This window comes from Coturnix japonica, chromosome 1 (genome assembly GCF_054131305.1).
Source record: "Coturnix japonica strain WE chromosome 1, WE-NBRP24, whole genome shotgun sequence".
Taxonomy (NCBI): Eukaryota; Metazoa; Chordata; class Aves; order Galliformes; family Phasianidae; genus Coturnix; species Coturnix japonica.
In genome coordinates this window covers 49,302,787-49,427,050 of record NC_140663.1, presented here as the reverse complement: position 1 = coordinate 49,427,050, position 124,264 = coordinate 49,302,787, and the positions used below count along the sequence as shown (strand labels likewise).

Below are 124,264 nucleotides of genomic sequence, written 5' to 3'. Positions count from 1 at the left end.
AGGATAATTGTTCATAAATAAAGTGGCTGGAGGCAGGCACAGCTGCAAAGATCCCTTTGCATACCTCAGGTCCAGCTTTTGTATTTGGCTTGACAGGTATTGATCAAATCAGCTACTAACATTTGTCTTTATTTTCAGCTCTTACCTTACAAATGGGGAAGCCATTAGACCCAGGCACTGAGGACTTGGTTCGACTTGAAAGGGCTTACCCGTATTCTGCATGACAGACTGGGTGGAGGTAAACCGGGTGCTGGTGCTTGGACTTCTCCCAGTGTGGATTAGACCACCATCTCAAGTGAAATAACATATAAAAGCAAGAAGAATTGCTGGTGGCATGGATGCATATGTTAGAAGTTTCGTTGAAACACAGATTAGTGGTTTAATCTTTTCACCATTTTATTTGACATAACTCAGCTGGTAGTATAAACAAAGTTGTAGAAAAGTTAAACAACTACAGGAAAAAAAGGCTTACTGAGATGTGTGAACACCAGGACTGCCTAAAAACTTCCAGTGTGGGCCCTCTGCTCAGCACTGCTAAGGATATCCTCTCTCCCTTGCAGAGACTGAGGAAAGGTGTGGCTCAGCAGGAGAGGCTCTGGCAGAGAAAGATAGTGATGATCAGAGGTAAAATGTTTTGTGAAATAAAAGATTCAACAGCTGAGCTCATTTTGACTTGAAAACAGTGGAGGGGCTGAAGGGAGAGAAAGGGAGGAAACAAATAGTACAGTTCTCAAATATGTAAGAAGTACTTAGAGAAGTCTTTTCTGAAGAAAGAAAGGACCTATTTGCTTATTGTGGAGGGGGTGATGTGGGGCTGAAATGCAGCAAGGCAGAGATAAGGACATTGCAGGGGAAGCAGAGAGCTGCAGGGTAACCATTGCTTTTCTGAACCTTCCTAGGTTGCAACTTTAAGGGCTCATGCTGGGTATAGCAGTGGGCAGATGTGCAGTGTTACTCTGCCCCTGTGGTCTGCAGTACTCCCCCCACTGGTACTTATTCTGCCCACTTTGCAAATAACTGGTCCCTGACATATTCATTGTGCCATCAGTTGTTTTGTTTATAGATGTTTCAGGATGGGAAACCTGTAGTCATTTTGCTTTTAATGTTAACTGGGATATAATATTTAGCACTACAGGATGCTCATCCCTGTTGGTCCTCAAAGTACCCTACGCTGCTGAAATCCTGCCCTTCCTGCATGTATGTTAGCCCTTGCCATCCTCTGCCAGCAGTGAGCTGGTGTTCACAGATATCAGAAGTGCAGGGTCACAATATTTACACAACATATATTTCCAGATCCAGGTAGGAAATGCTCAAAGAGCATGCAAATCCGTCCCTTTTTCAAACAGTCCCTTTGCTCCAATGGTGAGCAGAATTGCTCAAAATAATTCTACCCTGCACACCAAAGCAGTGTATATTTTCTGTTGGCTCACGTAGCAAAACCTCTCCAGAATCTCTTGGTGTGCATCATTTTGCAAGCTCCCAAAATAATCTGTCTTCTCAATAGTTGGAGCTCACTCACGCACCAAGAGAGGGAACTCAGGAATCTGTTTATAAGAGCAGAATTGGATGATTCTGACAGTTATAATGCAAGTGCTAAAACCCAGAGGTATTTGATGTTAATGCAGCATCACGTCTTTAAGCCTGCTAGACCTAAGACAAAGAGATCCCAGAGCTCTGTTTTTTTTATGTATGAGAACATATGGAACAGGTGTTCCTTTGGCTGATAAGGAGCTGCAAATGATGCATCCCAAAATCTTTTCCGCGATGACGCTCTCTAGGAGCTCAGCTCAGCATTTTGCCACAAATCTTTTGTCAAGTGATTCCAGTTTCATTCAGAGAGGAATAAAAACCAAAGCAGCGATTTCTCATTTTCCTACATATCCTCTTGAGAAGAAATTAGTGTATGAAATATTTATCAGCCAGTTAACTCCTGCACCCCGCCCTGGTGTCCATCACAGTTGCAGAGGAAGAAGCTGGTTCAAATAAGGCCGGCTTTGTTCCACTCAGAAAGATTTTCCCTTGGCACTCTCTAGATGTAAATATGTCAGATTCCTGTGGATAATCCTTTCCTGTCAATACCGCTTAGATTGCGGTTGGGATGGAGTCCTACAGTGATGAGTAAGGATGGAAAACATAACAAGCACAGAAAGAATCAGGTTTACCTTGAAACTCTCAAATTTTTTTAGTGCTCTGGCTTGTAAACAAGGTTCTAATAATTTTGTGTTTTTTTTTTTTTTTTCCTTTCTCCCTTCTGACCAAAATTCCCATAAATATATATGTGCCAGGAGATACAGAATATAATGTTTAAATGTTATTTGTTCTGCAGTAATAATCTGAAGTTTCAAGCCGTATTAGCTCTTTAAATGTCAGCCACTACAGAGCTGCACATTTATGGAGAGCACTGCAAGAGGTATTATCTAAACAAGTGAATTGACAGCTATTAGTGGCAGGTGAAAAGGAAACAGTGCAGTTCCCAGGATATTTCTCATTTTGGTTTCCCAGCCCTGGAAACCCCAAACGCTCTGCAAAAGGGAGCAGGACCCAGCCTGCAAGTGGTCTCCATAGGAGCCAGAGCTGCGCACTGGGCAGCAGGCTGTATCAGAGCTGTGCAGCCCAAGCTGCCTCACCTGGATGACCTTATTGCTCAAGGTCTGTGAATGGAAAACAGCAGGTCTTCAATGAAGATTTGCAAACCACTCCTTTATAGTTCCTACATACAAATAAGAAACTTAAAAGTTCTGGTGAGGCAAGGGTCCCAAACCAGATCCCTCTGAAGTCAATAGCTACACTTTATTTCCTTCTCTGGTATAAAATTAAGGCCAAAGCACTTTGCCCAAAGCCACACAGAAAATGTGTAATAAACCCAGCAATGATTTCCAGTACCTAAAGCTCCAAAAATCCTCTCTTCCCCAACAAGTGTGTCAGAGCAGCTTACCAAAATACCTAATAGTTACCAGAACTTCTCATTCTGAGCAAGGCTTTCCTTTCTGAAGTCTGCTTCTCTGTGCCTGGACACATAAGCAAAAGAAAGTTATCAAAGTATGGAATACAGAGTACTATGATCTCTGGTTTAAACAAATACGGCTTATGCTCTTAGGGAAGCAGACTGGGCCCTAGCGCACATTTACTATTTATGTTCAAAAGATTGCAAACATAAACAGTAGAGATGGTCCAGTGCTCATCATTATGCTCCAGAGTAAACAGCTCACTGAGGGTCAGCCATCCCTGTGCTGTTGTTTCATAGAATCACATAATCATTAAGGTTAGAAAAGACCTCTTAAGACCATCTAGTCCAACTGACCACATCCCTCAGTGCCACATCCACACAGTTCTGAACACTTTCAGGGATGGTGACTGCACCACCTCCCTGGGCAGCCTGTTCCAATACCTCACCAGCTGCTGGAGGTGTGAGCAGAACATGCTACACCATTCAGATGTGGGTTCAGAGATCCTATTACTTCTGTTGCACAGAAGAGACATTGAGGCATCACAGGTAGTGCCCCCAGTGAACGGAGCCATTGTTACTTGCACCCCAGAGGTTTCAGCCCTCCCCCAACAGACCTGGTTGAGAAGGCTTATTTAGGGGCATCTGTCTGCTGGAATGCTCTGGGCACCAAACAGCTCTCTCAGTGGCATATTCATGTAGGATTAAACATGGACTTCAAGCACCCTGCTGTGATCATTCTTGTCTCATCCTCATTCCAGATTTCTAACATATATTCATGTCTAAAGATGGTATTGTTCTTAGCAATTTCATTAAGTATTGTACATTCTTGAGATGGTTTCTGAGAAAGATAAGAAAATCAGTTTTATGTAACGTGCTTAACACTGAAAAATAAGATATGCAAGAGGAACAAAAGCTTTTCCATTCAGGAAGGAGATATTTGTACAGCTAAAAATAGTCCTTACGAAGCTTTCATGAACATGAGATTGATGGAAAGATAATTAACATTTGCTGGAGTCTGAATCCTTAAAGAGAGGTGATCCTTAACTGAGGTGATAATAACCTCCTAGACCCTTGAAAAATTCCTCTGTTCTTGAATGCATTCGGTGCTCAAGCAGCATTACAGCATCTCAGAAGCGTGTTGCAGCCTTCCAGTGACTGCAGGCAGGTTGGTGGCAGGACTGGAGAAAGCCCTGACCTCCTCCTCCCTCAGCCATTGGGTATTTGCAGCCACAACAGCTGTACGGTGTTGCAGGGTGACAGCTCACAGCCCATTTGGGTGCAGGGCAGTCTTCTCTGCTCAAGGCAAGGGTAAAATATCTTGAAGCCTTCAAGATGAAGACTACCATATTCTCCCTTCCCTCGCTTTGTGGGGTCTTACTACTCATGCAACATGATCCAAGGCCTGTGGACATTGAGGAATTGTTCTCTTGATTTCCACACTTTCAGGAGGTGCAGAATATTGTGAAAAGAAAGAGTGGTGCTGCAGTGGCACAGGCTGCCCAGGGAGGTGGTGCAGTCACCGTCCCTGGAGGTGTTCCAGAGCCGTGTGGATGTGGCACTGAGGGACGTGGTCAGTAGGCATGGTGGGGATGGGCTGGCAGTTGGACCAAGTGATCTTAGAGATCTTTTCCCACCTTAATGATTCTATGATTCTATGAAATGGACAGAGAAGGGGAAAGAATTTAGTGACAAAGCAAAGTTTTCAGGGGCTGAATAGGATGGATATCTACTGCTGTACAGCCTCCAGGCTCACTACTTATTTTCCAGTGTCTGGGGAGCTTTATTATTAGTTTTCCAGAACAAAAAGTCTTCTGTTTCTTCAGTCCACCTCTCAGTATGGACAGAGAGTGCTTACAAATGCAGCTGGCAGTAGATAGTGGAACTCCAGTTTATTTCATACATATAATCCTCAGTAGTAGTTTTTTGGTTCAGGACACATGCAAGGATCAAGGACTTTAAGCATTGCAATGAAGTGCTCCAGAAGTGCTGTTGCAGCTGCATTAAGCAGCAAGAGAAATAATGCCTGAACTTTCAGGAATCAGTTCCTATTTACCAAAGTCCACAGAAATCACCAAGGATTGGCTGGAGGTTTGCTTTCTTAGACTTCATTCATTTGTTCATCCGGCTTGAGGGATCACTACTCACATGTAATCTTGCTGTTCTAGTAGAGGTTCTGCAAATAGCTTTGGAAGAGAAATGAGTGTGTTGTGGTAATGCCTAGGGTCCCTGGGCCTTGCAGCACCAGTGTTGACTGCCTGCTGAGCATGTCTGGGTAATGCAGCTCTTATGGATGTGGAGCTGTACCCAAGCACTAAAATTGCAGTCATCTATCCAAGAGTCTCATTGCATTAGCTTTTGTTTAGATCCTAATTTGCCTTTATTTGTCTACATAAAGCTTTTCTGTAAATAGGCTTGCTATTTAGTGCTCATTAGAACAGATATAGTTTAATGCTTTACCTATGAAATTAATTCAGTAACAGAGCCGCTGTTTCAAATGATGGTATAAGGCTAAACCCCTGCTAATGAAAGTATTTAAAGAGAAGCACAACAGTTAAAAAGCTTTTTTTGAGCATTGCTTATTGTTCTTCTCAAGTACTCTCATCTCACAGTAATAAAAAATTTCCCTGATCCTGAAGAGCGATAAGACACATACAAGATCTATGGAGAAGGAACTGGATGTCCTGGTGGGGAACAAGTTGGTCATAAGCCAGCCAGTGGCCATGAGGTTGAGGGAGGTGACCCTCTTGCTCTCCTCTGCCCTGCCTAGGCCACATTTAGAATGCTGTGTCCACATCAGGGTTTCTTAACCTACTATAGGTACCTGGTATAGCAAGGGGTTGAACCAGATGTTCTCTAGAGGTCCTTTTCAACACATAAGACTCCGTGATTCCGTGTAATCTTTATATATTACTGGTAGCTCCCCCCATCCCTGCTGCCACTCTGGAGGATGTGTCCCCACCCAACTCACCTCTGCTGCTGCACATGAGCCCCGTGGGACCCCAGCTACTTGAGCCAGGCAGGCCATGGAAATGCAGGTGATGGCTGTAGGGATGGGCACTGAGAGCTGCTGCCAGCGGTGCCCAAAGCACAGCCCAACACCCAAGACAAATGCTCACTCCACCTCCAAGCCTTCCACACACTCTCGGCAGGAGTCCAGGCATGAGACTTCTTCAATAAGTAAAGCAGAGCGTGTTGCAGAGAAGGGAAACTCCTGGGGAAAGCCCTGGAGAGCAGTGAGAGACTGAAGAGCAGCAGTTAGCATGTCATCAAAACCAACGGCAGCATTTAAAGTGCAGCTGAAATTCTTTCTGTGCTTTTTGGTCTTAGTCACCACAAGCACATTTCTCTTGCTGGCCGCATTTTGAGTCTCCTTTGCAGTTAGCAAAGAAGAGGTTTGGGTGTGTTGGCAGACATCAGCTTCTACCAGTAAGTTTATTCAATACAGCTGTTGAATCCTGATGTTGTAGAGAATCTTACATTGTCGTATTAAGCACCTCGTAAGGACGTGTAGGATCTGTCTGTTCATTCCCTGCCTCCTCCTGCTCCTTTCATTGGGAATATTTGTTGCAAACGCTGCACTTCAAGGCAGTTTGCTCAATTCACTCTTTTCAAAACTAAAGAGAGCTTGTTATCCCATCCATGCCTGCTAACATGAGGAGAACAGCACTTTGTTATGATGGGTCTGAAGGTGTAAAACATCAAGAGCAAGGAGTTGTGTGGGAGGCTGCACAGCACATCTGGAGCAGCTGGGTGCAGAGCTGTAGCAGCATGCAAAAGAAGAGCACAGCATCCTTAGGATGGGATGCTGTGCTGAGTGTCCCTAGGATGGGATGTTGTACTGAGGTCTCCAGTCCAACAGCTTCATTTGTGGAGATGTGAGAGGCCTCCCTCATCACCCTGACAGTATGAATGTACTCTAAAGTTATAAAAAAATAAATCCATAATCCATCAAGAATATGTTCTACAGACACGTGTTCTACAGAATAGATCTGGTAGTTCCCATCTCTGGGCAGACTGATCTGCTGATCTGCTGTCTGCTGCTGCCCTAAATCCTTTAACACTCTCAGGCTGGGCAGAGTTTCCCATTTGCTGTCCCAGTGATGCATGGAGAGACAGGCTGCTGATAACCAGGCTTTTTGTGCCTCTTGAAGAAATGAATGGGATGCAGAGAGCGGAAGGGGCAGCCACCCACTGAGAGTCAGGCTACCACCAAGAGGCCATCTAGTGCTAATATGAAGAATGACCGGGCATGTGTGGCTTTTGAGGCACAGATTTAAATCCCCTCGGCCAATGGACCTGCTCCAGAGGATCTCTAATCCAGTGGGGCCGAGCTTTGCTTCTGTAATCCTGTTTTTTCCTCTGGGTTTTACAGCCCATAAACTTCCTATGAGTCTCCTTAATGCAGAGCAAAAAGTCTTCACACTAGCACTTGTTGCATCTGTTTTTATAAGACAAGGGACTTCTTGGTTCCACAGAGCATTCAGGAATAGAATGCATTCAGTAGCCACAAAGATTTTCCATTAGCTTTATGTTTCTTTTCCTTACAGAACTCGGGACTATATAGCGTAAATGTGCTGCTTGCCTCTGCTCCTTTGTGATGCAAATCTTTGTTTTTCTCCTTTAAACTTGTTGCCAGATTCTGCCCATGTAAATCCAAACCAAACCCTCTGGCTCTGCCCTCAGACTGCCTACTGGAGCAGAGTGACTGATCGATGCTGGCCCTGGCCAGCATGTATGTATGGCTTCTATGTACCCCCTGCCTCCAGTCTTTGGGCAGTTAGCAAGCAGCACTGATGAATGATTGAAGGATGCAGCCCTTCCCAGCCTGAATGGTGGTGGCTGAGGGAGCACAGTGCCTGTGAAGGGAACAGGGCAGTCCCTAACACCAGCGATGGGCTGTGCAAATGGGGAGAAACATCTCTGCTACAGAGCAGGTGTTAGCTGAGGGCTCTGAGGGCCTGGCTGCCTTCTTGTTGGGCTGAATTATATCTGAAGTAAACGTAGAAAATTAGGGAAACTGCACCTGCAGAAAAATTAGACCAAAGCAGGAAAAGAAACCAGCTATGGCTGTTGTTATCTTGCACCTGTGTTTTAAAAGGAAAAAATACAAATTTCCCGTGACTTACACTGGCATAAATGAATATTATTTCTACCAAAGAGTGTGGGGTTACTCAAGCATAAGCACAGGGAGCAACGAGGTCTCACAAAGAACAAAGCCCCTGGACGAAATCCATTGCTGGTGTACGCAAATGCATTTCACAGTCCTCAAAGGCGCCCTGCCTGTTTGTACCCATGGTGAATTTGGTTCGTTTTCCCCAGAGGCCTTTTTCCATTTTAAATATAGCATGCACGCAGATGGCTGGGGCTACAGCGGGATACACGGCTTTGTATTACAGCAGGCAGCTTGACGTCGGCCTGAGCACAGTGACATGCTCTGCCATGGTTGCCTTTGGAACTATCAGTGAGCAATATTTCAGCTCCTTGTCACCTTCGGCTTGGGGATGGTTTGCAGACCCTCAGGCATCAAGGCAAGCATGAAAGATTGTTTAATGCTGACAGGATTTCTTATGTGGCCATTTAAGCAATACAATCACATGTATGTACACGCATACATACAAGGAGGTATTATTATCTATATACACGCTCATATGTATGTTCTCTGCTGCTGGGTATACACGTGCACATACACGTGAAGTTTTTATTGATTACAACAATCTATTGCAAATCAGACACTGCTGTGTATTTTGACTCCTTTCCCTAGGGTCAATGTAGCTGCATACCCGCTGCTCCCATCAAATGCTGTGGCAGTCATGCATAATATCCTCCTCTGAATATCCCATTTAGCTCTCACAGACTTGCTTATGATGCTCTGCTGCTGCTTCTTGTAGCTTCAAGTAAATATATACTCATTAGACTTCCTCAATATCTTGCAACACTGGAGGATATGTCCCACCAGGGCACCTCTGGCAGCTGCTGATCTTGAAATGTGACTGTAAAGCTTTACCTCAGACTGAAAAGGCTGCTTTGAGCTTTACCCATCATGCAAAAATGTGTATTTTTGACAGCATCTGTCTGTCATCAAGAATGCCGGGTCTTACAATGCGTTCCCAAAAGCGCTCCCAGAGTACCAATGCATAAGCATTCAGGTTTTGTTGATCTCTTCATGACTTTTTTGAGTGCAGTGTGCATAATACTATCCTCACTCACAGTCTGTCTGGTATCAGTGATGCTAAGACCAACTCACACCTAGGTCTGCATGCCCAAAGTTACATTTACCTCTAAAAATCCAATAAAGTAATTGGAAAGTGTTCTGGGAAGCACTTCTGGATGATTCTGTGTTGCATTTTTCTACAGCCACTGGGTGGTGCTACAGAAAGGGCTGCTCTGCTTTCCAAAGCCTAGCAGGTTTCTTCTCTCTCTGGACGGTGCTATCCAGAAACATCACATTAGATATAGCGGTGAAGAGAAGCACCCTTCTTCCTTTCACTTCTCCAATGCAAGTATTGCCTTTGCACTGTCCAAGTTGAAATTATAGAAATCTAGCTATCTCATTTCTCCATTAAATTCCAGTTTAAATCATTTCTATCAAGCATTTGATCTACCCATTGCCAATGGGGCTGAATATTGCAGGGGTGCCTCAGGAGAACTCTCCCATCTGAATGTGAACACATTCTATGCCCCCATTTGCTTGCTTTCCCTGATGATCCAGCACCTGCGTTTGTTCTTTGGCAGCGCTGCTCACAGAAAGCTTTTGGATTGCACATGCAAAAAGAGCTCTTGGAGCAGAGGATGCAACTTTGCTTGGCACAAAGTCATCAACAGATGGTCAACAACACCCCTCGTTGTCTGGAAAATCCCGTCACACCCTGTGGGTGTCAGCTGGCACAAGGGCATGAAAGGTAAAAGCCCTCCTTTATATCAAGCAAGGGCGGGAGGGTGATGAGAGGCCCTCAGGCAGTGATTTCTGAAGCTTTGTATCCAGGTCCTAAGGGGGAAAGCCTATGCCTACAGCAAAGCTGACACATCTGCCCACAGTGGGAAGTGAGCAGAAGCAGGTAGAATTCAGGTGACATCGTGCTGATGGGGGATGAGTGTGCAGGGAGAAAGTCCATCATTTCCAGAGGTTTTGCAGAAGCATCTGTTGATTCCAAGCAGTCGAGGTGGTGTACAAAATCTCTGTAGGCTTCAGTGCCAGAAAAGCCTCCTATACGTGGAGCCCTTATTAGTGCAAGCTGAGGTAAAATGAGAAGGATCCGGCCTTGTTAAAGCAATGGGAAGTATGCAGAGGTCACATTGCTCCTCTTATTAAAATTGGATGCTTTTTTCATCCTGGTAACAGGCCTTTAAGAATGTTCTTTAGAAATAAGTGTCCTATTCCATTAAAAAAAAAACCTGTTTCTTTCTTATAACACAATTAATGTCAGCAAAGCATTCTGCAGATCCAAGAAAATTTATTTTTATATAATTCTTGGGAGGCAGGAAAGAGTATTCCAGTTCTGCAGGAGAGATAAGAAGACACAAGCTTAAAAGTGTTTTTAGGCACTGGGCCAAGTTTTCTGATTCACCATGGCTGATGGAGGACAGAGAGGAATCTCTCCACGTCTTTATAGACGTGTTTGGGAAGGTAGCTGTTCCCTTCTATCAGCATTTGCTAGAATATCATGTGCTTTGAATTGATGTAGGAGAGCTGGTGGCTCTCCATATGTTGCTTTGATTCTTTCTGTAGGATTCTTCCTGTAGGTCTCTTAAGACTTGTGTTGTCTTACAATCATAGAATCATTAAGGTGGGAAAAGATATCTAAGATCATCTAGTCCAGCCACCAGCCCATCCCCACCATGCCCACTGACCACATCCCTCAGTGCCACATCCACACGGCTCTGGAACACCTCCAGGGATGGTGACTGCACCATCTCCCTGGGCAGCCTGTTCCAACACATCACCGCCCTTTCTGAGGAGAATATTTTCCTAATATCCAATCTGAGCCAAACTGTGGCTGTTACCTCTCATCTTGGGGTTGTTCACTGTGACTGTCAGCACCCGAGCTGATGTGTTGGAGAAGAGTACTGTGTGGAGCAGCTAGCACCGTATAAAAACTGCTACCATCTCAACAGAGCAAGCACAGCTCTTCCCCATCCTCAGGGCCCAGCCCAGCCCTGTGCCTGCCCTGCTGTACGCTCAGTGGTAGGGATGGTGCTGGAGTCACTGCTGCTGCCCTCTTGGGCACCAAGATGTGGAAGGTGGCATCCCCTGTTTGCTATGGGGATTCTGACATTTGCTTTTCCCTTTATGCTGCCTTAGAAGCATAAAGGATGCACAGGGAGCAATGAAACCTTCTCCCTGTCAATTCCCTAGTCAGCATAATGAAATTTTCATGCACAATGAGTCTTTGATCATGTTTGTTACTTAGCCAATTTGCTATTGATTTAAAAAGCTCTCTCTGCTAGAAAATAGGCATAAAGGACGTGATTTTAAAAATATCTAATGGAAGATTATATTAGATCCTTGGGCATCTATGCACGAACAGAATCATTTTCCATTTAACTGTGCTCTGTTCTTGGCTGCCCAGATTTCTGAGTATGTCCTTTCCTGTGGAAATCATGTTGTATCATTGGTACACATGCTAAAGTTGTGGCACTGTGTTTTCATCTTCGTAATTGTTTACCATAAAATGATTAGGCTGCCATTAATGGCTTCTATTATTTGACCTAATTTTATTTACGAGTCATAGACAACACTGTTCTCCAAAGCCAGGAAGCGTCTGCAGACAAATGAAAAGTAAACAAAATAAAACCAAAGGAAGCTGGCAGCCCCTGAGCCGAGTGTATTTGCTAATTTAGTATTGTCTCGACTTTAACAAAATAATTATCAGTGAAGAAAAAAACACTGACAGAATGGCACCTATGGAGTGTATGAAGCCATGATGCAGGCCCAGTGCTGAATTCCAGTATTTCAGTGGGAATTTTGAGGAATGAAAGGACAGGGAGGTGGTTTCTCAGGGTTCCTAACATGGAGATGATGGTGAGGGGAGCAGTTCTGTGCTGCCATCTGGAACACCCCAAGGAGGAGGAGAGGCTGTGCCTGGGGAAGGCACACGCATTAACAGAAGAGCAATACGTGTTATCAACTAAATACAACAGATGCTGTTCTTTCTGAAGGTATGGTATGCATCCACCATAACACAGCAGACAATATGTTTTAGGTGCTGTGGGGTTGATTTTCAGCAACAGGGCAGGATTTGCTGTCATTATCCCAGTCTTTGGGAAAGCTTGTTTTGATGAATACATCCAAAGGTACTGCCATCCAAAAACCGACTGATGCTACATTTAGCATAACATCTTATGCTTAAGCTTCTTCAGTCTAAAATACATATATACATATATTTGAGAGAGAAAAAGAAATCTATATTCTTGTTGCTCCCCGCATTATTAGAATAGCCTTACCCTTGTGTTTCCAAGAAAACTATTTGTGCGTCTAAGAACAGCGTGAAAAGCTCTACAGTCCAGACACAGACCCACAGACCTCAGCATCAGAACAAACTTCCTGTTCAAAACATGCATTTACTTTTCCTCATCACAGGCACAAAGCAACGAACACCACACAGAAGCCACATCTGAAGCTGAAATGCTGTTCCTCATAGGATCTGCCGGGTGGCGATCAGATGGGGCAGGAAATCCCAAAGTCCTGGAGGGATGTATCTGCCCCATCTCATCCATGAGTCATCCAGGACGAAGAGGTCAAAATGGCAAAAGTTCATGGCTTTCCATTATGTTCCTGTACAAATGTCTCTGGGTGAAGGCTCCTATGGTGTGGGCTGGGGATTGGTTGCAGGATGCCCCCAAGTTGGGGAGTGCCTCGGACACATTTTGCTTACTGCTTCCCCCTTCACCACTTCAGCTGCCTCCTGGCCACATGCCTCCACCCTTTTCCGCCACAACCCACAGGCACCGCTGTGGTCTGAGCTCAGGGTTGCAGTACCGACAAGCAAGGCTGAGATGGTTTACTCGCTTCACAGCCCTCACTGCTGCGTTGGGGAAGTTGGTGACAGAGGCATTGTGAAATGGTTCTGGGGGGACAACTGCTTGTGGTAATGCTTTGGAGAATCTGTGTGCTCTAAGAGATGCTGTTGTTGTTCCAGATCAGGCTGCGGGCACAATGACCCAACCTGAGATCCAGCAGTGCACATGTGGCCTGATGTGCTGATGGTTGAGGTGATGCAGCCAGTTTATTTCTCAAAGAATCGGCAAAAAAAAACCCACAAAAACAGCTGTGGCGGAAGGGAGGCAACCGAGGGCAAGGAGGGGAAGTGATGAGAGGAGGGCAGCATGCTGTTGAGTGACTTAGTGACTTTTGTCACTTCTTTTCTTGCACGTTTCATTGGTGACATCTGCAAGCCAGCAGCCCACCTTCCTGCCAACGGTGCTGAAAGCTGTAATGCTGGACTTCCTTATTACAGCCCGCTGATGTGGGTGGACTTTAATGTGGAAAGGATTTCTGTTCAGGGGGTGGGAGGGAAGCCTTTATCATTTACTTAATAAAAGTAATATATAAATAACCCAATAAACACATATACCACACTGAGATTTACGGGAGGAGTACCTAAGCCAGACGAGAAATGTGAAAGCAACAGAAGAAGGAAATGCATGTGCTTAATCCCTCTGGAAATCCTGTGGGCTGCCATAGGAGAAACACTGGGCCCCAGCATCTACGTTTTAGTTTTCTCACTGCTCAGTTTTGGGTACCTACTCCTCATCGGATGAAAAAAAACAATGTATGTGAAGGAAAAGATGATAGCATACTCATTGCCTAAATTCTGGGTTAAGTCCATTAAAGAAAGGTCGAGGCTTCTAAATGGAATTTTAGAAGATGCTTCATGGGCACGTAACTGCCTGGTTGAGCTACACCTCTAAAGGCCACTACTTGTCAAGGTAAAGATTTAAAGGGATCACTACAGAGAAAATGAGTGTTACAGCCTTAATCCTGAACTGGAGTGACTGCTGTACTTTCCATAGAGCACGCAATTTTGAGGGTTGGATGTGGTCTGGCAGGGCAGATAATATGCAGATACCTGCTGCAGGAAGCAGATGGATGCCAGCCACATCTCCTTCTACAGGATAATCCCTATCATTGAGCAGAGCACATTAGCTTGCTTTTACTTCATCCGGCCAAAAAAGCTCCCTATCACTGTGAGATCGTAGAGAGGAGAAAGTTCAGTTGAGAAAATGCCCTCTGGGTTTGCCTGCCAGCATCTTCCAAATATTTGCAGTTACACAACCTTTAGATTTGAAGGCTGAATAGTGCTGAGCACTTTAACTTGATCCAGCAAGCTGCATTTTGCTTGAGAATATTGAATGGCAAATGGGTCTCAATGTCAGATGCCAAAGAAATTGTGCTCCTTGAAAGTCCACGGCAAAAATTAATCCTAAAAATGTACTACTGACTTTTGTGATAAACTTACATTGCTGACACGTTGCCATCTTAAGATTTTTTCTCCCATTCACACTGACTTAAGGAAGAGAAGCCCACTGAAATCAATGGTTTTACTGTTGTTATTGCCATGACTGATACAGTTCAGATTTGGTACAACATATCCTCCGATACTACTTTGCAAATTAAAGCCTAATCCTATTTCCTTTGAAGCTGGTTAGCAGAAATCTACTGGTTTCAATGGGAGGATAATTCCTTCTGTGAATAAAGAAAAGCATTTACATAAAATAACAGTGTCAGAAACGAAGAATTCCCCGGTGGTGTCTGCAAACTCAGAGCACTGAAATCCTCACCAACTGCTCAGGGCAGAAACAAGGAGACACTGAATTTCTTACAGCAAAACAGAGCAGCCAGAGTGATGCAAAACAGCTTGAAAAAACCATATTTAAGACTGTCCACCTCCATTCTAACATCGCCTCTCATTTCTTCTGTGCTTTTTAATTCTTGGTGTTCTTATAGGCATTGTAAAGGGCACTGTTTGACTATTTGCTCCGGTGATTTTTATTCCTGTAATGACAATACAGGTTGCAAAGCTGGCAATATGTTACAACTGAAAAGGAAATATTTCCACATATCAGCGATATGATTCATCTTACATACACTTCTCTACTTATCATTTTCCATCCTTATTATTCCATGTGAGCACAGAAAGACTTCTCTGCCGTTTTAATTTATACACTTAATTTGCTTAATGCCCTCTGGCTTCACGTTGGTGACTGAGGAGATTTGAAAGGACCCGTCGCTTTTGCATGCTACAGAGTACCTGTGTTTGTTCCATTATAAAAATGGCATTTTTCATTTTGGAGCTTCTTCCATTTTATTACACCTCATATTAATCACAGTATACAGCGATGATTCTCATGACAGACTTCCTTGTGAAACTGGTGCTGTAGGTCTCCGGGTAGTTAAAAGAGAATAATCTCAGGAATATTAACAATACTCATGCATGCAACATAATGAAATGCATTTTAATTGCTGGAATTATCTGAGAGCTGCACAGGAGGTTATACCAAGCTCAGCCTAGAGGGAGCTCCCAGGCCAACAGCAGCCAGACACTCTCCCCTCCCGCCCCGGAGGGGCACCCAGGGCACAGCCAGCTGCCTCGGGTGCTGCAGGACCCAGGCAGGACTGAGTGCACAAAATTGCCAGGCACTTTGCTGCAGTCATCTGGACAGACTGATGCATCCCTGGCACTTCGCGAGATTGAGACTCGGATTTAATCTATTTAAGTGAAGTTGCGTTGAGGTGAACACACGCCAAGACAGTTTGTCACTCCTTGTGGCAGAAAAGGGCACCATTCTGTGCTGCCAGCTCTCTAACCAGATTTCATCCTTTACATGACTAAAGTAAAGGAAGGGGCTCCAGGAGGACACAGCTCTCTTTCTATGTGGCAACAGAGGAGCAAGCTTCTCTTGCCCTTTCTGCTTTGGACCCGACAATTTGAAGTGCAGTCTGTGAGGGATGATGCATTTCAGGCTCTGGAGCTCAAGCCGATAACCTGTCTCCCAACAATCTAGAACCAAGAGTGGGAGCAATGATAAGGGAACTGGTGGGCATTATGGCATTATGGGGTACTGATGGACAGGAAACTGGACATGAGGCAGCAGTGTGCCTTTAAAGCCCAGAAAGCCAACTGGATCCTGGGCTGCATCAAGGGAAATACCACCAGCAGGCTGAGGGAGGTGAACCTGCCCCTCTACTCTGCACTGGTGAGACCTCACCTGGAGTACTGCTTCCAGATGTGGAGTTTTCAGTAAAGGAGGGATGTGGACCTGTTGGAGTCCATCCAGAGGGCCACAAAAATGATCCAAGGGATGGAACAGCTCTCCTACAAAGACAGGCTGAGAGAGCTGGGGCTGTTCAACCAGGAGAAGAGAAGGCTCCAGGGAGACATGAGAGTGGCTTTCCAGCATCTAAAGGGAGTCTGTAAGAAAGAAGGGGACAAACCGTTTAGCAGGGTCAGTTGTGATAGGACAAAGGGAAATGGTTTCAAACAAAAAGAGCGGAAATTTAGGCTGGTTGTAAAGGAGACTTTTACAATAAGTGCAGTGAGGCACTGGAACACGTTGCCCAGAAAGGCGGTGGATGCCCCATTCCTAGAGACTCCCAAGGTCAGGCTGCAGGAGCTCTGAGCACCTGATCGAGCTGTGGGTGTCCCTGTTCATTGCAACAGGGGATTGCTTTGGATGTCCTTTCAGGGTCCCTTACAACTCAGACAGTTCCGTGATCCTATGATTTCCACAGTTTGACATGAAAGCCTGCACAGCTTGTGTCTGTGACACAGCAGTACTGGGGCACAGTGGGCTCCATATGGCAAACAAACAGCCCTGGCAGCACTGACCGTGTGCCAAGGAAGGGGCTGGGTGTGCCCGTGTTTGTCTGTGCATTCCAGTTACATGGAAACCCTACAGGAAACCGTCGCCCATTTGGCTACTGGGGAAAATTAAAGTGTTTTCTGGAACAAAAAAAAATACACTTTCCAGCCCCAAATTTGGCACGGTTTCTCCTGGGTCTTTGCACACAGCCCGTGGCCGCACACCCGCTCCGCAGGTGCCCTCGCCCCACCGCGCAGCCCCCGCACACTCGCAGCCCCGCCAACGCAGCCTCAACCCGCAGCGCGGGGGGACGCGACTCCCTCTCCCCGCCTTCCCCCGCCGAGGGGGCGGCGCGGCCGGGACGGGCGGGGCGGAGGGGCCGCCGGGGAAGGGGAGGGGATGTCGGGGCGCCGCCGCCCCGCCCCGCCCCGCCGCGCCCCATGGTGCCGGCGCGGGCGCGGGGCTGAGGCAGAGGCTGCGAGGTCGGTGGGGTGCTCACACTAGCGCCCGCTGCCGCCGGGCATGGAGGGCGCCGAAGCGGCCGCCCTTGGCAGCGGCAGCCCCGTGCAGCCCCGCTGCTCCTCCTGCGGCTCCGCGCCGGCCGGCGGCGGCGAGGCGGCGGCAGCAGCGGCGGCCATGGAGGAGCCGCTCGGGGAGGCTGCGTCCCCGGGAGTAGCGGCGGCGGCGGGGCCGAGGAAGCAGCAGGGGGTGAAGCGGCATCACCACAAGCACAACCTGAAGCATCGCTACGAGCTGCAGGAGACCTTGGGCAAAGGCACCTACGGCAAAGTCAAGCGGGCCATCGAGCGGTTCTCCGGCAGAGTGGTGAGTGAGGCGGGTGGAGGGGCTGCCCCGGGGTTCCGCCGCTTGGCGTTCCTCGCAGCGCCGGTCGGGTCCCCTTTTTGGGGGCTGGGGTGTGTGGGTGTGCGGTAGCTCAGCGGTGCGTTTAGAAATGATGTTATTGGAAAAAAGAGGGTGGCTTGCTGTGCTTGTCTGACTGTGACACGCGGGTCTCCCGTGGATAGTTATTCTTTCCCAACTGGAAACCTGTCACGTTCCCCAGCCAGCCGACACCGCTTACAAAGCGCTGTCAGAATGGCAGGCATCGCTTCTGCAGCTCCAAACGCCGTCATTCGGTCACACTTTTGTGACCTGAACGTTGCTGACACCTAAAAAAAACCCCGCAGCCCCATTGGATTCCCCGGACCGTGTCACTGCTCGGCAGCGCCGGTGCTCGAGCCCCGCGGCTGTCCTGCCCCAACTCGGCGTGTCCACGCCGGTACCGGAGCACAGAAGTGCGGCTGGAGATGGGCATGCATTAGTCAGAGTTCGTGTCATTCTCGGTCTCGGAGGACCGGCGAGCGAGAAGCAGGCATTGGCCGCCCGGAGAAATGGATGCTTTTCCAGAGGTCTTAGCCCAGATCTTGATGTGAAGCAGACTAATCGAGTTCTCACCAGCCTTCATCTAAAAGCGAGGCATCTCCCCAGTGACACTACAGGTTTTGTTTCATTTATCTTCCCATTTCACTTGTCTGTGAGCTCAGCACGCACCCAGAGGCGGAGGCAACTGTAAAACAGCAAAAGAAATTGTAGATGCACTGGCTTTAATAAGAGACATTTACTTTGCAACCAAATATCTTTGTGCCGACAGTTGAAACTGAGGTTTCAGCCAAGCTGTGGAGTCAGATCATGTATGCTTTCAGTTTATTAGCTCATTTGGAGGCTGGCTGAAGAGAAACCAGAGATGGACATCTCTGCACATGCTCATTCCAAGTGCAGGGTTTTTAAACTTTGCTGTTTTGGCCACCTCACAGTTTCAGGCTAAGAAAAACTCCAGGGCTGTATTATTTAGGCTGTATTATTTACTATTCTTTTGTAAGAAGATCGTTTTGGAGTTGCATACGTGATGCAGTAAACGGGAGAATGCACTGAAGACGCCTCTTTAAAACTCTTGGATAATCAACAAGAGAAAAAGGGGGTTGTACTGTAATTGAGATTTGGATTTGGGAAGTACCTCTGAGGAAAGGATGTAGCAAAGATGCATATCCACATTAATAGCACTCCTGGTCCTTCTGCTGCTTGCATCTGTCATTCACTTCTGCTCTACCAGCATCTCGGGATACGCAGTTATATGGCCTGAGCTGAATTTATATGGTTGATGCCATATAGTGAAAAGAGTGAAAAATCAAAATACCCGTGTGATCTTGAGTGCAGTAAAATTGTTGCACAGGCTGTAGCAGCTGGCATGTAGAAGCTAAACAAATCTTTGCAGGGGTGTTAGTTTTACACTGTGGTAACGTAAACCTCGGCGTGTGGCGCTTCATAATTATTAACTAGTCTAGAGGCAAGTTGTGGTGCTGTGTGAGTGTTTGAACTTAACATCTGTGAGCGTGTGTTAAAATACCCACGTTTTGTCTGTGTGCAGAATAAAAGCGAGCTGCCAGGAGTCCAGCCCAAGTGAATGGAAAGCTCAATTCTTGCTTTCTGAGGGTCTCCCCAACAGGCTGGTGACTCTCAATGCAGGAATGGCTGCTCAGAGAGACACAGTGCTATCTTCCAGTTTCCCGCTTCTCTTCCCATCCCTTTCCCATGTTCTTGTCACATCCAGCACGTGCAGCAGGCTGAACAGTTGGCCTGGCTGTGGCCAAGCGTCCAGCAGGGGATGCAGGAGAGAGCGTGGCTCTATTCCTGGCACTGCTTCCCATGCAAATTGTCTGACAACCAGCAGCCAGGTAGCTGAGTCCCAAGGTCGCTCCGGTCTGGTCTATTTGCTTCCTATTCTGCTGCTGGTTTAGCTAATCTTTTCTTTACTCAGCGGTTAGCAGGTATTTGAGGCTGTATGGTAACAGATTGCAAGGCTGGACCTTGGAAGTCACACTGCGTCTGCAGCCAGCTGTCCTCACTGAGCTCTTCTCCTGTTTGGCCTTTCTGCTTCTCCCGTCCTTTAGCAACCCCTTTCACTCTGTGAAATGAAGATATCTGCATGATTAGCCATGCCTTTAAATGTGAAACATGAACATTGGATTTTTTGTCATCCATATGACAACAATAAACAGCTCACGAGCAAAGCAGAAATTGGCAAGTTTGAGTTAATGAAGTAAAAACAAGGTGTAAAGACGCTCAGTCTGAGGTGTGTACATCTCTGGTCTCCTGCCCTAGCAGGGTTTCTGTTGACTAGAATGAAAGTAGTATTTGGCAGTTGCTAACAGGCTACAGGTTTATTCAGGTTGCTGTAGTTTCCTTGTCTTTCCTCTTAGCTCAGTGAAACGTGATCGTAAGGTTTCCTGCCATAAAGCTCCAGGGTAGCTTGTGTGATGCGTGTAGTTTGTTATTGGAAACAACTTAGGTGAATTTGTGTATGGGTTACCACAGTGACTGCAGGCCGTTAAATAACGCCCGCTGCGTGATGTATGGGCTGCCCAATGTTTCCCAGCAAGGCTTCCTTCATTAGTACTCTCTCAGCACACGCTGTGCGACTTAAGATATTTTAAATTAATGCACCTGTTAGTGAGTGTAAGGATGAAGAGATGATATCTCAGGCCTGTGAAGTAACACTCATGTTGACGTTTCTGTGGGTGTTTTCTCCACTTGTCATCTTGCACATGTTATAGCAAAGAACCCAGCTTTTGTTCATGTTATATAGTCAGTATGTGTTAGCCAAGAAATCCCCAGCTACACTTATGTCAGCATTAGATAAGTTGTGTGCTGAGCACCTCCAGCCCGGTCTGTGCGCCATGCCTGGGGAAGGCCAAGGCGCTCGGTCCTTGGTGGCTGGATGGTTCCTTGCAGCGTGGGCAGGCGTTTGTTCCTCTGGCTGGTTCTGCAGCTCTCATGCATTGCTAGTAGTTTCTTACACCCTCGTGTGTAAGCTTGCCTGCCCTTCCTCCTGAGTGCCTTCTGTCTACAGACCTGATTTTCCCCTTTGCAAGAGACAGAAGCTTTTCCTCTCTTTCCGCTTGGGGAGCAGATGCGGGAGCCTCATCTCTCTCTTCTGCTCAGTCAAGACCTCTATTTTTCCTCCTCGCCAGCAGGTGGAGGAAGCAGTATTCTTCTCCAGCCATCCTCCAGCACGCCAGTTATGTGGGGAATTGATGACAGGCTGCACTTGGCTCGAAGAGCAGGCATGCAGTGCATACTTGTACAGGCGGGTTCCTGTTAGTTGCGTGTGCTGTTTCTTTTGCAAGGAAATGCAGGTAGAAGGATGCTGCCAAACTGTATTGGTTTCCAAGTTAAAAGCTTGTAAAAACTCTACATTTTAGATCAACAGAAATAGGTTCAGTTGCAGTGTGAGTGAACATCTTTGCTTTGAAGCAGCTTTGCTCTGTGGAGACTGTGCAGAGTCACACAGGGTTTTGAAACCCCAAAACAAGAGCAGATTAAATAAAAGGAAGACCCCTGCTTTGCTGATTGTACTTGTCTGTATTACTGCAAAAACAGAATGTGAACACCAACAACAGCCCTGCCATGTCTGTAATTAAGACCTTGCACATTGTACAGCCATTTGTGTGTTGGCGGTGTGGCCTTTAAGAGTTCTGAGTACCAAGGTAGAAGCATGCTTATGGGTTACCAGGGCTGGCAAAAGCCAGGGAGGATGTTTGTCCTGGTTCTCTTTCCTGTTTTGCTAATACTGTGAGGACAGTGGCTGTCTGCTGCCCTTAGTCAGCCCAGCCAGGACCCTGGACCCAGTTAGCTGTCAGTGCTCCGGTTCAGTAGCTCCTCACTGACTGCCTGGACACATTCCCTTTGTTTTCTCAGCAAATCTTCCATACAAGGAGCTAAAAGGATTCAAGCATCTTTCAAGAACTGGACTTATCCAATTAATAAAACGCCTATGTTAACATCAAGTATTCCACAAACAGAAAATTTGAGTATTCCCCTCTTCCCTTTTATGCATATCATGCTATATTTATGATGACACGGTATACTTCCATTTTATCCTGAGCACTCCAGCTTCATTCAGCACCCGAGTCACTACCTCATGCTGATTTTTATCTCGATCCTTCAGTGCTCATCCTCTGCAGAATCATGTCCAGATCTGAGGTAGAACTGCTTATTTTATTTTATTTTATTTTATTTTATTTTATTTTATTTTATTTTATTTTATTTTATTTTATTTTATTTTATTTTATTTTATTTTATTTTATTTTATTTTGAGATTCCTTGTTGTTCTTATTAAGATACTTTCCTTTATTGCAGATACTGGTGGAAGTATCTACACAACACTGCTGTGATGTGAAGTGCTCATACAGTACTTTGCACAGCAGGATCCTCATTCATGCACGCGGCTTCTACAGCTATGATAATACACTTGGATAATAGTAAAAATGGCTTGTATCACTACCCCGCTTTATCCATGAGAAAGAAAAACTTACAGGTTAAAGCCAAAATCATCAGAAATATTAGCTAGCCTTTAGTGTACAGCCTAACACCTGTTTTTTTTCCAGCCATACAGAGTATGTTACATCGGGGCCCTACAGATGACAGCCTCCTCCTGCAGAGCTGCATCGCACCTTCCTTCTGGGCTGCCCCAAGCTCTTGTCCCAGTGTGACATTTGGTGTCAGCCTCCACTCCTGACCCTTTTGCACTCACTTGCTGCTGCCTCTCGCTTTGTTCTGCATGCCAGCGTCGTGACCCGTGCTGAGAGTGCAGCCGTGCTCGCTGCTCTGGAGCTGGGAGCTGCCAGCAGCATGCATGCAGCCTGCTGTAGGCAGTGCTCCAGCCATTCTGTGCTTGCTGTGAGGGGGGCTCCTTACAAAACCTGGTGCCAGATCCTTGTGGTTTTCTTCTTTCTCGAAGGTGTGCAAAATGTGTGCTGTTATGGGCTCAGAATGTGACCAAATCTGGGCATGGTTTCATGGTGCTGAAGGCATGCTAATGAAACCTAAGTAAACAAACAAACAAACAAAAATACAAGAAATTGTACCAAAGCATGGAAATTCTAGATCTGGAATGAATGCGAGTTGGAAAGAGTATACAGGCAGTAAAAAGGCTTGCAAATGGTTTTTTTGTTACTTTACTTGTTCCACCCTTAGTTATTATCTGTGTTCTGAGCAGGATTAAGAAGGAAAAACAAAACACCCAAACCCACCAAATTTAATCTAATATGCTTTACTGTGGATGCTGTTGGCTTCTCACAATAGGAATTACCAGCTAGTTGTATTAAGTGACCGAAGTCTTTACATAAACACTCATGTAAGTGGAATATCAAAGACAACTTGAACATCAAGGGCTGCAAAGGGAAGCAAGTGATCACAGCATTCAGGCTGTGGAAGGCACCTCCAGCCCTTGTTGCAGAAGCAGATTTGTTCAGAGGAGTTCAGTGAGAAGTCTGACCAGCCAATATGGTCAAGGTTAGTTTGTCGAATCTGTTACTAAATTAAAGAACAGCGGGTTCTTTGGGCACCCAGTAGCATTCCTTGGAAGATTTTGGACTGCCTTACAGGTGAATGAATTACCAAGTCACAAGAAACTGTTGCTACTTCTTTTTTTCCTTCTCCTTAGGTTGCACAACTTTGGTCAGGTCAATTAGCTTTCCTGTCCCATTATATCCCATTGGGGAGGGATACTGCTCAACTACTGGGGCAAATTTTGGCCCATTGTGATCCCACTAACCAAATTCTGTTGTGAAATTCACAACAGAATTGGAGTCCATGTTTATAACACAGCCCTCAGCTCGAAACACTGTAAAACGCCTAAGCGTTTTTGCAGATGATTTCAAAGCACCATATGCTGCAGAATGGAAATGGCTTGTACAGAGTCTTTCATTAGATATGGATAAAATATACTGCGTTTTTTGGTGGCATGTGTTTTAAAAATTACTATTATTTTTTAAGAACCACAATGTGGATTTGCCATGTGGAGACAATTATTGTATATATTGTAGTTTGGGGTCATACATGTTGAATAAAACCGTGTGGAATGTGGAGTTCTTGTGAGCAATTGTTTATTCTTTGCAGAACTGTAATTGTAGTTAGTCTGTGTTTTGTCTGGTAAATAAATAACTGAAGAGAAATTCCTCTGCTGGCCAGAGGAATCAGAAGGGGGCACGTGGTGGCCACATCAGTGCCAAGGAAGAAAACTGTTGTAGGTATATCAGTCTTGAGTACAGGGAGATCAATGCGTGCAAAGCCATACTAATACCAGTGCAGAATGCATGGGACACAATTCCATCCATATGCCAGGGATTGGCTGTAACTGTGGCTTTAATGCAGGCATCTTCCTGGCTTAGGTCTCAGGCTCCTGTACCATGCTTAGGTACCCCCCTGTCTTAATGAGCCTGCATGCTGATGCCAAAACCTTCTCCTTTCTTCAGAGCTGTGTTCCATGCAGGAAGACACTGCTGTTCTCTTTACTCTTGTCTTTTATGCTTTGCCTATACAAAGTGAGATCAGTCACATCTTCTGATGTGGCACCAGTCAATACCCCTGAAGAGGTGCCTTGGTTCTTGAGGTGGTATGGGAGCTCCCAACATGTGCAGTGGTTCAGGCTGCTGCCATATCCCAGCTCTAACATACAGTTTCCATATCATTAAGATTCCAATCATTAAGATTGGAAAAGCCCTCTAAGATCACTTGGTCCAACCGTCAGTCCATCCTCCCAATGCCCACTGACCGTGTCTCTCAGTGCCACATCCACACATTTCTTGAACACCTGCAGGGATGGTGACTCTATCACCTTCCTGGGCAGCCTGTTCCAATGAATTGGCACTCCTGAGAATAAACTTCTAATATCCAGCCTGAACCTCACCTTTGGTTTGCGTGCTATTGCAACATGTGTGTTAGCCTGGTCTTCTCTCTTGCTTGCCTCCTGCCTAAGGATTTGTTCCTAAATTACGCAGGAGTATTTCATAGAAGACAGTCCTGTTATTGGCTGTGGTGGGTCAATATACTTGGCATAGCTGGTGTGTCAGAGGAAACCTCTCGGACGAAAAGCCTCTTACTAAATATGCAAATGACATTTGTCAGTGTTTCCCTCAAATATCTTCCAACAGATATGGGTACCATGTGTGTTCACTTAATAAACTAAACTCAAAATAATTTCCACTTTGCTAGCTATATGGGGAATAGTTGGGGGTGGGGAGCGAACTACAAAGCAAGGTAAAACTGCATATGTATGCTGTTATATTTGATGACCAATTCATTAAAGCCATAAGTGTATCCAGGCTTTCAATAGTGTTCTCCTGCTGTTGCTTCCTGTACTCCCTGGCTACAAAATCAGTCTCTATGGCTCTCATTTGTCTTACCCACATGAAAGGCTTTGAGCATCTGCAAGTTATGATTTGAGAAGTATCTGCTTTTAAACAGAATGTATTTATCACCATGTCTTCACAGGCAACGTGGTACATTGTATAAATTAGAGGATCCTAGACCTTTGAACACTAGGGGGCTGGGTGAGATATTCCATGAGCTGACGGTGTCTGGCCATCCTGATCAAACATCCTGGACCCACACCAAAAATGCCAGATGTTCCGTAGATGTGGGGGCCCTCCTGTAACCTTTGCTGCATGCTGCAGTGTGGGTTTCATGGTGGGGGTGAGACTGTAGCCATCCATTGCTCTGACGCTGTTTTAATGTTCACGTATTTTTTATGTTTTGAACCAAACACCATCAACTAACCCTGTCAAAGGAATACACAGTATTAATACTTTCGGTGTCTTAGTTCTCCCAAGGCAGGTGGGATTTGCTACTAGCTTTGGTGGTTTACAAGACATCAGCCCTTAAACCTGTCACTGGTCCATGGCTGGAGGCGAGCTCTGGATCTTGCTCAAGTGTGATTTTTGTCAGGCTCTGTTCTTGCAGACAGTGGAATATAATAAAATATTTTAATGGGTGTTTCCTTTCATTTTATCAAAAAAGAAAAAAGAAAAAAAAAAGGAACAAAACCCAGCAGCACAGCAGCTATGGGAAGGGTGGTTGGCATGGCTGCTGTGTTCAGAATAGTTCAGGCCAGCTGTAGGTGCATGCAAATTCACTTCAATTACTTCAGTGCTGCAGAACCCATTCCAGAAGCTCTTAGCAATGAAGTCAGAAGTTTCACTCAGAAGACAGCACAGGCTGCTCCAGTTAATGTACAGTCCCCATAACTGTTTATCTCAGGGTGTCTCCTCAGCCTTCCCATCTCCCTCAACTCCATTCCCAGCTCATGTCAGCCGCACCAGTAACACAGCCCTCTCCTTGTCCTCCTCTTCACTCTGCTCTCACGATCCTCATCTTCATCCCAGCTGCTCTCACCATCCCTCTGTATGCTCTATAGTCCACTCTGTCCCCACTGTCTGTGGTAAGCCTGCTAAACCCAGAACCCCTTGGCTGCCCTGGTCCTGCTGCTGGCATATGGTACGACTTAAGCAGAAATGTTGGAGGAACCAAATGTCTTTGTTCTGAGGTCTGGCTGCTTGAGGGGCTTGCAATTATGCTAATGTCTCGCTGTGTCAGAGAGCTGAGTCAGCGTGTTTGGGTTTCAGCACTACTGCCTTGGAATAAAGACAGTAGTTAAGGGATATTAGACTTTAAAAAAAATAAATAGAATAAAAATTCGTTGTTCCTGTGAAAAGATACCGGTTGCAGACTTGGAGACTAAATTTAGCTGCTCGTGAACAGATCAGAAAGATTCGAGCTCTGCTGTAGATGGGTATTACAAAGCTTCCATACTGCATTTCCTGTACACATAAAGACATTTCATCTCTCTTGCAACTTGTTAGACCCCTGAATGATATCTCCCTTTATTTGAGAGGAAAGGGTTATTTTAAAAGTGAGTGTGAGGACTTCTTGTGGTATTGATCACAGGAGGTAGCAATGAGAGCTGGATAAAAACACATCCTAAAGAGGTTAAGCAGAATTAATAAGCAGAATACTTGGGCTGATGTCTATAGTTGACACTTAATTTGTGATACATACCCTTGGCTATATTTTTGGGGGAGCTTGGCTGGATTTTTTACCATTTTTTGTTATTCTCTTGGCTCTGATACTGATAAATTTGGCTTGGGCTTAGTTGACCTACATAGGGATACAGTTGATAGGCATCCATATTACCCTCTCATTTTCAGCCAGATCTCTCTACATGAGTCATGCAGTGTCCTTTATGCTGACTTTTCTTTTGATACGGTTGACCTTTCTCTCATCTCTGTCTGTTGCAGGGCTTTTGCCTGTCACTCATCACCCTGCAGCCAAAGCACCTCACAAACTGCTGTAGCCTTACAGTTATTCTGTTTAGTATATAGAGTCATTCTCATTTTTTATTTTTTTTTTCTTCCAGAGAGGGAATGGGTCAGTATTTGCCTTTTGGTGTTGTACCAGCTTATGGGGCCAGGTGGAAGAGTTGGTGGACCAGCCTAGCAATAAAGCCATGCCCTGTGGGTGCAGTTCTGTCAACCACAGCCGGTGTTTACTTTCCTCAGGTGTTGAAATGGGCTGACACAAAGAAGTATAGCATGATGCTTTGAGCACCGTAGACATGAAATGGTTTCTGTAAGGTCACCCAGCAGGTCTCCAGCAGACCCATAGAGAGAACCAAGGTGAGCCATGCTTGGCTGGGCCTGGCTTTTACTTCTGTACCCCCCTCATCTGGATAGGCAGTTTGCAAATGAAATACCTCGTCACGGCTGCAGTTGCACTGCAGGAGGATGGTGCCATTTTCCAAGGCCTTACGGCCATTGGATCTTGTTACTTGGTCACTGCTGGGTGCTGCAGCAAGTCCTGCAGGCCTGGGAGGAGCAAGGGCATTTGACTGCAGTATTTTCATCTAGGCCAGAGACCAGTCCTCTTTTCCACCAACAGTCTTTCTGCATATAAATTGCAAGTTTTCGGCCCAGTGAAGCGACTGTATTCTCCCAGTTCATTTGGTTTGGCATCTCCTTAAGAAGATGCAGTCTAATGGGACCCATGGAACTCTCCGTTGTGGGTTGCGTATTGCTTGTGAGGAATTCATTGGGGAAAGGAATTTTATTCTGTACTTGAGTATCCTTCCAACCTTTCTCAGATGTAGAGAAAACTCTGAAGCAGTGAATGTAACTGGTTATCATTATTGGATATCGTTACTCACTCACTTTGAGCATAAAACAGAAAAATCACATCCCCTGTGATGTCCGTGGGTGTAGCACTGCTCTCGGTTACATTAACACTGTTGTAAATCGAAGAGTAGAATTTGGCCCTTTGTTTCAATTGAAATATTTGTTTAACACAGGCGAGGGCTAAACAATACACTTGAAAGCAATTTGTGTTATTGTCTGTAGAGCAGAGCTTGTATTTTATGAACTGGCTGATCATAAAGACAGCAATAAATCATGTAAAGCATTCTCATTTACTTTTTCTTTCTTTTTTCCTTTTGCAGATGGGGCTTGTAGAGTAGTGTTGCAGTCAAATGTCTGATCCAGGATATTTGAGTTGAACTGTGTGAGTCCATTAAACAAATGTAATGGCTTTTTGGAAAGAAGTACTGCGTGTTTGAAACCAAATGTTTTACATAGAGAACATCTGGGAAGTGCTGGGTGTTTGTATGTAGAGCGCATCAGACAGCAGCCTTGGTGAGCTCAGCTGGGAGGCTGCCTGGGACGTAGTTGTAGGATATGACAGTTCGGAATAATTCCTATGAAGTATTGCCATAAACCGAATGTTTGGCACAAATAGCTCTATCTTTGTTTTACTGTACACCCAAGTTATTCTTCTTATCTGCCCAGCGAAACTCTAAATGATGTTTAAACAACACAGTAAATGTTGGCATCTCTGAGCTGCAGCATGCACATTAGAGCAAGCTGGAGCAAGCAGTTAGTGTGAAGGGGGAGCTCAGCTCGCTCTGCTTTCAGTAGAGCGCTATCGATCCCTGCCACAGATGGTGCAGTTCAAGTGAGTGATGAATGCAGCCTGTGCAAATGGTGCAGAGGGCTGAGTTGGAAATGATCGATGTCACGGTGCTGTTGCATGTCACTGCTTTGAGGAATGGGGAAATGCAAACCCAGTAAATCCACATGATTAGACCAATGTTGTGGTTTGGTGGGGCTACTGGAAGAACTTGGACCTGGTTAAATTAATAAGGCTGCTTTTATTTTGCAACATCAGAAGTGCTATATTTCCAGGAAATGTAGGAAACGTAGAGAAAAGTTCTGTTTGGTAGTCTGTTCTTATTACTATTTCTGCAGTTTAGCTGTGGAATGCGTGGCTCAAATGAGATGAAAACTGTGATTTCCAGAGTAGCAACGCAGTTTCTCCTTTCAGGATTGTTTAAGCAAAAAAATTAAACAAAGTGCGTTAGGCAGTCTCTTGCTCCAGTCCCTTGTGGACAGCAATTCGTGTTGCGCAGCAATGCTTTAATAGTTCTGCTCGGTACGACATGATTTGTGGGATTTGCTGAGATGAGATTCTGGACCGAGCAGCATGAGAGGGAATTGCTCCTCACTCGGAGGAAGGTGGTACATCCAAGTCTGTGCGAAGGTCGTTGGCAGGGTGAAGCAGGAAGCCTGTGCTGCTGCTGCTGCACTACCTAACAACTTCGCTTTTGGCACTGGGACCCCAGAAATCTGAGTGCTGACTCTCCTTCATTCAACCGACCCTGGCCAAAGTGCAGACCAAGGAAGGTGTCTGTGTGTGTTGAAGAAGGGGGCAGCAGTCCTGGAGATCACGCAGTCCAGAGGAGCTCCCTGCCAAAAGCTTTCCATCTATTTCTTTAAAAAGAAACACAAAGCAGTTGGCCATTTCTCCCCTCCAAGTTAACTTTCCTCAGAGCCACTTATAACAACTGCCTGTAGTTTTGCACTCCTCTCGCAGCAAGCTAGAACTGTGCTTTTAAGGCTGTAAGATTGCATGGTGGCCAGCCACTGCACTGCAGGAAAGTGTAATTCATTCCTCCCCATCGTGTCTATTCCAAGCCTGACTGGCTGTGGGGAGCAGGAGTGTTCCTGTTCCTGTGTTATTCTCTCCACTGAGCCATTAGGGTGGCCGTGGTAATTTACTTTCAGTAAATAAAAGAGAACAACAGGAGGTTCCTCTACCTTCAGAGGTACAAATATTTCTTAGAAATTAGAGACGGATGGAGAAGAAAGTCCTTTCCTCCCTCTGTAGCAATTCCACTGCTCTGTCATAAATTCTAGGAGGGTCCTTTCCAGAAAGGGACCATTAAATAGGTAACATCCAGCCTGGCCAACGCAGTACTGAAGCAATGCTCTTACAAAAATAAATTTAATACTGCAATGTGATCTGCAAGCCCTGGAGCAAAATAACCTGGGTGAGGCTTGATACACACAGTTGCCAGTCTTTTTGTTTTCCAAGAGTATTTTTCCAGATAGGATGTGGGTCTATGGCTCACTAGATTTCCACCAAGAAGTGCTGTTTATATTTTAGTCAGTCTTGGACTGATTTTGGAAATTATTGTAGGTATAGGTGCTTCTGAGTGGATAGTCATTGGGAAAAATGGGACATTAGGACTGTGTCATTAGGAACAATCTGTTCTCAGAAAGAGCAGTGCTGCAGTGGCACAGGCTGCCCAGGGAGGTGGTGCAGTCACCGTCCCTGGAGGTGTTCCAGAACCGTGTGGATGTGGCACTGAGGGACGTGGTCAGTGGGCATGGTGGGGATGGGCTGGTGGTTGGCCAGGTGATCTTCATGGTTTCTTCCAACCTTAATGATTCTGTGATTTTACAATTAACCCTTCTGACTATCTACATGCTGCCATGTTCTGCAATACAGCTTGAGTGGCTCATCATCCACATGCATCCTGCTCATTAATGTTAATCCAAAGCCTAAACTCTAAACTCTTCTAAAGCCTGCTCATTCTTTAAAGTTCTGCCAAGTTAATTAGGAGTTTGAGGTGGTCTAGTAATATGATACTGGGTTTTTATTAGTACCATGGGGTCTGAAGGACATCTACTGAAGAAGGAATCTTCTCAGGTTTTTCAGATTCTGTTCCGTCTCTCATGGTGCAGTAACTTTCTTTCTTCTTTCAATAAACTTGTAGCCTTCGTTGAAGGACTGCAGAACTGGGAGAGTGAAATTAAAGGATTTGCACAAAGCCATGTAACAGTATTGGTGACAGAGGGGACGCTGTAAAGATGGGCAAAGCTCTTAGCAGTTCTGAACCCACAAGCTCCTAAGGGAAAGAGAGTAAGCTGAGTTACATTTATTTACCCACAGCTTCCTCCAGCAGAGATGACCAGTGAATGAAAATGCACTGTTGGGTGGCTTCTTGGAAAAAAACTTGACATAAGAAAGTGTTTAGACAATGTCCATCCCCCTCCATTCTTTAATGTGAATTACAGCCTTGCGCTGATATAGCACCTTTCACCTAAACATATGCAGAATCACTTTGGAGACTCTGGTAGCTGTTCAGGTTACCATTATTTAGCAATTATTTAGCAGAACATCATAATACTTTGCAGCAGTTTCTTAAAGGGTGTGAATATCCCCATTACCAACTTAAATTATTGGGAGGAATTATAGGAGACTGTCATTTGCAATTTGGAACTAGAGCCAGGCACTGGGGCCTTATAATGAAGTAGCCAGGATCTTGGTTTTACATTTCATCCCCAAATCAGTGCCTTGAAAGGTGTGCACTCCTGCAACAAAGGATTACTTCAGCGTGGTTCGCTGCTTATTCACAATGAAAAAAACAACATTGTATTAACGTCCCTCTCTGCTGTCCCAAGTTAGCATTTTGCGTTACGTCAGCAGCTGTGGTAGCTATGGGATCAAACCTCAAAGTGAACGTGAGATCTATCTTCCAGTTTTTGGAGAGTGAATCTGTAATATCCATGTAATGCTGAGAACAGTAAAGCTGGGGCTTGTGAATTCTTTCACTCCTCTTTAACCTGACTTGCCAGTAATTTAATTAGCGCTAAACAGTCTGCACACAGACTTGCAGAAGTTAAAAGACCGACACATGATTCACTTCCAGTGATTTTTCCTGTTTTACACATGTGCTGGATGGAGCTGTGCTGTATTTGGAAGTTGATCAGTAATGATTGCACAATTCTAACCTTATTTAAACTATGATATAAACAGACATGATAGAAACGGATGCTACCAGGTTTTTTCCTACTGGTCAACTTTTTTTTTCTTTTTTCTTTCTCTTCCTTCTTTTAAACAAAATCATAACCTGGAAGAAAAGCAGTCAGACTTTGTGTATACCAATTCAGTATAGCATTTGGCTTTTGTAAATGCGGAAGCCAAGAATAAACATCTGCTTGGCAACTTCACCAGAAGTTACCTATAAATGCAGTTTTCATCTATTCAGTCAATGTGGCATTCAGTGCTGGTTGATATCTATTAAGGATTGATCCATAGCTGAGGTTTTAAAGCATTTTTTTTTTCCTTTTAATTATTGTTATGAACCTCCACTGCCTAAGGGAAATCCCTTACCTCATTTACTTTCCAGATATAATTCCTCATGTGCCAAAACATGAACTTTCCTTGGAAGCCTGAAGGTAGCTGGATGGGGTATTTGTATGTTTTTAGGCTTTGGAAATGAGATGGTCTCCTATTGTTCTGGGCATGACAACAGTAAAACTCAAACTTGGCCATTCTTTAGTCCTTTAGAATTAGATCAGAAGTCTGCTTTATGCAGGGTAGGTACAACCATTTCGAAGTATTGAATATTGCATCTTTGGATATTCAGAAGGATCTTGTCAAGAAAGATTAAGTGTGATGACTCTTCTGTCCAAGCAGATGAACTCTGCATGTGGTGGAGACTCTTCCAACTTTGCCAGCATTGGGCTCCAGTCCTGGCAATCCCAGCTGCAAACATCTCCAATAACCTTGTCTTGTCCAATCTCCACTCTTCATTGAATCCTCTGCTTCTACCAGGGCAGACAGGACATCATTAATGCGGTATGAAATCTTTCATTTTGGGAAGGGAAAGGTTTTTCAATATATTTCTAACTTCTGTTAGTAGCCTGCCCATTTCTGAATTCTGCAGCCCTCCCTTCTCTCAATTTTGAAAACTAATTGCTTCAAAGTGGAAAATCAATAACCACATTGTTAACCTTTGCTTTTAAATGCTATTGGAAATGATGAATGTTTTTTGTTTTTTTTTTTCACTCCTGATGGAGTATCAGTCCTGAAATGATTCATACACAGCTGTATGATCCAAGGCAGCAAGGACAACCCTGAAGGGAACCTACACCCAGGAGGGGAGTAAACTCTTCGAAAGGGCTGACAATAGCAGGATTAGGGGAAATGGATCCAAGTTGAAGGAGGGGAGATTTAGTTTGGATGTTAGGGGGAAGTTCTTCACTAGGAGAGTGGTTAGGCCCTGGAACAGGCTGCCCAGGGAGGCTGTGGATGCCCCGTCCTTGGAGGTGTTCAAGACCAGGTTGGACGGGGCCCTGGGCAACCTGATCTAGTAAATGTGTATGTTTGGTGGCCCTGCCAGGCAGGGGGGTTGGAACTACATGATCCTTGAGGTCTCTTCCAACCCGGGTCATTCTGTGATTCTGTGATTCTGTGACAACCCAAGGCCAGTCTTCTCAGCATTCGATGAATTTTTTTTTCAGAGGATTCATGGTGTAAATATGTCAGTCGTCATATACATAGCTGAGGGCAGCAGGTACAAGGCAGGGAAGGGTTATGAATTTTGCAGTAGGGCGGTAGCTGCTCAGGAAGTGTGCACACAAATGCTGTTAACAGGCACCATGCCGGGGTAAGAAAAGAAGTGGAGGAAGGGTGTTGCACATGTTCCTCCTGGCAGCCACCGTCACTATGTACAGCACAGAGGTGCCAACCTGGTGGTTTCTCCTGATATTTAAAACTTGGTTCTGTGGGCATTTTTCTGTGTGAATGATGGGGGAACTAGGAAGAGATACAACCCCTTGCCTAGTATTTGTGATTAGTTAGTTCCTCTTCACTTGCTGAAACCTACCAAGCAGTAGGGCTGAGCTATTAATTAGGGTTTGGTTGTATGCTTGTCTCCCAGGCAGTATCACCACAGAGATGATCTGGCTTTTAGGACCTGAAAATTGTCAGTCTCCAAAACAATGGCACTGTATCAGCCTTACTCTTTTTCCCCAGAGAGAATTCTCAGAGAAGGTAAAACAAAACACATGGTGCCAGATGCTAATTTTGCTTCAGTTCCCAGTGACCTTCCTTCCATCTTCTCAGTCAGTGTATGAATGTTTTGATGGCAGTGCGAAAGCACATCCTGCATGATGCTGTTCAGTCCTGTGTTGGGCCTGGGATTGGATTCTAAAGACAGCTTTTTTCTTGCATATCAGGGAACGCGGCAAATAAATCCTCATGGGCGAGACAGCTTGCAAGAAGTCTGCATGAGGATGCCTTTGCAGAACCTGTTGAGTACTTGGCATCCCAGAAGAGATACCCACTCCTGGCTCCTTCCCACCTGGAAGATCTGGCAGCCAGACAGTTACCCAGCCCGTCCCATGCCTTTCCTTATTCTTCCTTGTGCAACCCCTGGAAGTGCCATTTCAATGCAGCTGCATTATCAGCATTCCCCTCCTTATCATCAGATTTCAGAGCCTTGGGGGCCACCCTATTCCATAGCTTTGTTTCTCTTCCTCTTGTGTTGGTGATGTCTGGGCCAAGAGCCATAGGCATTTTCAGACTCCCCTGGAAAAACATTGCATGGTGCCAGACTTTATTCTTTCTTGCTAAGGGCCGTGGGGCTGGGGAAAGAACAATATGCCTTTTCTCTCCCCACCCCCAGACATCCTCTGCTCTGCCTCTCTCTTCCCCGTCTTGATTCACCTATTCTTTACTTCCCCACCCTTGTTGGCACTTGCCACATTGCACTTCCCACCTAAGAGTCTCAAGGAAAGGAAGCAGAGCTGTGAAACCGGCTGGACTCACCCATTTCCCATTGCTGGCTGGGGCTTCGCAGCTTTGGGAAGATAGAGGTTTATGACTGCATAACCCTCCCTTCCCACTGCACCCAGAGAAAATTGTTTTTAATACTGTTTGCTGAGCTGCATTTCTGACATATCTCCCCATGACAACAATCCATTTTCCCTTCCTCAGGAGACTGTGCTCTCTTTCCTGATGTCATTTTCCCAACTCTCTGCAAGGCTATTGCAATAACCCATCGGAATTTGGTCCGGAGCGCGAGTGGTATGCACAGAGGTTGGACCCAGCTTACAATTCACAGCCTTCCCTATGGAGAAAAGCAGTTTGTTCATATCTCTCCACAGCCCTAAAAATAGCCATGGTAGATAATGAGAGTTGAGGATAGTTTTCAATGGGACTGAATGTACTGCATGCAGAGGTTGCTGGGGAAGGCTCAGCCGCGTGTGTCATTCATGTGCTCGGCCTGCACTTCAGCAGCAGTGGACTTCAATCTGGGACTTTATGCAGTGTGATTAATTGCCCCTTTGTTTGTGTTCATGCATCTTAGCTGGAAATGAGACAAAAACGAGTGAACTGGCCTCCTGAAATCAAGAGAAATATTCAATGTTCTGATGAAAACATACCTTTGTTGCTCACCCTTATGAGGCAGCAGTGACGCAACAGACATGGAGATGTGCTATGGAAATAGGCACCTACTGCCTGCTCTGTCCTTTACCAGATGTTCAAGCTTTGAGATATTTTGCTGTACGCAGTGTGGTCTGAATCTGTAAAAGAGAATCCCACCTGTTGTGTTCTGCCCAGCAGCCGAGAAGCAAATAGAGGAAGAGACATTTCTCTTATTGATAGGACTGAATGTACAGAAACCTTTGCAACCATCATATTTTTGAAGTATTTATAGCTCAGTTCGAGTTACTCGTACCAAAGAAAAGCGAAGAAGCATGAAGCATATTGGAAAATACTTCATAATCTCTCTGCGCTGTTCAGAGAGTGAGTATAAATCCTCTTTCCAGCAAATGGAGACAGGCAATTTATAACAGCCTTGAAGAGAGCAGCTTGTTTCTTCATGCTTCCTGCCCAGCAGGCTCTGCAAGCTGACTCACAGAGAGGTAGGTAGCCAAAAGCTGTGCTCCCTCTTTCTTATTTGTTTCTTGAGGACACAGCAGTGGCCAAGCAGGGGCCATGCTCATGCAGAGCCCTTTGGAAATGTGTGACTGTACTGGAGCTTCATGGCCCCTTGCTTTCTGTCCCTTGTGCTATATGTTTTGGGGAGGATATTCCCTCTACCTATTCATGTGCAGGGGCCAGTACTCAAACTGGCTGTGCAGGTGGAGGTGGTTTTGGTCCATCCTTGGTGCACTCTTCTCCCATCATCCTCTGTGGCCATGGGACTTATTGCCATCAGGGCTGCAGAGGAGGCACTGAGGATGCTCCTGCTGCATACAGCCAGTGAGGGACAGTGACACAGTTGTTTTGGTTTGTTGGTCAAGGATATTTATCTCACAAAGGTTCTCCTAATGGGAAATGTGTATGCTTGTACTTGCACTCATGCACGTAAGCAGTAAACTTCAGCAACTAGATTAAGGCCATCGAATCACTCAGTACCAGTCCCCACAGGGACCATCACATGCTCTAGTTTTGAGCTCTGACCTTGATGCTTATGCACGTCTTTAGCTTTACATGTGTGAGCTCTTCCACAAAAGTCACATGTGTGAAGTTAGGTATGTGCTAAAGTGTTCTGCCAGACTGTGTGCTGTGGTTACAGGGGCTTTGGGTGCTCTTGAACTTGTTTTGTTGGGGTAAGAGGCTTTAGATTTCATTATTAAGAATCTGATATGTTTCACTGTGTGAACTCAAGGTCTTGGAGTTATCTGAAATTCTCATTAAGACAAGAAGCTAGGAAAAGTACAAATTCCTCCACTAGTAAAGCTACTAAAAATACCATAATTAAATTATCTTAGTCTTAAAGCCAGTAAAATGTATCGAGGAAATGTGGTAGAGGTATAAGAACAGTGCTGAGAGAGTACCAAAGGGACTAATAGCACTTTCTCTACAGACCTGGAATATTTTGAGTAGTTAATTTAGTTGATGTGAAAACGCGTATTGCATTTGTTCTGCTCTTGATTCATATGCTGTGATCCTTAATAAATTTTGATGTTGCTCACAGTAGAGCTGCTGCAGAGAAAGGAAGGCAAATAAGCAAGCAAGAAAAGGGCCTAAAGAATGGACAAACAAGTCCTTTCATAAGGTATTTCTCAATTGAGGTCATTTCTTACTAGGCTTGAGTTGTTCGGGTTTGTTGTGTACCATATCTGGCACCAGTCCAGTGAGGTTTCGAATAATGAAACCAGCTCTGTTGGGTGTTAAAAGCATAAGCACACTTTGGAAATATATTTTCCAGAATATACGTCTGAGCAAAATGCATCTCGTAAAAGAAATCCTATGATTGGTGCTTGCTTTACAACCAAACAACAGCAAACGCAGATAGAAACCTTATTTTGCTCTGAAAGATGAAAAGTATGAAGTATAAATAAATAAAATGTTATCATGACTCGTGTTATTTTTAGAAACTACTGAAAAATAGTGTGGGGTGCATTCTTGTTTATGTTGATGCCTTCACATCAGGGAAGGTGAGTCCGTACACCCTTGCTGGTGTGATCTGAGCAGACAGGCGGCTGGAAATACTCAGTTGGCAGAGATCCCATACATGAAGGAGAGGAGCTGGCAGCAGCACCCACGTAAGTGTGCACTGTCCTGCTTCATTGCCAATCCTGTTTCAGGATGTCACTTAGTCTGTGGAAGCCCACTGATGGTAGTCATTTGCTCGTTGGTCTTTCCTAACAGGTCACTGGGCACTCTTGATAGTCCTTGGATGCCCCATCCTTGCTTATATTCAAGGCCAGGTTGGATGGGGCCCTGGGTAGCATGAACTGAGTGGTGACAGCCCTGCCCATGGCAGGAAGTGGGACTGGGTGGGCTTTAAGGTCCCTTCCAACCCAACAGTCTGTGATTCTGTGATGCCTTGAGCCCATCCACTGGGAAGGGCCTATGCAGGCTGCCAGGCAGACAGCATGGGGTTAGAATGTGTTTATTGAGAGGTGATCTTTTCACCTCCCTGGGACTCTTTCAGAGAGGAAAAGTGGCCACTGAAACATGAGGAGAGGTATTGGAAATTAGCCTGTAATGATGCTATGGCTTGTTGGGACAGACACTGCCATGGTATACTGAAGTCTGGGAGGAGACACAAGTGGCAACTGAGTTGCTTCTGGCTTTTTCTTTCCTTTAGGAGTCACACAAGCTATCTGTTTTGATTTTCCTCTAAGCAAGTGTATAGTGCCAAATCACCACTTGCCTCCCAAATCTTATGTAAAAATTGGCCACACCGCGCTTTGAGCATCTTTGTGTGCTATGCAGATACTCAGTGACAGCATTGCATTGGTAGGTGTGAGTGCCTCAATCCGCTCAGAATGCAGTGCTCCTCCTGGTGTGTCCTGTCCCTCTCAAAGGGACACTGACTTCCTTCCAGTGTTCCTGCTGTTTGCCTGAGTGGTCAGATACATGTCCTGAGCATGGGTACATGCTTGGGGTGAACCAGCCATCCTGGTTGCTTGGGGTGAGCCATTGATGTCACTGCCATTGAGACAGGGGACACCTGCTTCTTGTCTCTCCCCCTTTCTAAATGCCAGTCACTGTCACAGATCTTAAGTGGATGAGGGAGAGAGAAGAAAGCCCCAGACAGTAAAAGTTTCTGGGTGCATTAACCGGTCTCTAACAAGGGCTGTGAAACTGTACATTCTCTGGTTCTACAGGATAATATATATTACCAGGAAACACATCTGTTTGCATTTGAAGATTCATCTAAATATGCCACTCTTTTTCATCATATTTGCATTTCTGCATCTAAAAATATATGTTTTCACATGTGCAGTTATTCCTGAGAGGATATTTACAGTAATTACGTGTGGACTTACAAAAGTGCTGTCTGCGAAGCACAGAGTTGAGTTGGTGGGAGATTGGCAGGCCCTCTGGGGTGCCGTTATTTCTTTACCAGCCATGAGTGATGAAGAATTTGCTTCCCGTTGTATATTTGACAATGGAACCCTTCTTAAATTCTTCCTCAGAGCCAAGTACAAGGCTGTCTTTTAATAAAAAAACAACAACAAAACACATGTTTTTACCCATGTCTATATTTATTTCTTGCAGGAATGCACATACTGCTCCAAGAGCCACCCACATCCTTCTTGTGTACAGGGTGTATTTGCATTTGCAGCCTGTCTCATTACAAACATGAAAAGGGGGAAAAATGCAGCCTCGTCTGTACTGTTGGTTGGCCTCTCTGTCTCTAGAGCTGCTTGGAGAGTTTCTGGGTCCCTCATTCAATTAGTATCTGTTGCATTACCTTTGCTAGAAATATGCGTAGCATAGATAAGACTGTAGTTGTGTTGTTGCTTTTAAAATCTCTGTACCAAATATTCAGGTAATGAGGAAGAAAAGAGCTGTTTTGTTTTCTGTATGCTGATCAGTTACTCTTTTGACTTCTGCTTTCAGTTCCTCTGTCCCTAAGTAAAGTAGCACTCGAGCACGTGCTTGATTTTAAACACATGCTGAAATCTTAGGAAATTCAAGGGAATAGAGCATATGCTTACTGCTTTTGTGAACAACGTTGCTTTTCAGAGTTGGAGGCCTTATAGGAAACCCGATCCTTGAAACTAGCTCCTGTTTATGTGCATTTCCATTTTATTTAATATTCTAGGTTTTTCCCTTCTTTCTTCAGCATCCTTGATGCTACATCATGTAATGAAAACAATACTGGTCATGCTACTTGCAATTTCTAAAGTAGGCAGTGAAAGTATTTTTCCAAGGGAACCAGAAAAATCACATAAATCACAGATTTACACGTGTTTTCGCAGGAGAGGTCCATAGTGGTTGGCTGCATAGAATGACAGAAGTGTTGTTTACCCATAAAGTGGTTGTCGTCTCAGCAGGTCAGCGATGCATTTCAAAGGCTTCTTGTTGATTTTAATCCAGCTGATAATATATTCCTTGAACTCTGCCTTATGAAAATAAAACTGGGTAAATATTGAGTATAATAAAGGCCGTGCAGCCATCTGGACTGCACAGTGCCCTCACCTTCCCTCACACCAGCGTCTCTCCATTGTTGGCTTGGGCATTTCTCAAAGGGCACAAGTTGACCTCTGCAATTATTTATGGCATTGTTCAAATAAGCCCTTTTTCACAGGCAACCATCACACACTCACAAGGGCTGTTGTAATTTGAATTTATACCACAAGTTCAGCTATCACTTCCTCTGTTCCCACCCTGCCTTTTGGAAAGATACCCAGTCACACGGTGTGCTTGTAAAAAGGTTGCTGATTGAGGAAGGATGCAGGAAGGATATGGTTTTGCAGTGATTGCATAAGTGCTTTGCAGGGCCCGAAAACCACGGGTTTATATGAGGATGAGTTTAGATGTGAATTTCAAAGATTTATTTCTTCTGATTTTGAAATAAGTCACGAGCAGTTCAGCTGCTTTGGATGACCATTGAACAACTTGCGTGGATGTGGTCTTTGGAGTATTAGCAAGGATTGCTGTTCTGTAATCAGCACCATGGATTCTCTGCATCCTTTCCATCAGAGATCTTAGCCTTATTTCAGAGAAACTGTTTCCAAAGCTTCTGTTTGAAATTGTCAGACATGATAGTGTCCAACTGAATGTTGTCCACATCAGTGGCTTTGGGGAGTTTTACTGTTTGCCTCAGAATGAGGTAAATGGCCACAAGTTGTACTGGAGGAGATTTAGATTAGACATAAGGAAAAACTTCTTCTCTCAGAGACTGGTCAGGCACTGGAGTGGTGGAATCGCCATCCCTGGTAGTGTTCAAGAGGTGTTTGGGTGAGGAGCTGTGAAATCTGGCTTAGTGGCTTGTGGTAGCAACGGTAATGGGAGGACGGTTGGACTAGAGGATCTTGTAGGTCCTTTCCAACTTTGTGATTCGATGATTCTATGACTAACACAGAGGTCCTTCCACAAAGTGCTGTGCTCCCTCTCAGCGAAGTCCTGAAGATCATGAAGCTTCATGTCATCCTTTGCCATAATGAGAGTGTATTGCTTTCAAACGAAGGAGCTGGGGTGTGGAGGTTTGTATTTTAAAACTTTGTTTTGGTGATTCTGCATTCTGCCAACATCTAACATCTGTATTTATTTTCTGAACTCTCCTTAATGGATTGTATGCATCTGTTCAGTTCCAAGAATAATGCTTGATTTCCTGAATTTATAGGTTGCAATAAAATCCATTCGTAAGGACAAAATTAAGGATGAACAAGATATGGTTCACATCAGACGGGAGATTGAGATCATGTCATCCCTCAGCCACCCTCATATCATCACCATATACGAAGGTTAGTGAATGTAATTCTCCTCTCCAACCGCTCAGTTACTTTCTTGCAGACCTGCAAACTCTCACTCATGACATAATCCATCTTTTACCAAAGAGTCTGTTCTGAGTGCTGCCTTCCCTCTGAACCACCAGCATTTCACAGATTTGTAACCCTTTGCCGAGAAGAACCTGTGTTACTTGAGTGTTACCTCTATGGTGGTTGGATATCACTGCATGTATCATTTATTCTCCTACTGGAAGATTAATTTCACCCCCTCTCACACAGCAGCTCCATGTTGCTCAGTGTCCCCAGCCGCTCTGCCAGTCCTTTTCTTCCCTGGGCTGCACAAGATTGGTTTTGTTTGCTCTGCTTATCGTGGATGATGCTGTGTCTGTCTGTAATGACTTTAAAAACACTTTCCATTTTATTTACAAACATGTTCTCCTTAAGTGTAGTCCTCCATTACCTGCATATTAGTCTTGCTGGTTCTGTGATTGCTGCTTTTTTTTTTACCATGAATCCCAGTATCCACTTCCCACCAAGCTCTGTAGTTTCTTGTCAGTCTGGTCACTGGACTATCACTCATGTTTCCTGTTCCTTGTGTTTCTCTCTAACTCTTTTCTTCCTGGGACACAGAAATGAAGGCTGATAATTCCTGGCTCCTAGAGTTGCTCCCTTGTCCAGAGCAAGGAGCAGGAAGCTGGAGCATTCTTGTTTTTTTCACCTATTTGTTTATTTATTTGTAGAGTATTACCCTGCAGGAGAATGTCCTTCTCCTTCCTTCCTTCCTCAAATCTACAATGTCTCAGATAGAGCTAAATAGCTTGTGGGGGGCAAGGAAAGCACATGCTGAAAGATACCAGCTGAGAGGTATGCTGCCAGGCCCTACACGAAGGGCAGCAACTGTGGACCTGGGCTGTGTTCTCTGAAGGCTTGGAAGGGCTTGGGTTGGGTGGTCTTCTCCCAGGGGTTCACCTCCTCCATACACATAGCAGGCAGCCCAAATTTAGCCCTTCATATTTACATACCCACGAGGTAAATGCGCAAGGTGATGATATGTATATGGCTGCTCCACTCCAACAGTCAGTACAACTGATTAAAACAAGGGCTGGCTTGGAGTACTGTTACGGTATCACATATTGAGTTATTCAAAAGCATGTTCTTTTACTTGAAAAGAGATGAATATCTGTCTTTTTATTGAATAAACTCATAACAGGATCTGGGAACAGAAAAGAGGAGGGATGCTGTGTCAGCATGTGGGTTGCAAATGGAACAAAACTTATTTCAAATGTGCACAGGAACTCTGAAAAAAAAAAGAAAAAGATGAAGCATGCTGCAGTGCTTTGACCAATTGCCCTTCTTATCCTTAGTTTGAATAGTTCTTCCCGAGTTAAAACATTTATAAAAGTTAAAAACATTAGAGTATTTTTAAGAGGCAGATGATGAAGACCTGTGGGAGCAAGCCTTTCCCTTCCGTGGAGAGAGGACTGTCACTGTTGCAGAGAATCAGACAGGTTCATCCCATCTCCAGAAGGACAAGTGCCTGTGGTGGGTGATGTTACTTCCCTCTGCAGCTCCCTGCTGTTGTGCTTCATCAGCCAGCAGCAGCCCTTTGTGGAGACAAACCTGGAAGCCGTTTTTCTCTCATTTCTGGGAAGTTTTCCATTCTCTTGCTGGTTTGTTTCCTTTCAGTTTTCTAGAAAGCAGAGCATAGCACGGCCTCTTGTGTTTAACTCATGCCCTGGAGGGATAGACATTGGAAGGCAGCTACTTGGTTTGAATGCAGCCCATTGGAAGATGGAATTTAATAGAGCTTGTCCAGCTTTTCCAGGTAGTCAGGGTCAGTATTCAGCCATAGCAGCCAATGCTAGAACATCGGATGTCATAGTACTGGAAAGATCTGTGGTTGAGCAACTGGGTCTAGAACCGCAGTCATGTTCTGCCCAAAGATCAGGCTCTGAGTTCAATGACCCTTAAGCTATGCTTCATTTCAAGCCTAAGAGTATACTTGTAGTATGGTTATAGGACTACATCTAGGACCCAAGTATTTGTGTCCTGTTGAAGTGGGAGGTGAGTGAGGCATAAAGAATGATAATATTGTCATTCTCTGACTCAAAATGTTGAAGTTACTCTGTCCTCAGGGATGGGCTTTGACTCACTAAATTGGAGCCGTCCAGTATTTAGGCAGTTGGGCTACACCAGAAGTCTAATTTTCCTCTCTTTAGTCAAGAGGGATCAACATCTACACTGGGTGGTTTGCTTTCTCCTAGGAGATCTTTTTTTTTCAGCTAAGCTGGTGGTTCCTTTTGATGGCAGATGGAGTCTAGCTGACTAACTTTAGTCAGATGCTTAACCTGTAGACTGGAGCTATTCCATGAACACCTTTCTGCTCTCACTGATTCTTACTGTAGGTATTCAGACCACCACTGCATATCTCATAACAGTGACTCTACCTAGCAAGGACAATGCTACATCTCTCTGTAGCATCTATGAAAGCTCTTTGTACGGCATTTACAAACATGTGTTTTCCTTAAGTAGGATCTTTGTTTAGGTATCATTTTGACCTGCCTGCTTGAAAGCAATTAACCTCTGAATTTGTCAACTTGCCGTAAACTCAAGCTTATTTATTTATTTATTTTGCATCAAGCAAATCCAAATAGGTGGCAACAAAGCTTTTTGATTTAATGATACTTTTTTTTTTTTTTTTTTTTTTTTTTTTTTTTGTAACCCAATGAAAAGGAAGGTATCTTGCCCGTTACCGTGAGGGTAGCTTTACAGTTCTGGCTCCAAAGAAATTCCAACCTCTCAGCAGGGCTGTAATAGGCAATCAGTTGAGTGCAGCTGCAAGGGAAGTGCTCTTTCAAGTGACTTTAAACTCCTTGAAAGGGACTGGATAAATGAAGCTAGCTTTGCTATCAGTGTTCTGATTTCAGGACATAAATTTTAATTTATAGAATAATACCTCTGTCTGTCTCCCCTTTACCCCACCTTCCCCTGCCCTATTTCTTTCTTTGCCTTGGAAACTCCAGGATTTGATAATAAAACCTTTCAGAGCTAGCATATTTTTTAAGGAGTAGTCTGAGTGCAAAATCACTTCCATCTGGCAATGCTTTATAAAAGTTAAAGCCGGGGAAGAACATAGGGTCTGATTCTGTAAACATTTAAATATGTGATAGACTAATCACAAGAATGAAGTTATGCTTGGGACAGTCAGGAGTGAGCTCTTGAATCTCTGTGGTATGAAATACAGTACCTACATGTTTCTGTGCTGGAAGAGTTGTCCTTGTTCGGTATAACCATATAGAAATGTCTATTAATTTGCAAATGACACTTGAAGATAAACAGATTATTTGCTAACAGGCTAATAGAAATAGTTTGATGAAGATTCTCCCTGAAGAATGAAAGGATATTAGGATCACAATTCAGTGCCAATGGAACAGGATGGCATTAACATGAACAAGTAGCCAAAGGAAAGCGCATGCTTAAGTGCTTTGCTGGATTGGGGCCAGGATGCTTAGAGGAGTGCTGGACCTTTTAAAGCAACAAGGCACAAAAAAAAAAAAAAAAAAAAAAGAAAAAAAAGAAAAGAAAAGAAAAAATAAAAAGAAATTCCTATGTAAGACAGACTTCTTTTTATTTGGTTGTATTTTTGTTATGGGTAAGAAAAAGAAATGCAAAAAGCACAAAGGCATCCCAACCACAGTGACCTGAGTGAGGTGGCAGGCTTTGGTTAATCAGAAAATAAATTCAGCTTTTCTTTCAAATACCAAAGACAATGGAAGGAAATCTGATGGTGTGTACTGATGGTGGCATAGCATTTCAAGATGCTGATTTTACTTGCCAAGTACATATTCAAACTCACGCTTGGTAACAGGCTTCTGTACAAGAAAATGAAAACAAACATTAGGTGTTTCAGGAGCACAAAGGACTCTCTTTTGTGCATGCTCCTTGAGTTGTGTCAGTCAAACCACATCAGTGAGAGCAGACACACTGCAAAACGGCTGTCCAGTAGCAGCTGGCAAGACACAGAATCCTAGAATCATTATGGTTGGAAAAGACCTCTAAGATCACCTCGTCCAACCATCAGCCCATCCTCGCCATGCCCCCTAACCATGTCCCTCATTGCCACATCTATGTGATTCTTCAGCATCTCCAGGACAAATGCACCTTTGCAGACAGGCTGCATTTCTGCAGCAGCACTGCTTCAAGCAGGTGCTGTCCATGTGTATCCCTGCAGGATGGAGGCAATGCAGAACAGTGGTGGCAGCCCCGTGGTCTGTAGATCCATCTGTATGGAGAGCAGCCTGACACTGTGTCTCAGTCTGACAGTGCTGTGCAGGTGGTCCCAGTCTCTCCTGTTTTTCAGACATAACCAAAGCAAACCTCAGTGCTGAATTACTTGAACCTTTCTGTGTGCAAAACACCTGAAAACGTCAGTGCAAATCCCTTGAAACGTCATGGGGATGGCAGGGCTTCTAACGAGAATGATGAAAGCTGGAAATCTGGAAAAGTTTTTTTTCTTTAATTCTGCCAACAGAAAGTACTTCAGCCGTGACAGTATTTAAGCACATTTCTAATTGGTTTCCTCTAACTATGTAGACTTTTGACCTTAGAGTACTTTATTTCCATTGTTTTCAGTTGATAACACCCAAGAACACCAAGTAATATTTCTAGAGTCTGGCGATAGTAATGAAGCAAATATAAACAAAATTAACTCTTCGGTTTTCATACCCACCTTTATGAATTTCCTCTCATTCAGGATGACCATCCAAACATCACTTTGTTTGGCTTGACATTAACCCAAACTCATTAAATCACTGGCAAGTTCAATTTGGACATTAAAGTGATGGCGAGCAGCACTGAAATTTGTTTCTGTCTTTCCACTTACACAGTCCTCCCACTGCAATGTAAATGTTTGCTTGTCTGAGGTTCCTCAGCAGTTAGTAATCATAATTAAGAAGAAAAGGGGAATTAGCTCTTGTATTCTTTGCTGAAACAAAAGACAATTAGTGTAACATGTAGTACTGTGGCCGAATTAGCAGCTCTCATTTTTCCTCCCTTTCCTTTTTTAAATAGTAGATGGTCAAAATCTGCATATCCCGAGTCTCATTCTCTGAGAAACAGCCTCGGCAAGGATAATGGTTCTCATTTTGATTTAATTCCCACTGGAAGGTAAATTGTAGCATGCTGTCTGATTTAAAATGATTATTGCAGGATCTTAACTACATTCCTTTAATTTAAGAAGAGATGCAATGAAGCCATAATTTAGGAAAGCAATTTAGCACATGCATATCTTTAAAACACATACTTCTGTATCATTATCCTCCATCATAATGGAGCATATGCATAAATTTAAACATATACATATAGCGGTTTGCTAAATTAAACCTTGGATTTTTTTCATGGCTGCTATATGCACAGTTCAAAACCAGACATAAGCAACTAAAATAATATATAAAATAAAGAATACAGTTTTCAAGTATCTTTACATCAGGGGGCTGTAGACCTTTCTGAGCGGTCAAGAACACAAAAGACACACAGGGCAGAATTTCTAAGGTAAAAAACGCTTCAGTATTCGCTAATCTTTTGAAGAAAAATTCGTGCCTTATTATACGAGTGAGGTAATTGGGTCATACATGACTTTTCTCAATGAAAAGGTTATTCTCGTCTGCATCTCTAAAATTGAAAACAAACTCTCTTGTTCTTTTGATTTGGCTGACCTTTAATAAAAGAGCATTTTGTAGCAGTGGAAAGGTACTTCTGTCTGCGGCTGTTAGAGAGTAATAAAAATACCGCTGAATGGAAAGACACCAGATGGAAGGAATGTCAACATACTGGAACTAATTTAGGAGATTGCTCTGATAGAGAGCAAAGGCATGAGGAGAATTCAAATGGTTCCAGTGCAAAGAGATTGGCCGCCCCTCTTAAACTAACAAACTGAAATCCTTACCCCAGGGTTACAAGTAAACCAAATGGAATCAGCCCGCAAGGAGGTAGTCCATTAAGGAGGAAAAAATCCTCCCCCCTCAGCACTCACACAGCCTTCAGCATCCTGGAAGCTTGAAGAAAGGGCAAAAGCATTCTGCTTCATTTTGCTTTTTAAATTTGATTGCAAATAAGTCTGAAGCAGAGAGATGTCCAGTGTGCTCTGAAATCTTTCTGACTGATGTTTGCAAAACCAGGTCTGTGTGGACTTTCAACACGTTTGGGGCAAAGTCCATCTTTGGCAACACCGAAATTGGACAGTATGTTCACCCAATGACAATCTTGTCCCAAGCAGTTTCAGCAGAAGTGATGGCTATGGAGCTAAAGGCACAATTTAGCAGTAGATTGAAAATACAAGAAGAGTGCTTATCAGGAAGAGGTCCCTACCCTACCAGTGCAATTTAGAAGATAGAAAGCTGTAGATAGAATTTGAGTTCATCATTTCATGGCCTCTAAATATAAATATGCAGAGAGATTATATCCAAGAATTACTGCTGTAGTAGAACAGCCTGTGAAAGAGACAGATTGTTGACATTACAAAATGTACTTTGTCTCAGATATGTCTCTGGTAGTGAGAAGTGGAATTCTTTCCCAGTTTCACATTTTAATTCTTCAATGAGTTTTGAAGCCAACAGATTTGGTTTCAATTATCAGCTGAGAAGTATAGAATTTTCTTCTTCTTTTCTTCTTTTTTTTTTTTTTTTTTTAAAAATTATTTTATTTTTTATTTTTTAATAAACATATTAGGGTTAAGGGAAGAGTTTAGAGAAAAGCTGTAAGAAATCTGTCCTTGACCACTGGAACTTAAGCACCCTTTGTGGCTTGTGCAGAGCACTAAGGCTCTTGGGGATGGACACAGCAAGCAAGCTCGTAGCTCACTGGAAGATGCTATTTCTTCATGCTGTCATACACCATACCTTCATACAGTAACACAGTTGTCTTGCTCATCTCCTAGGGATGCAATCATGCTGTTCCATGTACCTTATGGTACATCCCATTCCCTCTCCCTGATCTTCAGTTCCTACTGTGCTCTCATGGTGCTGTCCTCCCTTCTATCCCATGGCCAGATGGAAGTGCAGGAGTCTCAGCTTTAGTCTTCTGGGCTCTGTCTACAAAGATATTGCAACCACTGCCCCGCACTGCCTGACTGCAATGGCTGAGGGGATGCAGCAGGCCTTCCACAGCACTGAGGCCTTACTGCAGTTCTCTTGGCATCACTCAGCTTGCAGAGCAGTAGAAATAAACACAGCAGCTCAAAAATAAATGACACACAAATTGTAGCAAGTGTTCCTCCTGCTGCTTTCTCCTTAAATGTGTGGAGCTCATGCCTTGTATCTAAGCAACCGTGGTCTCTTGATATGAGATTGACAGGCCATCCCTTCTGCTACCACCTGTCTGGGTGCTGATACCATTGACTTTCCACTTATCTTATTTGAGCAGCTCTGTTTGTAGAGTATCAGTGCTTTGAAAGAAGAAGGAGCAGCCCCACCTTGCCCATACACAACCTCTCTCCCTCCCTTGACCTTGGTCAGGGTTGAGGGGCACTGGCAGGCCGTGACATGGCTACACCATCAGTGGGAGCAGTGGGGTTCTCGTGAATCACGGGATCCCACTGGAGCCCTGCTCCTCCATTAACAGGAGTTGCAGCCAGGCTGCAGGCATGCTGAGAGGTGGGGGTGAGTTTCAGAATGAATATGCAGTAGGATGGCAGATAATAAATCATACTCAGCAAAAACAAAGAGTGAACCGAGCCGTCCCAGAAGCTATATGGAGGCAATCCGTCCGTCATCAGCCTGCAGGTTACAACCCAGGTGTTAACAGGACAGTATATTTATTACCTCATTATTATTTGCAGTAAGTCAATCCAGCCTTTAATTAATGCCCTCCTCTCTCCCCCCAGCCGTTGGCCACAATGCTTTCTTGGAGTGTATGTTTATAGAACTGCAGACTGTGTTCAGAAGGGAAATTTAGAAGTGTCTGTATGAAGCCTGCCTGGCATCCTAACTGCTGCTGTGAAAATCCGTGGTGTGCATGGCTGATGGGCTGAGAATTGCCAAAATACCACTTTGTCACGTGCCTGATTGTTTTGACCACTGAATTCCTTTGTGTGTGTGTGCATGGACATAAATCCTACAGCATTCCCACTCCATGTTCCTTCAGTGGGAGCTCATATTTAAAGCATTTTTGTACCCTGTTCAGTGCCCTCCCTAAGGGAAAGAGGCCCTGCACCTTCTCATGAGATTCAGCTGATACAACAGAGGTGCTTTAAACTGACACAGTGCAGTTGCAAAAAAAATTCCTCCTACCTCCCTGAAACAAAAGATTCTCCATTTGCCTCTATTGCGTGGTGAAGAAATAAATTGCTAGTGCAGTTCTGTAGTCATTCAGCTACAATCATGCTGAACAGGCCTCTGCAAACTTAGGGTGGTGAGACACTGGCAAGGGTTGCCCAGTGAGGTTGTGTATGCCCTCTTCCTGGAAGCATTCAAGGCCAGGCTGGATGGGGCTTTGAGCATCCTGGTCTAGAGGGAGGTGTCCCTGCCTATAGACAGGGAGTTGGAGCTACATAATCTTAAAAGCCCCTTCCAACCCAAACCATTCTATGATTCTATGATTCTAAGTCCAAGGGTAGTGGAAAGTGTCTTTAAATGCACTCCTGACTCAGTGCTCTCCTCATCATTTCTGTTTAAGTGTAGGGTAATATGCCTGGATAAGGACTTTTATCAATACAGCAAATTTTGGTTCAGAAAAATTAGATTTTAGAATTTCATACTTTAGACAAGCAAGGAGGGTTCAGCCCTCAGAGCTGAGTGATGAAGGCAAAACTTTAGTCAAAACTTAAGTTTGAAGAAAAGAATGTCATGTTGTAGCAGGACTGTCATTGCTGTTATGCTGATGAGAGTCCACTGAGATCCATGGTGCCCTGTGGCTGCTTCACCTGTACCTGCATCGTATAACCCCTGGCAGAATGAATCTACTATTCAGTTGTTATTTTTCAAAAAGCAGACGGCTTGAATAAAGGCATTTTTATTAGTTTGTCTCGACTTATCGAAACTACATTTCACCTTCCTGCGTAACTCTGTATAGCAACCCTTTCCAAGCTTAGCAAAGCGAGTATGTGCATTAATGGTAACGCACCACAGCACTTCCATATATGACACGGCATTTGTTCAGTTTTTCCCAAACAAGATCAGTCTGTCATTCTTGGAGAGGATGCCATAAGCACAATCCATCCAGAGACAGCTCTTCCAGTTTCCGAAGCTTATTGTTAATGAGGATGCACATAGGATGTAATCACTGGCAGGAGCCACTGCTTTGGGGTGCAGCAAGGCCAGCAGACAAGTCAGCAGCCAATTTTATCTGGCTGCTCCCTCTGCCTTTTATCAGAGCTGTTTGGCTGGGGTTCAGGGGTGTTAGAGGGAGCTGCAGAGGTTTTGGCTTGTGGAGTTGAGTGACAAGGTGTGAGAGAACATGAGGCAAAGCCTAAGAGCAGCATTGAGAGAGGCAGCTACACATTTTGCTGCAAAAACTGAAATGTTTTTTTTTGTTGTTGTTCTTCCCTCACTGCCCTCCCCTCCTCCCTCCCCATCTTTTAAACACTAAAAACTACTGGCAGGGTTTTGCTCTGATAGGAGAAGGCATCGTTCCAGCAGGTCTGGTCAAGACTAGCATCCACTTGTAATGACCCCTATAACCTCATTCATCTGAAGATGTTTTGCTGCTAGTGTGACAGCAGGCTGCCACCAGAGGATAAAACTGAAAGTCCCTATGTTTTAATGTGAGGCAGGTGCAGGATGTTTCCATTGGGTTGTGGAAGATTTTTGGTGTCAGAAGGGAAAAACTTGTTGGCAGCCAGGGCACTGTGGCAATTCGAGACTTTTCATTGCCTGCTTTACTAGATTAAGCGTTATCTGCAGTTCCTGGTGAAGTCCTTGACAGCACGTGGCACAAAGTAGCCTGAGCTCTGAAGGAACAGCAGCATTGGTGTGACATAGGTCAGATGAATGTTCCTACTTCCTACTTACGTGGGACTTGCGTGCCCCTGCTAGCTCTGCACAAGTGGCAAAGGGCATATCTCCAGAAGGCCATGGGACATGCAGCAGAAACTGGAGATAACTGAGCTCGAGGATGGGTTGGGTGCATGAGACAGGCTGCAGAGGCACTGTGACAGGAGAGATACGGTTCTGGAGACACTGCAGCCACTGCTAGCTCAGGTGTCTGTGCCCACCATGTTGCTGCACAGAGCTGGAACGGAAAAGGATGCTTGCATCAGTTTATTTGCTGGGTTTTGATGGCAGGTGAAAGCCAGCAGTTATTCTAAGTCAAGCAGCTATTCTGTATCAAGCATTAGTTGAAGGCACAGTCAGGTATCCATTTTTAACCCTTTCCAGATGGTGTGATAGCTCCTGATTCCTTCTGTCATCTAGTCCCATGAGGACCGCTGGTAAGAGGAGCCAGGATTAGAATTCAGATGTCACAGGCACAAGTTCCTACCTCACGTAATGAGGATCAAGCTGACACTGTGACCTTGGGACCCCGTGTTACAGAGACAAAGACCTTCTTTCATTGAGCCATGTGAAAATCAGAAGCTCCTCAAAGCCTTCCTTCTCTTGATCTGAAATGTTGTTGCCTTTCTTTGGAAAGTGTAGCTTTGGAAGTTGCTTTTGGAAGTGTCACTTTGCAGGCTGTAGTGAAGACACCAAGTTGTGTTCAGTCATCCTAAGCCTTCTTCTCCCTTTAAAGTGTCATTTTTAAAACATTTTCAGTAAGCGGTGGGTTTTTTTTTTCTTTTATCTTGTGCAGTGTTTGAAAACAAAGATAAGATTGTGATCATCATGGAGTACGCAAGTAAGGGAGAGTTGTATGACTATATCAGTGAGAGGCGACGGCTGAGTGAAAGAGAAACAAGACACTTCTTCCGACAAATAGTCTCTGCTGTGCATTACTGCCACAAGGTAAGCAAGGAATTTGATATTAATAAATGCTATTTGAAGGCTGCGTAGTGATTGTATTTCAAAGCATTTCTGAAGCAACAGCATTCATTATTAAGTATGACAACATGTGATTATATCAGTACACCGTGAGATCTTGAGTGAATGCTCTACAGTAGTTCACTGCCTGTTTTTATAGTCTAAGGATGTTTTCCTGTGCTGTGGCATACTACTCACCACTCTCTTACATCAGCCCTACCTCCTATTTTCCCCTTAGAAATAATAAATTTGACATAAAGGAAGTAATTAACAACATCAACTGGAAAAGGCATCCCATATAAATTTTAGGGTGTTTATATTAATATATTCAAACAAGTGATAGTTTGCAAGTTCAGTATGCAAGTGAACAGTTTCAGAATAGGAGACAGAAAATATAAAACCAAAGCAGAGTTGGAGAAAAGTATGAGTATTCAGCCTTAGCTTGTACTTGCTCCAAGTAGTCAAAAGTAACTTTTTTTCCAGATGTTGTAGGAACACAAGAAAGATACACTTTGCTAATGACTTTATCCATCATGGTACCCATTTGAATGACAATTCAAACAGTCAGACCCCACATGATGGACTGACTGTCATCACGGATCTTTTGTCTCTACTTGAAACAGCTGCACAGAGCCAAAACTTTCACCAAGGTGAAGGCAACGCACACCAAGCAGAGTCTTTTATCTGAATTCTTACACATTTTGATCTCCATCTGAATTCTGATAAACAAGGCAAGTTTTCAAAGTCCTCACTGTGCAGCACTGAAAAGCTGCAGCAGCCTTCCTGACCCAGTTAATTTTCCCCAAATTTCTTTAAAAAAGGCTCTGTCCTAAACCAAACTTCTTCATTTCCATCCTGAACATTTTAGAGTTTTTTTAGGAATTTAGCTCCTCCCATCCACATGGCTGCACATTGGAGGAACGAGGGCTTTTAGTAAGGACTAACGTCATTGACAGATATTGTTTTCTGGTGCCTGGGAAGAATATATTGCTTTCACACAGTGGGGGCAGTATCCAGGCTGCAATTAAGTTCCGAACCCCCCTCCCCCCCCTCCCGCTGTTATACTGGCTTTGTGGGAGGACAGATTCCAGTCATTCTTCCCTTAACCACACACCAAGTGACTAATACATTGCCTGTCGCTAGTCACTGGGCCGTGAGTATTATGACAGTGAAATCAGCCCTGAAATGCAGATGCAAAGACCACCCTGCCAGCTCACCTTTCATTTGTGCATTTTCTTATGTTCTCTTATTCCTTCCTTTTTTCAGAATGGTGTGGTCCACAGGGATCTAAAATTGGAAAACATCCTTCTTGATGACAATTTTAATATTAAGGTAGGATTCTTTTTCTCGGCTTCTCTGAATGGATTTGCATATTTTGTAACATTTTTATCCAAGGTGTTAGAAGAGCCACTGTTATGGCAACAGCTACTAAGCAACAGCATCTGGCAAGAGGCTCTAGGGTTTGGAGGATGGGGAGGGAGCACCGCTGGTGACAAGTCATACAAGCTAAATGAAGCTGTGCATAATACAGGGGAGAAGGCCATGTCCTTCTGCCCCAAGACCACGATTCCCAAAGCAGTATCTATTTACTGGTAGGAAACAGCAGAGTATTTTGTGCAAATGAGTTTATTTTATGAACGGTATTATTGCTGGCTGCTGCTGGGGCTAGGAGAAAACCTCGCCTGGTCTGCAGGGTTCAAGTGCCTCAAACAGAACACTCTGAATGTCCTTTTGATCATGGCTGGAAAATAAGCAAATAGAGTTTCAAAATAAACCCAGTAAAGCACATGTGCTTCATTAGGAAATGGCCTTGGAACTCCAGACACAAACATATACTTTGGATAGTGATGTCATTTCCATGTCATTTCTCCCCAGTGAAAGCATGGGAATGACCTTTTTTTCCCTTCTTTTTTTTTTTTTTTTTTTTTTTTCTCGAAAAGCTGCAACACAAAGGTAAATAATGCAGGGACCAGTGAAGATTCTATGTAGCTGAATCTGTTTCACTTTCATCTTTGTTGCTGCCTGGCGAGCTGTGTTTGAGTGAGTCTGGGTGTGCCAATCTGCAGACAGACAGGGGCAGAGATGCCAAAGAGTTTCTGCTGACTCTTAGACATCCTTCCTTAATTAGCAAGGCAAAGGCAATCAAATTGCTTTCTGTGTAGCCAGCTATCCGAGTCGCTTGGATTTTCATTTTATCTCTGCTGAACATCACAAGGCTGCACGCACTGCTTTGCACTGGAGAGATTGTCTTCATTGTAAGCTGATGTGCAATGGAATTGGAAAGTAGCATATGGTAGCTGCCATCTGCGTAGCACTGATGACAGAAGCTAACTTGAATCAACCGGTGGATTAAAGACATGTCAAAACATGATGCCTAAAAATAGGCTTTTGCAGAGGGCTCATCCAAGGCAGCTCTCGGACACTATGCTGTTAACATCCCATGGCAGAGCAAACTTCTCATGCAGCATTGCTCCCTGCTGCAGCCCTGGCTTTTTTGAAACCAGAAAGTCGCCTTTCTAGGATGTTGTATACGAAACAGGCTTCCGCAGGCAGGATGACCTTTCTTTCCACAATACACGCCAAGCTATCTTCCCAGCTAATCAGGGAATTCTTGAGAGAAAAGAGGAATTTGTGGAATTTGCTAGCTGCGGTGGCCTGGATCCTGGAGCTGTAGTCCTCATATGCAAAACCAATCACTTTCCCAAGCCTCCAGGGAGCTGCGCTTTGTCCAAAGGCTCGGCAGCCGCCCCGGCCTTCCTGCTGGGAGGATGGGGCTCAGGGTTGCTCTCCAGACCTTGCAGGACTGCAGAACCGCAGATGTATTTCAGCTGCCATAGAGTCGGGCACTGCATGGGGAGCTGCAACTCCAAAATTTGGCCCCATCTTTTTTGGGAAGGCTTTTCTTTCCTGAACTAAGCTGTATTTAAGCTGCCTTGTGGGTGTTTTGTGTCCAGCCCTTCCTCAGTTTCTTCCTTTCTCTATCTTCTGGCTCATTTTTGACACCTTCCCTACTTTGAGACCAAGGTCAGCCGTGAATCCTCAGTGTTAAACATATTGTTGCTATTTCCCTGATGCTGAAGCCTTGAATACGTTAACTGTGGTTTCTGGGTTACTTGTGCAAAATTTAACTTCCCACTTCTTCTTTGTTTTACTAAACAGTAACCGTTGGCAAGGAAACACATATGGAGCTGTAAATTATTTATTAGGAGCAAATCTATCAGGTCCTGATTCTGAGATTATTTCTATATGGTTTATTCAGGCAGGAAAAGAGAAATATGCAGCATTGTCAGATGGCCTCAAACGCTCAGAGGAAAGCATTTTCTGGAAGCGAGAGTGATAGTCTTATCTGTACTTCCCCAGTATTTACATTTCATTCAGTGGATTACAAGGCACTTACTTACAAAATCTGCAGTTTGGTTTTAAGAATGACAAAATGAGAGGAATCCCTTTGTTCCTGGGCGCCATGTGCCATTGGAAACACACCTCTAAAGAAGCCAGTGATCTATACGCTGTGGTATACACATACGTGTCACTGTGACGAGAGGATAAAATTAGCAAGATACTGCAAAAATAGATCCATGCATCACAACTCAGGCAGTTCTTTCAGAACAGGAAATAAAGAGGACAATTAATCCACTAGAAAATATTATCTGAGCTGAAAGGGCCCTGAGCCATTTTACTTGATACCACGCTAACTTGGACTTGTAAATTTTAGTGGTACAAATGAAGGTCGTGAAGTGGTGTTCAGAAACATAATGAGCTCTTTTTCTTAAAGCTAAAACAGTGAATGAAAATCTTCAGAAGCAATCACGTGGAAGTATAACAACTCGGAGAAGCCAGTTTCTGAAGGCTGACAAAAATCACAAGTCTTGCAGGTCCACAAGGCAAAGCTGGAGGGTGATTTTCTCAACTCATCTTAAAGGGACTCAGTCTTCGAGTCACGCTGGGGGTGACTTTTACTGAAAGAATTAGCAATGGGGTGGAGGTGTAGCTGCCTCCATTAGCCCATAACTCCTGCACTTCAGTGTGATGAGGACCACATGTCCCTGTGCAGCACTGCAGCTCCTCCCCAGCACCTAAATCCCCCAAATTGCATGCAGTGAGATGGAGTGACACTGCTTCACAATGCAGCAGCCAGGGAATCAGTATCACTTGCTATCCAAATGCTGTGACAGTGCCCTGTGCCACAAGTTACCCCCAGGGATGCCTCTGTCACGGAGCCTGGAGCGATGCAGAGAGAGGGCTGTGACAGCTTCTGGACTGGGAATTGCACCTAAAATAGATGTCTGTCGGACCTTGATGCAAACTGAATGATCAGCCCCAAAGGAGAGAAAAATGCAAGTCTAATAGGAGCATAATTCTACTTATTGCGCTTTCTCTTTTGCTGGTAAGGGGACACCAGTCTGACTAACCACTGAGAGCCCACGGGGGTTTCGCATATACAGAGTAAGTGTACGTAATTGGGATTTACCTTGCTGGGAGTCTCTCCCACTGCACACGTTTCATTTGCTTTAAGAGACATAATTATTTCTATGTCTACAGTACAAAGAGAAGGATTCTGAAGTAGGGAAAACCCGATGATTTCCATGAGTGCAAACTTTGTGGAATTTATAGTCCACTCTTAAACAATAAATTGCATCTGGTTGGTCATAGTAACAGTAAATACAAAACATCCACCTCATGAAGTGAGGGGAATAAAGCCCACTTCCCAGCTCCTCCCAGTTTAGAAACTTTCTTTGTCTTCCATTTATGTGCCCTGAACATGAAGTAACATTGGCTTCTATCAGTCTTGTTTTGAGGGGAGGGCATGACAGTTTTGATGGGAAAAGCTGTTAAACATCAGTTGTTGAGTATGGGAGTGGACTGCAGCATAAATACGCTTTTCCTGAATGGTCAAAATGGAAACAAAAATGCCCAAGTTTGAGGGTTTCTTAGTGTGAACAATAGTATGTGTATCCCTCTATATATGTTCATGCACATCTACATGCATTTTATACATGGTGTTAAGGGCATGTATTTTCTTAAGGAATCACACTGTGCAGTGTCTGTCCTTGTCTTAGCTGCATCCTGAGCTAAAATAAAACTCAGTGGCCAGCACGTAGCTGTAACACTGAAATGATCCTTTTCTTCCCCTGATTGACAGGGCACACTTCATAGGGCTTAAAACCAACTTCCTGCCAGTCAGGGTGACTTGATAAGAAAGTGGAATTTAGGGCAATTAAGTGCAATCTGAGCCATGAGAATACGTTTGCAGACTGCAATTGTACACCAGCTGTTTTCAATGACATTCCAGCCATACAGTGAAGATTTTACAAACTGCATTTATTTAAGGGTCCCATTTTCTGCTATGGGTTGATGATACACTGTTTGGGGGACTGAGTAAATTCAAGCTATGAATGGACGTGCAATGAATTAACATCAGTGAATGGGAATCAGCTGCTCTTTGAGCAAGGTACTCTGAGTCCAAATTGTTAGCGGAACACCTGCACAAGCAGAGCAACAAAACAGGAGAGGATGAAGTGTGAAACCTCTTATTTGTTCTGTGACTTCAAACGTGTTGTAAAAGTGATACTTTATAAAATGAGTTTATGTTTTCGTTATAGAAGTATATCTGGCACATATAGATAGATAAATATTTATGGATAAAGAGAATGTATCTATGTTTATACTTTTGGAGCTAAAGAGTGAAAATTGGGAACTTCTGTCCACGCCTCACCAGCTTCGTTACTTTGGTCTCAACTGACATAGGGTAGTTAATAGGGACAAATCTTTATGTCTCCCAAGAGTTCACTAGACATTGCAGTTGAAACAGATATTAGCAGCGATGGTGATACATGTTTTAGAAAGCCAGGGGTGAATGATGCTGCTGGTAAATCCCTTTCTTTTCTGGTCACTTTCTGTTTTCTCAAATTTTCTCTTGTAATTTCAGATAATAACCACTTCTTTCTGGGATTTAATTCCTTTCTGGTCGAAAAGACCTGAATGAGGTGAAGAAAGCCCAAAGAAAGCTTATATCTTTTAAAACTATAAACTGATAATGCCTTTTATATGCCCATGCTTTATGTCTTTTGTATGCCCATGCTTTATGTCTTTTATATATGTCCTATGTCAATAGTGGGCAGTCATAAAAAAAAAACAAAACTCTGGGAAATGGAAACATTTAGGCTTTAAATAAGATTTAAAAAAAAAAAAGAGAGAGATGTGTTGCTTTCTGCTGGAGAAACAAAGGAAATGCAAAGGTTGTGGGAGTATTTAGTGTTGCTGTCCTCAGCCTTTGTTTTGTAAGAACAAGAACAGAGAATTGAAGTAAACAAATTATTTGGACCTGATCCTGCAATTTCTACACGGGCAAAATTCCCAATAATCCCCAGGGGCGTTTTGTTTGTGTTGGGAAAGCCGGATTTGGGCCCATTGTTTCCACTTAGGAACCAGACTTGTGTTTATTATCTCGTGATAGACATCTTGTTTACTTAATGGCTCAGATTCCTCATCTTGAAGTCCCTGAATCTGGAGCAGTTAATGAGTGCCTCACTTTCCCCTGTTTTCAACAAGAGACACTCCTGATGATTTCAAAAATCACTTGTATCTGAAAGCTAACACTTGGTTTCTCATGACATGCCGACATCACTCCTCCCATTGGATTGAAAGGTCCCAACTTCGAGCTTGCATCTGCAAGATAAGAACAGTAGTACTTTCTGTGTGCTTTTCCTTGGTATTAATGATTATACAAGATGAAGAGCAATCAGTGGACAATAGCCCAGTGCCTCCCAGTATAAAATTGTCCTTGCAAGCACATGCAATTAATCTAGGATAGAATTACTGACTGATGGTTATGGAGCCATGACATGTCTATAAGTGTAACTAAAGAATCTTTGTTTCTCTTCCAGAGGGTTTATCTTGGGGTCTCATCTCCTTCTCTAGAAGGCCTTCAAAAAAGTCTTGAAATGACAGAATAATTGGTTGGCAGGTGAACTTGAGAAGTTATCCATGTCAAGATCTCTGCCCTATAGCAGGGTCAAGTATAGTTTAGTCCTTCCTGATAAAGATTTTCTGGTACATTAAGATATTATAAATGCTACAGAAGCCTGGTGCAATTGTCTTTGCAGATTGCTGATTTTGGACTCTCCAACCTTTATCGCAAAGACAAATTTCTGCAGACCTTTTGTGGAAGCCCACTGTATGCTTCTCCTGAAATTGTTAATGGACGACCTTACAGAGGCCCAGAGGTAAGAAGGGTCAGTTTTTCAGTGGTGATATGAGGATGTCTTTGATGACAACAGTCTTAAGATCTAGTCTTAATGCTGATGTTATTGCATGTGTGGGTGTGAGCTGGTGTCTCCCATCTTGAAAGTCTGTTTACTTCCATTTGCTTTGTCTGTGGTTAGTGAAATGTTAGATACCCGTTTGCCCATCAGTAGGCATAGCTGGACATGATGCTACCCTTGTGGTGCTAATGGCAGGGAGAATGGTGGGGATCAGCTTTCTAGAGCTTCACACACGTTGTCTCTGTATTTCAGGTTGACAGCTGGGCCCTTGGTGTATTGCTTTACACTCTGGTTTATGGAACCATGCCCTTTGATGGCTTTGATCACAAAAATCTCATCAGGCAGATCAGCAGTGGAGAATATCGTGAACCAACGCAGACCTCAGGTATAAAAGAGGGGAAAGGGAAATGTATTGAGCTGACAGAAGTTCAGAATGGAGGATTTGCCCTTCCAGCTTGTTTCAGCATCATATTAGAATGACAAACAAAAAATTCCTCATTCCTCTACTGACTTCATCTGCAATCCATTCCCATCTGGATACAGTATTTACCAAAAGCCCTTTTGAAATGAAAATTTTATAGCATATAGATTTTATTGCCTTGGGGAAGCTTCAGCAAGCTCGTTTAACTAGATCTATGACAGTGAACGGTCTGTTAGCTATTGCAAGTGGAATTGTTCAGACAAGCTGTAAACTGATATAACGTACTGGTAAAGATAAGTCCTCTGACTATGCTGTAGTATATCACAAGCAGAGAGAAGATGAATGGTCAAAGCAAAGAGGTCCCTTATCTGAGAAACGAGGCCAAAATGTGAATTAAATGTGTTTACTCAGGGGGTAACACATTAAGCTGTCACCAGGCAGAAAAGCATCAGCTAAGTCTAAGGCTCTTTCCAGTGTTAAAAATATGTGTGTATGCTATTATATTTAACTAAATATTTTTCTTTGTGGAAGAAGTAAATACAGGATGAGTAATACATAGAGCATTTAAATACCGTAATTCCTCTTTATTTTCCTCTAAGCCTTGTAGTTATTAGAACTGATAATTCGCTGGCTTAGTCCTGTGTGACATTCAGCAATATGGGACATTGACATTCATAAAGTGTTCTATTCTTTGTTCATAGATGCTCGTGGTCTCATCAGATGGATGCTGATGGTGAACCCTGAACGCCGAGCAACCATTGAAGATATTGCCAACCACTGGTGGGTTAACTGGGGCTACAAGAGTAGTGTTTGTGACTGCGATGCCATGAGAGATTCTGAGTCTCCATTGCTAGCGAGGTTCATTGATTGGCATCACCGCTCCACTGGCCTCCAACCAGAGACTGATACAAAAATGAAGTGCCTTTCTAAGCCCAAAGGTCCCGAAGTCACACTAGAGAGACAAAGGTCTCTGAAAAAATCAAAAAAGGAAAATGACATTGCACAGTCCATCCAGGAAGGAGGAGCTGAAAATGCATCCAAACCCACTTCTAAAAGACCCAAAGGCATCCTGAAGAAAAGGAGCAACAGTGAACATCGATCTCACAGTGCAGGGTTCATTGAAGGTGTGGTCAGCCCAGTGTTACCCTCTGCTTTTAAGTTGGAGCAAGAATTGTGTAGGACTGGTGTAGCCATTAAAACTGTTGTGGAGGGAGAGGTAGCTGGCAAATATGGCACTAAACAGTCTTCACTAATGCCAAAAAAAGGAATCTTAAAGAAGACTCAGCAGAGGGAGTCTGGCTATTACTCCTCCCCAGAACGAAGTGAATCTTCTGAACTCTTGGACAATAATGATGAAACAGTAAACAGTGACACCTGTCCGGGGGTCACAGAACCATCCAGAAATGGGTCTTACAGCCATTCCTGCAGGCGTAAGGGTATCTTGAAACATAATGGCAAGTATTCTACCAGCAGCACTGAATCTGCTTTAATTAGCCCTGATACACCAACGCTGGAGGCCATGGAAGAAGTAGTCCTGCCTGGAGATGCATTACCTCGAAGTTATAGTCGCCCTTCCAGCGTGATTAGCGATGACAGTATTTTGTCCAGCGACTCCTTTGATTTGCTGGATTTGCAAGAGAACAGGCCAAACAGACAGAGGATACGGAGCTGTGTCTCTGCTGAAAATTTCCTGCAGATCCAAGACTTTGAAGGACTTCAGAACCACCCACGGCCGCAGTATCTAAAACGATATCGCAACCGTCTGGGGGACAGCAGTTTTTCCCTTCTCACAGACATGGATGATGTGACTCAGGTCTACAAAAAAGCCCTAGAGATCTGCAACAAGCTCAACTAGCAGCAGGAAGATGGAAAGGGAGGGAAGGGAGTTGTTCTGCGTACCTTTATGGTGGAGTTAGCCAGGTTACTATTTGCTGATAATGGTAGGCTTTCCTTCAAAGGACCTGACTGTACCTACTTAACTGAATTCCTAGTAAAGTCTTGAGTAGCCCTAAAGTCATCTCACACCTCTCTAATTTTGTGTCTTCAGAATATTACCTAGCTGACCAGAGCAAAACGTTTGGTCTTTGTATAGGTGATGAAAGTGTATTAGGATCTAGCAAACAAAAGCATTGAGATTTAATGGCTTGGAGTGAAAGCTAGGCAGAATTAAAACTGGAAACAAGACACACACATTTTGAGAGGTTTCTAATTCATATTAAGTTAGCTATATCAAGAGATAAGCTGAATTCTTTGGGTCAATTTTGGATGTCTTTCAGAAAGAGAACTGTTATTTTCCCTTGAAGTTACTCATCAGGATACAGACATCATTTAATGTTGAGAGTTTTCATCTTGCATTATGCAGCAGGCCAGGCTGGATGGTCGCCCTGGGATAGATAATTTGTGAGTGTATAACTCTGCACAGCTGTATGTGTACAAGGATTGGAGTAGGCATTCACATCTGGCCTTTCCTACAGCCATTGCTCTTCAGAGAGCAGTTGGCCCTAAAATTCTTTCCAATACCACACCTACCAGCAAAAACAGAGTTAGGGTAATGAGAAAGGGAGCTCAAAGAAATGGGGATAAGCAGTGACTCTTCCAAGCATTTCAACCTGTGTGTTTTATTTGTGACTTTTTGAAAGAGGTCACCCAGATGGATGCCCAGAGATAGGAACCAAGGGCTAACAGACCCTCCAGCCTTGAGTTCAGTCACTGTCAGCAAATGGTTCCACCTTTCTATTAGCTTGTAGTATCTGAGGGGGACAGGTAGTTTGAGACCAGAATGTTAGGTAATGAAAAGGTTGTAGCATGTAGGAAACGGATAGAAGTCAGAAAGTTGTTGGAAACATGCCTTTCTCCAAATGAAAATATTTCTAAGTAGGTAGTAATGGAGCAGAAAGAACTGAGCGATGAAATGATAATTGTAGATTTGATAACAGAGCTAGCATAAAAATGCAGGCCTCCATATCGATAGCATAGCTGGTACTGCGTGTCCGGTGATGCCAGCTTGAAAAAATGAGAAAGGTGTTTGTGTGTTCTCACATACACCTAAATATCAAGACCAAAGGCTTCAACTCCCATAAAGGTACCACATGGGTCTACTGGATTATCTGAATGTAAGCCTATGTCAGAAAGGCACTGTGTGTTTGACAGGCCTGGGCAAACTGGAATCGTAAGGCCCATTTCACTCTCATTTACATGAGCACATAGCCCCTAGCTTTCTTGGAGGTACACTGGTGTGAATACCTGGCAGGTTTCAGCCAATGATGTCAAAGAGCCACAGCTGCAAAAACCATGTAGACAGGCATACTCAGAAGAGAGAAGCATGGGGCAAACTCTGTTCTCACTCCTCCCCTGGAACTGGAACTGAAAGCAGACTTTGGCCCACTATATCCAAAATGCTAAATACTATGCAGAAATGGAATAGGGATCCTCTGATGATTCTTTGAGAATCAGGCATAACCCCACAAACATTGGCATCTGGGACAGGGAGCAGTTTCACTTGCAGATTGTTTATTCATGTCACGGTACTTCAATGTGCTGGTTCCTCCTGAAAACCAGCCAGCATAAAGATAAACGAGCTCAAGTTTTCTAAGTCAGTTAATCCGTTTCTGTGGAGAACCTTTTCTTTATTATGAAACACTGGACCAAATTTGGCCCTGAATTCAATGCCATCAGTACCCACAAAGTCTAAGAGAGATGTGCTCTCAGGCGGTCAAGTGAAATGTGGCTCACTGCTCATTTGCTCAGGAAGGGCAATTTCAGGGCATTTCTCCGTAGATGTAGGATACTTTCAGTATGATGCTTGGAGATCCCGTCTTCTCACAGGCCCTGCATTTGCTCCTATAGTCCATCCAAAGCCAACACCCTATTTTGCAGTGTATTTAATTAACAGGCAGCACAGTGGCCCTGGAGCAGAAGGGCCAGATCCTGAGCTGGCGCACCTCAGCTCTGTCATGTTGATGTGAGAGAGCAGCACTTCAGTGGGGTTGTGCTGAGTGATGCCTTCCCTGTGGGTCCGCTGCTGAATCCTGAGTGGATTTACAGGGGTTTTAGGATGAAGGGAAAAGAACTCGACCAGCTGCAGCAGGGAATGAGGAGCGCCCTGAAGGCTCGAATCTACCTAGGCTTTTGCCCAGGCCTTCCTTATGTACAAATGTGAATGAGTGAGTGACTGCTTGCTGCCAAACTGGAAATGTTACATAGGGATTTACTGGCATGTTACTGGCATGTTACATGTTTACTGGCATGTTATCATTCCTAGAGAAGAAAAAAAAAAAAAAAAACCACAAACAAAACACTTGACTGCACATTGTTATTATTAGTGTTGTGATTCTTATTTAATTTTTTTTTGTAATACAAAGTTGGCTTTTTTATTTGAATTTGTCTTTCTTTTTTTTTTCTTTTTTTTCTTTTTTTCTTTTTTTATTTTTATTTTTTTTTTAATTTATTGGTCTGAAAGCCATTTCAAAGGTATAATAATATATTCGGTGTAATTTAATTGGTGCAACATTATTTTACAGCTCCGGCCAAAATCGTTTGGTGTTTTTTTGTTTTGTTTTGTTTTATTATTTTTTTTCTCCCTATCCTCGGTTGGTTTGAGCTCTAGGAGGCACACAGGGGAAAACGCTGGATAATCACCCAAAGTGTATTTTTAATCTGATACTGTTTTTTATTAAATAAAATGGAATTAATGTAACTGTGAAGAGTCTCCCACTCTTCTTTCTCACCGTACATCAGCACAAGCCAAAACCTTGATGAACTTAACTCATCCCAGGAGCTGGACTTGATGATTCTTATGGGTCCTTTCCAGTTCGGGTTATTCTATGAGTCTATGATTACCGTGCAGAAATACAGAAGCATCACAGCACATCATACCAAGTTGTTTATGTAGAACTTTTTGACTCATTTGCAAATTTGTGTGTAATGTGGGTGGCCACAGAGGCTGTGAACCATCTTACACCACAAAATGCCTGGAGCTTTCAGCTCCAGAAGTGTTGGGTGGAGAAGGGCAGATGAGTGGGCTTTCTCTGCTGGAGGAAAGAAGGTCTGTGGGCCAGGTGTGCTGCAGGTAGGGCAGAGCAGGCTGGCTCTTGAGTCACGACATGGCTCACTTATAGCCTGAAGACACCTAGTCATTGTTCCTCCCCCACTCTGGTGGGGAGGATGGTTTGTTAGCAATTTCGTTGTCATTGTTGGTGCAATTTAATGGTTGTTCTGGCCAAAGACTTGTGGCCAGCTGCTGCTGTCAAGTGTAGGATGGCTTTGAGAGGGCAGAGCAGACAGCTGGTGAGAAGCGGAAATGGAGCCTGTTTTCGGATTTTGGAGTCTCCTTGATAACCAAAAGGCTTTAGATTGTTATTCTTGGAAAGCAGGTGGTTGTCATAAGGGAAACTGGGTGTTAGGTATGCTGTGTATGCTGGCGACTTATTAAAATACAGGAAATGGTTGGCACCATCTGGAAGCTGGCTCTGAGCAAGACTCCATTAAACTGCACCCGTGATGTAGCCAGCCAAGATACCTGTGGTGTTTGTTCTTCTGCTTTTTGAATTATGGGAAGTTTGGATTAGGAACCAAGGTTTGGATCTCATGCAGAAGAGACTTTAGTTTTTCTAATTTATTCTCTCTTGAGCTTTTTAAAGCAAAAATTCATGACTGTAGGTGCAAGATCTATTTATCATCACCACTTCTTAGTAACCAGTGGGAATAAAGGGGAAAAACCCAACAATGCAGAAAAGCAAATAGCCCTTAATATATTGCAAAGGGAATGGTAAGCTGCCGTATGCTAATTAAATCAGAAAGTGAGAGGTACGTATTCAAGTCAGCACATGTTCTTGTACCCGAGGTGAATAAGGTCTCGCTGTGTGGGTGCTGGATGGTGGAAAGTGTAATGCAAGTCTCTTCTGCAATAGCAATTATGAAACCTTTTTCTTTCAACACGCTAGGAAAAGTAAAAAGAAGAAGAAATTGAAGGCAAGTCATTTATTTTCTTTTAAAAATAACGACATTTGGAAAGAAAATTCAGAACAGCTGGGTATGGTGCGCCTCTGTGGCGAGCACTGAGGAGTAATTACACACATGTTTGTGCAGCTCTGAGAGCTCACCCTGGCGGGGTGTGGTGGGGAGGAGGGTGTCTCATTTTCCTATTTATTAAAGGAAATAAGTGCAGAATGATCTGCCTCTGCTGAAGTTATACAGCAAGTCTGTAGCTGAACTTGGTCTTCTTTATTGCCTGCTCCCTTCATGGGGATTCAGGGCTTCTTAGGAACTGATGGAGTCTTCTGGGTTGGGCAAGACAGGAGCAAGGAAACAATGCAGGAGCCTTGGAAATGAGGATCTCAACACTTGCAGGGCAGTGTGGCACTGCTCCTCAGAGCTCACCAGCCCCTACCACTGCTGCAGAGCAGAGGATCAGTGCCAACACCCCAGGAGGGAGTTCTTCTCCAGCAGTGTCACAGCCTTTGATGCAGTGCCCACAACCACCCATCGCACTGGCAAGAGGAGCAGTACTCAGAGCTGAGTGGTAGAGCACCTTTCCCAGCCAGAGAAGCCTCCATGTTAATTGCAGCTGTGACTTCTCACAGCTCTGTCTGGCTTCCATTTGCATTGAGGCAGAGATGGCACATTCAGTTATTGTGGACAAGTACATTCGCAGGTAAGTTTGTTAATGATGCCTTAAGTGTGTGTAATAATAAACTTTGCACCACCAGAACCTCAGTTATAGCTACAGCTATATACACTGTATATACAAGCTTTAATTCATCCAATGAAGGGAGAAGGCCAATACTCATGTAAATATGATTTATATGAGAGGCTTATCCATTTACTCAGGCATTTATCTTGGTGATTCGCATCTCGTTTTAATGAGATGCTTCTGGAGACAAAGCTGCACAAATGCATTTACTGAGCCAATAGAAACTTAAGGGTTTGCTAGCATCAGCCCAGGCTCTCTGGCTCCTGTTCCAGGGTTGCTAGTTTCAGGGTTTCAGCTGAAAGCTTTGCCACAGCAGAGAACAAGTTGTGTTTCCCCTGGAATAATAGTATTTAGCATCCAACTAGGGCTTATTTTATTTTATTTTATTTTATTATTTTATTTATTTTATTTTATTTTATTTTATTTTATTTTATTTTATTTTATTTTATTTTATTATTGTCTGGTGGAGCTGCCTCTTTTTCCCTGCCAAACCAAGATATCTTTCTCATAAAAGGCTTAGCAATTTGGCTGAAGAAGCAACTTTTTTGGATGGCTGATCTGAGCATCTTGTTTCTGGCTATCTCTCTGTAGCTCTTCTCCCCCACACTGCATTTCCTGGAATTTCATCAGTGCAGAAAAGCCTTTGATTTGCACATCATCTGGCAACACAGGAATCTGTGCTTTTAAGAACATCATATGTATTTGTCCTAGTGCTTAATTGTTCCTTGGAAAAGCATTTTATAAAAGCCACTGAGATGTGGCAAAAGGCCGCAGCAAGGTTAAATAGGTGATTGCCATCAAAGTAAGATCAGCTGCAGCTGTTGGCCACTGGTGTACTGGCAGGTTGTGCCATTGCTCCACACCTTTGTTCCTCAAAGTAGCCCCACCGCTGAATCACACTTTGAGTCTTTTGACACTGACCACCATTTCTCACAATACACACACAGATTTGAACCTGCTTAGGAAACTGAGCTCCTTCCACAGGCTGGGTGATGCTGTTGCACTTTGGAATACAAGCAAAGAACAGCTGTAAAAGAACGGGCTGAAAAGACAGGGAGGAGGAGAGTGTGTCCTGTTGCTTTGCAGTGTTAGAGTTTATTAGCAGAGTCCTCCAAATTTCAGCCTCCGTGATAATAGGACAAGATGTACTTTAAATAGAACTAAAGGGAACACAAACTCAAAACAGATGTTAGGAAATATGCAAATATATGTTTATATTTACATACAAAGCCACAATGGCCTGTCAGGCAAGTTTGCTAGACCCACAGTATGTCATCATTCTGTCCGTGCTGGGAATTATAAAAAATATTTCTTTAAGTGTTTCTTCAAATTCTGTTGTTCCCTTCAGCTGCACATCCCAGAGCTTGACAGTTTAATCAAAAGATTTCTTGAGATGAGGGATCTGCTGCCTGAGAAGAGAGGCTTGCTAAATTCCCATACAACTCAGGGCCATGAGGAATGTTCAGCCAGCTCTGGTCCTCAGAAACCCCGAGGTAGTAAATCCCCTTGTCCTCCCAGACAAAAACTGTGTCAGAGTGGAAAGAAGCAATGCCTAATGGTCAAGCAGTAGATCCCCAGGCCTTTCAAATTATGGACACGCCAGGCCGTTGTGCAGATAAGTCTCTGCTTCCAAGATTTTGGGGAAATTACTCAATTCTTCAGCTGAAACGGGATTGATCATTACTGGCTTTATTTTCAGGAAATCAAAATGTTGTTCATTTCTTGGGACACTATGACTTGCAGTACTGATTTGAGGATTGAGAACCTCAGCCTGCTGCAGATGAAATGTGGGCAGAGCTCCCAGCAGCTCACACCTTATGCTGTAGGCCAAGCAATTTGCCATGCATTCTGTCAGGTTTCTAACCCAGTCTTCACCCAAAGCATCCCACCACATCAGTAGCAATTGCATATAAATCAGTCTGTATCAAAATGGACATAGAAATATACCTTCTGTTTAGTGCTGGATTCAGTAGTTAGGTAGATGATTTGACTCAATGACCTTAAGGATATTTTCCAGCCTATATGATTCTATGATTAAAAAGAAAAAAGAAAAAGATTGTGGTGTCCAGATCCATTGTCACAGCTCCTTTTCACCAGAAAAGTTCTAAATTGTGGCCCTGATCTGGCAATGATTTATGTAGATACCTCTGGAAGAAATGGAACTACTGGAAGCTAACAAATAAAGTGAGACAGAGCGAAGGCTGCATTTCATCTTGGTGCAAGAGCAGAGGGATGGGATTTTTGTGCAGTAGAGGCAAGTGAATAAACAATTTCCACACATTCCACTGCAATATTGGAGCAGATCTACTGGAGACTTCTTCCTTCCTTTCTCCATGGCAAACACAAGCAGCTATGTTTGTTCACAAGATTGGCACATTGTGACCACTTCCAATAGCACTTGGAGGATAGGTTAGCATCTTGTGTGACAAGGGCAGAGGGAGGGTTCTTAGAGCCCCTCCAGGGAGCCCTGGTACAAAGACAACAGCAGCAGGAAGGGTCAGAATTCATCATGTGTCTGAATGGAGCTTTCAGGGGCAGCTTTTGTTAATGTTTTACCATGCAAAGAAAGGAAGATTTGCGTATTTTCCCCTCTGACAGAAGCACACCCCTCAACACCTGCAAAGTCACCCTTGCCACAGAGGCCACAGTGAAAAATACTTTAAAAAAAAAAAAAAAAAAGCATTTTGAGAAAACCAGATTGCTTCAAACGGTAGAAAAGCAGTTTTTGTTGTCATACTCACTAAACCTTAATTTAAATGGTACCTATTCCACCCCAGAGCTCGCTCTCTCTCTTTCTCTCTTTGGCAAAGTTGATACTGCTGAGAAGAGAATTCCCTCACCTAATTTAAATGCTTTTTACCCTGTAAACCATTTCTTGTCTTGAAGACACCCTGGTTAAAAGCTGAAGCAAGGTGCTCCAGTTACAGAAAAGATGTTCTGTTGAGTCTGAGAATTGAAACAGGGATATGCATGACTTACGACACTGCTTGTCCACACAGGAGCTGGACTCAATGACCCTTATGGGTTTCTTCCAAATTAGGATATTCTATGGTTCTATGATGCAGCCTGCACTGAGTATTGCTCAGCTAGCAGCAAATTCCCAGACACACCATAATGCCACACCATAAGGCCACATCAGCTATTGGTAGGAAATGTGTTTTGCTGATCTGAACTCACCTATGCTCCAGAGGACTCTAATTTATTCCCCATATCTCTCATATGTACTCTTTACTTCAGGCAAACACTCCAAACAAGCATTTAGTTGTCTGCTTTCTGAAAGGCCACTGAAAGCCCCAGAGGTGCCACAGGTTTAGCCTATCCACTGCAAAGTTCAAAAGGGAGATTTGATCTTTCACCACAGAAACATCCACAATCTCTTTCACATGCATGTGAATAGAAAGCTTTTGTTCAGACCAAGCCAAGAAGAAATAAACCATTATTGGAAGGTCATCTCAGCTTGCTTGGAGGGGTGGGGAAGAATTACAAAAAATAACCAAATGTGGTCCTTCTTGCCAGTGGTTACAGATATTGTCTTTCAGCAGAACAAGAAAGTTTTTGTTACAGAGATCAATTCTGCTGGGGGACTAATGCATTGTAGGTTCAGGCTAGGGTTTTCTATGATGTCTAGTGGTGTGAGGTACTGTAGTTCCTGAGTGTCCCACTTGAGACACCTTGGCAAGGGTCAGTTTTTAGAGAGGAAACAACAAATGTAGGTGCTCTTGCAAGTCTTGATATTGGCTTCTTTGAATAAAAATTATAAGCCCAACTTGCTACTAGAACAGCAAAAAGACTTCTAGAACCTGTCCTGTAATGGTATTTGGAGGCTTTGCTTGGAATTCGTACTCCAGCTCAGTGTACATCCACCATCAGGCTGTCAGCAGACACACTGAGTTCATCTTCCAGCAAAACACTGCTTTTGTAAAGAAGAGTTTTGCTATAAATTCATTTTAGAGGATGGGCTGGGAGGGCGCACATCTGATGTTTCAAACGTGACCCTGACAGGATTTCCTGTAGCTTAGTCTTTTTATGAAATCTTCCCCTTTATCTCTCTCTTTCGGGGCCTGATTCAGTGAATTACTCCTATAAATAACTTCCACGTGTTTAAAGGTAGGTCTGCCTGTTCCTTGCTGACTCAGGGCTATGGCTTTCTATCTGATGGTGAAACTCTATCCAGGAAAATCCCCAAGGATCAGTTTTCAGTACTATTTTTTGACACGAACTTGAAGAGGTTGGTAAAACTTCTTCAGTAGTGGTTTTCTAGAAAAAAAAGCCAACAAAACACGACAAAACAAAACAACTGAGGAATATTATATATCTGTCTTTCAGCAAATCTGAAGCTTTGGTACAAACCACAGCTTGCCTGACCATGTCCTGTTTTCTTTTATTTTGAGTATTTATTTCTGCAGATAAATGGTTTGCAGTAGTCCATCATACAAGTGGTCATTAAAAAATCAAAGCTGAGATTTTCAAAAACTTTTGACATAAGCCCAGCTCTGTTCTTGTTCAAGTTACTGGCAAAACCCCAGTGAACTTTTTTTATTCTCTTTTCGGCAGATAGCCCTGCAAAAGCCTGTCCTCTGCCTTTGCCCAAGAATAAACTTTTCACATTTCATATGGGATCTGTATAGGAATTATTACATACAGAACAAACATTTTGTCATGATTATAGGGGTGACCCTGATCGTTTCATGCACATATATTGTAAGTGTAAGAATTAATAAACAACTCAACAAGTGTAATGGCAGGGAGGAAAGCTGAAGAGTTTGCTTCAGATTCCCCATCTTCTTTTTGTTTTGTATCCATAAAATCTTTCCCGCTGTGGTGAATGGGGCATCATCACTTATGTCTAAAATGAATGATTTTATATGCAGACATTTCTTTCCCAAATGTCAAAAGCAATCTCCTATGGCCATGGCTTAAACTTCTTAAAAAAGCAACAAAAATAATAAAGCTGACCTTTACTGCACTTGATTTCTTTTTAAGTGCCAAAGTAAAGTAAACAGTCTTTGAATGAAAAAAAGAAGGCAAAGCCAGAGCTCAAATACATGGATATTTCAGAGCCTCTCCCCAGCTTTTCCCACCATTTCTTGTTGTCTGCACCCACTGTTCCAGCACAGGTCCCCTCTGGCATATCTGCATCAGCCTCTACTGCTGCATTCAGCTTTTGTTCCACTTTCATAGTGATTCTGGGAGAGGCTCTGGGTGATCTTGCAGAAAGCAGCTCTGATTTTGCTTCTGTCAGTGTGTGAAATCTGCTGTCCAGGGCATTTTGAGGTTTTGTAATAACAAATGCAGTTCCTTTTCTTCTAATTTTCATTTACTTGGATTTCAGTATTTTTCATGTCCTTTCCACACTGGTGTTCCTTATGAACTTTGAGCTAAACCAAAGAAGCACACCTCAATTTCCATCTAACCAGTTTTGGGCACAGACATGTTCATAGAATCATATAATTGTTTGAGTTGGAAGGGACCCTTAAAGACCATCTGGTCTAAGTCTCCTCTAATGAACGGGAACACCCACAGCTACATCAGGTGCTCAGAGTCCATCCAGCCTGACATTGGGTGTCTCCAGGATTGGGGCATCCACCACTTCTCTGGGCAAAGAACTAAGAACTTCTTCATTACATCCAATCTAAATCTGTCCTCTTTTAGCTTGAAACCATTTCCCCTTGTCCTATCAAAACATACCTGGCTAAAGATAGAATCATAGAATAATTCCCACAGGAAGGGTTGTGAAAACAATATCATCTGCCAGAAAATAAAAAATAAAAAAAAATAATAAAATAAAAAAAAAAAGAGAGAGAGAAATTAGATATTTTCCAGCTTCTCTTAAAATTGTAATTAAAACATTTAGTATATGTTTCAAAATTTCCAAACCTCCAAGCAGCCATGCTGATCACTCACATTATTATTTAGAGGGGCTTATTCAGAGGGGACTGTAGAATTCTGTGAGTGAGACCCTGAAGAACAAAGACTTCTGTCCTCAGGAAGGATATTAAAGCTGAAGGAGGCATGTACTTGAGCACGCTTCTTCCCTGCTTCAGGGGATTTTCTTGCAGCAGGGATTTTCCTGCTTCATTTGCTATTTTTCCTGAAGGCATTTTGACTTCTTTACACTTTTTGCCATAGATATGATATTTGAGAGAGACAAAGTGAAATTCTACAGATCCGTACAAATACAGTGGATGAAGGAGCAGTAAGTATATGCTTAAAGGCAAACAAAGGATTAGCTTCTAATCTGGTCTTTTTGCTGAACAGAAGAAGTTACAGAGATTTAGCAGACATGACTTGCATCTGTTTAAGTTATAGCTTATCACATAGAAACTAACCAACCCTGGTACCAGCATTCCAATGGATGAAGAATCAATTGCATTCCTTAGGAAACTGTTTCAGTCATCTATGACTAATAGATGAAACGGAGATTTTCAGTGTCACTTTGAGAGTGGAGCAGCTCAAGTCCTGAAAGCAGCTCACCTTTAAAATCTCCATATGGACAAATTTCTGTAGCATGTCAGTAGTGTCCTTATGCAGCGACTGAAATGGAAAGTGTTATTAAGTTCTGAAGTCTTTTGATCTCAAAGAGAAGTTTAAAAACGGTTGAAGAATATGAATATACAACACATATCCAGTGCACATAGGCTTCTGCCCTTTTCCCTCCAAAGATCTGGCTATATACTAAATAATGTTTCAATGAATAAATGGAATAAGAGAATCATTATGATTGGAAAGACCTCTAAGATCAACCAGCAGCCCACCCCCATCATGCCCACTGACCACATCCCTCAGTGCCACATCACAGTTCTGAAACAACTCCAGGGGCAGTGACTTCACCCCCTCCCTGGGCAGCCTGTGCCACTGCAGCATCGGTCTTATAGAGAAGAAATTTTTGTTAATATCCAATCTGCACCACCCCTGGTGCAACTTGAGGCCATCATCTCTTGTCTTATTGTTGTTAACTGGGAAAAGAGACTGACCTTTTCATGGCCGCAACCTCCGTTCAGGTGGTCATACAGAGCGATAGGGGTTGCCTGTGGACAAAGCCAATAGGTGTGCAAAACATTTCTCTGGTTAAACTTCCATCTATTCATGTAGGAAATATACTTTGAAATGCTTCCTTCTCACCCAGATCTGACAAATAGGGTTTGGGCACTGTGTGGCCAATGTACCCCATTTATTTGTGCTGAACAAAAACCAGTCTGGGATAACATGTTTAGCACTGTTTGTATAGCACACTTTTTTGACAAAACATCACTTTCCCCCATCAAATTAACAAATTTCCAGGATAGGTAAATTAGCCTTTCATGATGCCTACCCTTCCCTGATGTCTACCCATGCACACTCTGCCTATAAAACAAGCATAAAACTCTTAATCTATCCCTGACAGAAATTCGCTTTAAGAATACTGAAAAGGGATTGAGTTTTGTAAATGCTCATTGATATAAATGTTCAAAGGACACCCTAAATTATTTGACAGTAAAGCTAATCTTGCATTACAAAGAGCAAAAAGTGATCCTAGAATAGAAACCATCCCCAAAGTCCTGTCTGATTTTGTGATGTCTCTTCCTACTGGTATCAGTGATGGCGTGTGAAAAACAACCACAAAGTATGTAGCTTCATCATACCAAAAAGACACGTAAGTTTCAAGAGAGCAAGTTGAATTTATGGAGGAAGATTAGAAAAGCTAATTATGTTTAACTTGGCTTCCAGACAGCTAAAATGGGGATATGATAACTGCCTACAAATATTTGAAAGATGCAAAATACACCAAGGAAAGAGGGAAATAATTTGAGTTGAAGTCTGGTAAAGCGAAATCCAGGCTGTTTAGAAGGCTAACAATGAGACCTGTCAGACTGCGGAAAAGTTTCCCCAGGGAATTAGTCAACACCTCATTAAAAATACCTTGGACAACATGCATCAGGGGGACTGTGGGGAACAATCCTTCACTCGGAAAGTCAAGGATCTTGAGCTTCAGAGGCCACATTCTGCTCTCATATCTGTGTTGCTGTCGGTAGAATGTGATGTTAAAGGTTTTCCCAACAATGTTTTTATGTCCTGAGACTTCTACTTCCACTCTGATGAGCAGGAGGTGGAAGGAAGCTCTTTTTGAGGGAAGTGACTCTCTTGATGAAAAATCTGAACTATCAAGAGAATGTCACCATATTTGGATCTGGAGCTGTGCAGTGCACTCGGATGGTGTCATGCCATTTTGTTCCCCTTCCCCAGGAGGGTGATAGTGTGAGAGATGTGACGGGGTTGCTCTGGCCATTGCCAGGGCAATGGAGACAGTCTGGGTTTTGAATCACATCCCCAGCTCCTGCTCAATGTGAGCTCTGTGGCAGACTTGCACTTGGGCAGCTATCCTGTGTCCAAAGCCAAGCAGCTAATTTGATTTCGTCAACATAGCTCCAAAGCACATAATTGTTTTGCAGTCTAGACCTACCTTCACTATGAAGGGGTGCAAGCTATATGCCAGAAATACCAGCCTATATTTTTTTTCCTGGGACTGGCTCTCCTGCATGATCTGACACTTTATAGCTTGAGCAGAGCAACTGTGAATCTACTTAGTGTCGGTCTTACGAAAGTCACTGGAAACAGCTGATCCCTTTAAAAGAGAACAGAACCAGTGTTTCACCACACATTTCTGCTGATGAAACTCCTCTGCCTCGTAGTAGGATAAACCAAAGTTTAGGCAGCAGTGAATCAGACCTAATAAGTTTAATACTTGTATGCTAAATTTATGAGGCAACCAGTGACATTTGCCTTCTGTATAATGGTAGCACTCCCAGCAGGCTGATCTAATCATTCATGAGGAATTACAGTACGATGTTGGAGTTTATTTAATGCTTGGTGTTCACAACAACCTCCAGCACTGATTTTAATCTGCTTACTGCACACATTGCAAAGCAGATCTCAGCAGAGCAGCAGCAGCAGTAGAGATGAACCACATCCTGAGCAGCGTGGCATGATGTAGCAATGCAAGGTTGCACCGTTTTTCTGATGAGCAGAGGAAGCTAGGCTGATTCATACAGCAGAATGATTCCCCTCCCCAAGACACTTAGGAATGCATCAAAGGAAACCAAGCTTTCTCTGCAGGCTTCCTCTGAGCAACAGGTTTACTGTAAGGCTCAAGCAAAAAGAATAGCACTTCTTTTAAAAATGGTGCCCTTGACAAAATGAGCAGGAAAACTTGTGGAAATTTGGATCCAGCAGAATGGATATGCAAGGAGTGCATTCCAGGGTGCTAATTTTGCAGTGTGCGCTAGGAGCAGCACATTTTTCTGCTTTTAACATTTATCTTCTCCAGAAGGGAGACAGGCAGAAAAAGTTCTCTGCCTCCAGGTGCTACGTTGTCCCTTAAAAAGACCCAACGGAAAAAAGGAGGGCAGAGGATGTTCTTGCAAGTTCAGCACATGAAGAATTCAAGGTAAAAGGTTTTTAATCAGCTTTTCATAATCAGCCCCTTCTCCTGGGCTCCCTACAGTTTTGGGTTGGAACATGCTTGGTTCATGTTTCCTTCGAGTCATTTTAACAGCAAATATTTCCTGAGCAAGAAGGGCAAATTGTCCTGCTGGTGGAATAGAGTCACAAGCTTTTAGGGGAAATAACATTACTATTCACAGCTTGTGTCACTGCCACAGGGAAAAAACAGCTTCAGGAGGATGACTGTTTTGTATCCCTTCCAAGGCTGGCAACTCATTCTGCTGACTTTCCTTCAGAGAGAAGGCTGCTTGATCCCCTCAGGGATTTCTTGAGCAACTTGCTCAAAAGAAGTATCTACAAGGCATCTGGTTATGTGATTGATTGCCTTTAAGCCTTGTTGCCCGGCAGCTGCTTAAATATTACATTAAAAAATTAGTAAAAAATATCCTTCATGGTAAGTTAAAGCTACATGAAGGAGGTTCTTGCATTTAACAGCTCTCCTGTGACCACATGACAGCGTGGTGAGAAACAGGACCCATCCAATTTGTTTGCCTTGAGCTGTCAGAGAAACAAATGACCGTATACTTTCCCTAAAGAAGCTAATAACACCATTTCAGATGTCACAGAGCAACAGCCAAGGCTCATGTATTCTCCAAATGAGAACACTGTCTGCATTTGTACACTGCTGACACTGATCCTGAGTCCTGGCTAGGACGAGAAACAAGCAAATTACTTCTACCACAGCTGTGGAAACAGCCAGCAGAATCTAACAGCAAAACTCAGACGCTGAGCAAACCTCTCTTCTGAGCTCTTCTGCAGCAGTGGCTTGTCCTCTTCATTTTAAAATAGACTCACTAAGGCTGGAAAGACTAATAAGATCATCTAGTCCAACCATCAACCCATGCCCATGACATTTCTAGACCATGTCACTCCTTGCGATATCTTCTCTTTTCTTGTACACCTCCTGGAACAGTGACTCCATCACTTCCCTGGGCAGCCTGTTCTAGGACAGCACAACTCTTTCTGAGACCACATTTTTCCTAATACTGAACCTGAACCTCTCCTGGGGCAACTTAAGGCCATTACCTTTTATCCTACCACTGTTACTTGTGAAAGATGCCAAACCCCATCTTGCTACAATCTCCTTTCAGGTCATTGTAGAGAGTAAGGAAGTCTCCCCTGAGCTAAATCCCAGTTCCCTCAGATCCTTCTCATAAGACTTGCAGGGAGGTGAGTATCTTTGTAAGGATGCTTTGAAGTAGGAGCTGGACTTGACCATCCTCGTTGGTCCCTTCCAGCTCAGAATGTTCAATGATTCTAGGGACATGAACCGTTGGCCTACCTAGCAGTAGTGCCCATCATGAGATTCCCTCAACAAGAAAGCCAAATCGCAGCTTTTTCCAGGGCTGCATCACAGAGAAATAGGGTTGTTCAATGTGAGATGGAGGTGTAGGTAAGGTAAGTTATAGGAAAAAGCTCAAGAAATTAGAGAGGGTCATGTCTTCCCCCTGTATTGTTGAGTTTTGTTGAAGTTTGTGGACATTATTGGGTACCCCTGGGCTTCTCTCCTAGAAAGTTTTGGAGGGCTTGATCTCCCCACTGGTGATGGCTTTGGGGACAGCAGTGGGGACATCACGGAAAGCCAGGCAGCCAGTGCTAACGATCAGTTGCTGTGCAGATATTTCACATGGCTCCTGTGCCTCTGAGCTGGCAGTGGTGTGAGCAATCTGCTGAGAAACAGTGTGATTATTGGGTAAGATGTCTGGTTGCTTTATAGACCCAGTTAACAAGAAACGGGGGGGGGACGGAATTCCTCCATTCTGCAAAGGACGCTTTTCTGCCCCCCCTGTCGTTTGGACCTTTGCCACTGTTTAAATTTAAGCAGATTTGCTATCCCAACATCTGCAGTTTGATTATTTGACTATTGCCTGGCTCTTGGTCAAACCACAGCAGAACACACCAGTCTGTGATTTACGGCCTGGGCTGTGACTATAATGGTTTTATTTTAGTTGGACCCCTATTTACAAGCTCATTTGTATTAGTGCATGGTGTTATAATAACAATGGCAGAATTATTAGGTCTCGCAGAAACAATCGCACATAGTAAATGGCTGCAGCTCGCGGTGTGCTGCTTAAGTGCTCTAGCAGCCCAGCCATGCCTGTAACACAGGGGTTTCTATTCTAATAGCAAGCTAGGGGGGAGAGAGGAGAGGGCTGGGGATGGGGAAGGAGCCGAGCAGAAACATGGTTATTATTCATTCTTTTCTAAGTAAATAGACGTGTGTTTCCTGGATTAGCAACTGAAAACAAATGCTGAGAGGGGAAAGCACTGGTGTTTCCCTCACCAAGGTTAAATGAGGTACTCTGCCACAGTGCTGATGGCTGCCGGGTGCCATGCACAAGGCCTTGGCTTTTGCCAAGGATGTCCCATCCAGTCCAGGGTGACAGTGCCCAGGAAGCAAAAGCACAGCCTCAGGACTTTTTAATTATTGGTGGTTCCTCCATCAGGCGCTAGGTGTGGTGTGAGATGATGTCTATCAGGTGCCCCAGTGCCATGCAGGGTTGACCTGTCACTGTGCTGCCATTTATGGAAGTTGACTTGTGACTCGTATCTCATGAAAAACCTCAATTTTTCAAAATCAGGGTGCTCAGGGCTTCACTGGGTATCTCAGGAATGCCCATCAGCTGGACCACACAAAGCCAGGAGGCTGATAGCCCTGCCAAAATGCAGCTCAGCAGTGCATGCCAGTGTTTTCCATACCTTCTGCATGCAGATGGCTCCTGTTTGTTTACTTTCATCATGTGGTGTTTTAGGCCCTCTTTTACCTCAGTGTAAACAGACATACAGAGAACAACATAATTAATCAGAAAAATTGGTAAAAGAGTGGGTTCTTCGTGAAGAATAGAAGACAGGGAAACAACCCTGACCTAACAGCCTCAACCTAACAGCCCCTTCACCAATGGGACTCCCTCACCCACTGCCCAAGGCTTCACAGAATCACAGAATCACCAAGGTTGGAAAAGACCTACAAGATCATCCAGTCCATCCATCCACCTATCACCAGTAGTTCTTATTAAACCATGTCCCTCAAACACAGTGTCCAATTGTTCCTTGAACACCTCCAGAGTTGGTGACTCCATCACCTCCCTGGGCAGCCCATTCCAGTGCCTGATCACTCTTTCAGAGAAGTACTATTTCCTACTGTCCAGTCTAAATTTCCCCTGGTGCAGCTTGAAGCCATTCTCTCTAGTTCTATCACCAGTTACACGAGAGAACAGGCCAATCGCACAACCTTCATTCAGGTAGTCATAGAGATGGGAGACTCACATGGTGAAGAGATGAGCTGAATCATAGGGCAATAAAATGCTTTATATGGATGTTTCAGAAAACGAATTCAAAATACCTGGGATTGGTTTTGAGACAAATTCTAGCTAAAAGTGTGGGTGTAGAATTGGTGTATCCTTGATGGCAGTTCTGTGTTAATCCACCTTACAGATGTTTTTTTGGTACTCTTGATTAGGTCTGCTTAAGGGCAAAACTCTTGAAAGCAAAGAGAAAAGGCTGTATTGATGTTTATATCACTGTGGCTGACTTCTATCTGTGTACATCTACCCATATAAAAGCTTCTGGTTCCCAGGGTGTCTTGGTCTTTTCTAAAAGAACCCTCTGACAACAATTTTGTATCCTGAGATTTTTAGGGCTTTCTCCAGTCCCTTTGTACTAATTGATACTCTAGCACATTAGCATCACCAAAGCTAGATTAATCTTCTTTTCATTTTGGTACTGAGACCGATGTCTCTGTCAACATAGTTTACTGAACACAGTAGAGTTTTATCACTTGTCTTTACATCCCTCAGAATGGCCTTTCTCTTAAGTTAGCCCTGAGAAATGATACCTCTTTAAAACTCCCTCTGGCCAAGCTGCAGGGTAAAATTGTTCTCCTGTGGGGCATGGTCCAGTGCCAAAATCCCTCCTGCTTCACCATAGTTGCCAGATCTTCCAGCAGCTGGCACATCATCCTACAGCTTTAGGAATCAAGCTGTGCCTTTTTGTCAGGAAGAAATTAGTATAGAGTCCTCCACTAAAGGGAAAGACTCCTGGAGATGCTTTTACACACAGGCTGTGCAGCCCGGACCACAGGCATAACACAACTGTTTTGCTGTTAAAAAAAAAAAAAAAAAAAAAAAGAGCTTGTTTTCTGACAGAGCCAAACTTCTTCCTTGTATTTTTCAGGTGCTATTATATTAATACATCCAAAACTTGGCAGTAACAGCCTTTCTCTGTTCTCGTTTCTTTTGTTATCTTTTTTATTCAGGCCAATTGAAATTTTATGACTCCTTTCTTTTCCAGAAGAAAATGCAGGGATCAAGCTGGCACTGAGAACAAAGCCCTGAGTCAGCCCGTGTAGCCACTGGCCAGCACAGCAAGAACATGATACACGGTGAGATTTACAGCAAGCCGCCACGGCTCCACCATCTTCTGCTGTCTCCAGGAACCTTTTTCCCCATGGAGTCTGCCTGTAAGGACTTTGCAGATTAACAAGAGAGCTGAAATTCCTAATAACCACTCATTCAAAGTCAGCTTTATTGTTCTCTGTCTTGCCTACGTTCTTTGTCTTATATGAGAAAATTCAGGCTGAGAATTAGTTCCCATATAATTATCCAGCCTTGTAAAAGAGATTGCAAAGGAGAGGATTTGTAGATGGCCTTGCCCAAGCTCATTTGTTTCATGTGATAATAGTCTGAGAAAAGCAATCTTTCTGCTTGCTTGTATGCACTGCAGAGAGAACAGAGGTCCTGCTCTGGCACCGCGTCTGCTTCTGCTGAAACCAGATGGAAATCAACACTGATTTCAGTGGCAGATGGACGTGATCTCTTTTTGATTGAGTTTAAACTGCTTATTCTTCTTTTATAATGATCCATGCCTGCAAACTTTCTGCAGTTGCCTCCTCTGACATCAAGGATACATTTGGATGGATGAAGATTATTTGTTGATATATTGCTTGCAAGATTAGAGCTGAAGATAAACGACTAGATGCAAGAACGTTACCCAAGAGCACCGAAACAGCTTAGCTTACTCATCTGCTTCTGTAACATGCAGTGAATCTGATTCGTAGCCATGTTTGACTTCAGCCTTGTGCTAAATCCTTTGTAGCGCTGCACTTCCCAAAGGGGCCTGGAACCCCCACATTTACAGAGAAAACCAAACAAACAGAACCAAGAATTTGGTTGTAGAGTTTCCCCTCACAGCTCTGAATTTAACATTAAAACAAACAAATAGATCTAACAAGCTGGGCTACTTGGGAAGGAGCTAGCAACATAAACCAAATTGCATCGATGATATTTTAGTTCTGTATGCTCTCAATAAACAATGTTTTTAAGTAGATCTTATGCTTCAGTGAAGTTGAAGGGACATAAGTGCATGCTTAAAATTCTGCAAGTGGTTGAAAGTATTGGCTAACAAGAAGGCAGGTCCTCAGAGTGCTTGGGCTGAGTGTGTGCTTTAGTGTTTTGCTGAATCAGATCTGTGGTGTCACAGAGCCTAGAAGAGATAAAGTCAAGCAATGTTAACAGAAGACTCCCAGGGTTTTCCAGAGTCTAGTGGATAATTAGATTAAAAAATGCAATCCCATTTTGGGATTATGACCTGGTTTTAGGTTTTTGCTTCATCAAAAAGAGAAAGAGCCCTATCTTGCAGACATATACAGTATCTACCAGGTACCTTTCTCTGTGCTTGCACTTTCCCAGTATGTGGCATTTCAAAGTTAATGACTGTGGCACTGCAGTCCAGTCTCAGTAAGAAAAAATATACATCTCAGGAGGACAAATCCTTTCCCTGTGTTCATCCAGATAGCACTAAATTCCTACTCAAGTCTCCCTTGGGCAACTACACGGATTGTAATGGTATTGCAAGCACAGCATAACATGGATCACAGCTACTGCATCTAAGCTGTGTTAATCACACATTTCAGCAAACACTTTTCTTGATTATACACCTTATGACATATATGTATACTTATCTTAATATACATTTTACATCTTTAAATATATGTTTCCCTTACCTCTGTTGTGTTGGCTACATCCACTGACTGCAGAAATGTATGAAGCAGAGCAGATTGAATAGCTGCTTACCCCTGCTTTGTGTTTCCATCCTCTGTAAAATGAGATCCTACTATTCAGCCGCAACCCAATCATGCCCTCTTACACTGCTGTATTTTAAAGGGGTGATTACCACTTTGAAATCGATGGAAAGAGCCATACAGAAGTCTAAAGGCAAAAAGAGTGCCTGCTACCTCGGCAATGACTTTGTCTATATCTGGCACTTGATTTCTTTCAACCATTCCTTTGAATTTAAAGTTTGCATTTAGTCATCCAAGCACAGGCCCTGAAACTGTGTAGTTTGCCAAGAAAAAAATTATTTGACTTTAACATAGACGTAGCACCTCTCAGGAGAACTAGACCTTCTCCTAAGCTTACCTACACTGATATCACACTTAATGCAAGGCACTTGCTGCATTGTGCAACTGCCCTGGGCCAGGACCCTCTGAGCAGGCACTTGTTCAGGCTCAAATGTGAATGACCTGCAAGAAGCCAAGGTTGCGTGCCTCCAGCCCAGGCTGACTCCTTGCAGAGACAATGGGGTATTTATGTGCTGCACTGCTTGAGTGACAGCTTTTCTTTTTTCTATGATATCTCAGCAGTAGCCCCATCATCTTCATCCCTCCTATGAGATCTGGGGTGAGATCACGGGGTGCCTGCCCTGGGGTATTTCCATGTGTGTTGATGCTCAGAACTGCAATCATACAGTGCAGGGACAGGCCTGAGGCAGCAGAATGGAGTTATAGCAAAAATGAAAGCAATTCAACAATTGTGAAAGTAGTCTAATTTGCCAAAGTGTTGCTGGACTCCTTTGCCTTCCACACACCCTATGTATCTGGCTTTACAGTGGTTTAGCAGTGAGACTTCAGGTCCAGCTGAAACGTGTATTCAATAACAGTGGTCAAAGTTGTGTAGACACACCAAGGTTTAATTCCCTGAGATGTCTTCCTCCCTACTGGAGCTCCATGAAGACATCAGCTCACCTCCATGTGATGTAGTCAAGCATCGGGAGAAACCATGCCAAAGACATACCAAGGGCTTTCCACTGGGGTTATGAGCTGTTCTTCTGTCCCCAAGTCTGGGGCCAACACCAAGACACTAGCTCCAAAGACCTCACCCCATCCTGGGCACCATCGTGGAGGTCCACATATCCTTCTCGAGGCTTTAGCTTCATGATGCATTGGCCAAATGCAGGGAAGGTCATAAGCTGCAGCCTTCTGCTGCCAGCAGATAACTACACTGATGAGTCTAGGAGGAAAGCACAGCATGCCACTCACGTGCTACTAGCTGCTGCTAAAATGGGGACAAAGTCAGGTATTGACTTTCTCTGGGTATGTCTTTAAAGTCATGATATGACTCTAATTACTTTTTTAAAATTACCCTTTCTCCTCCATCATATCACAATACATAGTATCTCACCATATTAACCTTAAAATCTACTGAAAGCAGTTGGGATCTAGACCTTCCATAAGCGACAGATACCTCAGTAATGAGGAAATTAGCATCTGGAAGATAGAAATGCCATGGACAAATGCGACAAACAGACCTTTCAAAAGCACTTGGGAAAATATTGTTGAGAATGCTCAATTAAATATGAATACTGTTTAAAATGTAAGGGCAGAGGCAACAACGGGCAAGGAACAGCTGTGCTTGTTGAATCGCATCCCTTTGTTAGAGCAACAGCACAAATCCCCACAGACATGGGATCTTTTTTATTAGCTTGCCCCCCCACCCCACATATCTTTATTTATAGCATCTCTAACAGCATTTCAGGTTGTATCCTTGATTTATGCTATTGGAAACGCTGGCACACCATTTTGTTTACCTAGAAGCTTGCTAGGTGAATTGCATTAGCTGAGCTGTAATGCTGCCGTGAAGAATAGCAGATGTTTTCATTTCCACTCCTCAGTGGACAATCAACAATGTCTGATAACTTCTCTTGCTCGCTATGAGGTGGCCCAGGATCTAAGTGGGGGGTCTAGCCAGAGCACCATACGCTCCTGAATCAGCAGAATACCTCCATCAGCATTTATGCTGCTAATGACAGTGGATAGCTTAGTAATTTGGGTATTGTTTAGAGCTTTTTATGTGCTTCTAATTGCCCTGTGTCTGTTTGCCAAACTTTTTCGAGTTTTTTTGCATATGCTATATAGTCCTCTCCTGGGACTTCGCACAGGACCTCAGGCACCTTTCTTTTCTCTTCTTGAGAACTGAAAGCACAAAGTACAGATGGCTGAGAAATGTTTTTTTCCCCTAGTGATTTTTTTCTTTTTTTTTTACTAAAATGGAAACATCTTTATTATAATTGAATTTCCCATAAATCCTTAATGAAAAACCTCCCACTTTTCTTAGGAAAACAAACAAGCACGCAAAACCCTCTTCCCACCCTGTGCTCAGCAAGTCCCCCCAACTCTTCTGCTAGTAAAAGTTGTGTTGTGTAATGGCAAGGAAATTTAAGCAATACAACAAATCACTTACTCATTCCCTGGTCAATCTCTCTTCCTACTCTGAACTACCTGATGTAAGCAGATATCCTTTCACTGCAGGGGTCTTCTTTCAGGGACAGTCTGAGTTATGTAGTCTGTGCGACCCTAACTGTGGCACCAATTGTCACCACTACACTTCTGCTCAATTGAACTCATTACTCTTAATTGATCTGGATGGATTGGAGCCACACACTGAGTTGTAAACCAGCTGATTCAATCCAATATCAAAGCTGAATCATGCCAACCAATGTTGGCTGATGTAAGATTGCTCAAGAAGTGTGGCTACTTATAAGGGTGTTAAATTCACCAGTTCCAAGGGAGCTGCTCTTGTTTGGTGCCACTATAAACAAGAGCTGAGCTGAGCCATGAGTCATCGCCTGTTTCTTTTTTGCAGCTTCTATTTTCAGGGCAGATCTGCTGGCTTTGCTACCAGTCGAGCTTGCAGTGATGCTTTCTGGAGCTTCTCATTCGTTAACAAGAGGTAGACTTTGATCTCAGTGGGAGAGCATAAAGAATCAGGATGTTATGATCAGGGAAAGAATGAGACTCAATGCTCACATAGTGTTTTTAGCAATATTAAAACATATGGGTGCCCAAAAGCCTAGGACTTGTCTCAGCTGTTAACAAGCATATAGGAACAGTCATGCAGTGGCTGCATTGAGTTCCCAAGAAAAGTGCTTGTCCTGAGGGATCAAAAAACAGGTTCCAGAGCAAATTTTTTATAGTATTACATGGTCAGTAACACGGGCAAAAAGTACCCATTTCACAAGACAGGCGATGTGGCAATCCATCAACTGAAAAGCATCTGAAAATGGGTGGTTTTCCTCAAAAGGAAAAATGTCTAAAGAAAGCATTTAGCTTTCAGAGAAGAAACGCTTTATTGTTACTAAAGAATCCAGTCCACAAAATATTTCTAGTCAGACATTTAGCATTTGAACTATCACATGTGGTCCAGCATTGTAGCTATTAAAATCACTTGTTTGCACCCACCAATCAGCAAGTCATTCTGTGGTTAAGGTACTATGTTCATATCTTTGTTTTCTACCCAAACTCCTCACTGGTTGTTTGGGTTTTGCTTTCAAGAGCTGCTCATTGTTTTCATCAAGCCTGAAAGCAAGATGTGGCGGGTCCCACTAGATTATGTTCACAGGCTTAGGGATGCCCAAGGGGACAGCTGTGTCTTCCACATGCACACTGTTGTCTGGTACAGTTTGTCCCGAGGATTGCCATGCTGGCAGAGATCTGTGAAAGAATGGGATGAAGTTCTCACCCATGGAGGCAGCCAGCATGAGGTCCATCCATTCCCATGGTTTCCCAATGAGCCTGACTTGGACAATGCGGTATCGTACAGCCATTCAGTTGGTCTTCTGAAAATGAGTGAATTCCAGTCTTACAACTGAACTGGTGTCATGTTATTATGAATCAACATGAAAATATTTTCAGTGCTCCTTGAAATAAACAGAAAACTCAAGCAAAATCAGAACAGCAAAGTAGGAATTCAGTAGTTGTAGTAGGAGCCTCAACATTACTTAAGTTATAGCCCTGTATGCCTTGATATGAAGCATGCTGAATAAAACTGCCTCTTTGCTTCTTTCAGGCCACTTTTTTCTCTAATTTGTACTCATGCCAGGTCGAGCTGTTACATGTTTCTATGTTGGAGTCCAGCAATCAAACAAAATGATGTGCTGGTAAAGTTTAAGAGAGCTCGAGCTTCACTCTGGTCAGTGTGCGCACACGTATAGACAAGATTGGGTCTGCAGAAATTGGAAGAGATCCTCCTCCTGCTGGGGTGGACTCTGCTGCTATTGTGCCCAAGCATTTCCTCTGCAACCCCAATGACTTCAGTGGAGTTACACCATCTGCATAGCAAGGATCCTTAAAGAGGACTTCGACTATTGTAGTCAATGGAAACTTCTCCAAAGATCTGGGGTACTCTTGGCTTAAAATCACAGTCAGCTTTCAGTTATTTCTGGCCTGGGAGGGAAAGTCTCAGAGAAAAAAATGAATGGAGAGAAAGAGTGATTAAAGACAGGAGAAAGTTTGACAGTAGCATCATTATACTTTCTCAGATCAACAGGAAAACAAAACATCTCCAGAATAATGTGGACTAGAATTTAACTTCAATATCTGTGTATTTACCCTTAGGAAAAACAATATAGTACAAAATGATAATGTTTTTTAGATGATGCTCCGTTTAGCAGGGAAAAGTTTTCCAAGCATGCTTTGCATCCAAAGTGATTGCTGAACATTTAATGGCACGGTAAGAGTCAAATACTGGCAGAAAGGGAATGTGGTAAGGACCATATAATCACAAAGTAAATTCATGATTATTTTTGCCTTAAAAACCAGCACACATGTCAAATGATATTTTTGGGTCTGCTGCATATAATCACCAAGTATTGTACACTTGTGAAGCACGTAATTACCATGTATACTCCTTGCACTAGGAGTATACAATTATTCTCTTAGGTCCAAATTCTTCCTTTGGATGCTATGATTGACCTATCTTAAGGGCCAAGTGTGAGCTCAAATATAGGACCTTAGTGACCAGATTTTAGGGTATTTCACAAAAATAGCAAAGGCATCATCTTTCCTTCTCTTGGCTTCTGGGTGAGGCCAAAACATAAAACAAATGTCACAAAGAAGCTCCATATTATCTTAGCTGCTTTAGCTTCACAACGTATCTCATTTAATCTTTCTTTTGCCGTCCTTGCACTGCCTTGGGCTGTTCTGTGATGGTCTTCAAAAAAAAAATCTTGAAAATTTCAAAGTGGGTGCAGGAAATAGAATGGCATTGTGGCTGGAAAGCCTACAGGACAGGCAGATGCTTAAGTTGTTCATCTTCAGTCCATCAATAGAAAGCTCAAGGAGATGACTGGGGAAAACACTAGTTATGAACTAAAGGCACAACAAAATGTATGTCTGGAAACTAATGTCAGGCAAGTCCAGTTAAAAAATTAAGGTTAGTGTCTATAATAATCAAGGTAATTAGACATTGAAGCAAACTGCCCTGGGAGCTATAAAGCCCTCACTTTTGAAGATTCCCTCATAAAACACTGGATGTCTTTCTGGAAGGAAGATAAGTATAAGTTATGAGGCTCATGAGAAAGCAGGAAAATGAGGAGCAGATAACATTCTAGGCTGAATAGTTGGGTGAGTCCCTGGAGAATGCTGCTGAGTGACGTGAATTCCATGGTCAGAGTCAGTGCTGAACACAGCAGAGCTATAATCAGATGTCATAGCTACATCCTACCAATTTCTATCAAATGTACAGAACTCTTAACTGGAATGAAATATTTTGCCAGAAAGCTGCCAGTTCTATAGTTATTTTCTACTGAAAAACACCTAAAAGCAAGTTAAATCTTTTTAGTGAGGAAGGAGAATCCTTTTAGCTATGAGAGACAGAGTTAATTGATTTCCATCTGATAAATATGAGCCCTGGGACTAGATTATGCCTATTTGAAAGCATGTTCTCAGAGCCTCCCTCCAAGAAGAACAAGCAGAATGGAAGGTAAATATTCTTTCTCCTTTTTGAGTTCACAGAATCACAGAATCACAGAATTGTAGGGGTTGGAAGGGACCTCCAGAGATCATCGAGTCCAACCCCCCTGCCAAAGCAGGCTCCCTACACCATGTCACACAGGTAGGCATCCAGGCGGGTCTTAAATATCTCCAGAGAAGGAGACTCCACCACCTCTCTGGGCAGCCTGTTCCAGTGCTCCGTCACCCTCACTGTAAAGAAGTTCTTCCGCACATTGGTGCGGAACTTCCTATGCTGTACTTTCATCCCATTACCCCTAGTCCTATCCCCATGCACTACTGAAAAGAGACCAGACTCACCACCATGGCTCCCACACCTCAGGTATTTATAAACCTGGATCAAGTCCCCTGTCAGCCTTCTTTTTTCAAGGCTAAACAGACCCAGTTCCCTAAGTCTCTCCTCATAGGGGAGATGCTCCAGACCCTTCACCATCTTAGTGGCCCTCCGCTGGACTCTTTCCAAGAGATCCCTGTCTTTTTTGTACTGGGGAGCCCAGAACTGGACACAATATTCCAGATGAGGCCTCACCAGGGCAGAGTAAAGGGGGAGGATCACCTCCTTCGACCTGCTGGACACGCTCTTTTTAATACATCCCAGTATGCCATTGGCTTTTTTGGCTACAAGAGCACACTGCTGGCTCATGGTCAATCTGTCATCCACCAGGACGCCCAGGTCCCTCTCAGCAGAGCTCCTCTCCAGCAGGTCTTCCCCCAGCCTGTACTGGTGCATGCAATTATTTCTACCCAGGTGCAAGACTCTACACTTGCTTTTGTTAAACCTCATCCGGTTTCTTACTGCCCAGCTCTCCAGCCTGTCCAGGTCTCGCTGAATGGTAGCACAGCCTTCAGGCGTGTCAGCCAATCCTCCCAACTTCGTGTCATCAGCAAACTTGCTGAGGGTGGTCACTATCCCCTCATCAAGGTCGTTGATGAAGATGTTGAACAAGACCGGACCCAGCACAGACCCCTGGGGGACACCGCTAGTTACAGGCCTCCAGCCAGACACCGCACCGCCAACGACAACCCTCTGCACTCTGCCAGTCAGCCAATTCTCAACCCACTTCACCGTCCACTCATCTATCCCATACTTCCTCAGCTTTGTTATAAGGATGTCATGGGGGACAGTATCAAAAGCCTTACTGAAATCAAGGTAGACTACAAAGTTCCCCCTTTGACATATTTTTATCCCTACGGTCAGTGTCTGGCAAAGTGACCACATGCATCTGAGGAAAGGTAAAACATCATTTGAGCAGATGAATCATAGAATTATTCAGGTGGGTAAAGAACACTAAGATCACCTAGTCCAATCACCAACCCATTCCCACCATCCCCACTAACCACATCCCTCGGTGCCATATCCACACAGTTCTCAAACACCTCCACAGATGGTGATTCCACCACTTTCTTGAGCAGCCCATGCCAATGCTTTACCACCCTCTATGAGAAAAAAATTCTTTCTGATATCCAACCTGAACCTTCCTTGGCACAACTTGAGGCAACCACAGGACTACAAACTCAAGTTGCTTATGCTCTGTCCTTACTTTCCTTGAATCAGCATTGCTGGTACATCTGAGGCACATCCTGGCATCCTCTTCCACACTGTCATACCAGACACTCTGTGCCCAAATTTCAGAAATCTTTCTTAGTCAGCACTGTGCTGTACAGTGTTGGCACTAGATAAGAGCTCTGGGTCACTGCCATTCAATGGATGCCTGGCTTGCTCCTTCTGAAGCCCATTGTATGAGGGAACAATTACCCTGATTTTTTCCATCTTCACATTTCTACTCTGCAGTCTAGTGATCTTCAAGCAAGTGCTTAATTAGGACAGATCTCAATTTTAAGCATATTATAAGATCTTCGGAGAAAGCTCAACTTTTACTTGTAGATTTTAACCTGTGCTTATTATGTCCTGCTGGTCCATGTTTTAAAAGTCTCTCTATGTGACAAAAGCTAATTATTTCGTTTTCAATTACCAGTGGAAAGCAGTGGGGAGCTATTTTACTATGAAGCATTATATATACCCTGCCTGTAAGGTGATTTAATAGACCTCAGGCTAATGTCAAAGGTCCTGATGGCTCCCACACGTACAGGCTACTGCACTTTACACTGCCTTCTGTCTGCTTTGCTCCAGCTGCAGGGATCTTATTCAGGATAATGCCAGCAAGTATTTGCTTTGATGTTAGATAGCACAGAGTGAGTAAGCTGAAAAAGAAAGCAACAACAACAAGAAAAAAAGAAAAATGGAGGAAAAAAAAAAAAAAAAGGAAGAGAGAAAAGAGCCAGCACTGAACTGAGCCCAATCTTTCCAAAAAGTTCAAGATGCATGATCTGGTTTCTTGGTTTCTCGGCCAGTCTGTAAGATCCTGTTAGTACTGGGTTAGTTCTTGATGCTGCATAGTTTTCTCCACTACCAACATACATTCATAATTGCAAAACACTGCAAATCTGAGATGTGGTTTACACATGGTGCACAGGCAGGTCTGGGTAACTCTGCTTGTAAGAGGATTGTCTCAGTCCTGAGCAAACCCAAATATCCAGACTTTATTTGTGAAGAAATAAAAATAGTGGTGGCACAGGAAATATCCAGAGGCAGTGTGACTCAGGGGACTGATAACAATGGCAAATGGATCTTGTCAGCTTACAGCTGCTCACGTTTGGTTACACACCACAGACACTTCATGTTTCCTTTGCTCAGATGTAAATGACCAATAGAGAAGTTTAGGCACATGCTGAGCAACTGTAATTGATCCATGGAAAACCAGAGAAGCCACAGGATATTTTTTGTTTGAATCACCCAGATTTCAGCTGCAAGCTCCCATGAGAAGAACAAGGAAGACCTATCCCAAGCAGGAGAAGATGCACTGTCAAGTCAAGCTTCAAGCTCCCATGAGAAGAACAAGGAAGACCTATCTCAAGCAGAAGAAGATGCACTGTCAAGTCAAGCTCCACATGAATATTTGAGATGCTCTGAGTAGCTACAGGCAGGCTACTGCCTGAGGTCATGGTGTGATGCCCCTCCACACATCTGAGGGCACCAGCATGTGAAGGTAGCAGGGGAAACTGCTGCAGAAGGGTGACTGGAAGAGAACTGAATCTCAGTGTGTGGAAAAGTAAGGGAACAGCATTAGGGAAGACTGGGAGTGTTTAGGTGTGCCTTGACATAGACAGGGATTGGCTTGGCACCATGGGTTGCAGGGCTTAGGGCTCAGAGGTGAGAGCAACTGCCTGCAATGCAGCCTTTGCAGCACCTCTTGCCAACTTTTGTTCTTTTTTTTTTTTTTTCCTTCCTCTTCTCAAAATAGTTACTTGTTAGACCATGTTTCTTGCCAGGATGTCACAGTCAAGACATTTGCTCCAGCTCCTGGCTGCTATTCCTGCAGCTCAACTTTGCTGGGTAAATCACTTCCCCCATGGCAGAAAGTACAATCCTGGCTGAAAGGAAAACAACAAACTTTGACTCACTTCCTTTTGAGGAGCTCTTCAGTATACTCCACTATGCAATTCTCCAGCCCCCTGCTATCAAAAGGGAATTCATATCCACTCCAGCCCTCAGCAGCAATCTTCTAGGGGATGCTTTTCCCAGCACAGCTCCTTCAGTCACCATCATTTTAAAGTGGTGCATCTAATCCTGGCCCTGTGCTGACCAAGGAACATTCTATATCAATCTGTGCGTGTGTATGTCTGTGTGATCCAGATCTCTCATTACTACCGAGTTTACAGAAGATACACCAGTCTGTATTTTACCTAGAACACCTCAGATCTGTAGCTCAGCTGCCAGCAGATAAGCCTTTCAGTTCTTCAGGTATATTGCAGTCTCCGGGAGTTATCCCAACTGCCTGTCATCGAACCAGCACCTGACACTGAAAAAAATACAGGTGAATAATACACATTCGTGTTAGTGAATAACACACATTTCATAGAATCATAGAATCACTGAGGTAGGAAAAGACTTCCAAGATCATCCAATCTGTCCGGCCACCTACCATCAGGATGTCCTCACTAAGCCAGGTTTCTTAGAACCACATCTAATTGTTTCTTAAACACCTCCATGGATGGTGACTCTACCACCTCCCCTGTCAGCCTGTTCCAGTGCATTCTTTCAGAGAGGAAATGTTTCCTAATATCCAACCTGAACCTCCCCTGGTGCAACTTGAGGTCATTCCCTTTAGTCTAATTGCTTGTTATATGATAAGACAACCACCACCTTGTCACAACCTGCCTTCAGGTGGTTGTAGAGAGCAATAAGGTCTCCCCTGAGACTTCTCCAGACTGAACAGCCCCAGTTCCCTCAGCCTCTCCCCATCAGACTTATGCTCCAGACCCCTCACAGCTCCATTGACCTTCTCTGGACACACTCCAGTGCCTCAAAGCTTTTCTTGTAGTGACAGGCCCAACACAGAACACAGAACTTGAGGTGTGGCTTCATCAGAGCTGAGTACAAAGAGACAATCACTTCCCTGGTTCTGCTGCCAACAGTATTTCTGATACATGCCAGGATGCCATCAGCCTTCTTGGCCATCTGGGCACACTGATGGCTCATGTTAAGTTAACTGTTGACCAATTCCCCCAGGTCCATTTCTTCCACACAGTCTTCCAGCCACTCTGCCCCAAGCCTGTAACATTGTCTGGGGTTATTTCAGCTAAAGTGCAGGACTCGGCACCTGATCTTGTTGAACTTTATCCCACTGGCTCATCAATACAATCTGTCCAGATTCCTCTGAAGGGCATTGCTATGCTCAAACAGACAAACATTTACTCCCAACTTAGTGTCATCTGCAAACTTACTGAGGTCATCAATAAAGACATTAAACAGGAAATTTTTCTGGTGACTGCTGGGAGGTAAGCAGGAGAAAGAGATAGACAGGTGCTTGAGTGTAGAATGCCCAGAAAAGAATCAAGATCCCAGAGTAGAGACTTCCTACATTTTAGTTCCATCATTATGCTCTTTAGAACTGAGCTGCAGCAACAAATCTTTCTCTGCTAATGACATCAAGGAAGCATGGCATCTATGCAAAACTGCCCTACTCATACAGACACATGTCCTTCCGGTGATGGCTTGTGCTAAGAAAAACACTCAATAGATCAAGGACAGATGTGCAGAAGTAAAAATATCTTCTTAGTCATCAGAGTGAATGAAGATCTGCTCAAGAGCTGAAAAGGGTGAAAGGCATTTCCCTGAATTCAGGTGCTGTCTCAGCAGCCTGTCTGTAACAGGATGTTCCTCTCCTTAAAACTCAGACACATGTTTATGAACAGTACAGGATTCACAGAAGACCAGAGAAGCCACAGAATATTTTTCATTCAAATCACATCCATTTTAGATGCAATTTTCCATGAGCAGAAGGAAGACCTATCCCAAGCAGGAGGACGTGCAGCAAGAACTCAGACAACAGAAATGTGTGATGAAGATGAATGCTGAATGTTCACCTTCAAATTCAGTTCATTAAACAGTAACATTTCTAACGATATCTTGGTGAAATCTTAGTGCAACAGAGTCCTCTTGAGAAAAGAATTTTTACTACCACCCAGAATTATGACACAGATCTGGCTACTCACAGAGATCTGGGATTCCTACTATCAATTCTCAGTAAAACACTTAACTGCTTCTGAAAATCCAATAAAAACAATAAAGGGATGGGAGCTGAAGAATTTGCTTTTGCAGTCAGGTGTGCTGTGGGGAGAATACCTCTAGCTGACCCTGTGCTCCTGATCCCCTCTCAGATCACATCAGTTTTGATACACAGTGCCTTTGCAGCAACAGACTACAGGAATAGGCCAGGCTGGAGGCAGTTTAGCACTGTCTTGCTGACAACCCAAATTTCAACCCAACTCTTCTTTCCTTGTTCCTCTTGAACTCTCTATGCTCTCCCTGTGTGAGCCAAGAGACACAAATGGGGTTTCATATCCACAGTGCAAACAGTGGAGGTGACTAGTCACAATAGCTGGCTTCCATCAGAGATGCTTGTCCCCAAGATGAGGTCCACAGAGGGGCTGTGGCAGCAGGAAGTCTGGGACTTGGCTTCATCACTTGGTCTTATGAACAAAAACAGAAGGATAAAAGGGATATGCAAAGTACTATGAGCTTTATATTACAAACAGGGAGCCAGAGTCAAGAGAGACTGAACAATTTGCTTCCTCATCCTCCAGGAATCTGCAGCAAAACTAGAAACCAGCACCAGCATGCTTGGTGAGCAGCAGCCTGCACCTCCCAAATTTGGAGGCATCCGTGGTCTGGCTGATGCTGTAACAGGCAGCCCACGTGCATGTGAACTCAGACTCCCTGGAAGGGCCAAAAAGGTAGCAAACATATAGCCCAGTCTGCTTGCCTAGGCCTGCCCGGTGTTACACACCTGGCTCACATATGAAGCACTGCCTTCATTCTCCTGGAAAGGTAAAACAACCACAGTTGGTTGTTGTCTTTGGAGAAGCGCTTTATGTGACTGTCCTCATGGCAAGAAGAGTGAGTCTCAGCCTTTCTGGGACTTCCAACAGAACAGAAGTCCAATACAAAGTAGAGGAATTGCTTGAAGTATGAATATCATCCATCCCTCTGCCCCACACCATTTGGTTGTTCCAGGTGAATGCAGGATATGGAACCCAGTAGGTGCTCACCAAAGTGCTCTGCAAGGTTCTGTCATAGCTGGAACCTTCCTTTGGGACTGCTGGTAGTCCACCCCATTTCTGATGTTACCTCATAGTGCACTCTCCTATCAAGCAAATATCTCTCAAATATCACTCTCCTATCAAGCCCTTTTCAGAAGGCAGCTCATTGGCACAGTCATCTGCAGCTCATTGCCAAACTGGAGGAGCGTGCTGTGTATTGGGTTTGATGCAACGCCATGTCTTAGCAGCCATTGACCCTTTGGTCAAGGGTCAGTGCGTAGAGAGAACACTTGGTTGATCTGTAGAGACACAAAGCTGGGAGACCTGAAATCCATAAGGGTGAAGATTGGAATTTAAAATGATCTTGGTAGCTTAAAAGAAAAAAGACTGAAGGAAGTGGGACAAAATTCTATAAAGGCTTGAACAAACAACTCCTTAAATTCACGTCTTTTAGTTTGAATGATATGAGAAGGAATCTTACTCTGCTAAGTCTTGGAAAAACCTCAGCTGGATTTTCATGTTCAAATCTGCGATCACCTCTGCAGAGTGGCTTTATGTTTCCTACATAAGGCAGACGCTTTGTGAAACAACTAACAGTGGCTATTGGATGAATTATCGCCATCCACTTATTTCTATTAGTTTGGTTGATAGCAAAAGCTACTAAGATTGCAGAATGATAGCATCAGAGTCAAACTTCAGATTTTTCCTGAAAGATGGTCCCCAGAGAGTACGTTAGAGACGTTCCTCCAGTGGAAAAATCCATGGTGATATGGTTGTGCTGGATGTATTCATACACTGCTTCTCTCCCGTGTTACCCCAAGTCACTAGCGGTATATATCCAATAACATCAAGATCATTATGCTGGTGCGAAATTGGAAATAAAGCAGTCCTCAATTAGATTATTAGGATAAGAACCTGGGGTAACGTAGCTAGAAAAGATTAATTGAAGCTTCATTTCCCAAGGTAGTTCCATGTAGGATTGCCTCTGGTCACAGCATGGTTTCACTATGATGGTGCTGCGCATTGTTATAAGTCAGCAGTCATTTATTTTGTGCTGAACAAACATTACAAAGGAGATAATCCAGTTTGCTGTCATTTTGACAGCTTGTTAATGACATAGGGCAGCATAATATCACATGGGTTCAGAATTTAACTGCTAAGCTTCAAGCATTATGCTTTTGCACATGCTGTCATTTCTCAGAAACAGTTTTTGCTTTATCCCAAGCTTCTGCATTAAATTTATTGTCACTTCTGGCTAGTATCTAAAAATCAACTGAATGACATTTTTTTTTTTCCCCTTTGCTTATTCACTGATGTAGTTGCAGGGGGAAAAAAACACACTGGAAGTGAACCTGGTCAGTCTTTGTAAGAAGTAGATGGAACAGAGAAGAAAAGAGGTCTGCCTCATTCAGAAATACTATCAACAGATTCTTAATGGCTTTTAAGTTACTCATGTCCTTCTATAGAAGGGCAGGAGTTCAGTGGTATGGAAATTAGCCTTGAATCCACATCAGGGCAAGAGACAGCTTGAGCCATATAGGATAGGGTAGGGTCAGAGAACATGAGAGGAGAGGAGAGGAGAGGAGAGGAGAGGAGAGGAGAGGAGAGGAGAGGAGAGGAGAGGAGAGGAGAGGAGAGGAGAGGAGAGGAGAGGAGAGGAGAGGAGAGGAGAGGAGAGGAGAGGAGAGGAGAGGAGAGGAGAGGAGAGGAGAGGAGAGGAGAGGAGAGGAGAGGAGAGGAGAGAGGATAGCTCAGTTGGACAGGATCTATGAAGATAATCAAGTTCAACTGCCTGATCACACAAGGGCTAACCAGAAATTAAACTATCTTATTGATGGCTCTATACAGATGCCTCCTGAACACTGGCATGCAGGGGGCATTGACCCTTCTTCTCTCCCATATTCATCCCATTCTTCCAATTCCCAGGTAAGGCAAAACCAAACCTGTCTGAGCCAAGAGCCACAGGAACCACAGACAGTAGAGTTGGGTTCTCAGAGTTAAGCTCAGAGAACAAGGGCAGAGGGATCTTTATGCAGGTGAGATTCCATAACATAATATGGATATTTTTTGGTGTTCCGGAGCAGAGACTGTACATTTCTGCCTCCCGATCACAGACCAGTGTCCTTTTCAGAGGGAAGAGGGAAGTATGAGTACTTTGTGCAGGAGGATCTGCAGCTCCTTCTGCTGCGGTTTCTGCAGCCACCACAAATGCTTTTTTTCTTGGTTTTAGTTTGCATTAGCTCATATCTTCTGAGTTTTATGCTGAGAGCCCTGGGACAGATCAGCTTGGAAAAGAGAAGGCTGAGGTGGAGTCTTATCAATGCTTGGAAATATCTCATGGGTGGGAGTCAGGTGCATGGGACCAGGCTCTTTTCAGAGGTGCCCAGCAAAAGAAGGGGCAGCAAGCAAAAACTGAAACACAGCAAGTTCCATCAGAATATGAGAAAAACAGGTCTATACTGTGAGGTTGACAGAACACTGGAACAGGCTTCCCAGAGAGGCTGTGGCGTCTCCTTCTCTGGAGATACTCAGAACCTGCACAGACATTTTCCTGTGGAACCTACTGTAGGGAACATGCTTTCTCAAGGAGTTGGACTAGGTGATCTCCAGAGGTGCCTTCCAACCCCTACAATTCTGTGATTGATTGATTATGTGAGTTTTGCTCTGACTTTTGTGGATGAACTAGGAAAATCTACTAAAAAAGGGTAACTCACTGCCATTTCCATCAGAAATTATGAAGATTGCTCTCCATTTTATTAGGGACTCCCATTCCAAGTTAACCAGGAGTTTGTCTTAGAGTACTTTTCCATGCAAAAAAAAAATGATTTCAAACAAACCTTTCTAGAAATCATGCTGGTTTTTGGATAATCTGCTGGATTTGTGATTTGGTTTGGTTGGTTGGTTTGGTTAGGCTCATTGTTCACGTGGAGCTTTCCAATCAACAGTGGGCACTCGGGTCTCCTGTTTACTCCTATTCATATAGGGTGGGAACTCCGGCACCCACTGACAGTGGAGGCTCTGTAAGGGCAGGTGGGCAGAAAGACCAACCATGGTCAGCATTCAGAGAGGATACAAAAAGCTTGACCTTTGTGTCCTGAAGAAAAGGGAGGATGAGAAGTGATTCAGAGAGTGTAGGAGGAGCTTACACCGGGGGGTTGTTGGGCAAAGAATATGATCTTAGCAACTGCTTTTTGAATAGTGGTCTTCAGCAACTAAAAAGAAAAAGAAGACAAGTGCAAGCACAAAGGTTCTATTAAAAAAATATTGATCATTACCAATGCTAACTGCTATGAATTACATCAGTTAATACTAGAAGAGAAACTAAGCTTGGATTTATTTTTCTTACTTTCTTTCCCACTAAAAGAATTCACTGGTGAGTGACATAAAAGTGGGAGGAAGCTGAGTGTTAATATGCTAGCAGCAAAGTCCACCTCTCAGTCTACAAAATAGTTGTGATCTCACACTATTGTGCTTTATGAAAAAGACAGATATGAAGTAAAAACTGCAAAGCACTACACTGAATGGTGCTAATGGAGATGGGAGGTGTACAGGCACCCTTCTCCCTTCCTTCCACCTACAAAAATATGCTTGATTAAAAAGAGTTAAAATTTGACAAAGTTTGGGGTGAGTCTTCATTACCAAGAGTGGTTTGTCATGCTGACTGCATTGGGGTTAAGCAGCCAGAGTGAGGAGAAGAAGCTGCAGAGAAATAGGTAGGAATGGGTTTAGATTATTTATGTGCGCAGACCACGGATCTTGTAGCAACAGGTCTAATAGATTTGGCTATAAGTAAATGCCACCACTATCACCTCCAAAATGATCCCACTTTGCATCCCAAACACCTGCTCAACCAGGAGCCAAGGGCTGGAGACTCTTTCTGGAAGCAAAAGGGAGTGATGTACCCATTACTGGGATGAAACTTGTACGGAAGCAGGAAACACAGAAGAGCCAGGATCTCAGCTCATCCCAGTTTCACCTATGTTTAATACTGTCCCTCCCAATGGTTTTGCCAAAAATTAAGAAAAGCATAAACTGATAGCCTTAAAATGAAGACAGTGAGAAAGGGAGGAAAAGCAAAGCCCATTTTTAATAGTTGGAAGGCTCTTAAATGCAAGAGGTCACTCTAGATGAGAAAATATAGAGTGGGTAGAAACTGAAGTTCTTCTGAATGGAAGGAAGGACATGTCTTCCCTGGAGGAAAGAAGGAAGGAAGGAAGGAAGGAAGGAAGGAAGGAAGGAAGGAAGGAAGGAAGGAAGGAAGGAAGGAAGGAAGGAAGGAAGGAAGGAAGGAAGGAAGGAAGGAAGGAAGGAAGGAAGGAAGGAAGGAAGGAAGGAAGGAAGGAAGGAAGGAAGGAAGGGAGGGAGGGAGGGAGGGAGGGAGGGAGGGAGGGAGGGAGGGAGGGAGGGAGGGAGGGAGGGAGGGAGGGAGGGAGGGAGGGAGGGAGGGAGGGAGGGAGGGAGGGAGGAAGGGAGGAAGGGAGGAAGGGAGGAAGGGAGGAAGGGAGGAAGGGAGGAAGGGAGGAAGGGAGGAAGGGAGGAAGGGAGGAAGGGAGGAAGGGAGGAAGGGAGGAAGGGAGGAAGGGAGGAAGGGAGGAAGGGAGGAAGGAAGGAAGGAAGGAAGGAAGGAAGGAAGGAAGGAAGGAAGGAAGGAAGGAAGGAAGGAAGGAAGGAAGGAAGGAAGGAAGGAAGGAAGGAAGGAAGGAAGGAAGGAAGGAAGGAAGGAAGGAAGGAAGGAAGGAAGGAAGGAAGGAAGGAAGACTAAGGTGACTCAACTTACGGACCTGAATGTGAAAGAGAGTTAGGTATTCGGCAGTTTCCCATGAAGCAGTGCATTTAAAAGCAAACTTCATCTTTCAAAGAAAAAAAAAGAAAGAGACACAAAACCTGGAGACCTTGCACAAGATTTTTAATAGTAATTTATAAAAGTCGTCTGCATTAGACATCCTTAGAAAATTCCTTAAGAAATCAGAGAATCACTACTGTAGGCGGGAGCTTTCATCACCATATTGAGTGAGCAACAATGTTGATGTCAATCTTCTGCTTTTGGATCCTGGTAAGAACTCTGCATGTCATCACAACAGCTGCGTTTGCACAATGCCTTAAGACACTGCTGCTGATGCTTGTGGAAAGTACAAAGCAGTCCCTGGAAGGTGCTGCGCCCCACCATCCCACACTTCTTTCCATTCTTTATCAGGTGATGACAACAGGAAATGCTAGCATTTTTGGTTCTAATTCTCCCATGAGTTATGTAGGGTGTAAGTGAAAGTATCTCCATCAACACCCATAGATTTATAAGAGTGTGGAATTATTAGGCAGAGAGAATACAAAGCTTCTGGATTTAGTTTGTATCATCCCTAATTTTACAAAACCGATTTAAAAAAAAAATAAATTATCTCAGAAAAAAGTAGATGATTAACAATATGGCACCAAGGTCTGTCACACTCGTGCCTTATGTTCAGAACAAGGATGGATTGTCTTTTGCCCATTAAGAAAAACACAATAGTTTCATGCAGTTTGGGATGGATGGGGAACTCTGTTGCTCCTGCTCTCTTCTCAGTCTCCCTTGCCATCTCTAGCAATAAATGCCACAAAGCCCTTCATGGGTATCCAACTTTTTGTTTGCTCCAAAATGCCTCCTAACTATTTCTATGGAAACTGCAACTGATAAAAAGAGCAGAATAACTCTTTTTAATAGAGAACATTCTCAGCTACAAAACAATATTTTTCAACACAGTCTCCACCATTTAGCTGTGCTTTTTCACCAGCAATGAACTAGAGCCTGCATGCTGAGCTTGTAACAGTCTGCACTGGTTTTCCTGTCTGATTTTCTTGTGAGAGCTCACAGGGAGACTGGGGAATTTGAAGACTGCAACCGTCTCCCTCTTTGCAACCCACAGGGCTCACTAAGGTGCAAAGCAATATCTTCCAGGGATAGCTCTTGTTTCTGGTGGCTGTTTTCACTGCTCTACATGCCATCACTTCCTTTGCAACACTGTTCTGTATCATATCTACAGAACTTCTCTCTCCTGCTTTATCATGCCCATCCCATCACTCCTAGATAAGTAATTCCACTCTCTGTTGGGTGTTAATCCCTCACATATATTTATGTACATCTCTCCTCATACCATCACTCAGCCAGACCACTCAAACTTCCTCTGAAATCCATCCCAGTTCTTTTACACCTCTTTTCCACAGTCACTCAATACCCTTCTGATAACAGCCTTCCATGCTGACCACTTCATGCACTTCTCTTGAAATCACATTGTCCTCCTTAGAGACCTGCCTCATCTCTGTCCTTTTGCCACAGGGAACAGCTGTTATGACAGTGATGGTGGCATTGCTCCATGACCTGAACCCTTTGGTGCATGTACTCCTGAACCACATGGCTAGTGCTTTCAGGCCTTTTGGACCCAGTTACTGCCTGTAAATCCACAGCTTCCCACAGTATTCATGCCTGTGAAGTTGCAGGCTATTTCTCTCCACAGTGTGTACTACTTTATAATGAGAGAAAATAAATGTTCACTGTTCTGTTCTATATAATTATACTTTTGGAGTTTTAATTAGAATGCCATGAAAATCAGAGGATACAAAATAACTCAGCTCTAAGACATTATTTAATCACTTAAATGAATTTTCATATCGAGACAGAGCTCTCTGATAGTGGAGCCACATTTAAAGCATTCGACATTGGTAACATTATTTACAGAGGAACCATGCACACGCCATCACCTGCATCCATCAAAACGAAGGGTGCTCTAAATCATCGAGTGCCAAAATTAATGCAAACAACCGGCAAAAGGATAAAGAACAAAGAAAATAACATACCAGTCTTGAGGCCTCTCTCTCTAATCTTTGCAAAGGCCTCAGGGAAGACATGTCAATTATTTTCTTTGTTCATCCTTCTGTACACTGTTCGCATTACAATTTGGCATAATGATTTAAGAAGCCATGAGTTGTGATGGATGTGGGTGGTGGATTCATGGCCTGGAGATTGTGATGTTGTTGTATATTATGGCCTAACTCTTAGGAGGTAGAGATTACTGTACTCCACTTGCAATTGGTTTATCATTGCACGTGTGTGTTTATGCAATGTACATATTGTGCTTAATGGGTGCATGCATATTCCTGTAGCTATTAAGCTGTATATACTTATTTTTCAGTCTTTTTTTTCTGTGGAAGCAAACATCTGTCTAGACTCCTTTGGTTTTTCATCCTCTAATGAATAATAGGGTGAATTTTGCTGTGTGTGATTGAACAAAGAACAATGTGAACTTTATTTTCATGTTGACTGCTCCTAAGCTGTAGAAATGTTACTTCAAAAAGACAGAAAGACATTGAAAATACACAGCAAGATCTCTACCTCATAGCTGGGGACTGGATATTCACATTGCCCATTCTGACTTTTCCCTTCTAAGGGTTTAGTTCAGAAAACTATCACCAGAATATGTGATACTTCTTCTTAACAAGAGTGATAGGGGAGACACTGAACACATTGAATCCATAAAATTGTGCTGGAATAACTAAAAGAAGGATGTGATCCATATTAACCTCAGGCTGTATCATTGGCACATCTTCCAAGGAAGCGGATAAGTTGCATTCTTCTAAGATTCAAGTATGCTTTGAGGTGAAAATACCATTTAGCAAACACATATATCAACAATTCATGTTGTGCACTTTTTCCTTAATACCACAGGCTGTAGACCAAATTCAAGGCTGGTGTCTACTCCCTGGCTACAATGGCCTTTCAAATGAATTGACATTTAGTGCTTTCCATTTAAACAAGAACCAAACTCCTGCAGTGAAATAAATGCATATGTAACAGTTAAATACTAAGTGAAATATTGGAATATATATAGACAGTGCGATTTCTGAGGAGACTGTGTTCCTTGAGTGTAACTGGACACTAATCAGGAAGATAAAGCAATGAAAATAATTAGCAATTCTCTCCAAAAATGACCAGGCAATTGATTTGCTAAACTGATGCTTTGAGAGCAACAAACCCTGTCACTTTACAGACAAGATATTAGCCGCACCCCGTTAAGAAATACACAGAGCTGTACAGCAAATAGAGCAAATAGTGGTTTTCCACTACTGGCCAGTTTACAAGGAAATGCTGGGAAGGACAACTTAGTCTGTTCTCCCTAAGCTCTTGCACTGCTGTGTCTACCTTACATCAAACTCTGTTGAGCAGGTAGACAGATGCTTACTAAAAGCAGAGCCAAACCTCCTTAGGCGTCTACTTAATAGACAGTAGATGCCTGCCAAATTCCATCATGGCAATGAAGAAATATAAGAAAAAGTAGAGCTGCTTTAGCCATACCTTCATCCTTGCTGTTTAGCAGATGGTTCTGCATCCTACTTCTTTTGGGGCTACTTACTCCTTGGATTATGTAACAGTCCTTGTAAAGGGTACAGGTTTAATTTATGCTCATGTAGGGTCTCTGAGCAGTGTTTATAAGTGGGAGACGTTTGCCATCTAGTCAGAGAGCTTTTTTACAGGCAGTCTCTTCTCCCTTCCCACAGATGAGTTGAAGACGAAAAGTGCTACTGTGTAAAAGTCCTTCAAGAATGGGGTTTTGCCAAGTTACTCTCTGTAGTCACACAAACTGGTTTCTTTGTGGTCTTTACATTGTAAGGCCCTTTGCATTTGGCTTTGGGACAAACTAACATTTTAATTGAAATTCAGTCTACCATAAAGACCAAGTAGAAGTTCCAAGTGGATTCCTCCTGTTCAAAGAAATCTTTCCACTTTAAAGCTATTAGGCTTTTGCTAGTCTTTTGAAAAGCCTTAACTACATCTTTTGTGTATGACCTGAGATAAAGCCAGGTAGGCTATGGGTGCTGCTACTTAACTTGGCAGGGCTCTGAGGCAGACAGAGTTCTGCAGGGTGAGCAATGTGCTGGGCCTGCTAGGTGCATGCATTCAGCATGATTGACACAACCAGGACTAAGCAGCTCCTTTGACTTTCTGCTCACTTGTCCAGGGCACGGCTGTTTCTGCTCTGTTAGCAGAGTGTGCAATTCAGATGCAAATAAAATTGTATCAAAGTGTGGAAAGCGAACCCTCTTATTTATGAATAACTGGAAAAACTCAGGCTTTGCTGAAAAATTCTTTGTAATTTGATCATTATGTCCATAGCTGCAATTGAAAGACCCAAAAGGATATCATGGCTGATAAACAGAATTGTTACATAGCAGGAGTCTGATTTTGATTACATTTGTTAGGTGTAGCCGGGTAACTTTCTTCTTAGATTCTAATTTATGAGGATGTGGGTCAAAGTCATTTGCTACAGCTCAGAGTAAAGCCAGGAGATACATTCTTTACCTATTATGACTAACATGACATCTGTAGGGAGTTAAATAAGAAGTATCTCTTCTCCTTGGTTTTTTAAAGCATCCTTCTACTGAAATGGGAAATAAATTCCAGGTTACGGTGCCATTATAACATCAAAAACAACAAAGCAAGGACAACCTCAGGCATGTGCCTTAAACCTGGTGAGCTTCCAAAGTGCTCTGGGTTGAAGGCAGAGTAAGTGAAGGACATCAAGGAGAACTGGAAAACTGCACCTGATTCTCCTTTTGATTTCACTAACTGTGAGAGGGAAGATTAAGTTTCATCGGTCTGAGTTACAGGCTAAAGAGTGAACAGTGAAATCACCTTGATGACCATTACTGCTCCGCAAGGCTATAATACAACTCTAAAACCTCAATAAGAATGAAGAGGCACAAGGCCAGAGATGTACTGTGTTGTGAGATGACACATGGACTGGGAGATCTGATCACTCGGGATCAGCTTCAGATTCTGCCACTGACCTTCCCTGTCATCTCAGGTCAATCAAGTATACCTGTATTTGAATAAGTAGTCATCATTTTGCATCTTACTGTGGAAACCTTAAGTCTAATTTTTTGCAAGAACCTTTAATTACATATGAAGAAGATTTTTTCAGCTATGCAGAACCTTTGAAGATCAGGACCAAACCAGCTTGAGTTGGTCCTTCAAAATTAGAAGCTGTTTATCACTGACTTACATACATCCTGCATCTACTGTAAAGCTTAACCAATCAAATACTTTAAACCTCAGGATGGAAGATAGCTCATGGAATGAATGGCTGGTTTGTTCTTCTGCTAGAGCCCTTATTTTTTAAAAAAATTCTCTTGTACATAAAGACATGTTGTATTAAATTATGGTATATTAGCCATTTTGATGTTTTAAGGAGAAGTCCAAACAATTATAGGATTATATCAACGCATGATGTCCTAAGGAATTTTCAAGAAGTGCAGTGATGTTTAAAACAGAACTTGGCCCTGATGCAAAACAAATATTAAGATGAAACATCACCTCAAAACTGAGACACTGATCATGACTTTCACTAGTAAGTAAAAACCTGTATAACATTAGGCTGTTTACAGTCTTGTGTGTTTTGTTGCAATGTAATTTCCTGGTACGTATCATACATAAAAAGAAGAGTTCTACAAACTGTCTGCTTCTGGTATCAGTTAATGGCTGATTCTTGCCCCTTACTCATGAAGTTTTAAGGAATGGGATTTTCCTGTACAGCTTGATTAAGGGGTCTCCAGCGTGCTGGTATTTTGGAGTCTCTCTATACTGGAATGTTCATATTAGAAAGAAAGGTGTATTCACAACATTGAATGTTAGGTGCAGGAGTGGCCTCATGAAGCCTCATTACACAAACAGAGAAGGAAAAACGTGTGTATGAGCAGCTTCCCCTTGTGCTCTGAGGTACAGAGGCATTTCCCATTCATGTGGATGTAGGGGGAGGTTGGTATTGTGTAAGGAAAAACAAATGCATATGGGTGGTGTTGGGAAGTGTCTGATAAAGGTGATGGAGAGTGCTGAATGCTGCTGAATGGGTAGCAAAAGACCAGACTGCATCTTGCTGTGCAATAAGACTAACAGTCAAAGCCTGTACTATTTTAAATTTTCCCTAGCAGCTAAAAGGTGCAATATATCTCTTTGATGAGAACCTTGAGCCTGCAGCCCAGGGTATGTGCCTCAGGAGTGAAGGGACAGCCAAAAAGGTACATGCTTCTGAAAGCTACCCAAAGGATTTATTATCTGAACAGGTCTTGCTTCCTGCTTTGTGGAATTTGCTATCATATATTAACACTGTTCTTTTTGAGACCTCCTGATGCTCAAATGCCTCCCTTTGACCACGAGCAAAGTGGGTTGCTATCAGGAAGGCCACGTAGGTCCCTCATTCTGGAGAATCTCTCCAACTGCTGCAGCTAAAAGTGCGCTTTCATTTTGGACTAGATCCTCCACCCTTGATTAATTTACCTTTCTATTTCTGACAAAAATTAGCTGGCAATAATATCTAGCCCGTGGATTATAGCAGAAATCTCTTTTGTTCTCCAAGTTATCGCAGATGAAGACTTATGAACACAGTCTTGTATCTTTGCTGCAGAACATCTTTCAGGAGAGTGTCAGGAGCCATGTAGTGCATGAACCTCACATCTTTTCGTAGGTGGGCCATGGAAGTTTTAGTATCCCCAAAATGGGTAGAAATGCAGATCTACCCATGGTTCTTGCAACCTCGATAACGTTTATTCTTGAAAAATTCTTATTAGCAATCTCTATGATAGTGTAACAACAACCAGAAGAAGGTGACAGCCAGATGTTCAGTCCTGCAGAGGATCCTAACTCTCTTCATGCTGCCAGTGATGAGTATGTTCAGATTATCCACAAGCTGAATGTTGAGTGATTTCATCAACTGAATGGGAAAGGCTCTTCTCTTAATTACACAGGAACAAGTTGCTCCAGTTACATGAATGCAGTTATTTTGGATAGACACCAATACAGGATAGAACACAATCTGGCACCTTGAAAGCTGCCAACAAAACCCTGGTTGTGTTATCCTATGACTTGACTGTGACAGCCAGTCTCACTGAACTTATGTCTGATCCACCTCTCACTGAAGTCAATGTGAGCCTTTACACTGGTTGACATGCTTCTCAGTAGACCCTATTGGCAGTTGGATCAGATTTTAGATCAAGGCCTCTGTTTCCTACTTTGATGGAAACACATGGCCTCAATGGCACTGGCTTGACTTTTGTCTTATCTCTAGATTGGCCCCACTTTGGGTAGGGGTCAGATCAGGTAACCTCCTAAGGGCTGCTCAGACCTGAAATATTCTTTGATTCTTTACAGCTTTACAGCTCGTTAATAAATGTGATTGTGGCAGACAAGCAACACTTCCATCTGTCAGCCCAACCTGTGCTTTCAATGGAAGGGCTTCTGTGCAGGTGTTCTTGGGAATTTCAGGTGTTATTTAACTACCATATTAGCATACTCATTCTTGTTGCTTTACACTGCTCTCATCACATTACAACATAGGTCAGGATAAGTCCCAGACTCCAGAGATTTATCTTCTCTGAAGGAATGTTTCCAAATCCTTTACCTAGTAAACACTAGAGCTTAGTGGGGATTTAGGAGGAGTTACTGTTCCTATTTGATTTGCAAGGTCTGTGTTTCCTTGCCTCAACTACAAATTTCCAGAATTTGGGGTGATAGGGTTTCATTTAAGTAGTTTAAACTCCATAGGAAAAAAGACCAAGCATTTAATTTTTCTTCTAGAAAATATCTCAGTTGACACAATCTTGGAGCTAAATGCCAGTGAGACCACTGTACTGAAAAAAAATAGCTTCTGCAGAATCCTCTCAATCAGGGGCATCCCAAAGGAGTTTGCTTTAAATATTCACTTATTCTAGGCTTCTAGGCATTACAGTGTGTTTTCCTATTCCATTTTAATCTGACTTTTTGCACATTGAAAAAAACAGGTGTATTCTCTTGGAGCAGGTGTTCACCTGTAGATCTTCAGAACAGGCATGGGGATATGGAAACAAAATTAGTGTGTACAAATTAATAACTATTAAAAATCAGGATGGAGGTATGAAAAGGGACTCTCTAGATGTGCCCTTTCTTCCAGATTCCTCTGTACAGCTTGGATTATGGAAAGAATGATGATCTGCCTGAGCGACCACTGAACCATATCACTCTTCATCCTTATTGCTTTTGACCTTGTGGATAGCTTATGAATTGCTGACAGTGTTCCCTCCACTAAACAGATTGCACATTTATGAAAGATAGACTCGTCTCTGTCCATTCCCTCTCCCTCCTCCCAGGATTCAATGTCCTTGTGCTAGTTTAAATAAGCTTTCCATAAAATCATACTGCAGTTTGGAGAATGTGGTTCCCCAGTATCAAAAACAACACATTAGGGAAATCTATCCACTCTCTTTTCTCTTGAAAATCCAAGCCCAAGAAGTTTAGGAAGAAAACAGAGTCCTGAATTTTCCAGGTTGGGCATAGAGTGGAGAAATGACAGAATGAGGAAAATAAAATATACATAACAGTTGTTATATAAGTGGAGTTAGAATTATCCGTGAGTAATGGAGAGGTAGTCCAAATCTTACCATAATTTCCATACTTTTGCTAAAGATGACATGTGGTTAGAGGCACACTCGTTTTGGCAGCCAGTTTGGTACCACAGTAAGACAAGCACATAGCATGCAAGTCCAAAGATTATTTGGTATGATTATTCTATTAAACTGGCAGTGTTCTGCACCCTAGTTGTAATCAAAAGATCTAGTGCATGAGATTACTATAATTTTGTTGAGTAAAATCTTGAGCAAAATTGTATTTAATCTGACAGAGTCCTCTACTGAAATCCTCACATGGTGAAATTACTCACTGACGTCACTGGAGTTTTGCCTGAATACAAACTTCAGAATAAGGCCCTGAGGGATTAGCTGTGCTCTTCCCTACGTATTCATTAAGTAAATCCTATGCAACATCCAATGAATGCAAAACAGTATATATGGAAAGATGAGTCTTGCATGAAGCTAAAAAAGATTTACTGGATTTACTGCAGACACCTTCATTTTGACTACTTTTTACATGTTGGGTTCTTTTTCTTCTTCAGAAGAGTATGCTCCATAGAAGACAAAAATCATCTATAATCTGGTTACAATAACCAACACGTCAGAAAATCTCTAAGAGACTGGTTTTCAACCTTTTTGGATGTGGAGACCCCTAGAAGATTTCCAATGAAAGCACACATCTCCTTCCAAAGAACTTAGGCAGTCTGCTAGTAGAAATAGTATTTTGTCTTTCTTTCTTTTTTTGGTAGACCTTTTGAAAGTAGCCCACCCACAGACCCTCTGTTTAAAATCAGAGCTCTAAGAGGTTGTCTTGCACCAGAAACAACAACTGCTATGACATGAGTTGGTCCCCATAAGCACAGAAATAAATGTTTGTGTGGGAAGCACTGGAATCCAGTGCTGGTCCAGAGCCAGGATATTCAGCATCTGTTGTGCATCTTTCTTGATCAGTAAGAATAAGTTGCCCAGGGAGGTGGTGGAGTCACCATCCCTGGAAATGTGTGGATGTGGTATCCCATGGTTAGTGGGCAATGGGGATGGGGTGACAGTCAGACTAGGGGATGTCTGAGATCTTTTCCAACCTTAGTGATTCTATAGTTCTATTATTCTATGATTATGTAACTCTATGATTCTATGGCATAAGAACTGTCCTGCTTTACAAGGGTTCAGTTGACAACTGTTCTTCCTGTCTGATCACTCCTCTACTGAACAATGACATGGACAACAGGAGAATAATCCCACAATGCTGGGAATGAGACCTGTCCTGCTTCCTCCTCATCACTACAAATAATCCCACAATTTGCTATCAGTCAGAGGGGGCTCAGTGCCTGTTTACAGAGGCAGTTTCCAGCCATTCTGAATGAGGTGGTAAAAGTGTAAAGCCAAAAAAGTGTGCTTTTTACTCTGGCTCATATCATGTGCCCACAGTAGAGCACATTCAGCAGGCTTGACTTCATGAGGGACTCTGACCCTACTGGTTCTGGTAAACAGTCTTTCTGTTCTCTGTGTCAGCTTCCTAAAATCCTTCTGGACTCATAGATGGGAATGTTAGGTACTTCAGCGTCCATCCTAACAGGCACCAGCACCACTGCCTCCCTTATCCCCTGAGAAGCAGTGTACCATCCTAACTTGGCTTAATTTTTCTTTGCCTTATGGCAAACAACAAAAAGCCATGTTATGCCACACAGCCAGAATGACAGATGTATTTCTTTCACATAGTACTGAATTCACCGCCCCTTTTCTCCAGTGATGCCCATCTTCAATAGCAAGTCAATGCTGAGATGCTGCTGAATGCTATGAGGTACCTTTAAAGCACAGAACACATTCTAACCCTAATAACCAACCTGGATGGCTACAACCTGCGTGCTTGACCTCTCAAACAAAGCCATCAGTGGGAGTCCAACCCCAAACTTCATCCCACTCAGTAACAAAGTATTTTTTCATCTTCTTCCCTAGTAGTAGAGCTCTCTGTTTGGAAGGAAGAAAACTTCGCAAACCTTGCCACATCCCCGCCAGCACAGATGCTCTGTTTGTTGTGTCATGAAAATGAACAGCACATTTTCAATGTTAAATAAACATTTATCCAAAGGTTCAGCATGACTGCTTAAAGCTTAAGTAAATCAATCACTGTAGGTTAACCTTTGCTCACAGCACTATTTTTCCATTCTGAAAGCAGTGTCACCATCAAATCTCAGTGTTACATGGTTTTTCAGCATGCCACTGTCAGGAGAAATACTTAGCAGAGAAATCTGGTTCACCAAATATTTTTCCACTCAATGCTCTGTGGAGCGTAAGAAGTTTATGGGTTGCTGTGTTGTATCTTAAGGACATTAAAGACACAGTTTCAGCTATAGTCCATCTGGAAAAATACTGTGCATGTGAAACTATTGAGAGTTAAGGAGAAGTTAATGTTCCCTGGCACATTCATATCATTGTAGTTCAATTACACAGTTACAAGCATGCTTTCCTTCTAAACTGGCTCAGTAGAACAGATCCTAACATGTCATATACCAAGGTGCTAGTGTTACAAAGGGTTATTGTGCTGTGGTTTAGCCAAAGGAGATGAGAATAAGAAGATAGAAGAAAACATTTGCAAGGAACTCAGGCTTCAGCAAACAATGGCTGCTCTCTGCCCTGACAAAGCAAATATTTTTGTACCTGCAAAGCTCCGATTAACAAAGGTGAGAATAAAAATTACCAAGCCTAACGAAATACTGAGGTGCAAATGTGAGAAGAACGAGGTGTCTTGCCCACTGCAAGGCAAACTATTTGGTTTAAGAGTTTATTGCCTCTGCTAGTTGGTATGGATGGCCATTTTACTGCATCTGTACATCTGAAATGGGCAGCAGCACTGCATGAAATCAAGACAAGGGAAGCACATAGGCTGAGAAGTGAAATGCTTTCAGTGGAAGGGAGCTATTTCTAGTGGGTGTTGATGGTATGATGGAGGTGGGCAAGATGGGATTCTTTCCACCACATGTGGCTGAGGCAGATAAGGTATGTTCCAGAGGGACTCTTAAAGGACCTTCTCACTTCTGTGGGTATTCCTTTTTTCTCCTCCTGTAAAATCCAACAGCACTTTCTGTTTGGATGAAAACCAGACAGTGACAAGAGTTGGGACTGGGGCGAATGCACTTCTGTGTCCTGGCTAGCTTTCAGACAGCTGAAAATGCTTCCCATTTTTCCTGGACTAAATGTCTCAGCTCTTCCTTTTGCAGAGATTTTCAGTGACAGCTAGAGGAAAAATCTCAGTGATGTTTGAGCCATGAGCAGTCATGGGATCTGATTTCCGCTTCTCAGCTGGACCGGACCATTGGCTGTTCCTGTCAGAGGCTGCATGCACCCCAGAAATCTGCAGATGGGAGCTGTGGCACCAGTGCTGGGGCAAAAAGCCCCACTTCTCTTCTGGCATCCCATGGCAAGCTACTACAGGTTCAGCACAGTGAATCCCAGCAACCTGTGTGAAAGACAAAGAAATGGTTTTGCAGAAACACATGGATGTGGCCTGTCTGGGGAAGCGATCCTTCTCTACAAAGCTAAATAGCTCAAGAACAGCTCAAGCTGTTCTTGAAGGATGGCTGCAGTCATGCACCAGTGTAGTGTCTTAGGTGTATTGCTTGAAGGTGGAGAAGAACCTACAAAGTCTATATACACTGTTTTTCTTACATATACTTGCATGAGGGTTTTCTGTCTACCCTTTGTAGCTGTCCCATTTACAGTTATGCGCAGTTATGCAGCTGTCCCAGCCATAGTTATGACAATTGAATGGAGTCCAAATGGGATAGGCCACACAACCACAGTCCTGGTTCACTCCAACCTGCTGGGTCTGGTTGAGATGCAGACCCTCCATCATCGGCCAGAGATCCCTGGATGACCTAAACAGCATTAGATCTGGAGGATATGATTTAACAGGCCCTTCCCCTTTTCTACACCTCTAAGCAACTTCCACCAGCTCATGCTGTTTCAAAACCACTATGGCTGTGGTAGCCTTTTGCTTCAAGTGCTAAGTGATATTCTCCCTTTTTTGAGGAAAACCACTAACTCAAGTAGATTGCGTGCACTTACTGGTTTGAGTCTCACCCTAGAAGAGCTTAATCCAGTTGTCAGAGCAGTGCTCATGCACGCTTCCCCTTCCACCAGTTCCAGAAAATGGTTGACTGTGGGTGACAGGGTGGCTCCTGGTGCTGCTCCCTGCTCATTCTGTCTGCAGGCAGGAGCACACACACAGCTGCATGGATAAATCCAGCAGAGATTTTCCTTTGAAAATAGCCACTATGGAAAAGGAATTGGCACTGATGACTGCCGGGATTCAAGCAAACAAGCATGATTTAGATTCAGCCCTTTGAAAGGAAAACTGCAAACAAACGGCTGTTTTCTCCAGCCACACTGCAAAGCCCTTTTTGAAGTAATTTGCCCCCGAGGCAGAGCATAGGAAAGATACACCCCTGTACAACCAGCTTTGGCTTGCTGTGAAACACTCTCCAACGGTGCTGGATGCCTGCTGCAGAGTGACTCACCAACAGTGTTTATTCTCAGTTCTGCTGCAGGTTTGGTTCATTAATTGCCCAACTGTTATGTCACTAATTGGAAAGCCCTAGATGAGTAGGATAGATGTTCACAACAGCTTGTGGGGGGAGGAAACAACAAATAGGTCAGAGGGTAGATGTGATCTGGCTTTAGAGAGGTAGGAAGGCTGGAAGAGACAGGAACAAAAACGTCTTGTCTGGGACTCTTTCTCCCAGCTGCCACAGAAACACCTTTTTGTTGCTTGTCTGTGGGTTGCAGAGAAATGATTGCCCATAGCTCCCTTGTTCTGTGTATGTTGGTAATAGGGAAAAGAGGTGGATAAGCAACTGCATCATTTTAAAGCTAAAGAATGAAGTCTCATACAGAAAACAAGCAGAACTGTGAGCACTGTGCTGAGTGACAGTGCTGTGTGCTGGGTGAGTACAGCACAGCAAATGGGCAAGTTACCCGGAGAAAAAAAACAAGCTGCCCTGTGACTTTACAGCACTTCAGTTAACCTACCGTGAATGTCTGCTCTCTGCACCCTCTGTAAATCTGAGGTTTGACAGCACACTCCCAGGCAATGACAGCTATGTATCTAGTATGTTTTAGGTTCTTTGCTTCTGGCCAAAGCTGTCCATTGCATCTACAAACAGTAAAGCTGCTACTAGAATAATGCAAGATGCTTACACCGAAATACCCTGAAAAGAAGGCGATGCAGCTTCGAAACAAAGTACTTGAAAGTAAGAACAAGAGGAAGTCGAAAGAGCAGGCATCAAAATGTCAGTCCTTAATGTTTGCAATTAGCAACTGAACATATGGGGGAGTGGGAGAATGTACTGCATGCTCACAGTGGAGCATCTGCTACACCAGAAATGCAGCAGTGCCAAGATCCCAGGTCCAAGGCAAACAAACCTCCTTGGGAAGCAGGTGCACACTGTCTTGCTTCCATGCCCTGTCCTCACCATTGCACAGAGCTGCCACCCTTGCAAGTGGCTGCTGATATACTGCTTGCTGGAATGGGACTTGTCACGATTAGCATTTGGCAAGACGATCATCTCAGATGCCAGCCTGTCTCCTGCCTGTCTCCTTCAATTCAGGCATTTGATATTGCTATTCACTGCCAACGCACTAGGGCATCCTTGGAAGAGAAAACTATTTCATCAGCAGGAACTGGTTAACATTAAACCCCTGGTTTTGCTTTTTTCCTTCTTACTTCTTCACACTGCTTCACATGTTTTGCAGTGGAACCAGCTGTGCCCTCTTTTCATTGAGTCTCTGTCTCTTGGCATTCACTGGAAACATTTTCCAGCTGTGAGATGAAAGGCAGATTTAAAATTATACACTGGACAGAAGACCTCTTAAACTGTTTATTCACAGGGAATCTGATGTACTCCCTGCTAAATACCACAGACTGTAACAAAATCTTTGAGTGAAGCAACCCAATGGCTTTATTTGGAAAATGTTCAGAAGGATCACCCAGGGATTTGTTACCTGGTGATGGGCAAAAGCCAATTTTGACCAAAGAGTCCGAGAGCTTTTTGGCACAAAGTCTTGGGGCCCAGCATGCAAATCCCTGTGCAGCAACCGTTGCCCCATTGCTCAGTCCTCCTGGCAGCCTTCCTGATAGCTAGCAGCTTGGCACAGCTACTTACCAAGCATATAGGGTCACTCTGCTTAGGTGCCCATGCCCTTTCATTCATTCTTTGTTGTTTTCTTTTTTTTTTTTTTTCACAAGTGCTTCACTGAGAATTGCAAATTCATTATACTTCTACCAATAAAACACTTCTTACTCCACCCACCCTCCACCCCTTTTGGTGGTTTTCCCTCTCTATGGCTTCTATTGTTCAGCTGCTCGCATCAAGTATGGCAATATTTTCACCACAGCTAAATAAAATACACCCCACCCACTCACTGCCACAACTTGTCTTGAAACTAGCTGGAGCAAAAAAACATTCCAACAGGTAAAATATTAATTTGCTGTGGGCTCAAATGAGCCTTGGAGCAGTGCAACACTCTATGAAGTTGCGCAGGACAGAGCAGGCATTGTCTGCACCTGAATTCATTAGACTTTTATATAAAAGGTTGGAAGTGGGCCCTGAGGAAGCTGCAGCTCCAGCTCCTGTTGTGATTGCACCTTTCTGTCCTGGTCTCAGCATTGGCTTTCCCAATGGTCTGACTGTTTGGCTCTATAATTTAAACAGATGGCGTGGATTTCTGGTTCAGAAGAGAAAACTGAAGCCATGTTTTCCCAGGTTGCAAAAATTACTCTGATGGGAAAAGATCCCATTTCCACAGTGGCAGCTGCTCACCTCCTCCCTGTGTTATCTCTCACATGTAGGTCACAAGCTGGGACTTGGGTGAGAGAGGGCCGTTCTGTGCTGTGAGGCCTCCCAAAGCTTGCAAGGGCAAGAACCAGCAGGTCAGCCTTTGTCTGTGGGCATAGGAGTGGAGGTGGGGTGGTAGGCACTATCCCTCACCTGGGCTTTGACAGTGTCATGCTTGGAGGGGAGAGAAAGCCACAAGGCAACAGTCTGTGCAAAGCTGCAAAGCTTGGGACATCCTCCATGGCATTCTCCAACCTATGTGTACCCTGCCCTGGTTTCAGCTGAGGCAGGGTTAATTTTCTTCCTAGTAGCCTGTATGGTGCTGTGTTTTGGATTTAGGATGAGAATAATGTTGATAACACACCAATATTTTAGTGCCTAGGACAGAGCCCAGGACTTTTGGCTTCTCAGGCTGCCCTGCCTGGGGAGTGCACAAGGAGCTGAGAGGAGACAGAACCAGAACAGCTGGCACAAGTTGGCCAAAGGAATATCCCACACCACAGATCATCATGCTGAACAATGAAACCATCTTTAATTCAACCCATGAGTTTTACCCCTTTTCCAGTTCTCTTCCTCATCCCAGTGTTGAAGCTGAGCTGTCTATTGTGTTAAAGCATAGCACTCTGAGAGGGACCTCCCATGGAAGGTGGAAAAGGGCTCTTTCCATGGACGTTTTGTGGCTGCCATTGACAAGCCCACTAAAATTCAGTGCATTAACTGAGCCAAAGTAGAGCAAATGCTCAGCTCTAGACAGGCAGGACAGGAGGGAGGGCAAAGTCACTCCTTGTTGGTGGTGAGGAGAAGCCATTTTTTGGAAGACATCAGAGCTGCATCCATCCCTGTACTCCAAGCTCCCCTTGCACTTGCCAGTCCTTTCTGTCTGCTGTTCAGACCCAATGCTCGTGCTGTTACTTTTCTGAGATTTAAAGCGAGACTCCGAGTAAGCAAGACCAAATATAAATATATTCTGAGGAAGGCCTGTAAACTACTGATGTGAGAAATGCTTTTCCAGTAATGCTTGCACTTGCTCTCACATTCTCACAGAGCTAAGCACAACACAACGGGTTCTCTGAAGTTTTCCTCAATAAAATGACTATTCTAACACTGGACTGTTAGGTTTTATTCAGTGTTATTACAAAGACACAAGCAAGATTAGTGCTCCAAGATACCTAGCAGCGAAGAGAGAATGAATCAAATGCCAAATGTGACTCAGTTCCTCTTCAGAGAAGAATACGAAACAAGCACGAGGAGACACGGTGGCTTGCTCAAAGCTACGTGAGGAGCCAGTACCAGGTGATAAGCCAAGCTTATATTTCTTGTGTCTCATCTAATGATATTTCTGTTGGACAACAGAAAGAATCTTCTCCCTGATAGTATTGCCTTTCTTTTGCATAACTGATGGGTTAGAAAGGTATGTTAAGTGTATCTTCATTATGTGTGTCAAAAAAGTATACAAAAGGGATATGACTGAGAAATGGCAATGGAAAATGGCAATGAAAACGAAATGAAGTGCAAGGTTCAAGCCATCATAGTAGGATGCAAAACGTGACTGGCTTCAAAAGTGGCGCACTGGAAGTTCTAAAAAGTTAAAAATGAGAAGCACAATTCCCTTTCTGAGTCACAACAAAAATAAATTGTTTCTTCATGCTTCATAAATATTATTAAGCTCTTCTGAGAAATTCATCAGCAAACTGAATTACTCATTGAATCAAATTTTGTATCGGCATTAAAAGAGATGCATAATTTCATTTCATCAGTAACAGTATTTGTTGTTGAGATGGTAACTAGGGCCAGTAAAATTTAATGGTGCAGGACAGAGGAGGATACGGGTTAATAACTCAGCACTGGGAAACTGGGAAACTGTAGCAGCTCTTCATATCCTGAATGTATTAGGGAATGTATTTTCCTAATTCACAATGAGCTGCACTAATCTTAACCTGAATTTCATCAGTAGTAGCAGGAGAAATGTGAGTGATTTTGATGACTCTGGAAAGACACTGACTTGCACTACCCTGGTCAAGTGGGAAATGGTGACTAATTCTATGTTGGTGGCAGACCAAGTTGCCAGCATGTAAGTACAGGTAGGACACGCTCAGAGAGCTCCTTATTTTCGCACCAGCTTGCAGGCAGTGTTTTTCTTTGATGTCACATGCCTGTAACTCTGGTATCTTTGGGCTTAAGGAGTGATATTATCATTATTGCTTGAGGCCTCCACCAGGTCTGAGTCCAAGATAAATAAAAGTACAGCTAAATCTCTCCTTCCATTCATGTATCAAGGCACTAAGGAGGACCAATGCACAAGGAAGCAACTGGAACGAATCTGATTTGCTGTAAAAGAATTTTGTTCACATAATAAAATTAATGTGCATTTGGAGAAATTTCCAAACATTTCTGCATAGCGCTGATGACATGGTGAACCTCACACAGATCTTTCCTGCCTGAATTATAGAATGATGTTCACTTTTCTGGAGTGAAAGCAAGATCACAAGTACAAATGAGTAACAGCCTGCAGCTTTAAATATCAGTTCTGGAGTGCAGCTATTTCAGCACAGCAGATGCCATTCTCCTGTGAAACCTCCCCCACAGGAGATACTGGGTTCATGTATGCTTAACTGCTCCATCCTTCAGCACTTCCTTTCCCTAGAGTGAGGGAAAGTTAATGAGGGCTTGACTTCCAGCAAGGATGCAAATGCTGTTTTGAATTACAAAGAGGAAAATGAAGGACTCTCCCTGGGTAGCCTAACATGCTACAAATTCCTCACTTGTAGGCATAGTCTTGGGTCTTCCTCCAGGGAATAAGAAGATCAAAGAGTTCAAAATGCTCTGGTAACACAAAGAGCTCAGTTTAACTCTAAAACTTGAGCTATCTTCCCTCTCACCTCACTCCTGCTACACAAACAAACAAACAAGCAAAAAACCCAACAAAAACCAAAAACAACCCTCAAAAAAGGAAACAACCACAACCCAACCTACAGTTAGCAGCAGTCTCTTTTGCTGTCATCTCAGTGTAGCAGAGCTCCTTCCAGCAGTGGCTTTATTCAAGAAGGAAACAAGAAAGCATGGAGTTACAACACGTATGAGCTTGAAGCTGCTAGGAAAGTAGAAACAGTTATAGAAGGAAAGGTTTTCCTCTACTAGCATTTCCAAGTTATTTCTCCCTGATTTATTCCCATTGCTGCATGTAGAGATTAGGTCGCTTGTCTGATCCCAACAGCTTCCTTCTTTGTTTGTTTGCCAAGCAAGATTTGAAAAGATTATAGAAATACCTAGGCTTTGACATAGTCTACCTATGAGGGGAAAGATATTGCCAGCCTAATCCTTGCATTGTTGAAGTATGGGGGGGACACATGGAAGAAGGGTTGCACATTGTAGTTTAATATCAGATAGCTAATAGTAGCAAATACAAAAAAAAGAAAAGAAAGAGAGAAATGCCAGTGCTCAACAATATTGCAAAACAAGTAGTTAAAGGTCAAGAAATACAGAATCAAAAGGGATTTGGAACTGTCCTGCCCAGCAACAAGGAATATAAGCCTCACCAGTAATATAAAAATAGTATCTTCTTATAAAATGAAAAATCTGTGCTAAGCCACAAAGCTCCAAAGTATTATCTGGTGCTTCTATTAAAGTATCATCCTTCTCTGCCAGACACATTCCTGCTACTGTCCTTGCAAATGGATAAAGAAGAGGAGAAGACTACTCAAATACGATGAAATAAATTCATCATGAAAATCTATAGCAATATACGGATAAAGAAATGCAAACATATTCTCAGAGGAGAAGTTTGCAGTGCTTCTTCCAGATGACTGACAACTGTCAGTGTCCTAAAAGTTATCACTGCTGAAAGATATCATTATCTAGGACACATGGTAGATTAAATTTATAGTGTAAATGAAACAAGAAAAATATGTGAGCATTTGTAAACAAGGGACTGGAGTTTTTCTGCCTTGTGATGTTGGAGAGAAAAGGACAGAGGACGCAGTCTCTTTTTGAGTGATTCAATGATTCATCCATTTGTTGCTTATAGTGCACAGAAAGTATGGCTACATATAAAGAGTTTCAGCCTTTACATTTGTCTTACTGGAACCTCCGTATCTACTTTGGTGATGTCTGGATTAAAACATGAGTGATCTGGAGGTATGAGCTGGTTTAGGTTGACCACCATGCCAGCAAGTTCAGGTGATTAATTGGGTTGCTGAGGCTTGCAGAATGGGGTCAGAAATGCCACATGGATCAAATCTTTGTAACCCTTCTACACTGTGAAGGCTATTGTGAGGGCTGTAGTCAGAACTTCTTGCTTATACTGGGCCACAACAAAGTTCAATTGGCAGATAGTGATGGGCAGGCAAAAAATCCCAGCTGAAAAGTTAGCCATGACCAGTGGGGTGCAGTGGTCATGCATTGGGCTGCTTAGAAGCCCCTCAGGTGTCTCAAAAGGGTGACTGAACCCCTCTTGTAGCTTTTGACAAAAACAGTTTTGCCTTTCTTCTCCACAGCAGTTTGTCTTTCTGCTGGATATCAGGTGTAAAGAACATTTTGCCACGTCTTGGTTCAGAGAAAAAAGGGTTGGGCTCAACAACTGATTGCCCACCTAAGTCCTATGTCAAATGTCCTATCTGGGAATCTACATTCTTCTTGAAAGTAATAAGTTAAAAAAATAATAAAATAGAAAAAGGTTAATCAAATGTTGCTTTTTTAGTCCCCTGGAGGCCAACATCATCACAAACATGATTATAAGTATTGGAAACCCCCTTTCCCTGAAGAAGGCAGCTCCCCACTTCTGCCCGCACAAGCCCTTGAGCTCCCATACTGCTGGGCCATGGAGGGGACAAAGCTGAGGTCACCTTTTCATGAGCAGCCAGGCAGGAGATAGAGATGTTGACTGGCTTGGAAGAGGCAAGCTGTGCTTTCAGCCGCCAGCAGCCAGACCTCCAGTGCCTTGAGAATGCAAGCTACATCACTGGGATAGGGGTACTCAGGTTTTTTGAGTACCTTTGGGTTGGCTAATGCTTTTCACATTACCCAGTTCTTTTAATGTAACTGTTTCTGTTTGAGTGGGCTTCTGTTTGAGGTGTAAACATCCCATACATTCTAATACAAAACATTTTTACTTCTTCCTGTAGGCTCTATCTTTTCTCCCCTGCACCCTTCTAGCTTCTGGGCCTGAGTAGATTCCTTCCACCAGCCTTATGCATTCATCTGATAGACATTCTTAAAAGCTTGAGAACATGTTCAAGGAAAGACTGGATGTTGTGTTGAGGGACGTGGTTTAGTGGGAGCTATTGGTAATAGATGAAAGGTTGGACTGGATGATCTTTTAGGTCTTTTCCAACCTTGGTGATTCTATGATTCTATAGCTCTATTGTTTGAAGAGGCCACAAGTTACTGACATTTTTCATTTGAAACCCATTTTTACAGTTTTACATTTGTTTGGTAAACTACTTATTCTTGTAAAATATATGATTGGTGCTTAAGAAGACACAAAGAATCAACAGAACTCACTTGACTTAATAAACAGCATTTGGGATGTGTACAGAAGAATTGGACCCAGTGCTGATTTTTTGCCAACTAGGTGGCTGCCATTTTCTCACTCATTTTCACCATCTCCCTGCATATTTCCTTACCCTTCTAAAGTTCTTGAGACTGGACAGCAGTGCTGTGTTTGCTCACTGACCTCAAATCCTCTAAGCATCTCTAGTGCTCTGTGAAGGACTCTGTTAAAAGCTTTTTGAAAGTATGGTTAGATTAGATCTACCACTTTATTCTTTAGGTGTGCAGTATTATCATCCAAAGTCAGCTAGACAGAATAATGGCATAAAGAAAAACACAAGTAAAATTCATGACTGGACAATGTTATACCTAAAGGAATATATTTATTCCTCACGACCTTCATGCTAAACTGTAATAGAAGCTTCTATTTTTTTTGTGATAAGATCATTCGACTGTTCAAATATACCAAAGTTAGACCTCACAGGGAGGGGTACTCAGACTCCTGACTTGGCGTGACCTGTGAATACATACTTTTCTGAGTCCCAAAGCTACTGTAGTGCTTCCAGCACACTTTTCAGTTAAGCTTTTTTTAAGTGCATTTGTGTGTGGAGCAGAAAAGGAAGGAACAGAAGAAGTTAATGGCACTGCAAGAGAGTGGGAGAGAGAGAGAGAGAGAGGAAAGATAATCATCCATGTTACTACAGCTTATGTGATTTCAAGATGTCAGTTAATGAACAAAACATAGAATAGATGAAATTAAGAGGAAAGCTTAAATAAAAATAATCCAAACTGAGGTTTGCATTTGTCTAAAGGTTTACTCCAGCTCAGCAAGCCTTTGTGTGAGCCCGGACTGATTTATGATTTCACATCAAAACCACTCCAGCCAGGGGATTTTGCATGGTAAAGCTGTGAGACCAGATGATTCTCGACACTTCCAGGGTTTATTCAGTTCCCAGAACACAAAAGAAAAGCCAGGGGGTGCAAGCCTGCATGAACCAACATAAAAGAAAAAGCAGCAAATCTCTGAAAAGCACAAGTGCCAAGTTTTACATAGCACTATTTGTGAACTAGGAATTTCCACGTATTCTTTCCACACTATTGATTTCTTTGAAATTGCACCCTCTTCCCCTTCCAGTCCAGAGAGCCTAAAGTTACATGTGTCTTGGCTCTTCTATAACCACATAGCCTGGCCCTCAATCCCCATTGGCAATGTAATATTGAAGTTCCCAGGAATCCTTAGCCAGACACAGATATAGGACAGAGGAAGAAATCGAGGAGAAGGCACATGCTCCAGGTCATGTAAGGCAGCAGTGACTGCACAGCTGCACAGCTCCTACCACTCCACATGGCTGCTTTGGTTTCTGCTCAGCTATTTTTAAATCACAGTATGCCATTTCCTCATGTTTTTCATTCTTTTATCTAGCTATTGCTTAGAAATGTTATTCTACTGTATTTAAATGGCTGGAATACCAAGCAGTCATAATTTCCTTTCCAATCCATGTTGACTGCAAACTGCTTTTTCTCCATCATGCTTTTTCTCCATCATGCTTACCCGCTTTAGCATGCAGAATTTGTATTTCCCCTATGATTTATACAGTGTCCTTTGACATTGCTTCAACTATTTCTTGGTTCATTGAAACAATATCCAGGCAATGTAAGAGTGTCCTGAGAATGCTGTTTCACAACAGAATGTGGCATCCATTTCCCTCACTGTAATTGATTATTATAGCCTCGGGTCTACATAGGTAGTTGGATGTCCTACTTCAATGCAATTATCTGACATAGTTTGTAAGTCTGTTTTTGTCCTTTGCAGGATAGATCTAGAATTTTTATGCAGAGAAGTTTTTATGTTTTCCATTTTGGTGTCACAATGTCTGTCATCCACCTGTAATTCAGATTTCAGCCATGTGCCAGTATTTTAGATTAGCAGACACGTTGCCATGGATCATGTGGGGCTATGCGCTGAAAGTGCAAAATTGCCACAGCAGTTCTGACTACTGTTAGGAGCTCCCAAGCCAAGTCTGAGGTCAGGATTTTTTCTTAAAGAAAAGAAAAATCCATGAAGAAAAATCAGTCATTTCCAGAGCATGGCTCTATGTTATTGATTCACTCAATCCTGCTCTTTGGAAGACACCCTGCATGAGGCCTATGCCATTGGAAGAGTACAAGCTGCAGGGAATCCCAACAGGGAAACCATAAATCACTTCCCACTCCTAAGGCGGTTTATATTAAGAAGTAGTCCAGCATTATGGAAGTTTTATGACATTTTAATAAATTAGAGATCTGCTGAAAAGGTGGAGAAAGGAAAGAATGATTCATTTTTTAGAACCAAACTTGTGAGTGGTTCCTGGGTTGGCCTTGGGTTCCTTGGGTATGCCAATTAGGCATAAGATGTTATCTTAATCTCTCATTGCTCTGGGGTTTCTTCTAAACTGCCAAAGGAGGCAAATAAGTAGCACACAATTGGACAAAACTACCAAATTCTCACCTCCTTGACAACGACTGTATGCAAAACAAGTTGGAACTTTCTTAAGTCAAGCCAGTCCCTGGGACTGTTGGAAGAAGTCAACAATTTCAGTACGTCAGACTGCTTTCTGACACTTTCTGCTGGCCTCTGTACAGCTGCCAAACCTGCAGAGTTCCTGGCTTGGATCTATGAAGGACCCCTTTCCAACACAAGAATGACTTCAGCTTGTGCAGTGTTGTCAGGAGATTCAGAAATCTAAGTCTGAACCTGAAATTGAATGTATCTTACTGCATACTTTCCCAGCTTGTGGGAACAAGCTTGTTTAATCCAGGTTTATTTCACTTTCTGTGGGGTCTAGGCTGGAAGAAAAAAAGAAGGCAGCTTATGGAAGCTGGCAAGGTAACAGAAAAACAGAATCCTACCATCATTTTGTCTTCTTCTTTTGTATGAATTCAAGTGTATGAATTCAGTGCAGGTTCACCTCAATCCTATAGCTGGTATTTGAGAAAGCAGAAGAAATAATGCCTTAGTTAATGTTCTGGTTAAATCTCCCGATTTGATCTTTGAATTAGAAAAGTCCACTGACTTCTCTCAGTATTTCAGAGCTCTTCAGAGCCCTGAAAAGATTTCAGCACATGACAATGGGTCCATGCCCTGATTGCTGTAACCAGTGATGCCCAGTACTGCCTCCTCTGTGGAAATGGCTTTTAGACCCATTGCTGCTCTAGACAATACAGCCAGATGTGCATCCTAGCTGTTCCACACAACAGCAGGCAGACTCTGGCTGTCACTTAAGCACATTTGGTCATGTATATAGATTGGCTACCATATAGGTTTAGAATCTAAAGTTTGAAATGCTATTTGAACAGTGTTGGTGGTTTCTATTAGGGTCTGTAGCTCCCATTGGTCACCTCAGTTCACTTGGCCACCTACATTAAACTGACTGCTTGACAACCAAAGTAGTCTGGATTCCCAAGGCATGCATGAGATAAGCACTTGCCCTAGTCCTGCCTTTTCCCTCCTGCTGGGATGGATGGATATTGATGAGGAAGACACAAATCTCTCCTGGAAAGTCACACCATGTCTTCAATAAAATAAGAAAAGGTATCTTAGCATTGAGAGGTAGACTTCATTTCTTTAGCACTAGCATTTTTAGGTTGGAGATCGATTGTGTGATTACAAAGCCCAGTGGTTTTTTTTTTGTTTTTTGGGGTTTTGTTTTGTTTTGTTTTGTTTTGTTTTTTCTAGTTCTGCTGCAGTCTACCAGTGTTTTGCTCATCAAAAGTGATCAACACCAGTAAAGAAAAAAACCCAACAAAATACTAGGAGAAGCACTTAGCTCATTACACCATCAGAACCCGAACTCTGTCATTCCTACCTTCCTTCATATTTTCTAAATAGATGAATACATCTGTGCTCTACTCGCTCTTCTTTGCTGCCACAAATCCCATCAATCATCTCAAGCCCAACTGATGACTGTACAGTGCTGTGGAATATCATTTAGACCAATTCCTTTTTAAACAAGCAAACCAGTTTCTCAGTCCTTGAAATCAGGAGTTAGTTTTCCAGAAGGATTTAATAGTTTGGGGTACACAGTGTCAGAGAGTTCACAGATACTTGGGCACGACTGGGAAGCAATGAGCAACCTGGGAAGTAGGATTCGTTTAGGATTCCCAGTGAGGGCACAAAAGATAATGA

At 43.3% G+C, this 124,264-nt stretch overlaps 1 protein-coding gene and 2 long non-coding RNA genes across 5 annotated transcripts; 2 read left to right on the top strand and 1 right to left on the bottom strand.

Annotated features, from left to right (window-relative positions):
- Positions 1 to 17,158: 17,158 nt before the first annotated feature.
- Positions 17,159 to 64,243, top strand: NUAK1 (NUAK family kinase 1). 2 transcript variants are annotated; one of them, XM_015864112.3, is made up of 7 exons: positions 17,159 to 17,572; positions 40,800 to 40,920; positions 51,688 to 51,839; positions 53,121 to 53,186; positions 58,961 to 59,080; positions 59,372 to 59,504; positions 60,242 to 64,243. In XM_015864112.3, exons 1-7 carry the CDS (start codon positions 17,270 to 17,272, stop codon positions 61,393 to 61,395), a joined length of 2,049 nt encoding a protein of 682 aa, XP_015719598.2. In that variant the 5' UTR covers positions 17,159 to 17,269; the 3' UTR covers positions 61,396 to 64,243. The 2 variants fall into 2 exon arrangements, with proteins under 2 accessions (XP_015719598.2, XP_085374919.1); XM_085518793.1 differs by lacking the exons at positions 17,159 to 17,572; positions 40,800 to 40,920; positions 51,688 to 51,839; positions 53,121 to 53,186 and adding an exon at positions 55,655 to 56,300.
- LOC146762407 (uncharacterized) lies at positions 44,421 to 51,692 on the bottom strand. 2 transcript variants are annotated; one of them, XR_014935454.1, is made up of 2 exons: positions 45,635 to 51,692; positions 44,421 to 45,254 (listed from the first exon to the last, which is right to left on the bottom strand). It is a non-coding gene; the product is annotated as an uncharacterized LOC146762407 (long non-coding RNA). The 2 variants fall into 2 exon arrangements; XR_014935453.1 differs by having other exon boundaries at positions 46,850 to 51,692.
- Positions 64,244 to 66,292: 2,049 nt separating the features above from the next.
- LOC146762406 (uncharacterized) lies at positions 66,293 to 81,797 on the top strand. The gene is made up of 3 exons (XR_014935452.1): positions 66,293 to 75,655; positions 76,803 to 76,881; positions 80,002 to 81,797. It is a non-coding gene; the product is annotated as an uncharacterized LOC146762406 (long non-coding RNA).
- The last annotated feature ends 42,467 nt before the right edge of the window (positions 81,798 to 124,264 follow it).

Coding starts and splice junctions, on each gene's coding strand:
- NUAK1 (XM_015864112.3), top strand. CDS start 17,270: ATGGAGGGCGCCGAAGCGGCCGCCCTTGGCAGCGGCAGCCCCGTGCAG. Junction 17,573..40,799: donor AGCGGTTCTCCGGCAGAGTG/GTGAGTGAGGCG, acceptor CTGAATTTATAG/GTTGCAATAAAATCCATTCG. Junction 40,921..51,687: donor TATCATCACCATATACGAAG/GTTAGTGAATGT, acceptor TATCTTGTGCAG/TGTTTGAAAACAAAGATAAG.